Raw genomic sequence first — 144,179 nt, 5'->3', positions numbered from 1 at the left:
CAGCGAGCCGAGGGCCAGGCGGGGCTCGGGGCCGCCGCTGCAGCCGCCGCCGTGACCGGAGCTGCGGCTCCGTCCACGCTGCCCCCGGCCAGGTCAGTGTGCTGGCCAGAGCTGGAGCATCAGGGAGGGACTGTGCGGGTACAGACGGAGAAAGCTCGGGCACTGACAAGGGTCATACACGTTGCCTGAAAACAGGGATCCATAATCACTCCAGCTCTGTCCAGCAATAACTCCCAAAATATGCATTTATTTCCAGAAAAAAGTTCACTGTTGATTCAGAGAAATCGATCCACAGCCGGGCTGTAAGCCAAAGTACTTTTATTAACACCAGTGGGAAGTGGACAGGGTCTGTACCCTTCAAATGCAACTTCACAGAAGTAAAATTTCAGCCAGCTTATATAGTGAATTTCGCTCAGGACACTGTACATTCTGTGGTTAATTGCTACATTTCTTTTGGCTATATACTTTTCTAACTAGACAAATGTTTACTGATTTAAGTCTCTAGGATAGATAGGTATTTTGATTTATTTCTTAAAACTACAGGACTAGTCTTCTCCAAGGTTTTCTTTATCTAAAGCTCTGCATGGTTAAGGAAATTTGTATTTTATGATTTTGTGGGTTTACTGCCATTTGTTCAGAAACTCATCTCCTGCTTGTCTGTGATAGAAGACAGAAAACATTTTTCTTTTCACAGGATTAAGGCCAATTCCTTACAAAAAGTTCCAAATCACTCTAAACAAGTTACAGTATAGTACAATACAATACAATATACTCTGATTCCGTCTTCTAATGGCACAGGGCAAGGTGAGATGCTCTAAGTCAAGAACCTCCCCTCCTCTCTTGGCTATCATTCAGCATCTTGAGCTTGTGAGGGGCAGAACATAAGCCATCTCACCATCAGGCAGAAGGGCTGGAGACCACTCTGGTAGCAACACAGCTGAGCCATCACAGAGCCTTGTGTCTCTCTTTGGAAGGATTTAGTCTCTCAAAGATGAAGTGCTGAGCTGAAAGCAATCTTCCTTGCTCAGCAGAAGTATTTTGTAGCAGGTATCTCATTGCCGTTCTGACCAGTTCCAAATATATATTAAAATAAATCAATCCATAACGGATTTCTGTGGCATCATCCATCTAGGGAAATGGGTTATGGTATCTTAACATAAATGAAAGTGGCCATTTTTGTCTTTTTTAAGTAACGGGCATAGTTCTTAGCATATGCTTTTGCATTATCAGGAAATACAAGTTTAGAGAAGAGACAAACTCCTGAAAATGTTTCCCTTGTCAGCATATGTCTCAGTTTGCCTACACTGCTTTGAGGCAGTTGTCCTAGGAAGGCACAGGAAGGCTGTGATATGCTTTTGATAAGGTTTAGTGGCAAGATATATAATATTTACTGCAGCAGTGCTCATATTTTCACCTAGGTTGCTTCATCAGGTCATTGTATCAATACTTAATACTATGAAAGTGAGGATTCATCCTTGTGAGACTCACAAGACCTACAAAATGAGAACACAGGAGGTTGAAGAACAGTTACGTGTAGCAACCCTTGGAAACAAAGATAGAGGTGAAGAAAAATACAGGCTAATTATAAATATCCATTTCTGATCTATATACAGCCTAGTAACATGTACAGGAAAATTTATTATAGGAAATAATTTATGCTTGCAGAGTGGAAAAATGGTATATATTTAACAGCCTTTGCATCTATTTATCAGGCAAGTTTCTAAACAAAGATCAAACCTCACCAGTTTTTATACTCAAATCTCTCTCTGCTGTGGTTGAACCAAGAAATAAAACAGTACCAGAGAACTCAAGAAAACAGTTTCTTTCTCTCTAGCCCTGTCATTTTAATATCCTACTTGTAAAACTTATATATGCCTTTCTAAAGTATGTATTTGGATAGGTAATTCTAAATATGCTTAATCTGCCTTATTTGGTTAGTTATTATTATATTTGCCATATAATAGGTGTAGTGTTCCTAAGGATTAGTCCTAGACTAAAATAAAAAGCACAGTGCTGGTAAATATTAAATTTCCAAATAGCTTGAAACATAGAGCTTGAATTCACTAAAAATAGCTGCATTATATTGTTTACAAACAATTTGGACCAAACCATAAAGGTACCTCAAAGAAAACTGCTGTTATCATTAATTGAATGGAAATTAGATGACCTTTCTTAAACTATTACATATATGGTATATATAAACTCCTGAGGTCTGTCTGGTCTTCTGAAACTGAGTTTCATTGTGATAGCATCATTCCTCCTGCCCAAGTTGTGTCATCCTGTTTGTAGTATAGCAGAACAACATGCCTTGAGTTAGTTTGGCTTGTACATTGCAATGCTGCAGTATTACTGATGTCACAGCACTCTGATGTCTCACAAACACACAAATTGCATGAGGAACTTCAAATTTATGTGGCATTCTTCCAACAGACTCTCCTCCCTTCCATCAGTCTTATCCAGCTCCAGTCTAAGCACTCATAGTACTTTCAGTTCCACACTTGTTGTCCACATTGCTAATTCAAGCAATGTGTAAGAGCTGCTGTAAAGACTATACAGGTTGCTTTAGCTAAGTAGCTACCACTGCCCTGGTAAAGTATGGGTGTTCAGGATCAGTCAAGATGTAAGAGCATAGTTATTAGACATTTGAAGGGCTCTTACCCAGAGGAAGGGATGAATGATTGAGGTACATCTATCGGAAGTGAGTGAGCAAAGCTGGTAGAGGTTACACCATTTTTTTTGCAGGGCCAATGGACATTTTCTGGATAGGGTTTTTTTCCCTGATCTGAAGGGGAAGAAAAATCCTTGTGCCTGATCTAAAGGAGTGTGTTGGTTCCTCTGTAATGACTTGGATTCCTCTGTTATGTTTATTTTATGTACATAAAATCTTTTTTTTAATTAAAGAAGTTATTGGAGTGTTTTATTGAGGCTGGAGGAAAATCAGGTCATTCTGTATTGGGCATAGACTTAGAATACAGTAACTGAGCCCAGAAGATAATCTGAAAATCCTTATAAAATAGCTGGGAGAGCAGGGTGGAAGTTTACCAACAGCTGTACCAGACCCTGAGGCAATAGCAGTAAATCTCCTTGGCAGAAGAATTATAGAGATCCACTGTGCCAACAATTGAGGCAGTATGATCTGAGACTGTAAACTAAATAGCAACAAGACAGTGGCAATCCTTCTACTTTTTCCAGCTCTTGAGAACCAAAGACTGTAGTAAGGGCAGTTATATGAAGACTTGTGTAATGGTCCACTGAACCTAGGCCTGAAGATGGCCTAAAAATCCTTTCTAAGGAGCCATCACTGGTGTGAGTGGGACCTGCTTTGGCAAGGAAGTCACTTGAATCTTGGCTGTAGTCCAACTCTTGATTTGCTATGGGTATCCATATCTGTTGATGGGAGAATGAATGGAAACCTGCTGAAAGGTACGGCTCTGCACTAATGGGTCCTGTAAGCTTTTTGGCTCTCTATTCCATTAATAAGGATTGGACCAGAGAAAAGAGTCTTTGGGCCCAAATTTGTGCTTTAAAGTCTACAGTGGTCTTTGTAAAATTAAGTTGTAGTACTGAGTTCTACTGCACTGTCGACAGTGGCCAAAAGACTGACTCCTTTGGAGCTGGAACTAAAGAAAGATCAAACTAAATCAAGCTCAGTCTTGATGTCTGAATTTGAATGTCTGAAACTGCAACAAAATTCTCCCTTATATCCTATCTGCACTATCGAGCTCACACAAGCTCCTGTGGCCTCTCTGTCTTATGGGATACAAGAAGAAAGACTCCTTGGGGTACAGCAGGACAGGACAACAGGGTGCAAGCCATCACAATTCAGTGCAGTCTTGAGTGGAAAAATGAGGACTTGTTCATTTTCATTTTTTCAAGGGCCCAAGACTGATGCAATGGAGCTTGTTATTGCTGGGCAATTCTTAAATTCTGGTCTTAATGAGAGAGGCTTGCTGCCACTTTTGATCATGGGAAACAAATTCTCTGCTAGATGAGAGTGGCCATGTATAGTTCTGGAGTTTTGCAGAATTTTGGCATCCTTTCTGAAGAGATAGTGCAAGACTGATGTTAGCTTACTGACACAGAAGGCAAAGCAGGTGTACTGCAGACAGACCACATCATCTCAGCTCTTCTCTGAGGAAAACAGATCTCTTCAGAGAGAACCTGTCCTTTGTGCAGAAGGCAGAAGTTAGATGGCTAGTTCTGATGCATGTCCTTGATCACACTGTGGAGAACCCTCTTTAATGAACATCATACCTACTCATATTTGCTCTGCAGAAATCACTTCTAGAATCCTCTGTTACTAGGGAACACAGGAAAAAGCACAGATTTCCCAGTTAATCTTGTAGCAGATGCTATAGTCCACCTACATTAGTTGCAATCTCTGACCAGGACATACTTTTCTATGCTGATTTCTGGAAGCTAAACACACAATCTTAATGTGATGAATATAGTATATGATATCCAGCTCCTTGTCCTCCTATATTAGGAGTGTGGTAAAAGCCTAGCACATGCTAGTATTTTAGCATGAACATTTGGAATTAGGCTTTCAAGGTATGGTCATCACAATCATCTTAAAAACTGCCTGAGCTCTATCACAATCTTGCATAAGGAGAATTTGCTTGTGTTTTCCATACCTTGTCTTAATTAGTCTTATTAATCTTCTGTTTGAGCCTAAGGGAGTTTTGGCCCATGTTTCAGACTTGCAGATATTGTCTGTATGTTATTATAAGCTTTGACATAAGCTTGCTTCATAAGCTACATATTAGTGTGTAGTAATCATTGAATCTCCTATGATGAAAGTCTCTTCCTGTTAAGCTGGTCAGCTGCTGAATTCCATGAGCGAAGACCATGTTTTAGGGTATACCTTGGAGTCTTGGACAAACAAAATTCTCTCAAGTGAAGAACTTTGAAGGCACCCCTACTCATCCAGTAAACTCATTTGTAAGACTTGCTGGGTAGTTCCAACTATACATATATATGGATTTTCTACTACATTGTTTCTCAGCTAAACATTTTCTGGTAAACACCTCAGGGAATACAGCAGTCAGCTGCCTGCTCAGAGATCAATCTTTGTACAGTTGAGTGCTTCCTGTACTCCAAAGCTGGAATTTCATTATAAAGTTTATTTTTATATGGGTGCTTTTGTGTGGGGTTTCAAGGCAATATTGTTGGAAAACTGCAAATTCATTGCAATGCATCCGAACTGGAATTTTTTGTCTTCATACTAAACAATAGGGTACCAATTTCATCATGAGAATGGCCCATATTTAACTACTTTCCTCTCAAAGCTTCACTTTCAACTGACCATGCATTTGTAAACTATAAGCCACTGATCTCAGACCCAGTTATTCAATTCTAGGTGTTTACAATATATCACGATAGTAATATGTTCTATTTACTAAATATGTGCCTTCCCAGCAGCAAAGCTGTGTCTCCAACCTCACTCACTATTGCTCCTGAGAGCACAAAGAAGCAGTTTGTCTGGTCTGAGAGAACAATGCTGAGACGCTGCAGTTCCCAGCTAATGGACTTAAACTGGGCTCTAGCTGGAGAAATGATGATGGCCTGAGGTGAAAGCGATGGGCTGATGTAACCTGCTTCTAGGGAGAGTCTCTCAGACACTGCATGATAGAAGGAAGTTTTGTATGAAGTTCCTCTGCGCCAGATCAGAGCAGCTACAGAGCCAGCTGTGTTCCTGAGCAGTGACTCCTGGCCAGCTTCCCCACCAACACACATGCTGAGCATGATGCCATATGGTACGGCATCCCTTTGGCCAGTTCATGTCAGCTGTCCCTGCCCACCTTCTTGTGCCCCTACATCCTTCTTACTGGCAGTTCATGAGGAGCAGAAAATTCTTTGACTTAGTATCAACACTACTTAGCAAGAACTGAAAAAATCTGTGTGTTATCAACACTAATCTCATACTAAATCCAAAACACAACACTATACTGGCTACTAGGAAGAAAATTAACTCTTATCCCAGCTGAAACCAGGACAGTATTTAACATTTAAAACTGAGTTTAATATTTAAAACAGCTGGTTTGAGAGTTGTGATGAAAGGCAGATGTGGCAGTTATCTATGCTGGAAGGAAACCCGTTGGTATGAGGTTAGTTTCACTGTGATCAGCAGATGTTCAGTGTTATGCCGCAGTCATTGCATATGCTGATCTGCACCTTTTAATAAAGCAAGGCTATATTTGTATTAAATGTGACATTAAGATCTTAGGCAATGTCAGAATGGTATTGTCACCTTTTAGGGAGATTTATTTATCTTCTCTGAATTCTGGTAATGCCTATGCTGAAAAGTCATTTTTCATAGCAATTAAAGGACCTGTTATGTGCTAGGTCAATATTAATGCCCTATTGTACATCATGGATACTAATATAAAGTAGGGTTTAGTGATGACTAAAGTGCTTGGGTTGAATTTGGTCTGAGTTTGTACAAAGCAGTTGAGAGGAATGCTAACTAACTTAGATGAAATTGGAAGCCATGTTTCTGATCCTTAGCAGATGAGGTACTAGGGATGTGGAATTATTAGACTGAATTACTGAGTTTCTTCTTATTTCATAAATTAGTCCACTTTTGTATTTGGGGGTCTCTTTGACGTACATCTGTCTTAAAGACTCCTTTGATACTGTTTTCTCCTCAAATACTTACTCCAAAGGGTTTGGTCCCTGTCACGGTTCTACTGTTTGCTGTCATAGTGTTATGTTTATCCCAGATATATGAAGATCGTGACTACTGGCACCCTGACAGCAACTGACTCGTGCACAAAAGATATTAGGCACTAAACTGTTGGAATAAGATCTGAGAACTGGAATCCCTGTGCTTAGCTGTCACTAAATTAGAAGTGCCTAAAAATGTTTATGGGCTATGTGAGATGTCCAGCAAGTATTGTAGGTAGCATCAGCCTTCAGGGCAAATCTTTCTATGTATAGACTGCAGAGAGATAAAGTGGTCTTTGATGTACATCCTGTTATCTCTAGTTTTACTGATTAAGAGTATTTTAATGATGATTTTAATGATAACTGCTGAAATGAGATCTTGTGGTAGAGAGTCATGGATGACTGTAATAAATAATAGTGTCGCTGGTCCAATGATTTATCTTAAACTCAATGAAATTGTGGGCTTCCTTTGTCAAATAAACGCCTCTTAAAAGAGGAAACAGAACAAAATGACATTTTTAAAAAGGAACCTGCGAACAAAAGAGTATTTTTAAATCTTTTGTTTCAGGACATCTTTCCTTCAAACGAGGCTGCCGCATAATAGCACTGTGAAAGGGAGATAAGATAATTGCTACTTCAGCAATAGAACAGCAGGAGCGCCTGAAGCTCCTTCCTGTCTGTTATTTAGACAGTAGTTGAAACAGAATAATTCTGTACCTTAATGTTTATTTTGGACTCTGTTTGTCTGACTCCAGTTTTGCCAACCCCCAAAATTAATATTTGGGAGGCTTCCCTCTTTGGGACCTTAAATAAATAATGGTTTTGTCTGGGTTTTTGTGGTTTGTTTTTTGGTTCCTCCCCCTTCTAACATCTTCTGCCCCACTCCTTACTCAGGGACAATGACAGGTGCAGAAGCACCAGGCACTGTAGAACACGGAAGGCCTTCAACCACGGTTGTTAGAGCTTCCTCTCCTCAAAAACCAAAAAGCCAGCTGGATTTTCAGATGGTCATTAGTCAGATGTGTGGGGAGAAGGAAAGATGCCAGCTGCAGTATCAAGTAGGAAAATCGAGATCTTAGCTCAGTAACCAGAAGCAGGCTTCACTAATCCTGCACTGCATCCAGGAGTTCTGCCTGACTTAGGATGAAGACACATTTTGGGCAGGTTCTTTGTGCAGGTTCCTATACCCACACCAATTTTTCTGCTTTGGGAATGGCTGAGGAGTATTGTCCACATAAGCTTTCTTGCACAGGTCATGGGGGTGGGCACCAAGTGTTAGCCCTTTCTGGCTTCTGCCTTTGAGATTAGTGTGGCCAAGTTTTTGCTGATAATATAGAGGGATGTTAAGATTCTTTCCCCTTTGGAGCCTGGGCAGCTATATCATAAAACACAAACTCTTATCCAATTATCTAAATGAGAAAAACAATAGTAGCAGAATCAAGCCATGGCTTGCCTTGCTGCTAGTAGGTAGGCTTCAGACACGCAGTAGCTTGAGGAAATGACCCCCATGCTGAGGTGCTGAGATAAAGCGGATGGAATTTTTTGTTTCTATCAAGTAAGAAAACAGGCTGCTATTTGCAGCAGTGCTAAAAGCAATGAGAACGCTTGCTGATCTGAACTGTGAAAGGAATGTGTTACAGTTAGGCTCTGAGATTCAATACTGAGCTCTTCTCAGTGTCTAAGATTGGGCAAGCAGATCTACTAACAGCAGCATGTTGAGAAGAAATTGGCACCCCTAAATGCCACCTGAGCATCTGCACCATGAACCTTCTTTTCCACTGGTTCACTGTTTAGCCATCTTTTTCCATGCACAGAGGATTGCAAGGAGTACTACACAGGTTTTTGAGTATACAGTGATTATTCACTGGTGAAAGAAGATAGCTAGATCTAGCCCATGGGGATAAATAGGTCTAACATCCCTGGCATGGAAACCTCAGCATCCCAGGGCAACATGTTCTTCTTGGCCACACAATTCTAAATCATGTGGGAAAGAATCAGTTTTTGTTGCTCCTTGGAACCGGATAATCCTCTGTCTTGCTGAATTGCTGTCTTCTACATGCTTTTCTGAGTTTTTTCCTCAGTTTTCTAACTTTCACATCACCACTTTTCTCTTGAGGTCTTGAGTTAATGATAAATATGAGTCAACACTTTCAGTTTTCTTTTCCTGTTTTTGTTTTGTTTTATGTGTTCATTTCTTATCTTGCCTGGCTCTCTCACTGCCTGACAACAATTTTCTTCAGTAAAGCCACACATCTTAATTAATTAATTGGTTGCTGGGCTATGGAGTACTGTTTACAATCTTTGGAGAGGACATGGCATTTTAGCACAGCTATTGTCAAACTGATAATGGTTGTTCCATTAGGGATCTGGGGAATACATCTCCTCGCAAGGGAAGGTGTCCTGTCCCTAGGGAGTTGCTGAGAGATGAACAGGGGAGGGAAGAAAGCAAGAAAATGGCCTGGGAGCAGAGTGCTTAAAAGATTCCCTCTGTGTGAGGAGACAGGCAGCACTGAAAAAAGCGTAGCTGAGGCAATCTGTGGATTTTAAAAGCTGTAGGGGAAAACCTGCTTCTTCTATTGTCTCTGGTCCTGGTGTCCCTGCTCAGGGATCCTGGTTTGTTCTGTGGCTTGCAGCAGTTACAGCCTTCTCCAGAGTTCTTTCTCAGCTTGGCTGTCAGGAGCTCCTTTGTTCCCTTACCCCTTTGCCCTCTGCTTGCCATCGCTGCTGCTACACTCCAGCCAGCACTCACCCTGAACCCGTCCAAACCAAAACCAACTCTTATGTGGGAAGAGCACCCAAAATCCCAAACATACTTATGGTGAGGGGGTTGTAGAAAAGTAATCTGAGGACTGTTGGCTCAAAGCATCTTCTCCCACACTGCTGAGGAAGAAGTGACACTTCTCTGTGTTCCAAAATAGCATGACAACATTTGAACGCCCAAATGTCACTGTGCACATATATGACAGGGGTTTTTGCTTTGTCACAGGAAATATCTCTGTAGGGGCCGAGTCATGCTAGTATCTGTCTGGCTCTGAGGGAAAAAGCTTGGGAACCTGTGGGAACAGATGTTCACTCTGAAGAAATCACAGGTATCATCCACCCACCCTCTCTGTATCTTCTAGGAGGTTGTCCAGCCTGTCAGACTTGCCTAGCAGTGGCTTAGGTGTAAATATTGCAGTGCACTGCTATTGATAAGCTCCCCATGTCCTTTGGTGTGGTGCTCAGAGCTGCTCCCGCCATCAGGGGGAGCCTTAGGTCTATCTCCTGTTATCACATGACAAGGACTACAGTCTGCTTCATTCATACAAAACCTAACGGCTGAGAAAACTGACATTTTGGCTGCTGCACTTTGCTTGTTATTCAAGTGTTAACAGAGCCCCTCTCCCTTTCCAAAGCTCGCTCTCTGCTGTTTTTTAATGGATTTTTGCCCTTGGACTTTTTTTTTTCAAACTTCAAACTCTTCTTGTGTTCTCTTCTAAGTATTTTCTGGTTGCTTACCTGTGTTCCAATGACTAACATTTTTGAAGGAGTGAAATTTTCTGCTTTCTGTTTCCTTTTAGACACTTAAATATTATTGCGATAGGTCTCCTACATTGAAAATGTAGGAAAAATGGGAGATCAAGATAGTTTATTGAAGTTTTATTTAGCAGCAATCGCTATCTTTGACCTCCTGCATATATGCTAGAATTAAATGAACAAAGTTCTTGCTGTGAAACTATTTTTCTTCATTATGAGAAATACTTGCAAACTGAATCAGCAGCGTAACTGTAACGTGTATTTTTAGTTTGGCAGTTTGTTTGGCAGCATGGACAGTTCAGATGGCCCATGTAGGTTAAACATTATGTTTAAAATGGTGGTTCAGACAAGAAATGCCCAAATTCAGCCTTCCCACGCAATTTTAGTATGGCCTTCTAGTGAAAGTATATGCTGATAGAGGAATATGGTATCATAAAGCTATGAATCACTGAACCTGAATAAGAAGGGTAGGAGTCAGGAAGGAGACTAAGAGGCAGAGGTCCCTCTGCTTCTTGGAGAAGCTGAAAGATGTCAGATGACTTAGGGGTCCAGATGGGTGGGACTGTCATTTTCTTCAACAACAGAATATGGTGTGGCATGACTGGACTGTATTGCTGTCAGAGCCGTGAGGGCCCCTGTAGGTATGATTTGCCCTGACTGCCCTCCACGCTCTCCGGCCATTGATATGGGAGACCCCCTACAGCTCAGGCCTGGGTATAAGGTATGCCACAGCAGTGTGTGCTCCCAGACAGCTTCCTGACAAGTCTGAACTGTTGTTTGTATCTCGTAGACTCAACTCAGACCCGACTTGCCACCTTGCCTTTTCTTGTCACCACCCTGCCCTGTTTACCCAGCTCAGGGACTGTGCTGTGTTGGTGAAGGCACTGCCTGCACCGTGGTCACCCTCAGCTCCTGGCTCGCCTTCCCTTATGGAGTAGCTGTTGCTTCCTGGAAGTTAGCGCAGGTCTTCCAGAGCCTGGAGCTGAGTACCTGGAGTCTGCTCCCCAGGCTCTCTGTCTCCAACAGCTTTCCCACTGGCTCCCTGGCTGCACACAGGGGTTTCCCTCTGCTGCTCCTGGCTGACTGGTGAAGCCTGCAGGAAGCTGTGCTCAGCATGCAAAGGCAGATACCAGTAGCCTGACAGGTTTCCTTCTCCTTCACATTCCCTACACCCAGAGCCACCTTTGTCCCCCAGCTGCTTCGACCCTTCAGTTGGAGCTGGCCAAGGTATATTGGTACAGACCATTGTACAGCAAGGAGTTAGTGATCCATGTAATGTGAACTTGAACCAGGACCAGGTCTGTGCTTTGCTGCATGTACAGGTTGGCCTTCAGGTTTGTGCTATCTGGCACATGCCCTTTGGTTGCTGGAGAACTTCAAGCAACAGCTCCCACTCCATATTGGTGATTACACCACCTGTTTGTCCTTGTCCTTATCTAGCAGTGCAGCAAGTTCTCATGTGACCATCCTTTCTGTTTGACAGTAGAAATAATGAAAAGAGTTATTTTCATGTAAGAAAATCCCATAATAGCTTGAATGATCAAAAAGGTGTAACCTTTTCCATGGTCAGGGGCTGCACAGTGTGCTTCTCATCTCAGTGACAGGATGCAGATAGAAAGAAGGAGTGAGAAAGGCCACCATGTTAGTAGAAACTTTACCACTCTATTGCTCAGGGTGGGAAGGATAGGGTCTTCATCCCTGTGTAGGTCGCTGCTAGTCTATAGTGCTGGGCTAAATTGAATAGCTGGAAAAGTCAACTGATTTGGGGATAGTTTTAAAGATCTCATCCTTCAGGAGTTTTGGGAGAAAGCATAATATTATATTGAATTTCTGATTTAAGCAGTCTAAGAAGCAAACCTTCCTAGTACAAACATTTTCCTGTAGTCAAAGCTTCATCTTATTTGTAAGATGCTGCCTCAGTATCTGTTTTTCATCATGGTATGAAGGGACAAGGAGATGGGCCCAAGCTGCAGTGTCAGAGTGAAAAAAGATTGTCACTTGCTGAATTTCAGTTGAGAATAAACATGGGATACTAAAGGGTAGTGAAAAAGATGATGGCTGGCTTGTCAAAGGCAAAAGAAGGGAAATCTTTTGAGCAGGAAAAAGATGATTAGATTGGCAACTGCAAAAAAGCAAGACTCAAAATGACAAAGTGCAGGTCAGCAGGGTGATTCTGACATTAAAAATTGTGTACTATCCCCAGGTGGCAGAATTTGGCCTCAAGAGGAAAAAAAATGTTACAGGGAATAGGCTGTTCACTGTGACTAACAGGGTGGAAGATTTTAGTTTTTTTAATTAAAGTTCTTGCCCGGTACAAAATGGGCATAACAAAATGTCACCCAACTATGGCACATAAACAAAATTTTATGGTACCGAGCAACTTCATTTTTAAAGGTCATGGCATTGTGATTCTCATAGTCTGCATTTTAAGTAACTAATAGACAGTTCCTCCTTTATTACCTTTAAAAAAATAACAGAGGTAAGCATGCAGTTTAGATTTTAAAGTTTAAAATGGATTGAGAAAATAAACAGGTATGAAATGACAGCATAGAATATTCTAGGACATGTGCTTTCTAAGTAAATCATTGGTTCAGCAAGATGAAAACATTTACTAGCTTCAAATTTAGTTGTCTCTGGATGCTACTCTATGTCTTTCATTCCAAGACCTCTAAATGTACCATCAGCTTAGCTGGGTATGTATTTAAATAGCTGGTTGAACTGAGATGACTCTCCCCATTTCTCTGCTGCATTTAGCATGCTTGGGAAGACTATGGTAAAGCAATATTGTTGTCATAAGTCTATCCCCTTTGAAAAAAAAGAGAGTTAAGAGTTTCTGTCTGACAATCCTACCATGAAAAACTGATTAGTGAAACAACAGAGTAAATTTTGTGTAATGCTTTCTCTTTCCAGCATCCTTTATGTTTATTGCTCCCTCTGCAAATTCCTCCCACAATGTGGAGCTCTCTCACAAGGGAAATGGGATGATGGTTTGGTAAATCCTAGACTTCCACTGAAGAGCAGCACTATGCTAAATTCTTGGGTGGTAGGCCATCGTTTTGGAGGGAAAGATAGTTATTAAAGAAGAGAGCGTCAGTGCTATATTTAACACCTTGTTCTAATGTCTTAATTATTTTCTATACAGTTAGTGAAGGAAATGTATTGTTTAAGATAAGTGATCTGTTGCAAATTGTCAGTTGAATACTTCCAGCTCTCAGGGTTCCAGCCCTTGGTTCCCAGGGCTCCTTTCTTGCCTAGGAACAATCTGAACTTTCATAAATTATGGCTCACTCAAGGAGCCATATTGGAAAGCTCAAATACACAGACAGCTCTTGTGAAGTATGCAAAAAATAGGTTCTTGAATGCATATCTCAAAGGAACACCTCATATTCCTTTCAGAGAGATAACTCACTTAAAACTCCTTCAAAGGCAAGAGTTAACCCCAAACCCTGACAAACCGAATTTAAAGCCATTTCAGAATAGCTTCCTTAGGCCAGCAGCTGTCTCTGTACTACATGGTTTACTGTAACTGTATAGACTGATTGCACCAGTATGTAGGTTTCTTCCCCTCTTTTGTGGTGAAGGAGGGGAAAGGGATCTGAAAGATTTTTTATCGTTTTACAAATCTTGATATATTTTAACTTTGTGCTATGTGACTATGAAAATGGAAAACACCACTGTAAGTATGAAGTAGTATCCCCCTGACAGATTTATTTTTAACTTGCCTATGCTTCAACGTGGGAATATTTCATGTTATGTATCTATGAGAAAGTCATGTTGGTGAGCAGCAGGGAGAAAAGCTGCCTGTTTACATCCTCCCCAGCTGCTGAGTTTTGGTCATGCTTGTCCTTGTGGCAGGGAGGCAGAGGGGACCTTGCCTCCTATGGAAGGACCAGCAGAACAAACTCATGGGCAAAATGGGGAGAAAGGGAGTCAGCAAGAGAGGAGGAAGTACAGAAAATGGTGAGAAACTCTGGTCAAAACAGGGAGCCTGTCTCCACTAAAGGTAGTCCCACAACCATGACTGAGAGGAATGGAAAAGTGAGTTCCCATATACTCTTCTCTGGGTCCCCTACACTTGGTTAGAGAAAAACTTGACTGTGAGGTGCTTTTAGATTTCATAGACATAGAGGTGATCCCACACTTCAAACAACACATTTTCAAGTCTTTTTAATGTAGTTCACCTGGCAGATCTGAGTCTGGGTGATCACACAAGATTCCCGCAGGAGCCGTTTGGCATGTTTACTCCAAGATTGCTCCACTGGAAGTTGTAATAGGTGAAATTATACTATTGCAAACATTGTTGGAGTTCAGGTGGGATAAACCCTTAGATATATCTGTGAGAAGAAAAAGATATGGAGGAGAACAAAGGACTTACTTGTTCCTCTACTGAAAGAGCTTCAGGGCTTTACAGTGCCTGCTGCTTCTGGGGCTTTTACTCTGTTTCAAGGAGAGGCTGAGTAGGCTGTCGCTCTTAACTGGTACTTTTTGGTACTGTGTGTAAGTGCTCACTAATGTGCAAGATGTTTTGGTTTAGTCTGTGCTAGAAAAAACAATCAGCTATTCAGTCATTCATACAGTTGTTTTCTCTTTCTTGTAACTTTGAGTGATGTCTCAACCCAAGGGAGACTGAGTTAAAGTTAGAGGGGCTTATTTTTTTAATATAGATTCTTGTACTGAGAATTTAACTGTATGCAATGTTCATGTTATGCCATTTCTGCCTTAAAGGAAACTTTACAGAAGACTTGTTTGGTTACAGAGCTAAGCCTTAAAAAAAGTAATGCATCAAACACTGACACACAATCAAATATATATGATTCCTTATAGTATTAACCTATGTGCCTAAGGGGAAAAGGTTTAAGGAAAAGAAGTGTCAAATGGGAATTTCCATTTGTTCAGGTTCCCTTCAGGCCCTTCCCTGAAGTCCAAAGCACAGGCAGCAGGAAGGAGACTGGAGGCTTAAGGCATGCAGGGTGCAATGGCACATCATCATCCCCTTGCTGCTCAAGGACTCTTTGCTGTCTGTAGATGTTGAAGTTGAATTTTCTTCTGGAGCACTTGCTCACCTATTGAGGACCAGGATTTGCAAAAAGTTTACTTTAAGTAAACGAGTGAATGCTGCTGGGGAGAACAGTTGTGCCTTTGAGTAGCTAGTCCTATTTATAGCAAAAGCTAAAAAACATCACAGGCAGTTGAGTCCCTGCAGCACAACATGGGAGAACAATGATGTTGAGAAGAGCACTCAGTCATGACATTTGCAGCTTTTACTGGTAGGTGGAGTTAGTACATGTCTCTAATAGCCTATTCCTCCCTTGGAAAAAGAAAGCTTGAGGATAGATACCATTAGCACAGGCAAAAGTCCTTTCCCTATACCTCATAAATAGTCTTTCCACCCCAAAATCCAGTTCCTGTGAAACTTTTGTATGAGCAGGTGACATGGAAATGAGACCTTGTTGGCTCTGAGACATTAGGTAAAAAGGGAGAAATGCTTTTTCCATTTGTATAATTCCGTTTTTCCCCCTCAGATTTCAAGTACAAACAGAAGTTGATTTTTTTTTCCAACTAGAATAATTATCTCCTTTCTTTTGTACTAGAAAAGGAGCTGGTTATCTCTGAGAGGATGCAGGTACAAAATGAACTCACCCAACAATTTTAGTTAGACTAGTGCTGACAGAGACACTGAATCATTTGTCTTCCTGCTCGTAGTGGTATCCTACATATAAATCAATAATTACAGTTCTTGGCTCAATCTTTACTGTGATGAAGCAGGAGTAATATCTGATTTTGCTGAAAATGCACTGCAGAACGGCAACAACTATCGAGTGAAGGAGCATGAACTGTGCAGGAGAGGTGTCCAGAGCAGTGCCTGGGCAGGCCATGTGTTGTTGCTCTCTGCTTGGTCCCTTCATGAAAGGTGAGGATAAAACACAGTGGCTTCCTTGAGTCAGAGAATTAGGTACCTTCCCTCTCTGAGGCTCCTTCTGGAACAAAAGTTGGCCAATCAGCCCCAGAGGGGTTTTGGAGCAGATGTTTTCCACTATTAGACTCATCTTAACAGCCAAGCAACCAGAGCAACAGCAGGCAAGATATTGAGGTTTTTTGCCTTTCATGTCAAAAGTGGATTCAATCCCTGTTCAGGGACTCAAGGTAATTTTGACAGTAATTAAGTATACTTCAACCGCATAAAACATGATTTTAGGCTGAGGCTAACAAACATTAGGATAATGTTCATTGTGAATTTTGCAATTATAAATGGCTGTTCTTTTTTTATTAACTCTTAAAGGCTGTTGCAGAAACAGCTGCAGTTATGAGATCAGGGAAAGAAGAATAACAGCTAGATTTAAATTCAGAGAGCACTGAACTCCCAAAACAGTCACAAACAAATATATATTTCTCAAAAGCATGATAGAGAAATAAATGCAGGAAGACAAGATGTGATATGACTTAAAATTCATTTCCTTAGAGAGACAGTTAGTACTGGCATTGATCCAGAAATGTAACTTAGAGGCTGAAAGAACTATTAAGAAATAGTCTGAAGTGTAAATGTGTGGGTGTTTTGATAAAGTGAAAGGGATTCTGGAAAGATGATGGGCGGAGGAAATAGGCTGAGCTTCAGATATTATGAAGAAAAATTTAAACATGTTTTTCGTTATGATTGAGACTGAAAATCTAAGTCCTGTTGAGCAACAGATGTGGATAACTCTGTTAGCCCTCCAGTAGGTAAGGTACTTTCCTGCTATGCCATGAATGAGAAGCCAGTGCAGCAGCACCATTTCCACCTTCTCTGGCACAAAGAAGAAGAAACTCTTAAGAGCTACCCCAAGATCTCTTTACCATACTACACAAGCCATTTATCCTTGTATAATAAGTTCATATGTATGCAGGCAAGGAAGCACATTCTTTGGCAGCCTCCTGCCTATAGCTCTTGAAGGCTTTGTGCCCAAGCCCTGTTGTATCAGCCTGTTAGTGGTGCAGACAGAGGTGCTTAACAATTATCTGAAGTAATTGTCTTACAGGCTTCATAAGGTCAGCACTCTGGGGCTGAAAACTTATATTTCAGGCTGTCAGCTATGTAGAGCCTATGTGAGCAGTTGCATCCGACAGCAGTGTGTGTCCCCTTGTGCTGGTTGCCCTCACTAGTGCTCCTCTGACCTCATGGTATCATTAAAATCTGTGTTCTTTTCTTTCAGGAACCAAAGGATGTGGAATCAGGCTGTCTTGACCATCAACTTTGCATGGACACATTGTAATCAGCAGGTCTATGCAACTTCTCACAGAGTTATTCGAGATGATCCCTGCACTGGTTGTACAAATATGCCTGGGAATATTTTGGAAAGTAAAGAAAGATGGGGTGTTAATGTTGGTCTGGCCTTAGGGCATCTCATCTACCCTTTCTGGATAACTGGGTTTGTTGGATTGACATTGGTCCTAGGCAAAGTAATAGGGGAAAAACTGGTATAACGTTACACTGCAAAAGAGTTAGAAGAGATTGATGTGAGGAGATTTGGAAGGCTTCCTTATTAAGCAGAATTGGTTCTTCATCTTTGCTGAGATGACAAATTTAATAAAAGTAATTGTATATATTTAACAGACATAATTTTCTTAAGACACCGGACTGTTTTGACCACAAATTAGTTTTGTACAGCATTAGACAAGTACATATCAGATGAAATAGTTGGGTGTAACAGTAATAGAACTGTCACTGTGTAATCATGGAATAGTATGATCCAGTGGGGCTCTGTGCTATTCCCAATGCATAGATAATGAACCTGGTAAATGACAGTGCATTGTGTTAAGGGTATGGGAATTTACCAGAATTCAAATCCCCTTGCATGATCTGACCCTCAGAGATCAGAGGCGCTGGGTAAGCCTGGGTTTAATTTGTGATGATAATTAATTTAGCATTATAAGTCTGGTTGAGTTCAAAAGGAGAAATTGCACAAGGACAGATGCACAATTAGTGCAGGTTACCAATGCAGTACTGTAGCTCTGATCATATTCAATAAGGACTTGACATCTTCCAGATTCATAAGTAATGTGGTTTATTGAAGCATCAGAAAAGCAGGTTTAGGATTACTGGTGATAAATGCACTAACTACAGAGGCCTAATATGTGTTGCAATAGGAAGATTAGTAAGAGAGATCTAATAGTGCTATATATGTATAAATGAATATTCCCAGGTGTGCTCCAGTGCAGCTGGAGATGCAAAGCTCACATAAAGGCTTCCTTTCAGGAGAAAAGGAGATGCAGTCTGTCAGCTGACCCTGACCCTCACTGTCTTAAGGCAACACTGCTATTCTGACCATTTACCACACACAGGGACAAGAGAAGTGCCCTGCTCTCATCATGCAGAGAAACCTACACTATCACACAATCTGGGTTTTGTCAAATTTGCTGTAAGAACAAAAAAGGCAAATTTACCACTTGCAGAAAGGGAATGGGAGATGAGAAAGAAGAGCAAGAGGAAGTGTATTGTCAGAAGCACTTTGCTGCGAGTAAGATTGGGCACCTTAGTGGAAAAGCAACTGAATGTGCAATCTTGGTAGGGCAGAGCAAAGAGGTCTTATGGAAATAGGCAATGTGTCACAGAGCAGGATCTCTGTATGATGTACTCTACATAGCATACTGAAATAGGATGTGCAGCTCTGCTCATAATGTTTTAAAAGCATGTTAAAAAGCTAGTGATGTGGAAAAGAGCTTGTAAATTATTTGAGAGATAAAAGAATATGTCTGAGAGGTGAACAACTTCAAGATCTTGCTTTACATCTCAACAGGCAATCAAAGGATGATTTGATCGAAACATCTAATCCCTTCCTCATGGCAAGGGGGCATTGATGTTCTTCAGTTCAATGGAAAAAATCAGCAATAACAAGTAGTTACTAGTTAGAAAGGGATGTATTTCTTTGGTTTTATTTAGCAGTGGTGGTGACCTACTGGAGCATGCTCCCAAGAGAAGTAATCAAAGATCTGGTCCAACCATGATCCGTCAGCAAAGGGAAAGAGTTGTGACAGCAAGACAGATAGGGGCAGTGACCTCACTGACAAAGAGTGCAGTAGGGTGAGTGCAACCAGGTTAATTCAACGGTCCAGATTATGGGACAAGTCTGAAATGCTGAATCAGGTCTGAGGTCAAACCTGGAAGTCCAGACAGCAAGCCAAAGTCTGGATCACTGGTATGTGCCAGGCATGGTGAATCTGCCATGTAGCTGAGGCAGAGGCTGAGGGCAAGACTCTAATCTTAAAAGCATCTCTAGAAAGAAGAGTGGTCCTATCAACCAGTTCTGATTCAAGGCTGGGCCGCTGCACCACAGATCAGCCTGGGTGGAGCCCAACCAGTCAAAGCACTTGGCAAAGTGGGATGGTACTTGGTCCCTGATAGACCTTCACCTCTTGATGGCTTCACATCTAGGCTGGGTACATATTTAATGCCATCCATGTTTGATCACCAAAGCCTAAATTTTTACAGCTTATGCTATTCTGAAAAAATGTACTGGATGGTGTAATAATTCTGAAATTAAGATCTAAGGTTCACAGTTGTATGCATGATCAAGTCGTAGAAGTTAGATTTGTTTAAGATGTGGAAGGTAATAATGTAGCACTCTGGGAGTGAATAAAAACCATTTAGTGAAGAAGAACCCTTGTATCTGGCCAGCTTTTTCTTGATCACCTAGGCAAGTGGGTAATACAGTGATTACAGCCACAGTTTCCTTTTGGTCCATAATTGCACTAAAGTATTTTATTCCTGTCCTTTTAGAACCAGCAATGTTAGGCATTTCTGCTTAGAACTCTATTGGTTCTAAGGCCTGTAGGTCATTGCTGTTTCTTGGTTTATGTTATTCCTTCCTGCTCCACTGTTTTCAGTAGCTTTGTTCTCATGGACTAGAGCACCTGAGTCACTCTATCCTGACTCCAAGTATTCTGGCCCCTTCATGGCTGCCCTGAAAGGCTGTCAAGTGTCTCCCTTTAGCCTCTACCGAAGACAAGCTCACTGGCCCTCAAGTCTCTCCTGGTGTGTGAATGAACAGTCAGTCTCACAGAGTGTGTGTCTTCCAGGCTGCTCTCAGGTAACATTTACTCAGCCCACTGGCTGTACTCCAGGCCACCAGGTCTTTGCTCTACAGACTCAGGTGCATTACATGATACTGTCTCTGAGCCAGGGCTTGAGCTAGGCCAGCATCCCTTACATTGTGTGAACATGCTTAGGACAGAGGCAAAGGTGGCTGTATTTGAATTCCAGAAAACTTAGACTGTGACCCTTTCTAATAAAAATACACAAGGTGAGCACTTCGGCTGCGCTTTTTGCATGGAGAGACAGAAGAGTGCTTGTACAAAAAAGATATTTAATTAACCACTTAAATGGAATTCTAGTCACCATACCTCTTACCTTCTTGAAGATAGGGAATGTCTTGGTAATTATAGAGGAAATATCCTGGTTTTAGCATGATGAGACATCTTTAAGTATCCTAGAAATTAACAGGTCTTTTGCAATGTATATTTATTTTGTGCATTTAAAAACCCCTCAAACTGATGCAGTATATTTTCACCTCTAAATATAAGGGTAGAGTACTAGCAGTAAAAATCTGATAATCTGTAAGGCGCACAGCCAGTGCTGCAGCTCCTAAAATCTTTCTGTTCAATAATGGGTGAATAAAAATCACCCTCTCCTGTCCTTGATCTCCACAATGTCATCATTGTAAAGTGGATGAGTTCCAAAATATGCAAAACTGTTAAACCCTAATTGTTGTACAGTTTCAAATGCAATGGTTGCATAAATCTCTGGCTTTTTTCCCAGGCATTGTTCCTGTACTCCAATAAACTCTTCTAGAACTGTAGAGGGGATTTTCAAGTTCATTGAGATAATATGAGATTTTTCTTGTAATATTTTCACACACTGAGGTTACAGCGTTTGCTAAAACCTTTTGGCAATCCAGAAGTGGTCTCAGCATCAGCCATTTGGTTGCTGTGACTCAGAATTTTTTAACTGTTTTTTGCAAAGCACTCTGGAGGTCATTGATCTGCTTATGCAGCGTACTGTAAATCCAGCTGAATATTTTTAGCAAAGCAAGTAATTTATGACAGGTTCTAAGCAAAAGATTTAAGAAATACAATTTTTTCCAGGCTTATCCATGACACAGCAGTACAGTAGGACAGAAAATGTTTGCAGAGTTTGAATGATGTGACTTGTGAAGGCAGACTCTATAATATTTCATCTAAGTACTTTCTCTTCTGTACAATCTCTTCTGTACTCTACTTAGCTTTGTTGGTGCTTTCTGTTAATATATTGGCTTTTGAATCTATTTCAAAATAGATGTTTACATTGATGTCCATAACAAATTGGAGAAGTCTGGGAATATTAGTTCAGAATTGTACCAAATAAAAAAATCAAACAAAAATTAGTTGATATATTATTATTGAAGTCCATAACAAATTACTAGACCTTAGTGTAATGAAAATAATAGAACTTGTGTGGTCTGCATAGCTTTCTAATAGTCTTGAGGAAAGTCAGGACTCAAGAGTTCTAATCTTTAACTTAGACAATGAATTCTGTTAAATTAAAGATGGTTGTTAAAACTAAAGATGGCTCTGTAGGATACTTTCATTACAAAAGGCACTGATCAGTGAAAAAAGGGATTGTTTGTTACTTTATTTACCAGTTGGGTTGTTCAGGGAGGCTAACTGTGTACCATTTGTCATTTCTTCTCATGTCCATGGTAGGTGTGTCAAGGAAATACATGGAATGCTGCTTAGAGCTAAATGTTAATGTCATATTTGCATAAAAGGCAAAAATGTCTTACAGTGCAAAGTCATATTAACTCTATCACCAGCACAGTTCTGAAACAAAATTCTGAAAAGCTAAACAGCAAAGCAGAATTAACACATGCAAAGTAACTTTCATTGTCAGTTACTCGTTTTGTACTTTGCCCACTATTATAATTCTTTACTTTGTTGTAGTAATATTTCAGACATACTAGAATTAGTGACATGTTAATTTTTATTGTCTATTTTGATGGACATTAATGCTTTAAGGTTAAAACTCTAACTTAATTTAGTCCAGGAGCAGCCCTTTCCAGCTAAACTAATCTAACAAGAGTGCCACATAGATTTAATAGCAGGCACTATATGCCAGTGAAGTAAGGCGAAGCATCATTCACAGTCTATCCAAATTGTCTGTTTATGTGTTCACGGTAATCTAAAACACATCCAATTTACCAAGCAGCTGTTAAAGAATTGGGAGTAAAATGATTTACCTTTTAAATTAGATAGTGAAATATTAAAGCTATATTGATGCCCTTGTTGCTACTGAAATGCCACTTGACCAGAGTCAGCAGTAAGCAAACTTTTGTTACGTGCAAAGCAATTAGTGCTGTGTCAGCTACTGAAATGATAGCTGTTTGTATAAATACAAAACTTCTGTCCATAAGTAGTTTTGACCACTCAAAGTATCATACATGAAGCCACTTATGGCAGTTATGTAAAGTAGTTGGAGATCTGTTTGCTGCTCACCTTATAAAGAGCTAAGATATTGGCTCATTTTTCCTCCCTTGGCCTCTGTCAGGGAAGCCAACTTGCAGCTAAGACTGTGCAACTCTTCCACAGAACAGCAAAAGATCCTAAAATCAGCTGTAATGTATGTTTATGCAAAATCTGTAGAAAATTAAAACTTACACTAACTTCTGAGTATGTGAAAAGTCTTCCAGAATACATACAACCATGTACATGCAGCAGGTCCTACCCCACTATACTTACAGGCAGGAGATTGACACAGTGGTGAGGATGTTACCTCAGCATTGTCTCCAATACTCTGGACAACTGGTAAAAAGTGAAAAATTTGGGCACGAGTTGCTTGATATGCAGTAACATTTGCATGGGCAAGCCCTCTCAGTCCCTCCCTTTTGTTTCCAATTCAGTTTGCCTTCACGATATGATAGTAAGATTTTTCTCATCAGTGTACTCTATTAGGTGTTTCTTCTTGTGACATCACTGCATTAAACGGTGGATGAACTCCCTGAACTTTTTTAGACTGTGGTCTGAATAACTCCCCTATGTGGTACTCAAAAGGAAAGACAAGAGCAAATTACTATTAATTAACCAGATAATGAATAATGAAAGCAGACAATACGGCCTCCTTTGTATTCAAAGACTGAATGAAGTTAGAAAGTAGGAAGACTTCAGAGAACAACCTGCCCTAATGCCTCCATCCAGCATGGTTTCATGCCAGGGTTAAAGGTCAGAATGTTCTAAAGTAATTTGTAAAACAGAGTGCTTTGGAGTTTCTCCTCAGGGCTGCAGCATTAAGAGAAAAATCCCACTGTAGAATAGTCTTCAGTAAAAGGTATCTCCTAGTGAAACTCATATTGGCTTGAAGGTCAGAAAAGAGATGATGGGGAGGCAGCAGAGGGGCAGGTGATGATCTCTCTTGGGTGACCACTGACAGCACAGAAGGAAATGGAATGAAGCACTGCCAGGGGAAGTTTAGATTAGACATTAGGAAAATGTTTTTCACAGAGAGGTTTACAAAAGAGAGGCTGGTAGTCTACTGGAACTCCTGGCTCCCAAGGGAAGTGCTTATGGCACCAAGCCTGTTGGAGTTCAAGAAGTGTCTGGACAATGCTCTTAGTGGTATGGCTTAGTTTTAGGTAGTCCTGTGAGAAGGGAGTTGGAATTGATTATGGGTCCCTTCCAATTTAAGAATAAGAGAATATCTTGATATTCTATGGCTCTATAGGCTTAAAGGATGTGCTTTGGCCCTAGCAGGGTCCCAAGTGAATTCAGTAACTGTTTTGTTAAATATATTGTCATCTTATATTTTGGAATTAAACTCTTTTTTTTTATGTACATGTGAAATACATTATCCTAGCTTTTTATTTTACTATTAAACAGTGAGAAGTTACTATGACAAGAAGTATTGCATATGTAGCAATATTTTTGCTGAGGTGATAAGGTTAATAAATTTGGTTTAAACTTGGGCAGCATAATTCTCTGCTGCAAAAGTATTCTAATACTTCAGGGAAACTGTAGTGACAATTTTGAACTAGCATTTTCTGCACAAAGGATTTTACTGTCAAGACATAAATTGCTAACCAAATCTAGTTTGTAATTTCCTGGGAGTAAGCCAGCACTAATGTAATATAACAGGGCTAACATAACTGGAGTGACTGTAGTTAACTTATTATCAGAATTGAATTTAGAAATCAGATGGGAGTCCTGTGACCTTCCTTCTTATTAAACAAAAAAAAGTATTGCATATTTTTTTAAAGATCATTGAAGGAGCCAAGACAAGATTTTACTCTCAGCACCATCTGTATATGTCCATTTTTACAGCCTTATTATCTTGCTTTAGAATTCACTATCTTTCTTTTTTTGTGTAGTGAGTAGAGAGGTCCATGTACTTTTGAGTGCAATTCCTCCATCCTGCTTTGGGGTAGAATGAGATGCATTTGTGGTGTCTATCCCTTGTCACTGATACTAGAAGTAGTCAAAAAAACTAACTTAGAGTGCATAATACTAGCCAAAATCAATTCTACCCATATTTTACAACAGTGTATGTGGGAAGAGAATTGAGGATCACTGATTATAATAAAAATAGTATGTTTCTAGAGGATTATATCAGATTAATCCTGGTGACACACCTCCAATTACATCTAGTTTATACCACTGTAAATCAGTTATATCTGGTTTACGCTACATCAAACTTTGTGTCTGCAGTTGTATTTCTCAGACAAGAAATAAATACAGCTGCAGATTTCAAATGGGATTTCACCTGTTTGTCCTCAAAACAGGAAGGAAACTGTTTACGATTTGAGTAACTTGTAAAAGTAAAGGGATCTTTTCACCTATGAAATACTGTTCATTAATAACATATTAATAAACAACATCATTACTGTCAGACTCAGAGCTATTTGATTATAAATGTGACAGGCTGTAAAACTGGATTAACCTTTTAGCTCTGCTTTCAAATGTGGTATATTACTTTCAAAGTCAGTTTCGATTTTCTCAGGTTCTCTTGAGACTGTTTTAATAAATAATAGTATCAAAGAGAAAAGAGAAAAAACCAAGCAACTGAAAAGAACTTCAAATGCCATCCATAACTGAGAGGGTTGATGATATGAGTGACAAAGACTAACAACTAAAAATTGTCTCAAATGTATTATGTTGAAAGTTAGAGTCCACCTGAAACAGAAGCAGGAGCAGGAATCATTCTCCAGGTGGTGGAAGGAAGATGTGTATTTGGTGCTTTGAAATGCATGTATATACAGAGCTAGAAGTGTATACAGCTACTAGGGGTTTCATCAATGTTTTTTAAAATCGTCTGCACTGTCTGCAAATAGAGTAGAGAGAATTCGTAGCAGCAATCTCCCAGGCTCTCATTTTCTTCAAAGGATTACGAATAAGGTGGAAAAGCTATTGAAGGTCTGATTTTTCAAAAATGACGACAACTGGCATGTTGAAATGATGTTGATAGAGACATCTGTGGTCTGGTTGGGAGTTAACACAAAACTATGGCTCTGAAGAAAGCATTAGAAGATGACTCCAAGTCCTCTGCAGTGTGCAGTGGGGTTAATCCTCTTGTACTGAAAGCAGAAAAGACAACAGGTGCAAATGCTGTTGGTTGCAACATTTATTGTACTTGCAGCCAACATAACACAAAGTCAACAGAATACCTGGTGCCAGAACAAGCCAAAGCACATGTTGTCCCAGTAGATTGTTTTCCTTCCTGTTTGAACTCATTAATTTTAGATTGCTAACAGTGTTGGTATCCCCTCCCCAAACTTTAATGGCACAATACACATTATCCTGTCTGAAATACCACGTGATTCTGCCTTGAAGATAAAACAGTTCTTCAAATTGTAGTAAACAGGGTGAGAGTTGGCAAAACAAAAGAGCTGCAAAAAAAATTGCTTTATAAAAATGGGTGTGGGTGAGAAACCCAGCAGGGATTCTGCACAACAGTTTTTGCACATCTGTTTTTGCATTTCCTCCCTTTCCCTGGTGTTAGGAGGAAGGCTTTTCTCTCTGTGCTTGGGAGGGTTGGCAGTTGCTTATCTCAAACCAAGACAGTGGAAAGGGAGCTGTGGACAGTTTACTGCTTCATTTAGACAAGTAGCCTGATGATATTTAGGGCTGGCATTCATTTAAAATATTAAAGGACAAACCTAACAATTTGTCCTGATTCCCTTTCCTCCTCCCCCCACCCTGGCCTTTATCCCTGGGCTCGTGTTTTGACCAACCTGCCCTTGAACTTTCTATTCCGCTGCTAATGCCCCTCCCAACACTCTGCAGCCAGGACAAACCATAGCAATAAGCTCAACTTGTTCTACCTTTTTTTAGTTTTAAAGTAAGTTTGTTTTTTTCCCCATGAAGCATTTTTGTATGAAAGGATACCATATGGTGCTAAGTTAACAAATCCTTCATAGAAATACTGCTTCCTTTCCTGCTTAAATGAATAAAAGTTCCTACCAACATTCAAAAAGGATTTACCTATATATTAAGCAATGTATAAAAAGCCAAAGTGGTTTTGGCCACATTTCAAGCTTTAGGAGAAACTGAATACTTGGTAGTTTTTAAATGGAAAAAATTAAAATTAGCATAATACTTCCTTTTTATATATTAGGAGATTTTTCTTATGCTCTGATTCTTGGCTAAAGGATACTGTTCTCATCTCTATCTAGTAAAGTTTCCTCCTACTGCATCCACCTACCCTAACTAAAGGGCATGAGGCTTTTTTATTTTTGAGATTTAATGAATGTAATGCTTTTCCTCCTTTCAGTGAATCACTTCCATTTTCTAAGTCTTCTGCAATAACCTATGCTTTGCATAATAACTTAGCAAAAAATGTAACATTCTTGTTTATATGCTTAAACTCAAAATTTGAAATGTTCTTGCTGCTGAAAGTTCCTGCTGAACACCCCTCCCTCATTTTAAGTGATTGTGAAGGAAGTTGCATTGTTCATTGAAGGGTTAATTTGTAAATTTGAATACTGCTATTCAAACACTGATAATCTATTTGCATGGTAATAGGATAATAGAGAATCATTCTGTCCTCAATATATAGGTTAGTGTAACAGTGATGGTATATTTCAGTTTCCAGTGTAATACTGGGTCAATTTTTACCACCCTTAGTATTGCCTTGATGTTTAGGTGGATTTTTAAATTAGATCTTGAAAATCTAATATTTGTAGGTGAACAGTTTTCTGAATATAGCTTAGTACTATAATATATCTTTAGATGGTATTGTTGGCTAATCTTATACAGAATATTCCTGTAATTGAAAAGGCCTTTTAAATGCAAGCATTTTCTGCTTGGCTTTAAGTTAAGAATTGTCTTCAATTTGAAAATGATAGAGAGCCTATGGAAGTTGCTGTTTTCTACTACATGGAGGTTGCTATTTTTTAGTATATGGAATATACATATATTTTCCATCTGAACTGCTGACATATCCATTACTGTATGCCAAATGCTTTTAATTTCAAAGGGTCTGTAATGGATATCTGAAAATCTCTGTACTGTTTACTTACAAAGTCTCATGAAGATCTATCTACTGGGCATATTCAAGCTGGAATTTCCAAAGCTACTTTGCAAGACAGACAACAACATGCATCTCGAATATTTTATGAAGTGATTATTTTGAATTGATAATTTAAAGAAATAACAGGAACAACCACAGAGAATTCATTATTGCTGCTGCATTTAGAGACGTAAGATGAAATCAGATCAGACTGGTTTGGGCTGTACAGCAAGAGACTCACCGAATAGAAACACTGGGACTGGCCAGGGGGAAGTAAAACAACCTTTATTCTCTGTAATGGAAGACATAACCTAGAAAGCAAGTTTCTGGGCCATTTTTTTTGAGAAAGACTAAAAAACAGCGTGGTTGGCACTGGGTGAGTAAAATAAAGCATTTATGAGGCTGAATTTCTGAACTTAATGAAATTGATGAAAACATTACTGCTTGAACAAGGACAGGATTCATTCTAATTTTAAAAATAACTAACTATGCAGACTGTAATTAACAATGAATTCTAATTAGCTACCTGTGGAAATTGTGGCTTCTTTATTGTGATGGGTTTTTCTCTTTCTTCACTCCTCTGTACTTTGAATTGCTTTTCCAACACCACCTCTGCAACTGAGCTGTGTCAGCTGTGCAATATACTATGATTCACACAAGACTATTTTTGCTAAGAAGGATTGTCACAGGAGAAGAACTTGTTGAAATTTTGGGTGTAAGCAGTATTCATAATTTAAAATCATAGTAAAAATAGGTGGGGAGGGCTTCCCCTAATTCTGGTTAATGGAGGAACAATACAGTTTCCACACTAGAACTTGCATCACTGCCCAGTAAAGAGAGGAGTGAAATCACCTTGGAAGTGTGGATGAATGTAAAGGATATAGGTTGGAAGGAGGCTCTATCAGAGAAATAGATGAGAAGTAGCAGGGCTGTTACCACTGAAAATGAGAAAGGAGCAGAAAGCCATGCACAGAGATGGAAGATCTTGTTTCATTGTCCTGAGGAGCTGTGAGGAAAGACAGTTAAGATACTGATTGCAAGAGGCTTGGGTTTCTGAACATGGAAACTGCTTCCTTTGTTTCATTATTCTTCTTACATAAATAATATTTATTCAGTAATGAAAATGGCTGGTAGAAAGTACTATTTTGACTATTTAGAAATACTAGTGTACATGGGAAAGGAGGAGAATCCTCTTATGTCCTTACTGTCCTGTTTTCCCCCTGCAGAAAGCACTGGTGTGGCATAATAATACATATTGACCAATTTGAACTGATGACATTCTTTGCAAATAATACAATAAAGAAATAATGGGCCTTATCACAGGCTTTTAATTGTATAAAACTGAAATTTTGGCAAACAATTCAGAGAGTATTAAAATAATAAAGGCTAATTGTGGAAATGTGTTGCTTTAATTGGGAAACCCTCCATCCCTCAGAATTAAGCCAGGAAATTCTTTGAGACTTGTTTTAAGCCCAGAGTGGACTGGATTTTGCATTTTGTGGATGATAATACACAAAGGCTTCCAAACTCATTGGGACAGCTCAATAGAAATGGCTCTTGGAAAAAAAAATTACAAACAAAACAGGCATTGTCTTGCAGTGAACAGCTACACACTGCTCTTACAGAGATGGTTTTGTGTCCCATTTGCATGTATAACAATTATTGATATTCACTCATGAGATAAAAAAATGCCCCACATTCCCTAGAGCTCATGCATTAAAATAATTATTATTTAGTAAAGATTTCATGCTGACACTGAGAAGACCTGCAGGTAGGGCTAAACACTATTTCTATGTAAACATATACTTATTTTTGGCCCTTTTTGATGAATTAGAAAAAAAAAGTTGTTCTCATCATTTGTTCATTGTCTCTTAAGATTTTGTATTTAGTTACTTGAGAATGCAATTGCCTCAATTTTTTGAGACTGATCCTATCAATGATCTTATCTTATGAACCCATTGTCACAACTGAAATAAAAAAAAATACATGGTGCTGCCCAGAGTGTCCAAAGATACTTCTCTTCCTTCAGCCTGTTCTGCTTTAGATTGCTGTGATGCATTTACTTTATTCAATAAGTGTCAGTCCTTCCCCATCTCCTTAGGCCTGCCTGACAGTGCTACAATTTGGCACTGCATGTTGGTGAGGGTCCCATTCGTGCTACCAACCCTACATTCTTCAGGTTTCCATGGCTTACACAGTTCCCATGTGCACCACCATCCTTCTTTTCCTCTACATCCCTCACCTCTACAGTGCCTCACCTCTTGTAGAAGCCACCGTGGCTCCTCTGCCACATCTACAACAAAAGAGAGGTCTCCTGCCCAGAGACAGACATATTTTTAAAGTACTCTTTATTGTTTGAAGGTCTTCTAAGAGGTGGAGCAGAAAATATGACCCCTTGGTTTTAGTGTACCCTTAATTCTGATGTATTTACTTTTTGCTTTAATCTATCAAAAGAGTGAATTGACCTAGAATAGGCCTAGAACTGTATACAAGTAAATGAGTGACTGTGTCTGACCATGGAAACTATATTTTCCATGCCCAACCATTTCTCTTGAAAAAGTAAGAAAGAGGCACACAGATTTTGGCAGACTTGCAATGAAAGCAGAGAGCTGAAGTTCCTTCCATGTCAGTAGTGGTCTGCCCTGCAGCCCCTGAAGATGTTGATATCTTGAAGACACAGTCATCATAGAATCATAGAATGATTTGGGTTGGAAGGGACCTTAAAGATCATCTTGTTCCAAGCCCCCTGCCATGTGCAGGGACACCTTTTACCAGATCATGCTTCTCCAAGCCCTGTCCAATCTTGCCTTGAACACTTCCAGAGGTGAGGCAGCCACAGCTGCTCTGGGCAACCTGTTCCAGTGCTTCACTACCATCACAGGGAAGAATTTTTTCTTGATATCTAATTGGGGTGTGCATTTGAAAATCCATCAGATCCAGTTAATGATTATCTTGGGTGTAACATCAGTTAATTAAGCAAGCTGGGGCACAAAAGGTGAAGGCTGGAGAACTGATCCACAGGATCATGTAAACCTGCTTTAAGATGGAAATATGCATCAGAACAGTGGACTACAAGACTTGGAGTGTGAACACTTCAACTGTTTGGCTTGAATTTGCCTTTTGAAGTCTTTCAGATCTGTATATCACCTTCATTACCTTGGTCAGTCTGAAGTGACAGCCATTATTATTAAAATAACATCAGAATAACAACTATTGGTGGATTTCATGCTGTGTATAAAGACAAACTTCAGATTCCTGAGTCTTCAAATTTCTGATTATTTGTAAAAATTAATGTTATCAAAGTACTTATTCATGTTGTTGTACCAGAGATACTTTCTCTCTGGAAAATGTGCCGGGTACATATTTTTATAACTGAAAATGCCATTTGAGATTGCACTATGCTATTACAGTGCATTTCAAATGGAAAAAATATTCATCAGAAGTGAAATCTAAATCTGGAAACACAAAATAATCCATAAATTCTTCACAAGTATCTCCAACTTTGAATTTCCATGGTTACTGCACCCAAATATAATTTTTGTTGAAGTGAGTGTGTACCTGATAATTGGACCAGTGATTCAAGTATAACAAATTAGGTAGGTAGGTACTTTTCGAATTATTCACATCAAGAGTGCCAGCAAAGGCTATTGCCATATGCTATTTAATAAAAGTAAAAAAACTTCTGGACATAAATTTAGACTATCTAAAGATGATCTTAAGATCCAAACCAAAAATGGTGATGAATGTTGCACATACAAAGTATCTCATCTAGATATGACTTGCAAATCATTTAAGTAAGCAGTAGGCATGACCAGTGGGCACTGTGGTTTCAACCAAGTTTTCACAATTCCTTCTGGTTTGGGTTCCATACATAGAATACAGAATCATAAAATATCCCAAGTTGAAAGGGACCCACATGCATCATCGAGTCCAATACCTGGACCTGCACAGGACAGCCTAAGAATCACACCATGTGCCTGAGAGTGTTGCTCAAATGCTTCTTGAACTCTATCAGGTTTGGTGTCCAATCATCCTTTGGGTAAAGAATCTTTATCTAGCATAACCCCTGTCCCAACACAGCTTTATGCCATTTCCCTGGGCCCTGTCACTGGTCACCAGATAGAAGAGATAAGTGCTTGCCCCTCTGTTTCCCCTCACGAGGAATCTGTAACCATGATGAGGTCTCCCCTCAGTCTCGTCTTCTCCAGGCTGAACACATCAAGTAACCTCAGCCACTCCTTCTGGCTTCCCCTCAAGGCCCTTCACCATCTGCATTCCCCTCCTTTGGACACGCTTGATGTCTTTCTTATATTGTGGTGCCCCAAACGGTACACAATATTCAAGGTGAGGCTTCCCAAGTGCAGAGCAGAGCAGGACAATCCCCTCCCTCGACCAGCTGGTGATGCTTTGCCTGATGCCCCCCAGGACACGGTTGGCCCTCCTGGCTGCCAGGGCACTGCTGACTCATATTCAACTTGCCATCCATCCACCAGGATCCCTGGCTCCTTCCATGGTGCTGCTGTCCAGTGTCTCATTCCACAGTTTCTATTGTACACCAAGGGTTGTTCCATCCCAGGTGCAGAATCCAGCACTTTCCTTTCTTAAACTTCATATGATTGCCCAGCCCTCTGATTTATGTAGGTCTCTCTGCAAGACTTTTCTGCCTTTGGAGGAGTCAACAGCTCCCATATACTATAACCCTTTGTGCGTGACCTGTGAGCCAGTTCCTCACCCTTGGCATGTGTATATCCAGCTGAATGCTGCGCAGGCACAGCAGTGAGATTGACAGGCTTGTACTTACCAGCAACATCCCTCTTGCCTTTCCTGAAAATTGGGGCAACACTGATGGACTCCAGCACCTTCAAAAGCATTTTCCCTGGTGACATTGCTAACTAGTTCCCTGAGAGAGCCTGAAGTCTGCTCCCTTTATGTCCAGAGTTGAAGTTTTTCTGGCACTTTGCCACCTGTTGACAGAGATTTTAAACTCCATTGTTTTGAGGTTGCTGTGGCCAAGATGGCCACCATTCACCACTTTACTCAAGGGACCCTCTCAGTTAACAAGCAAAAAAAATTGAGGAGGGCACCTTTCTTAGTTGGCTCTCTCAGTACATGTAACAAGAAGTTATTGTCCAGGTGCTTTAGGAATCTTCTGGACTTCTTTGTATTAGCTGTGTGGTATTACCAGTTAACATCTGGCAAGCTGAAGTCCCCTCTAAGTACAAGGGTGGTGTATTTAGAGGTGTCCTTTTGTTCCTTAAAGAACAATTCATCAGTGTAGTCATCCTGGCTGGGTGGCCTATAGTAGACTCCCTTGACAATATCCACTTTATTTGTTTGTCCCTTTATACTTATATTTCAAAGCAGTCTTTATCTCTATTTGGAATATGTCAGTATGACTACTTTCTTATATTTTGAGACTGCTAAGTAAGAAAAGACTAAAATATTTCCCATCCTGCTGTGGTAGCTCTTGCTCAGCCACGCACTAGTCAAAATAGACACAACAGGATATGCATGACAATACTTACAGTCCCCTCAGCTTAAAGCTTTTAACAAGTAGGCATTTGGGAAGATTTTTCAAAGGAAACTACTTTTGGTTTTGAAGGTTTGTATTCTAAATTTTTTAGGAGTAACTTGAGGAAATTGGGTATTTCTATATTTTTATATAAATTTTCAGGCACTTCAGAAATTTTGTACAGTATTTTATTTCAAGTGCCTACTAAATCTTGATTCAAGAGAGGCCTGTGATAAGTGACAGACTAACCTGTTTGGTCAAGATTGCATTTGTTACTTTGAAAATGAATGCTGGAGAATCAAATTAACTGTTTTATTACAATGCTTACATAATAGCAACCAAATGTTGTGTACCTTTGCCTAAATGCCAGCAAATGGTCTCAGTTCTGTTAGCATTTCATTGACATTCAGTCTGTGGCTTCACAATGGCCAAAGCCAATAACAGTCCCATCTGCCAAGTCTTTCTCCTACATTCCTAATTTCTTAGCTGCCAGGGAACAGGAGTCTAAGTATTGTGAGAAACTTGACTTTTGGTTAATTTGAATTTGAAGCCATTGATATTTATCCCCAACAAACTTATGTTGAAGGATGATTATTTTCCTCATAGAAGTTTTTCCTTTGTCAGCCAGCATTTGCCTCCAGACTCCTGTCACTGCCTGCTATTAGCAAGCTCCTGCTTTATTCCCCAGCATCCTTCTTCCTTTATGTGTGGGGACATCACTTTACTATCCTGGTAACAGAGGATGCAGGGAAGGCATAGTTACTGAATGCCTTCTTTGCATTGGTCTTCACTGACAAGATCAACCCTCAGGAATCTATGGCCCAGGAGATCAGGAATGTTGGAAGGATAAATGACCAGGGCAAAGGAATTTTGAAAGGAAGATTTACCCTTGCTCAAGGAGGGCTGAGTTAGAGAACAGATAGGCAATCTTGACATCCACAAGTGTTGAGAGAGCTGACACATCAGCTCACAATCATCTTTGAAAGGTTGTGACAATCAGGAGAAGTACCTAAAGACTGGAAGAAAGCAATGTCACATTGGCCTTCAAAACGGACAAGAAGGAGGACCCATGGAACTACTGGCCAGTCAACCTCATCTCAATCTCTGTAAAGGTGATGGAACACCTCATTCTGGAGGCCATCTCCATCCACATGAATCATAAGAAGGTGATCAGGAGTAGTCAGCAAGGATTCACTAAAGGCAAATCATGCTTGACCAACCTGATAGTCTTCTGTGATGAAACAATAACCAGGATGGATGAAGGAAGAGCAGTGGATATTTTCTACCCCAACTTCGCCAAGGCTTTCAACCCTGTCTCTTGCAACATCTTCACAGACAAACTAAGGAATTTTGTCCTGTGTCCAGTGAGGTTGATTGAGAACTGGCTGAATGGCAGATCCCAGAGAGTCATAATCAGTGGCATAAATTCTAGTTGGAGGCTTGTCAGTAGTGGTGTTTCCCAAGATTCAATATTGGGCCCAATATTGTTTAACTTATTAATCAATTACTTGGATGAAGGGGCAGATGCCTCCTCCGCAAGTTCACTGACAACACAAAGCTGGGAGGAGTGGTCAATACCCCAGAGGGGTGTGCAGCCCTTCAGAAGGACCTTGACAGGTTGGAGAAAGGGGTAGAGAACTCTCTGAAATTCAAAAAAGGCAAGTGCAGGGTCCTGAACATGGGGAAGAATAACCTCAGGCACCAGTACAGGCTTGGGGCTCACCTGCTGGAAAGCAGCTCTGTGGAGAAGGACCTGGGGATACTGATGGATAACAAGCTGTCCCTGAGTCAGCAGTGTGTCCTGGGAGCAAAGGCCAGTGGTATCCTCAGTGCATCAGGAAGAGCATTGCCAGCAGATCACATGAAGTGATCCTGCACCTCTACTCAGCCCTAGTGAGGCCATATGTGGAGTGCTGTGTCCAGGCCTGGGCTCCTCAGTACAAGAGAGACATGAAGCTACTGGGGCATGTCTAACAGAGGGCAACAAAGGTGATTAAAGGACTGCAGCATCTCCTATGAGGGGTTTGAAGAAGAGAAAACTGAGAGGGCACATCAGTACCTGAAGGGAGGATATGAAGAGGATGAAGCCAGGCTCTTTTCAGTGATGCCAAGCAACAGGCCAAGAGGCAATGGGCAGAAACTGTATTGTATAGTATGGCCAGACTTCGCGAACGAAGATTTGGGAAGGGCTCTCTCCACGTGGGTGTGCCATTCCAGCCTGCACAGTGGATTTTTTAGGTGAGGCACAGCGTGCACAGAACTGGCCCCACCCTTTAAGTCCTGAGGTCCACCTACCATGGCCAAGAGAGCTTGGACAGTGACAGTGAAGTCCTCGGGACTGTCACAGCACCCGGTACTAACCGGGGCTGACCCTGCTGAGCATCCGAGATCTGATGGGATGGGATGGCAGGGAGGCATTGAACTGCCAGGGGACGGTCCCCACTGAGACTGGAACTCAGGTCCTTGGGATTCAGAGTCCGGAGTGCTCTCCTTTACACCATGGGACTGCCTGGGCAGAAACTCATACACAGAAGTTCCACCTACATTTGAGGAAGAATTTCTTTACTGTGTTGGTGGTTGAGCATCCAGAAAGGCTGTGGAGTCTCCCTCACTGGAGATATTCCAGAAACATCTGGACACAGAATCAGAGAATCACCGAATAATTAGGTTTGGAAAAGATCTCTGGTGATCATTTAGTCCAACCCCCCTGACAAGGGAGGGTCACCTAGAGCAGGTGACACAGGAATGTATCAAGGTGGATTTTTTGAATATCTCGAGAGAGAGACAGAATCCTGTGCAGTATGCTCTAGGATGACCCTGCTTGAGCAGGGAGGTTGGAACCAGATAGAATCACAGAATCGATTGGGTTGGAAGGACCTCCAAGATCATCAAGTCCAACCCTTGGTCCAACCTCAGTCTGTTTACTGTATCACGACACTCAGTGCCACGTCTAATCTGTTTAAAAACCTCTAGGGATGGTGAATCCACCACCTCCCTGGGCAGGCCATTTCAATGCCTGATTACTCTCTTTGGAAAAAATTTTTTCCTGATATCCAACTTAAATTTCCCCTGGCAGAGCTTGAGCCCGTGCCCCATTGTCCTCTTGCTGAGTGCCTGGGAGAAGAGACCAACTCCCACCTGGCTAGAACTTCCCTTCAGATAGTTCTAGACAGTGATGAGGTCACCTCTGAGCCTCCTCTTCTCCAGACTAAACAACCCCAGCTCCCTCAGCCTCTCCCCATAGGACTTGTGCTCCAGTCCCTTCACCAGCCTTGTTGCTCTTCTCTGGACTCGCTCCAGCACCTCAATATCTTTCCTGAACTGAGGGGCCCAGAACTGAACACAGTACACAAGGTGTGGCCTCACCAATGCAGAGTACAGGGGAAGGATCACTTCCCTGGTCCTGCTGGCCACGCTATTTTTGATCCAGGCCAGGATCCCATTGGCCTTCTTGGCCACCTGGGCACACTGTTGGCTCATGTTGAGCTTCCTGTCAATTAGTACCCCCAGGTCCCTTTCTGCCTGGCTGTTCTCCAGCCACTCTGTGCCCAGCCTGTAGCACTGCAGGGGGTTGTTGTGGCCAAAGTGCAGGACCCGGCACTTGGCCTTATTGAACTTCATCCCATTGGAATCAGCCCATCTCTCAAGCCTATCCAGGTCCCTCTGCAGAGCCCTCCTGCCTTCCAGCAGGTCGACACTCCCTCCCAGCTTGGTGTCATCAGCAAATTTGCTGATGATGGACTCAATCCCCTCATCTAACTCATCAATAAAGATGTTAAAACAGGACTGGACGCAACACTGACCCTTGGGGAACACCACTAGTGACTGACCGAAACTCCACTGTGATGCCCTGCAACCTTTCCCATTCTCAGCAGCACAGTTTGCAGATGGCCCCTCAATTACTTAAGCAACCCAAACCCTCTTCTCTTTTTCCTTGTTTATTTTTCAGTTTAATCTCTACATCCCAGCCATAAGGAGGCTTTTCTCTCCGTTATCACCGGCGCGGCCCCGCCCTGCCCTCCCCGGTGCTGCGGGACAGGACAGGATGTCCCGCCTCCCGCCGCCGTCCCGATTGGCAGAGCGCTCCGCGGGGGCCGAGTCACTCCGGCTCCAGTAGCGGAGGAGAGAGGGAGGGACCGGCGAGCGGCTCCCCGGCGGAGGGTGGGGGGCGGGCGGGCGAGGGAAGGAGGGGCGAGGATTACCCGGGGCCGAGCGGGCGGCGGAGGAGCGGGACGAGGGGACGCCGCCGCCGTGGCCGCAGCCGCCGCCGCCCGGTGAGTGTGAGCGCTGCGGCGGCTCCGCGGGGCTCGGCGGGGAGGCAGCGGCGGGGGCGTCCCCGCCCCGCACAGCGCTGGTGGGCGGGCAGGCGGCGCGGGGAGAGCGGCCTCCGCTCCGCATCCCGGGAGCGCCGCGGGAAGGGAGGGAAGGGGAGGAGCAGCCCCCGCGCCGTGAGCGGCGACGCCGGTCCGTGCGGGGCATCCCCGCACCCTCCCGGGCGAGGTGCCCGGGGGGCCGCGGGGCAGGGCCGTGGGGCAGAGCGGCGGCGCAGGACCGAGGGGCAGAGCCGAGGGGCAGGACCTTGGGGCAGAGCCGCCGCGACGCTGAGAGGGGCGGAGGAGCGGGACGTGAGCGCGGGGTGGGATGCCCCCGGGAGAGGGGCAACCCCCGGCCCTGGGCTGCCCGCGGCGAGGAGGGGGCGCGGGTGACCCTGATAATCGCTTTATGTTGGCCTGCGGCTTGCGTAATCTGCGATCAATTATTTATTTCATGCACCACTTACGGGGCTGAGGGGCAGCGTTAAGGCCTCTGGTGTGGCTCAGTGCAGCAGAAGGGAGGCTTCCTTCCCACGGGTGTGATGGGGAAGGGATGTTGGGGGCTTTTTTTCTGGGCTCAGATAGTGTTCTTGATGCGTGTTCTTCTCCCCGTGCAAATTCCGGGGATGTGAACGAGGGAGGTCCTTCTTCGTGATACCTTTTTAAAGATCAAGTGGAAGCCATCGTAGTCTGAACAAAAATAACCTTGTGTGATTTACTTCATGTGCTAGATTGGGTTTTTTTCCCCCCTCTTTCTGTGACAGGTTGGGCTGCTCAGCCAGCCTGGAGAGAAGGCTGAAGAAGGAAACATGTCTTCTGATTCTTTTTGTCTGTCTGCTCAAGCAAGGTTTGACTCCAAATGGTTGAAGACAGACTTGCAGGTAAGGAATTTGATGGTCATATTGCCTTGTGACCTTTCAGGTGCAGATCAAGGAAGCTTTTAGTGTTAAAAGCTGATGAGTAGAAGACTGCAGCATTGCTCTTGAGATAGTGTATAGGTTTTTCTGATTATGCTGATTTAAAACTGGTATTGAAGAAACATTTATTTCGAGCTGCAATTAGATCTACATTGTCAGTCCAGTCCCTTCTGCTTTGAAACAAGCTGGGCTATGTATATATCTTTGCAGAGCGTCCAAGCCCCTAGTTGAGCATGTGGCATTTCTGTTAAAGCTATAAATTCATTGAGGCTGTTGCTAAATGTCTTGCCTGCATATGAGCTAGCAGCTTTAATATACAGGAGAACTGAAGCGAAAGGTGATGGAGATCTAATTTGTTTTGAAGAATTCAAATTAGCTTTTACTGTAGTGGTTTGTATAATGGGTAGAGGCATTCTTTTAAATTTGCTCCTTTTTGAAGTGAGTTAATTTTTTGTCAAAGATATGTGGTTGAAATGGAAGTGGTCTTTGTTGAAATGTGCCTGTGTTTGGTGAAAGTTTTGTTTAGTCTTAGAAAATGATTTGTTCCTTGTATCATGCAGCTTGCAGAAGGGAGGAAGATTCTATCATGTTTTCCCAATTCTAGTTTGACAATTAAGTGGAAAATACAGAGAAATAGAGTGGTTTGGGTCAGTTATGTTTGTTTTAGATGAAATGTGTGACTAGATTAAGTCTTTGTCTTCTTATCTTCCTTTCCCCAGATGTTGCATATAGATCCCTTACCTTGAATAACTGTGCGAGTTCTTACTCAAAACTCTGAAACTCTTGTTGGGATGGGCCAGCCAATGTTACTCCTTTGTTACAGTTATTAAAAAAATCTGGTTTTGTGACTTGATTCCAGAATACATGCTGATAGTATGAATGGTTGAGTTCAGCTGTTCATGTTGTTAGACAAGGATTTTTCCCCATGCAGTTGTGATTTGAAAGCAGCCTTTCTCCAGTATTTTTCATCAAACAAGCTAAATTCGAATCAGAAGTGATGGATATGGCCTAAGAGGTTACATTATTTAGTAGGTCTTGTATGTAAATGCCATAAAATGATAGGGTTGGCTCTTGATTTGGCTGGACTAGTTCTATTTTCATCTTCTAGTCTTACTAAAGTTAAAGTTCTGATCTAAAGTCAGATATTTAGTCTCATCTGGTAAATACAGTAAAAAACATTTTGGAGATAAGCTTATTCAGAAATATGGAAATACTTTTTTTGTTTCCAAGAAAGTGGCTTCTGGATTGCAAATATGTTGCTTCAATCATTGTTGAATACAGGAAAATTTTAGCTGAAAAAGTGACACCCTTTGTTTGTGACAGCTGCTGACAATGCATTGCCTGTTTTTCTTCTGTATTTTATGGAGTGAAAAATGTGACTGTTCATGTGATTTGTCAGATTTTTCCTCTTATTCATAATGCCTTTTTTCTCCATACTTTTTTCTGTTTATGTAAATTTTGACAGGAAGGCTTCCATTGTCATTCGAACTTTTAAGGGTTATTTTCAGTTTAGTGTATACATGCAATGAAACATTTGTCTTTTATGAGACTAGTTAATGTGTTGTAATAATTCCTTGTAATAACAAAAATCCTAATTTGTACCATGTTTCTATGAATAAATGCTCTGAGTTATAATAGTTCTTTATGAGTAATAATGAGTTAGACTCTAATTGTCAGGGTACTCCCTTTGTTTTCTTCCAATCAAGCTGTAATCAAAATAATGAGATTAATGATATAAGAGAACAGTGATTGTTTGTCATCTTCTGGACACAAACATCACTTCTCTGGAATCTGAAAGCTAGCCAGACTGCCTGGGTATAGTATAATTTTCTTCCTAGTTAACTGTTTTTTGGTATTACACAAGTCCTCATCACAGAACTCTTTATTTGGATGTATATATTCGGTATTTTGAAAAATATGCATGTGAGTCTTGAATTGTATCTTTTTAATATATTAAATGGCAGATGTCTTCTGTCAAGTAAAGGGGTTTTGGGCACTGGGGGCTTTTTCTTTTACATGATCGACTATTTTAGCAACTGGTTGACTAGCATGACCTGGCTGCATGTGAAATTTTTTTTATAGGTGTAAATTCTGTCTCTTAATCCTTTAAGCTCTGTGTGTACTGAATATGCAGATTTCCTACCGTGCATGTGTTTACTGTCTCAGCTGTAAGAACGACCTTACTGGTGTTCAAGAGACTGTCAGCAAGAATTAAAAAGATGAACACAGTACTAGGAGAGGTTTGAAGAAGACACACTAAGTTTGCGAATTGATTAAGATGACTACAAATTATTGTTTGGAATTGGACCCTGAGACTGTTCACTTTGCAGCTACATTTTTAACTTTTCACTGTACATATGTCCAGGAATGAGTAGGTGAAAGTCCTTGAAGAAACTGGGGAATTCTTACCTTAGGAGACATGCAAAGATTGATTAGTCTTTAACACTCATCTTTGCTGCTGCAAAAGTTGGGGTGTATAGCTGGAATTGGAGCTAAAATGTTTCATTGAGTGGCCTGGTAGTTTCCAAAGTCTGACTTACCTTTTTTCTCTATCACTGTTGCTGGAGAGTGCTTTGTAGGCTTGACTGGCACTTACTGTGGATTAAGCCAGTGAAATGTCTCTGAAAATCATTGTGTTCTTTTTTTGTCTTTAGTTCAAGATGATGTTGCGTTAATGATGTAATACACTATATTTAGTACTATGTACATTAATAAGTCTATAATATAGTGGTATTAATATAATAAGAATGACATGTGGATTGTAGCATGGATTGTGTTTAATCACCTGTGTGCGTCACTGTCGCAGCTGGTGTCCAGGGCAAATTTAAGTGTTCTTAGTTTTGGAATGCTACTGCTAACAGACAAAGGCAGTGTGATGTAGAAAGTTACTACTGTTCTTAAGAGAATATCAAAGGTGCAAGCCCTTTTGTAGTAGCAGTAGCCTCAGGATTAACTGAAGTGGTGCAAAATGTTAATAAAGTGTATCTTGACAATATGCTTTTTGTTTATGTTGTTTATCTGAAACAATACTAATAGAGGAAGCCAAAATGCTCTACAAAACCCAAGTGCATCCTGTAACTATGCTGTGGGTTTTTTTACTAACTTTTTGATTTTTGACCTGTGATTGTAAGATTTACAGCTACTAGTATAATTTTGAAGTGCTTAGAAACAATTGTTTTACTAGAAATTCCAAATTTCCTGTTAGAGCAAAGTAAGAGAGATAGTCTTGGTTATTTGAAAAAACACAAACTCTTACAGCAGCTGAAAAATTAGGATGGTTCAGCTGAATATAAGAGAACATCAATAGTACAATATGCAATATGGCCTATGATGTGTATTGATATGTATGTATATAATAACTATCAATAAAATAATCCTATGAAGTTGTAAAACGGGGGGATTTTACTACAGGCCACTTTTTCGTGTGTTGCATTCAACATAGGCACTAGAAAAGCTAGCATATCATTTCAATTTCCAATTTATTTGTTTAGATTTGAATTAATACATTTAAAAACACCTACGTAGTTATGACCATTTCTAGTAGAAAGCATCACATTTATAGCAAAATCATTCTGTAATGGGAGATTGTATTTTAATGGTGCTTCTAAGGAAGACATCCTCTTATTTTAAAGAGAGAAGATCAAAATTGTTTATTTAAACCTAGATATCCGGTTTGTAGATGCATAACTGAAAACTAGAATTGCTGTAAGCTAAGGGGATGCATGTGTGTGTTCAAATGGTGGTTAATTAGGCTGCTTATTCTGGATCCTGTGGAGAACTATTGTGCATAATAGCAGGAGTTAGAGTGGAAAACTTTCATTTTTCTGTAGTGTGGAGAAAAACTTTAGGCAGCAGTCAAGGTACAAGAGTTGTTTACAAGTGGAATATGATGCATTTTCATCAGTTTGCATTGAGTTGATGGTTGGCAGACTATTTCTATCATCATCTCTTGCCTTATAGAGGAAAGTGAACTTCTTAAGATGAAAAATCCACCTTTAAGAGTTGCATTGATTTGAAATCTTTTTGCTCTCCCTTCAAAATTGCATTCAGCATTTTGGTTTTCAAGAAAACCCTACTCTTCAACATTTAAATTAGTGTCTTGGCTTGTGAGAAGATAATGTAAGTAAATATCTTGACTATTAAAAGCAAGAAGTTAGTGAAAGTTGCTTTCTCTGTTTTGTTGCTTTCTTGTTTATTTTCCTCTTTGTTTTGGTTTTCTGAAAAAAAAATGAAGAGCTTACTTGGAAGTTCTTACAGCAAACTGCAAATCAGAACTCCTGTGTTTGCAGAGGAAGTGAAGGTTACAGTAAAGCTTTCATTAATTATTTAAAAAATGAAGTAATGCTGTCTCTCCAACAAGTGATTTCCAGGGGCAGGGATGAACACTGTATGTGGAGTGATAGGTTAGAGAAATTAAATTTAATGTTTGTGCAAGTATTTGGGCTCAGACAGAACTATTCTTCAGATGGAGAAAGATAATTTCTAGGTTTGAAGGAATTGCATAGGTTTTTTTTATGTATATTAAATGTTAATAAACTTTTCCAACAAATGGAAGACCAGCACAATGTTATTATGGGGGCATTCCTCGTTGAACCCCGAATCCATTGAAGTAATGTGGGGCTGCTGAACTTTTCTGTCTTTCCTATCAGAGCTTTTGGGCAATATGTTTAGATCTAATGATGTTTTCACTGTGCTTTGCATAGGTATGATAAGCAGCTGTGGTTTCAGAACATGCTTCGTTGAGCAGGAAAGGAAGGAAGCTAGGACATAATACTGACAAAGACAACAATGAAAAAGGAAACACAAATTGAATGGATTCAAAAGAAACAAAAACAGAGGAGAGACTTGGGAAGGGACTTACTGTTCTGTGATTTTCTTCTCTATTACTGGGCTGAAAATTTTTTTTCTTTTAATATGTTTCTAAAGAGAAATGTTTTTAATGTAGTCTTTAAAATACAGCCAATAGCTAATCTAGAAGTAACTGAACAGATTCTTCCCCATCCATGCTGGCAATTCTGAGGTGAAGATTATTTAAGTAGCTTATATTTTATGTTTGATGATTATGAAGTCACTTTCTTAAATTTCCAGTGCAATTATATAATCAAGAATCCTACCTGAAGCAATCTTCATCCTTTCATGTAATTTTTCTTTTCCTGTCTGCGTTTTTCTTGAGTTCAAGTTAACTTTCATGCAGGTTTCTATGCTTCTGCAGGGAAGTTTATGAACCCACATCAGGAACATGATCTGCTGTACCACATGGAGTAAGCTTTGTCAGGCCTGAACAGTAGACATTAGAACTGCTGATTATTCCTAAAATAATTACTAAAGGCAAAACTTGCTCTAAGATAGTCATAAAATACCGTAGAAAGAAAGAAAAGTGGGGTTGTGTAGTCAAAGCTGGCATTTGAATGTTGTGCCATACAGTTGATTTACTGTTATCTTCAGCTGCTAGTTTCCCAGAATCACAAATGGTTGAGGTTGGAAGGGGCTTCAGGAAGTCAACTGGTCTAACTCCCCTGCTCAAGCAAGGTCACTTAGAGCCTATTGCCCAGGACCATGTCCTAATGTCTTCTGAATATCTCCAAGATATTACAGTGACCTCCCAGGGCACTGTGTGCTGGTACTTGGTTACCCTCACAATGTAAATTTGTTTCCTGGTGGTCAGAGGGAACCTCCTGTATTTTGCTTTGTGCTCACTCTGGTCCTGTTACTGGGTGCCACTGAGCAAAGCCTGGATCTCTCTTCTTTAGACCTTCCCTTCAGATATTTGTATATATTCAAGAGTTTTTCACCTTAAGACTTCTCCAGGATCAACAGTCTCAACTGTCTCTACCTTTTCTCATAAGAAGGAAGTTCCAGTCCCTTAATCATCTTTGTGGCCTTTTGATGGGCTTTCTTCCTGTATGTCCATGTTTTCCACACTGAGGAGCCCAGCACAGGACCCAGCACTCCAGATGTGGCCTCGCCAGTGCTGAGTAGAGGGAAAGGATCACATCCCCAGATCTGCTGGTAGCCCTTTTCCTAATGCAGTCCAAGACACGCATTAACTTTCTTCATGGTAAGGGCTCATTGGTGGCTCATGTTCAGGTTGGTGCCCACCAGGACTCTCAGGGACTCTCTGTTCTGCAAAGCTGTTTTCCTCCTGGGTTACATCCAGCCTCTAGGGCGGTCCTGTGGTGTAATGGAGAGCACTCTGGACTCTGAATCCCAAGGACCTGAGTTCCAGTCTCAGTGGGGACTGTCCCTTGGCAGTTCAATGCCTCCCTGCCATCCCATCCTGTCAGATCTCGGATGCTCAGCAGGGTCAGCCCTGGTTAGTACCGGGTGCTGTGACAGTCCCGAGGACTTCACTGTCACTGTCCAAGCTCTCTTGGCTATGGTAGATGAACCTTAGACCTTAAACAGTGGGGCCAGTTCTGTGCACGCTGTGCCTCACCTAAAAAATCCACTGTGCAGGCTGGAATGGCACACCCACGTGGGGAGAGCCCTTCCCAAATCTTGGTTCTTAAAGTTTTGCCATGCATACATACATGCAGCCTCTACTGGTGCCTGGGGCTGTTCCTTCCCAGGTGCAGGACTTCACACTTGTTTAGCTTCATGAGGTTCTTCTCAGCCCATTTCCCCAGCTCTCCCTCTGGATGCCAGCATGAGCCTCTGGTCTATCAGCCATTCTTCCCATCTCTGTTGGTTAAGTCATATATTTCTCTCAGGAGAGTTGTAAATCTATTGTGAGTCTATAATTTTGAGATAATGAAAGTGAAATTGCTTCAACAATTTATCAGTTAAAAATTCAAACATTTTTCCCACTTTCGGCTATCATAGATAGCATGTAGCATCTATTTGCTGAATGTTGAGTAGATTAATAGTGAGCTTGTTACGATTGAAATTAAGTTGCTCTCAGTTATGACAAATGAATTGATTGTAAATAGTTCCTTAGTTATCCTTTCAGTTGGTTCCTTTGGTTATTGAAGCAAAATAAGTCCAGTGTTCTTTATGTTCAACCATGTCTCCTTTTCCCCTTCCCCCAACACCCATGCTGCTGACAAAATGTTAGCTACAACCTGAGTAAAGGCAAAATTGCTTATCTGAAGGCTGCTTATGGTGTAAGCTTCCACATGAGGTATTTGGAGAAGGAGGTGGAACTCTGTGACCTGTAATCTTGGTGGATTCTCTATCTTTATGCAACATACCAAGAAAATTACTTTGATAAGAATTTGAATACCAAGCTCAAGGCAAAAGAAATTTTGTTTACTCTCCCAGTTTTTAGTTGTGTAAAAGATTTGAGTGAACTTTGTGCCATGTAAAAGGATTAGAGGTTAAAGTGGAGAAAACAGTTCTTGATTCTACTTTGCAGGAATGCTTTCAAAAGTAGTAAGTTTTCTGAAATGAAACAGTGCTGCATTGTGAAGAACCTTGAATTCAAAGCCTGTAGGCCATTAAATTATAAACTATGAGAATCATTTTCCATACCGTGGTGATATGAGAATGTAAAATAAAATGTGTGAAAAGACAATTTATTAGAGAAAGATCTCTAGTTTTTGAGAACTATAACTTATTATGCAACCTGTCTGGAGGGTTGCCTCACTTGCTCTTTTTCAGGCTTGTGTTAGCATAGGTTAGCATTTAACAGGCAAAAGTTTTTTAAAACAAGTCTATCACATATGAGCCAAAATGAGTGAAACAGTTGTGTTTTGCTATTTTCACAAGAAAAAAGTTATGATAAATTAATTGTTAAAGGTGCCTCGCTGAAGTATATAACCACATCTGAAGATGAAAAAAGTGAACATCATTTATTGTTCAAATATTTATAGACTGAGAACGATACAAGAAAATCAGTTAATGGTGAATGACTTTTTTCATTGTTGAACTTTAAGATTATTTCAATTTTTTAAAAAATTAGGCCAAATGTCGAGCTTTTAGCAAAAGACAAATCTTTGCAAAAGCTCTTTGTGCTGTCAAGAACAGGGACTTTACTTTTCAGTAAAGCATCGTCACAGTGTAGTTCTGGTGCTTCACCACTGATAAATCACACATTAGTTGAATAATGTCTGTCTCACACTGCATGATTCTTTTCCCTCTTACATCTCTGACATCAGGACATAGTGAGAGATATATACAGTGTGTCAGCTCACATTTTATCATAGAATCGACTGGGTTGGAAAAGACCTCCGAGATCATCAAGTCGAACCCTTGGTCCAACTCCAGTCCCTTTACCAGATCATGGCACTCAGTGCCACGTCCAGTCTCATTTTAAAAACCTCCAGGGATGGGGAATCCACCACCTCTCTGGGCAGGCCAGTCCAATGCCTGATTACTCTCTCTGAAAAAAATATTTTTCTGATATTCGACTTAAATTTCCCCTGGCAGAGCTTGAGCCCGTGCCCCCTTGTCCTATTGCTGGGGAGAAGAGACCAACCCCCACCTGGCTAGAACTTCCCTGCAGGTAGTTCTAGACAGTGATGAGGTCACCTCTGAGCCTCCTCTTCTCCAGGCTAAACACTCCCAGCTCCCTCAACCTCTCCCCACAGGACTTGTGCTCCAGTCCCTTGACCAGCCTTGTTGCTCTTCTCTGAAAAAGAAAAACTATTGAAATTGTTAATATGTGTTTGAGTGACTTTCTAAAGTATGCAATGTGAAGTCAAGAAACTAATGTGGTCATTTTAATGTGTTACAGTGGTGTGAAAGCATGCAACCTGTCTTTAATTCTTCATGTTAACTGAGATAAGCTGGATCAGCAGGTGTCTTCCCTGCTGGTGGTACTGTCTCTTAAAACCTGTACTGTTTATAAAATATATTTTATTTTGAGCTATCTCCTAAAGATAAGTGTAGTTCTGTGTATAACAGTAAATATTTTATGGCACTTGTGTAAGCAACATCTTTGTGTTACTTCTCAGCCAGAATGCTTTGGATTTGAATAGTAGTTACATAACACAAAGATGCTTCTAAATAAGCCTTCAGCAGGGTGTTTTTTCTTTCTGTTTTTTTTTTTTTTAATGTATTCACTCACCACTTTGGTATGCAACAAGTATTCTGTTTTTAGATTTCATGAATTGCTCTCCTCCCTTATGCTATAGGGTTGCAAATTGTAGCCTGGGATTCACTTGGAATATTGATAGCTGTTTTACAGCGTTTTATAAAGCAGAGAACACCATCCATAGAAGAGGAGTTATCCTGGTCATTAGGATTCTCCAAGGGAGATCCAAATTCCTAAATCATTAGGAGACTTGTGTTACAGCCAGAGCTTTTGTGAGTGGTTCCAGCTACTGCAGTCCTGCGTCTATTCTATTGCGAGTATTTGTTCTGTTGAACACAAAGTGCATTGGGAACTGAGCTGGGCTGAGACAGCGCTTTGCTCCTTCCCCATTTGCAGCTGGTTCTATCTCAATCAGTTCCATAATCTGGTTTGGCATCTGAGAGGAGGTGGTGTAGCCGTTGGAGGAAAAAGGGAGGACTGGGAGAGATGCCTTACACAGCAGGACCAGTTTGAACTGGTTAAATTCTGAATCTGTGCCTTGATGTCATCATATATTCTGGTTAAGATGCCTAGCTCCTTGGTTTCTAGTTTGGGGAGGGACTCTTGACTTTATACTTCTCTGTTTTAGGACTTTATGCAGCTTGAGTTCATTTGAATAACTTTTCCTGAAGGGAAGTTCTAGCCAGGTGGGGATTGGTCTCTTCTCCCAGGCACTCAGCAATAGGACAAGGGGGCACAGGCTCAAGCTCTGCCAGGGGAAATTTAAGTTGGATATCAGAAAAAAATTCTTTCCAGAGAGAGTAATCAGGCATTGGACTGGCCTGCCCAGAGAGGTGGTGGATTCCCCATCCCTGGAGGTTTTTAAACTATGATTGCACGTGGCACTGAGTGCCATGATCTGGTAAAGGGACTGGAGTTGAACCAAGGGTTGGACTTGATGATCTCAGAGGTCTTTTCCAACCCAATCCATTCTATGATTCTATGAAAAATGAGGCCCCCTGCCTTCTCCCCCACTGTTGCGTGATGTCATCTTGAACGTGTGGATAGTTCTGAGGTGACCAAATCCATGCTTTTGCTGAGAACTTGTCACCAAAAGAAAGTTATTTTGCTGTATTTAAGCCTATCTATATGATACTGTTTCCCTCTTTTAATCTGAAAGTAGCATATCTAGAGAATCAGAGTTCTAGAAGTCATTTAAATCCCTGTCATACACTACACAATAAATATTCCAGTGATACATGTTTTCTTTCTTTTGGGACAAAATATCAAATCAGATGGGTTTTAAACCTTATCATGAGTTGCCTGACGAGAAAATTGTTGTGTGTAACTATAAATGTATTATTTTTAACAGCTTGCTTTTACACGAGATGGACTATGTGGCTTATGGAATGAAATGGTAAAAGATGGGGAGATTGTATATCCTGGAACAGAACTAATACAAAGTGGTGAACTACCTCCAAGAAAAGGTATGCATTTTGATTGTTTTTTTAATTTGTTCATTTTGTCTTTCATTGTGATGATGAAATTGGACTTCAAGTTCCATACTGTCACAAACTTTGGTTTATCATCACCTGCCTGTATGATTTGCAGGTGTTCATCTTTTGAATTAAAGACAATTGAAAGTGATTTCTAAAAAGTGCTCAGAAAGGTAATGACTAAGCCCTCAAATGAGAACTTAAATCTATTCCAACCTTGTGAAATTTAACTTCGTAACTAGGCATGTTATTATGAGAGGCTTGGCAGTGTCTTTTTGTTTGGTATGCTTGGTGTGTACAGCTGAAGCCTTTGTTTAAAGGAAGTGGACTGGGGAATGGGATAAAGCCAATACTGCTATTTCTAATTTTGTTTACAATCTTCATAAAGTAACTGAAAGGTCATTTGAAAAACTGTCCACAATCTGGCTGAGAATGTAGTGGGGTTTTTTGTGTGTGTGTCTTCCAGTGTGCTTGAGAGCAGCTCAAACACTGCAAATCCTGCAAATGGCAGAGTAATATATTGATTTAGAAAGATTACTTTGGTGGATGTGGATTTTGTTGTGTGATGGGCTATGCCAGAATGGAGTGGTTCTGCTCTTACCTTTTTTCCATCTTCTTATTGTGGTGCTCTTTTGACTCCTTATTGAGCAGAAAATTAAACTGGTCAAAAAAGAGAAAAGCTAAGTTTCCTAGTCTGGCTGAAATGAACTCACCAAATGGTCAGAGGAGTTTTGTGGGTGATTTATAAGACCCTCAAATAAAAGAGAAGGGTAGAAATACTACCTTTGGTGTCAGGGAACTATTATTTCAGCCATCTGTTGCTTCCTGAAATGTACTGCTGGGCAGAGATGGTATTTCAGACCATTACGCTCAATTCCTTATGGAGGCAATTTTTTTGGTACCTATAGTGTGCCTTCTTTAAAAATAGGAGAAAAGAGGATGTATTTTTGACTAGAGGAAGTTATTTCTACTGGAAAGAAGCTATAATTTATGAGAGGAGAGTAAATACTGTGTTATTTTTATCAAGAGAATAAGCTTTGTAGGTTATGAGTGGCTTTGTGCTAAGGACTAGAGTTATGCTCCTAACTAGAGTTGGAAATCTTTTGTCTTCCTTCTGCTGCTGGCCTGTTTGAATGTTATTTCTGACACTGGACAAAAATACAGCTAATCTTATCACAAAGACTGCTACAATAGCTTCCCATGAAATGAGTGGAGGTAGTGTAACATTTTTTTCTTTGGATTGGCTAGTTCCATGTCTGTTACTAAAAGACATTGTAAATTTGATGCAGTGTAGAGAAGAATTGCCCCCTAAATGAACTGTGGAAAATGCTTTCCCATTCAATGACAGCTCATGATACAGGTGTTGTGATGGTTGTGGTCTAACAATTCCACACACTTTGCTGTAGCAGAAAGGTAACATCTATAACAAAGAAAACTGCAATAAAGTGAATACCTGCTGTACAATTGAAATTGATGACTTGATTTTTTTGTGTCAGATACTTACACCTTGTTTTTAGAGTTGTACCTGTACTGGTCTTTGAGAGAAAACTATTCTTCCAATATCTTTATAGCTAAGTAGCTGCAGCAAATTGATATTTTTGTTAGTTATGGTGCTGTAGTGCTTTCAATACTTCTCAGTAATTCTGAGAAAGCTTATAGAAAGATGTACATAGTATGATTGTTTTTAGATGAATCACTGAAATACCAAGTAGGAAGTTGCAATCTGTCACTTCTGATGCAAAATCTAGAGAGCAGTATACAGTAAAGAACCAGAAGTGCTAAGTCAGTCAGTCTTCTGTGACTTCACATGTTCATCCACACTTGGGACACTTGTTCTGAATAATGATGTGAACTTTTTTGTTTTGATACTGGATAAATGTATGTACATGTGACTTCAAAGGATCAAAAAATTATAAGATGTTTAAGGCTGTAGGATACTGTTACTTAAAAGTATAGAATTTCTGACAGTTTATTTTGTATAGTAGAGGCTTTTATGTTACCTTAAGGCATCCAAGCACCACTGAGGGTTTTGAAAGCTGTCTTAAATCCAGAGTGATTGTGGTGATGATGTTGGTTAAAGGCAGACTGCTGGTGCTTCTTTCCAGTACTGTATTGTGATGAGTTGACCTTAGCCAGCTGCTCACTGTTCCAGCTCCTCATTTGCTGCCCCTTCTCAATAAGACTTAAGCAAAAGCTTGAGGATTGAGTTAAAGCCAAGGAGATCACTTGCCAGCTACTGTTATGCACAAAATATCTGAAGGAAAATTAATTTAGTTTTAGTGCCAGTTAAGATAGGTAGAATTGGATGTGAGTAACAAAGATAAATACTAACACACCACCTTGTCCTTGCTTATAGAGGAGTTAAGTGTAGGTACTACATAGCACAGATCATACCTGCTCCTTTCCACAACTAGAGGGTGTATGTTCTTCTGTGTAGGTACTTCTAAAACATCAGTTACTTGAAGTGTTGCAGTAGTTTAGAACTTCAAATAACAGCTTTTTCAGGCTCTTAACGTGTAGCATCAGTGTGTGAATTCTGTTTCAGTGAAATTAGCCTTCATAAATGCCATTGTGCTGACCCTTCAGGATTGTAAAATACAGCTGTCATGCTTACTAGACTTGAGCTTTGAGAAGAACAAGCTAATCAAGGCTAGTTTTGGTCAGAGTCAATCAGACTGTATATTTGTCAGTAGCAAATCATAGAACCAGAAAAATTGGTGGTTGGTTGCATCTCTGAACTTGCAGCTCAAATTGAGTTTCGTGAAATTAAAATCTAAAGTATTTGTCTGTTTCGTTTGTATTTTATTTTTTGCATAAATGTTTGCAAATGTAATTCAAGAGGAGAGGGAAAAGTACATAAAGGTAATGAGATTTATATAAAACCCAGTAGTTTTATATGAAAAGCAATATATACTTAACTCCATTGTAGCTCTTTCTTCACTAGTGCTGTAGCTCTCTGTTGATGTTAACTGGATTGCTCAGAAGAGACATTTCATTCTGTCAGTGGATATTAGCAGTGTCAATAGACTGGAAGAACATGCTATGGATAGCAGGAAACATTCCTTTTCTCACTAGGAAGAATATGCAAGTAGTGCATTTTTTTCTCTCCCATGAGCAAGAACATTTGGTTAGGAATAACCTCCGTTTTTTTTCTTTATGGCACTTTCAGAAAAACACGTTTGATAAATGTGTTCAACAGAATGTGTTTGCATATTTCCAAGTATCATTTGAGGACACAGCTGTGACAGTAGTGATGTCCAAATACAGGTGCACTTGCAGCATGTCATGTACTTAAAAGATAATCAGGCTGCCCTTGTGAAATTGGGATTAGCTTAGTATTTTGTGTACTGGAAGCTATGTGCTGAAAATAATAAAAAGTGTTAAATAATATTAATCTTACTAAATTTTGAAGTTAGAGAATCAGTACTGTAAGTTTTTAAGACATACCAGTCAACTACACAGATCTCTTTCATGGGTTGCTATTTTTTATTTATTTTTGATTCCCCAAACTTCTTAGGTGGGAACTTCTGTTTTAATTAGCTGTTTTCAGTCCCAGGGCAAACCCATGAAATTGTCAGCTTCATACCTCTATCCTGTCTTTGGTAAACACTGTGGGCTTCCTCTACTGTCCTCCTTTGCTGAAAGTTGGACCTCTGACAGTCTGGTGCCATTGGATCCTCAAACCTCATTCAGTGTTGCACCTGCAAGCGGATTAAATAAAGTCCAAGTGCCACAAGCAATTCCAGAGAGGCTGGCAGAAATGAAAATTTTATGGTTAGGAAAAAAACCCCACCAGGATGTGGAAATTGATGCTGGTGGCCACTGTTCAGACCAGCTATGTATCAAAACATGTAGTAATATGGAGGCATGTAGGCTCGCTCCTCCCTTGAGCCTGCTTTTTTCTGTAAGAAGGAACTTGTTAAAAGTGAGAGAAGTTCTGCTTTTCTATGCCTCTTCTACTTCCCCTGACCCAGCTCTGGGTTGCACCCAGTGGCTCAGGAATGTGGTGCTCAGCTGTGGATTATCATACTCTCTCTGGTGGACAGAGGGAAGTCTGTAGTTACTCTGTTGGACAGTTTGACTTCATAAGTGTAAAATGCTCTATTGCAAATTCAAGAGATAATTTAAAGAATGCATTTAAATAATAGTATAATAGAGAAGAAAAGAAACTTTATATCTGATTAGGGTTAGGAGATCAGAATCTTGTCAGCTTGGCTTCTCTATCTAGAAGGCTGTGTAAACATGGCTTGCAAATGGTTAGGCATGCATTCTTTCCTCAGAAATAACTATCAGTTGAAGTTTTTATCTGTCTGTCTGTCTGTCTGTCTATCCAGACATACACACACACATATATATACACATGTATATATGTGTATATATATGTGTTTATATATATACAGACGTATGCACACACACACATATACATACATATAAAAAAACCTTTTGACAGAAAATACATTACTATTTTTTATTGCTGCTGAAATACTTCCTGGATTTGGGACTACCAAATACTGGTTTAGAGTAGCTGTAAAATACAGCCCTTGCCTAAAGCACACTCTGACTTTTTGCCTTGTGAATGGCAACATCCGTGGGGAAAAAAATATTGCAGGCTTTCTGCTGAGAGATTCCTAACAATACCAGTTCACTGGTGTTTCAGAGCATCACAAGACCGTACTGCAACAGGTGATGGGAGCACCTGTGCAGTGTTGGCTTTTCTACATTGATTATAAAATGTAAATTCCACTTGTAGTGCTTTCTTTTTATCCTCCAGTTATAATGGTTAAGCTGTGACTATGCAAGATAGTGCACTCATGTTAAGCTACTGTGCTGTGATTTGGGAGCTGATTTCTGGTTGAGGATGGTTGCTTTAGTTGCTCTGTTTTGACTGTCTATGCCTACCTGCCTCAGCATAAACCAAAACACAGTTAAGAGAAAGTTCTTTCAGAGAAATGTTTCATAGTTGTTTTCCCCCACCACAGTATTCACACTTCAGTCTGAGAAAAATGAAGTTAGGTCATGTCATGCTGCACCATATTTTTGCAAGCATTGTTTTGAAAACTGTCTTGCTGTTTGTTACTTTGGCTTGTTCTGGCTTTGCTCAAGATTTCGTCTTCCCTCCTCTTCTTTCTGAAAACTTTTGGGTCTCCCTGTGTAAAAATCTCTTTTATTAAACATAACTGAGCTTCCATAAGTGTAACATCTGTGTTGCTGCTTTTGATTTAGACTCATACCAGCTTTGTGCCTCAGGGGCAAGTGTTTATTTGGAAATATAGTGAACCATCTTTTAATGTGATTTTTACCTCCTCTCCTTCTCACTTTTTCTCTTATTGCTCCCCTTTTCTGTTCATACAGACAATTGAAAAAAAAAGTCCTCCTGTGAGTTTGCATGTCAAGGTCATTTTCATACAGTACAAAGCTTGAGTTCTCACCTGGACTGGAATCTTCTCTATTTGCAGTGAGGAGTTGGACAAAATGTTTAAGATTGTAACCCTTGGTTGTCATCCTTTGCCAAGGATCTGTTAAAAAGCGTAACAAGTTCTCCTACAGCTGTCTGTGAAAGTGTCTTGGCACAGCACTCTTCTACCCACTAACTAAAATCCCAGACCTTGTGAAGTGTATCTCTAGATGTGTGGGTGAGTGGAGAAACAGTGAGATTATGGTGTTACTGTGGAAATATTCTGAAGCACTGCAGCTGAACAGTGTCCTTAGTCTATAATGGACTCTGTACCTTTAGTATTATTTGCTTGTGCCTTTGAATAGAAACAGCTGGATTGGATCACAATTTGGACGTTGTTATCATGCTGATGACTCATAGGCTGTTCCTCAGGGTTTGAGGGAGATGGTTGTACTCTCTGTTGTTGCCACTTACAAGAAGGATATCCAAGCTGCATTTTCTTGGTCTCAAGTGACTTTGCTATCTCTTTAACCCACAATCTCAGCTCTAGCATGGATTCTGCAGTTATGTCTCCTCTTCCTTTTCTCCTGCTCTTCAGTCTTCATCTTCCATCTCCTGAGTACTGGTGTCTGTTACAGGTTAGGATACAGTGTCTTTAATTTAAAACTTGTGTAATTAAGGCACCCTAAAAAGATTTATTTGGAGATGCTGCTGTCTACAGTTCAACAAATTTTTTTTTACAAAGAGGCAATCACAGATTCAGCCACAATCAGAATAAGCATTAATTTTCTGTCAGGCCTGATGGAAAGAGCACTTGAATGTTTTTGTACATTGTGATAGATGTATTTTATACATTCTGAGCCTTTGATCTCAGGCTGTGGTCAGAGGTTCTGTGTCTGGCTACAGCTGTAAACCTCTTACTTATTATTATCTTCAGAAATAATGCTAGTACAAATGCATTTTTTCTGGAGTGTATGGGGTGAGATAGGAAAAAAGACAAAATACTAGTGTTTATCTGACAAGTTGTGGCTGGGACATTTAGGGAGGGAGTCTCTGCACTAGACTGGCATGTTGGAATAGAGGACTGGTCCGTTTTAAGAGCCAGGTGAAAGTGGTTGGAACTAAACTCTTCAGAGGAAGGTTTCAAATGCTGGACTGGAGTAATTTTTGATGGTATTGTTTGAAAAGAAGGTCAGGATGAGGAAAGCAGTTGCTAATGCATCCCTTAAATTGCAAGGCAATCTTAAACATTGAACTGACTGGAGTGTGGATATGGAAATCCATATGCCCAGTATGAATAAGGAGAAATGTCCAGCTGTCAATTTTCTACTGTGTTTAGAAAATTGGTACTTTCATGGAGCCTTTGATTACACAGATAAGTGACTAATGTCTGTGTTCTGCCTTTATGAAAGTAGTCTCAGCAGGATTGCAAATACTGGTTTATTGCTTGGGCAGAAATGGTGATATTATTTCAGGACTTGCTAGTAATTGCTAAGATGTTAGATACATTACAGATATTGAATTACTACTGCATAAAATCATTGTATATGCCAATATGTAGCTCTCTGTGATTTTGAAATTAAGACAATTGCTATCTTTTTTTCCTGTATTGGAGGTGGAATATAATAACAAGTAAATGCTACAGAAATGAGGATCACTGGCAGTAAAATCTGACTTAAAGTGCATCCTTTGCAGTACTGTGTTGCAAATCCTGTGCAAGTCTTACATGATGATACTAATATTAAATGTTCATCCCTCTGAGGATGTTACAGTGGGGGTTTCTGGATTTTAAGGTCACTGTGTTACAAAATGTAAGATGAGACCCAGCACCTGTGACAGTTAATGTGGTAAAATACAACTTCTCCCCACCCTATACTGTTAATGGTAGGCATTATTTCTCTGAGCTTGTGTGCTGGGGTTTTCACCTCTATATCTAATCTAGACCTGAATTCAAAGGAGAAGTAGCTTAACTGGTCTTTTTTCTTTTCCTCCCTTTTGTTTCCTTTAGATGATAGCACTGAATGCCAAACTACATCAAAGAAAGAAGAGCAAAACGACAAAGAAAAGAAAGATGAAGAAGAGACTCCACTGCCCACTTACAGGGCCAAATCGATTGTTGAGAGTTGGGTGTGGGGTAAACAACCAGGTATTACAGCTGTTCTGGTCATTGTCACTGAAACACTACGTATTCTATATTGATCACTACTTTTGTAGCATCAGGAAGTAATTGGATCAAATGTACTTGCTGACAGATGCATCTGTTAGGTCAGTAAAATAAGTCATTGAAGTGGTTAACTGTGATTTCAATTAAACATTTGCTATAATTAATTTTGAATCTAATTAGACTCATGACTTGAAGAGTCAATTTGCACCTTTCAGGCTGTTGAAGGAGTGATAAACTGACTTGAACCAAATGAAGTTATACAGTGAAATGTTCTGGTATCTTCAGAATATTTCTTTTCAGTTGAAGACATAAAAAAGAAATGGCTTATTTTGTGAAGCCTGAATTTTCCGTAGGCAATAAAGGTTTAATAGGTGATTTTTGGCTTTGATTTCATGGTTTGGTAGATTGAATGAATCATGAGAGGAAGGTTGAAATGGTTATTTCAATTAACTTTGTCCTGACCTTTGCTGACAGTAATCTTACCTGTGGTGGCAGTGGAAAAGTGGTTGTGTGTTCACATTTTCCTGTGAGGGTCTACAAAATACTGATCCTGATATTGAAGTTCATGGCTGTTTGTTACTGTAGAGCAGCAGTTCATTGTCTAAAATAGTCCATGTTTAAAAATAGCAGATCAGAAGAAGCTTCACTTCAATGGTTTGTTTTACAGTTCTGGTGCATGATGTTGCCTGATTCAGATGTTGGCATGTACAAACTTCAGAGACATCTGTTGTGCCACTTGTCCTTTCCCCTCACCCAGAAGCACTTAAAGGTCCTGGGGAAAAGTGTTATCTCTTCAGTGCCAGAATCTGCACCTGTGTGGCTCTTTTTGCTAGGGAAGCTATTTCTTTCTGTTGAGCCACAGGTCAGCTGCCAATCTGCTGTCCCCTGCTCTGTGCCAGCTCGCTTGCTCCCTTTTCTTAAGGACAGGAGGACAGATGGACTTGCTGTCACTGTGCTACTGGGATAGAATTTTGTGGTATAGGAGGAATGAAAAGAATTGCCAAATTGCTGCTACAGTGGAAGTGGAGTGAGAATTGAACGTGTTGTAGAGATATAAGCTGAAGGTCACATAATTTATGTTTTGTATTCTTATTTTGTAGCTGAAAAATAAAATAAAATGGGAATCTAAATATTAAATATCTTACCAAGTATCCCTCAGCTGACCAAGGTATTTGGGACAAGATTTGGCCTTTAAACTCACCCTCCAACTATTTCTTAAAAGACTGAAAGAAAAATTCAGAAAAAAATGGATGGATGTGTGTTTGGAGTTTTCAGAAGGAAGTAACTTGCTGTTTGGTAGTTACTTCTAGTGCTTATATACAGTATGGTTTATCGGCTCATATGTGGATTATTATTCTAGAAATAACTTGCAGAACTTTATAATTTGTCAGAAATAAATTTAGATTCCCTAATCTCTCTTACCATTTCTGTCTGAAGTTTGTATCATCTAGCTGTGACATAAAAATCCTTAAACAGTTTGTCAGAAATATAGCTAACAGTTGCCTTTTGAGCCATCCTAGGTTCTTTTTGGCTTGGTAATTAATTTTGAAAAAAATGACAGAAAATCAGTTCATTTTCGATACTTTTGTAAATGTTTTGTAAAATGAGAAAAACTGTTTCAAGCATTTCTTCTGTCTTCCTTCAAAAAAAGAAGCTTTTGCCTGTCAAAACTATGAAGGAACTTTTGAAAAGGAGAGTTGTGTCTTAAATATATCGTTGCTGATCAAATAAGAATTAAAGACTTACTATGTTTTCATTTGTTTTATATACCTTTACAAATGAGGTGTAATTTGGAGATGTGAGATTTGGAGTTACATTACAAAAAGAATTGAAGAGGCATTTAAAGCCTGTGTTTCAGGTCAATACACTGGAATATTTCTACTGAGTTTAGTGATTTATAGTCTTACATTATGAAGATAGATGTACAGTCTCTAATACCTAGTTGCTATGTTTTAGACGTGCTGTCATAAAATCTTACTTGCCAAATGTGGAGGATTGTACTGTTGAACTTCAACAGTCTAATCTAGGTCAGTGGGCCTTGTGACACCCCTTCCCCAGGGTTTAAGGATTCCCAGTACTGTAAAAATGTGTAAGGTAGTAATAAACACATGGGTGTCATTATTTGACTTTAAGATGCTTTTCCTTCTCTTTTGCATCTTACTGTTCTTCCATTTCATATTTGGCTCTTTTCTGATAAGTGTTGAACTATTCAAGCCTCATTTTTGACATGAACATCGTCTCCCTGTCATATTCATACCAGGTTGAGTATGTACATAAAGCAGTTCTGACACTTCTAAAAAATGTCAGTTTACTACTTGCATCAGTTTTCTTTTCTGGAGATACTTGGTTTTTAGCATGTTACATGGTCCAGAGAGAAGTCAGGTGTTCAGCTCTAGGTAGGGGAGAAAAAGAGGAAACCCTTTGAAGTGGTTATTCAAACCCTACAGAAAATAGAGTGGTATTTAATTTTCTTGGCTTTCATTTCCTTAATCATAATATGTATGAGGTTGGCTGTATTGAGCCAAACCCAAGGACAGTCTAATACAATTTCCTGACAACAAAAGGTGTTAAGTAGCAGTAGCCAGGTGAATAATGAGGTTCCATGTTTATGATACATTTGCAGCCCATGGTCCTTGAGACAGAGGTGGTGCTATAGGGCAATAAAAATGTTTGTTTGAATTCCAGCCACCCCCCCTTTTATTTTCCTGGAACATACGTGTGCATGGCATAACTTAGTATTTTTAATATATCTACATTTAATATTTTTGCTGCAGATTTTTTCCATTAATTTGTCTTTTGAACATTCTGAACTTTTAGCATCCACAGCTATATGTGGCATGGAGCTTTGTAATTCATCAGTTTATTGCATGAACATTCCTCTTCTAGTGCTTGACTTGATTTTGGCATTTGTTGGTTTTGCCTGATGCCCTGTTGTTCTTGCAGTGGAAGAGACAGAGAGTGGTTGTTCCTTACTTGTCTTCTCCAACACTGGTGGGGTGGGTTCTTTGTGTTTTAAGAAATGTCATAATCACCCCCTAAGCTGTATCTTTCCCTCACAAAAGATCTTATTTCATACAAGTTCTTTGTGTACAGAGGCTGTTCTAAACTCTTATTTCTTCTCTCTCATTTTTTTCCTCTGTTTTTTTCCCGCTTCTGTATTTTTCTGCCAGGGAAGGCAGATTAGGAACTGTATATACAACTTCAGCTGTGGGCACCTCATGGGTTTCATAAAGTCGTATAATGATCTCTCGTTTTCATTCTCTCTGTCTTGATACCCTGTTTTTCCAGCTGCTGTAGTACAGCAAACCAGTTTCTTCTTGGATTTACCCTGCTATAGAGCCAAGATTTTATTCCTAAGTGGAAGGTTGTTTGGAGCCCTTTTAGTGGGGAAAACTGGGATTTCTGTCTCCCTCGCTCACCAGTGTACATCTAACGTTCAGTAGATGACTAATTTTAGTGCCTGCATATTTTTGCAGTTGGCTGTCATCTTTACTGGTGTAGTACCAACAGACTTCATGACCTAAATATTTGTCTTCATTTTCACCCAATTTTACACGTGTCTGTGGGACTGGCTGTTGTTGTCACTTGTAGTGCATACCAGCCATTTATGCATTATTCCTTGATGCATTCCATATGTATCTCCATCTCTATCAGTGTTGAGGGTTAGAACCGTTAACATTTAATGTATATCACTGATAGATGTTTAGAAATTTTTTCAGTGCACACCATGCTTTTGTAGATATAAAATCTGAGAGATGTGAGTATTTTTGACTTCCATCCAAAAGTGCAGTTTTCCGTTTTAGATGAATCCTGGTTTTTGTTTTTGTTGTTGTTTTTGGTTTGGTTTGGTTTGGTTTTTTATCTTCAAAGAAGGGCTACCTAAATCTTTCTCAAAGCTTAAAATTGTAAAGCCAGGTTACTTTGTGTATATAGTTGATTATTTAATACCACTTGACATCTGGTATTTTTTTGAAAAAAATTAGTTGTTGCCCCAGTGGAACTGTTTCTGTGTAAAAACTGAGCTTTAAAAAACAAATAAATTGTGATTCAAATTCACTGTAATATGATCAGATTTTTCTTATGTTTAAGGTGCTAAATATTGCATACTTACAGACCAAGTTAGTTTAAAGTCACCTTAATTGCTGTCTGACTAGAAAATACTACTTTCTACTTGAAAGTTTCAGTAGGGGTGCTACTGTTCCGTTTCCTCTCAGGACAAGAAAGTAAGGGAGGAAAGCATCTTAATGCAAACATCCTTAAATGAATAAGCAATATATAGTTGAAGTGAGGATCTGGTTCTCTTGTGTAGTTAGATCTGGTTTATATTAACTGTGCATTAATCTATTACGCTGGTAAATCAGTGTCATGATGTTGCACTTTTGGGGTTTCCTCATGTGTGAGTGAGGGCTTGTTTACAGACGGTGCTGCATCTTGTTTTTCCCATATTGTACAGCTGATTGCACCAAGAAGTGCTTTAGAGACAGTACCAAAGAGGGAAGGTTAAAATTAACCATGTGACTTCAGTGAGCTGTTGTTGAGTTACCTGTCATTACCAACTGCAGCTGAATCTTCCTGTGTTTGCTTTGTGACAGAATAGCATGTAGGCAGAACTTCCATCCTGTGAGGAGCTTTAGTTGCATAATTAAATCTCAACTTATACTGTGTACAAAATCAATTAAAAAGTAGTCATGGCATTGGAAAAAACCCCTGCTTTTAACTTTATTGTGGTATTTTCTGCATTTATCAAATGCCTTGATCAATACTTCTAAATTTAGATTTCCAAATGCTGAGTCAAGGGATGAATCCCTATTTTTTTTTCCCTTTGACTGTCTTACCTCTAGAAGCAGATTTTTAACCTGCCTTCAGATCATCATCCCGTCCTGTTCCCTCTGCCCCAGCTTAAAACCACTTGTCGAGCTCTAAGTAACTGTTTGGTTGCTTCTTATGCCCCTAATTGATGTGTGTATTTTTACACATACACGGCAGTTCTTGCTGTTTTGTTCTGTGCATCATCAGTATTTGAACATCAATTTAAACAAGTTTTGCTGATGATTTAAAACTTGGAAAATTACAGAATCATAGAATATGCTGAATTGGAAGGGACCCATCAGGATCGAGTCCAACTCCTGGCCCCTGCGCAGGATGCCCCAAGAATTGCACCTTGTGTCTGAGAGTGCTGTCCAAACTCTCCTTAAACTCAGATAGGCTTAGTGCTGTGACCACTTCCCTGGGAAGCCTGTTCAGTGCCCAACCGCCCTCTGAGTGAAAAACTTTTTCCTGATGTCCAACCTCAACCTCCCCTGACTCTGTTTCTTGCTGTTTCCTCGAGTCCTGTTGCTGATCATGAGAGTGAAGAGATGGGTGCTGACTCAACCACTTGCCCTCACCAGGAAGTTGCAGACTGCAGTGAGGTTTCCCCTCAATCTCCAAACAAAGTGACCTCAGCTGCTCCTCCTAAGTCTTCTCTTCCAGAGCTTTCAGCATCTTGTGCATTCAGACACACAATGAGATGCATTCTGAATGCACATGCAACTAATCTCATCCTGAATGCTGATCAAGTGAAGTCTGATGTTGGTCATCTTTTGAGTAGGGGACCAGAGAATGGAAAGCTAAAAGCTGAGTGCCCTTTAGGCATTATATTCTTTGTTGGTATAAAATAACTGGCAGCATATTTAGGTTCGTTTCTGAAGGAAATTATGTGTGTATGATTGCATTTTTGTCCTTCCCTCTAGCTCTTGAATGAACTCATTCTAGAGGCTTAAAGGATCATTAGAAGCCTATTAGGCCAAGGCAACTGCATCCCTTGTCTCCTCTTTGTCCAGTGGAAATAGCATGTAGTGGAAGGGGAAGAGGAGACAAAGTATAAAATTCGCTAGGAAATTAGAGCACATTAGTTCTGCTGGTGACAGGAATGTGTGCTCATTATAACAGTAGATTCCTGCCAAATTCTGTTTGAAATATATTTTCAGGTCTGAAATCTCTCCACAGTATAACATCTATATTTGCTGTTACTAAAGCTTGTGACTCACCCCAAGTCCATGAAACCTTTCAGTCTGATATTGACAATTTTGAGGTGCTTAACTTTAGCAGTCAGAAGCCTGTGGTGTTCCCTATAAGAGCCAACAAAATGAGTGTTAAAGTACAAAGCATGTTAACATGTTTCCTTGAGCTGCTAAAGCAGGAGCAAACGTGCCTTAGGACAGGCAACCTACCTTAGGTTCATGTCAGGTTAGTGTTCTTGCTTTGGCTGAGATGGTTTAAGACACCACAGCCTCCACTGCTTGTTTTTCCCTCTGTTTTGCTCAAATATCTAAATAATGTGCCACTTCTTAGCACTGTTCTACCAAATAGTCAGGGTTAAACTATTCCACTGTGTGTCCTTCTAATGCAGAGAACTTTGGGCAGGAAAAATTAAGAAGTGCAGATACATGGTTATGTTAATTGTTAAAGGGAGACAGAGATGTGGTAAGTTTTAACAGAAGATGGTAAAGACTTTGCATGTCTCCACTGCAGCCAGCAACACATCTAATTGGAGTTGTCAGTTAACAAGTATTCTGCTAATGGTGGTTTGAGAATTTAAACTGGTATGATATGACTTCACCTCCTGCAGTGTATAGGTAAATAATGTGTCTCCACCCTTCACAGAATAACTGGCAAAGCAGAGTTTTGCAAGGGATGATTAACATCAAGGGCTGCTGTAGTGACATGTGAACAGTTTTGTTTAAAGAGTTGCCTGTAACCTTCTCAGATGAAATTTGAATCGTTACTATTAATAAGCTATTCTCTCATTAGACTGTTTAGTTCATTGGTAATAAGTGTAGCTCAGACTTGAAGGTTTATTGAAATAAGTTTCACTGTGTTGATTCACAGATATAATTTAATTTTTCTAAGGATGAGCTGAATTTTTTGTAAATATAAATTGACATATGGAATAAGAGAAAATTCAAAGTGAGGAAGTAAATAGATATATCTCACTTTAAAATAGTGATACTTTTAATAAAACAAGACAGTCCTCTGTTCAATTTTTAGCTGTCTCAGTTAAAGGACTACTATGACCTGTTCCAACCTTGACTAAGCTTTGCATATGAACTTTGTTTTACTGTTTTGAAATACTAAAGAAGTTTGTACAAAATATTTAAGGGTAGAATTACTCACTTTTATTAGAAAGCCTTCCTAAAATTGTAGCCATTTGAGATTGTGAAGGTAAGGCAAGAAGGGAGAAAGAAAATAATTTAATTACAACTAAATTCAGTAAACTTAAGTTTATTCGTTGTGCAGGTTATTTTTAAATAGCTTGAGTCTTAGTGAGGCTGAATCATGTTTTGCATTAAAAGAATTTCTATGCAATGTTTAAGTATTTGAGAATAGTATATTGTAACTGAACAGTTTGTCATATTATTAGTTTCTTAATTTAGAAAGACTTGGTGAGTTTTAGGGCTAACCCATTGAAAACTGATTTTTTTTTCAGCCCTTTTTCTTCATAAAAAGTCAAGACAGCATTTTAATTGATTCCTTTTCTAGCTTTTGTATTATCTTAATTTGACCTTATTTGTTGATGTTAACTTCATTGACAAGAAAGCAAAATACCTTGCTTTTAGATTCTCTTCAATTTAGAAAGTGCTATTGTGAGGTGTTATTCTTTGAAACGTTGCATAATCTGTGGAACCGTGGACTGCTTTTGTATTAAAACAGAATTGAACCTTTAAGGTATTAAAAACTTACAATAATGTTACTTTTTTGTTAAATGAACCAGTTGTCCTGTCAGATCACTGAATAGGATGTTGAGCATCTTATAGGTTACCTTTAGTATGTATTGCTGAACCATTAGGAATTAATTTGGCAGTTGCTGCCATGAAACTTTTTCTGCAGACGCACAGCTTTGAAAGTGGTACAGCTTGATGTGCATACATCGTATGTGCTTCTGTAGGATTCTGTTTCTGCTCGTTCAGGGTTTGTACAGTAGACTGTGCCACCTCCTTCACTGGAATGGCTGAGATGCTGATAATGGCAGGGCTGTTGCCCCAAATGTGGGCTCGCTGCCCAATGCACAGAGCCAGTTTACACACCAAGGCAAGGTATTCCTATTCTTTTTTCCAGTTTGCACAAGGGAGGGAGCTGGGTAGTAACCCACAAAAGGCTGACTCCCCAGTCATCAAAACCTTACACCAACTATAGTTTTGGCAAACAGCAATCACACCTTGTTGGCTACAAGTTATATATTTCTCGTACTAATTAGTGTTCTACCTTCTCTTTGTTGAGTGTCTCGCTTCTCATACTAGTTAGTCTTCATGCTCAGTCTTTCTCTTCTTCTGAGTCAGTGGGTTTCTTGAATTGGTGGTCATAATCTCCACCTGCCAGAATTATCTAGTTGGAGCTGATTTCAGCACAGTTGCTGAGTTAACTTTTTAGTTTCTTCCTTCTCTTGGGAGTTCTGCCCAGTGTCCCTGCGGCCTGTAAATTGTTCATTCTTTGTGTCCACTCTGTGACACATCCTTCTCCCCAAGCTTTGTTCACCTCCCCCTAGGTCTGAGATCACTGAATCATGCCAAGCCTAACAAGGCAATTCTAACAATAAGTGGTTTATCTTTCTAACACCCGGACATCACTGTGACTGGAGGAAACTACTTTGAAAGGTGTGCAGTTGTAGACTTTTAGGGAAAATTCCTCATAAAATAATTACTGGAGGATTGTAGGTGATCTCTGCCTGTCCCAAGTGTTTCTCTTCAGTGATCCCCATGACATATTTTTAATAAGCATGTTATTTTGAAATAAAGGCCTTTTGCATATAAGTCTTCAACTCTTAGAAACAAGAGGGTGTCCAGTGAGGATGAAAGGATGAATTTTGTATCTCTTATTACTTGACAGACTGATGAGTCTAGCACCTAGTGCCTGTTTTCTGTAGCACTATACGTAGACTCTCTTTCCCAAACATAAATGTTTAAGTGCGTTGTTTTTTTTCTTCATTGGCTATTTCTTTACTTTTCCCATAGATACAGTAGACTATAATATGGGGAATGAATCTGCAGGATAAAATTATTTGTCAAAACCAACACTCACTTGGTTAGAGCCTGGTGCTAATAGTGCCAAGGTTGTGGATTTGACCCCTGTATGAGCCATTCACTTAAGAGTTGGACTCGATGATCCTTGTGGGTCCCTTCCAACTCAGAATATTCTGTGATGTTAAGCAAAGTCTCTTTGTGAAGCAGAGAGCTTGGTCATTTTGTACTGTGTTCTTGTAGCCTGGTGGTATTTAGAATTATTTAGAGGCCTTCGGTGTTCAGGAGGAGAAGGAAAAAATCCTGATTTTTGTCTTCCGATGGTTTACTTACCAGTATTGACCATGCTGTGTTGTGATACCCTGAAGTATGTACTGCAAGATGGATTTTTTTGTATTTCTGCTTACAAAATAAAAGTTAAGGCACACCTAAGGTAACACCAGCAGCCTGAGAACATGTAAAATATTCCACAAAATATAAACTACTTTGGTCTTCTAAGTAATGCTAACACTGAGATTTTTTTTTCCCCTCAAAATTGTATTAAATGAAACAAAATTTCATTTGGATCAGCCTGGAGGTCTACAGAAGCTTCAGACTGGGTCCTGATAGTCATCCATTAAAACTTTCGAGTAAACTTCTCTGTGGCCGTAATGTTAAGGGACAGTATAAAAGCCAAACCAAAGAAATCAAACATGCTTTCATCTAAGATGTCTAGAGTGCAAGGAACACATTTAAATCTTCTTACTCCATGAAAAAATAAGTTTTTCCTCATAGTCAGGTGGAAGGATGTGAATTGCCTCAGGAAAAGGAATCTAGCACATTATGAAATGGTGAAATGTGAGTAGCAATGTTGAAAACAGGCTGACAGCAAACCATAAGTCACTGTGCAATGCGATCCCATGGCAGAGAGGGCTGCCTAAATTCTCTGCTGGGTACAAAAAGATGTGTTGCAGACTGGGGGCAAAACATTGAAATACTTCATGCAGTTACAGCTGCAAAAAAAATTAGGCCATGTTAGATAAAATTTCCATTGGTTTTGTATGGTTTTGCAGTTGTTTTCTTGGGTTTTTTTGTTTTTTTCCAAGTGTCTCCATCTTCTCACAAGCCCTGTTACATATATGCAGACATATGTTTTTTTCTTTTCATACCCCTTCTTCAGGTGTCAGTAAAACAAAGGTACTTCTGTGTAGCAGCCAGGCAGCAAATGTGATTGGCTTAGGGACAAATGCAAAGCAGAGTGGGGTGACCCAGTTATCAGACTATTATTGACAGGATAGAAAAGAACCTCTCTAAGAATGCACTTGGTTGATAATTGTCCTGGCAATGAAAGCTACAGAGAATATAAAAATAAAATTTCCACATTTTTATTCTAAAGTATTTTTGTTGAGACTGTCCTTGCTACCATCTGTTATTATATTACTAGGACTTTGGGCTGTTGAATACTTTCTCTGATTAGTGAAGAAATAATTCTCTAGCATTGGTACATAAGTCAGATCTTTTATTTGCTACTAGTACTTGCAAGCATCTTAATTTTCTGACATTATTTGTTTCAGAAGCTTAGCAGCTCTTGGCAGTGATCCTAGAGCTTCTGAGTAGTTTTATAACTTCTGAGAAACTTAAGATAATGAGTATAGCTGCAAAATGAAAGTGTATCCTTGTGGGGACTTGCAAGGGACTTGCCTGCCCTAAAGAGAAGTCTGACTCTGGTTGAATGATGATAATAATTTGCTGTCTAACTTGTTTTTTTTGTTAAATGCATAAATATTTCCTGTGACGTTCTAATTTCAGACATGAAGGTTTAGATATCTTTATACAAAACCAGTTTTTATGATAACCTTTATCTAAATACCTGTTTAAGTATGATTGTGGTTATGTCATCTGTGGATTAGAAATGTGCATGTTATATATAGAAACAGAAAGTTATGCTACTTTCTTGATACTGTATATAGCAAGCATGAACACTCATAAAATCATATCTTTCTCTGTTTCTCAGACGTGAATGAATTGAAGGAGTGCCTTCAGGTACTAGTGAAGGAGCAGCAAACCCTGGCCACACAAACTGCTGCAACAGCTCTTTCAGCTATGAGGCTAAAGCAGAGGCTGGTTATCCTGGAGCGATATTTCATTGCTTTGAACAGAGCAGTTCTTCAGGAGAATGTCAAAGTAAAGTGGAAAAGCAGTAGTGTTCCTCTGCCTGCTGTTGATAAGAAAAGGTAACGACACATGCTCAAACAAGTTACTATATTAGAATACCCATAGAAAGGTTATCAGCTTGTGTGTAAGAGCTTAGTGTGATGTACTCCTCCTTGTGAGACATTAGTGCTAGAGAAACTTCTTATTTCTTGAGGTGGTTTTACCGTATTAAGTAAAAAATGTTGTTGTTTGCCATGGAGTTTTTCTTCTTGCCTGGTACTTTCTTACAGTGTCTCTGTTTGTATTGGTAGATTTTTATTGTAATACATTGCTGTAGATACTATTCTTTGAGCTGTAAGTATGCTTTTATCAAAATTCTACTTGGCTAGGAAGTGTGGACTAGCCTATTTCGGAAGTGGCCCTGGTAGAAGTTACATAGTTTGAATAATGGTAGTATATTTTTGTCAATGTTTGCTCAGTTAAGGCATGTAAATTAAAAAATGCAAACACGCAGAAGCTGAGCGTAGTTTTCCATAGCTTGGTGGAGAAATTATGTAATTGTACATTTCATATGCAACTATTTCAAGAGAAGTAACTGAATAAGAAGAAAGAAGAATAATAAGAATGAAGTAACTGAATAAGAAATTCTCTGGTTACTTTCCATGACTAGATAGCTATCTAGATCTAAAAAATGCCTTATCTCTCAAATAAGGAATTAAAGAAACTGTTCAGTAGCTGAACAAAGTTACCACCTGACAGAACAAGCAATTCATCTAGGGAAGTTTTTGTTATATCGTCCCTGGCTTCAGATATGAAAGGCGAGTGTAAGTGGATATCACGACTAGTTTTTATGGAATTGGAGTTCTGACAGTGATATCTTTCTCTGAATATACAGTTGTCTAATTTTTTTTCACTTCTGTTTAAAAAGAACACTGATATGTTTAAGTTATTGGATTGCTAAAAATGAGAGTATAATTTTTTTCTCTCCTGAAAAAGTCCCAAACAGTTCACTTTCTTTGTAATCTCACATCAAAAGAAAGTAGAATTGTTGGTTCAGTGGTTGAATCCATAGGTAATCTCCTGTTGTCAAGTACAAAGGGGAGCTTACTTAAATTAATGTGATTGTTTGCATGAGAAGAGAAGTTCACAGAAATGTGTGTGAGTCCAGTGGATATTAACAGAAGTTGAAGCTGTCTCTCTTCTATACACACACCAATACAGAAACTCCCAAGAGAGATTTGTAGCATTGACATTTGAATGGAAAGAAAAGAAATGACAAAATGGGTGGAAATAATTATCAATAATTAAAGTTTTATTGAAAACACAGTCTATAAGCATAGTTTATGCCATCCAAATTAACTAAAAATATAAGCTTCCTGAGTAAATAATGAGCACATGAAGTATTTTACCTCTTCATATTTTGAATTCAGCATCATAATTTCACTCTGAGTAAATATGGGCATTTTGCTGATGGCAGTCAATTATGCCAAGTCTGATTTATTTTTTTTCTCTGTGAAGCTTTTTGATGTTAGGCGTTGAATTGGTGCTTTGAAGCAGCTGAAGTTGAACGTTCGTTGCTGATATTTTGATGTTACTCCCCCTCATTCCCAAGAGACAATTACAATTCTTTATAAACAAAAATCGTGTATTACATATGCATGCATATAACTAGATTATAAAATTGTTGAGTGTAAATTCTACAAAATTGTACTAACACAAATATTATTATAATATAAATTGTATTGAAACAATGCATATATCATTTTACTTAGCCCAAGACCTGTAGGTAAAGGCGTGGAAGGACTTGCACGAGTTGGATCCCGGGCAGCACTTTCATTTGCGTTTGCTTTCCTTCGTAGAGCCTGGAGGTCAGGTATGTCTACTCTTGAGCATGTTACATATTTCTCATTAGAAGTCACATGACTCATTGAAGCATTTGTGTGTGTTAGGTATTTGCATAGAACTATACATTTATAAATTACAGATTTGCATAATTGTATTTGCGTTCATGGTACTGTGCCCAACAATGCTGTTGCTGATTGAAGCCATCCAAGCCCGTACCACTGCTGTGTTGTGTGGGGATTTCAGAAGAGTTAGATTTTTCAGGCACGGTCAATCCACTGTATTACTGCATGATAGTAGCAGCTTAGAAGGGGTTTGGAGTGTGAAACTTGTGTTTAGTTTGTGTGCTTGTCAGCAATTGTCAAATTACAGAGGTGGGCAGAATTGTCACCTGTGCCACTTGAACCTGCCTGTTTGTCTCAGTGTGCTCTGTTCGTTCAGATGGCAGGTAGGTGGCTTACTCTTTGTCCAGCCAGCTCTAGTTCTTCTGATTTCCTCAGTGGATACATAGTGGGACGAGCTGGTTTAAGAGTTATCTTACTGATTTTTTTTTTTGGTAGAAACTTCTTCAGATTCTTTTCATTAAAATGTTCATGTTAAAATTGAGAACTTTGTTATATTAACTAACTTGTAATCTTGTGTTGAAAAATAATGTCCAAAATATTGTGTACAATAATTTGTATAGCTTCTGTAAAGATGGGAATGTAACTGCTGTTGCTGTGTTCCTTAGGTGAAGATGCAGACTTGTGCAGTGAATTGTTACAGGAATCACTTGATGCACTGCGAGCTCTACCAGAGGCGTCTCTTTTTGATGAAGGGACTGTATCTTCTGTATGGCTGGAAGTGGTAGAAAGAGCTACTAAATTCCTAAGGTCTGTTGTGACTGGGTAAGTTTCTTCTCTTGAGCCTTACTGAAGTAGCTGTTAAATGGCTAACTTGCATCTCTTAGTAGCTGGTGGTATAAACATAGTGGTTTAGGGAAAATTGAAAAGATTTCTTTCCTTTTCTAATGTTATCATACAAGCAAGCAAAAATTAATAAACTGTTGAAATGATGCTCTTTAAATATGATTTAATTATTATAGCTGTTTAAGAAAAACCTGAATTTGAGTATTCTGAATCAGTGCATGTAGACTTACCCAAAGAATACTGTTTCACTAATGTAAACATGTCCACATGGGGTCCTTTGGGAACAATATGTATGTGCACACTTAATTGTGCCTTTCTAATATAGTAAAATAACACAGACTTGTGTGCATGAGGGAAAATACACTCATATTGCACTTGGAGCACTCCCCTACTTTCCCCTTTTATTTAAGTAGTCTTAGACTTAGCGTTCAACAATAATTACTGGAAATTAATTGTCTTTTGAATACCGGAACTACATCCTTACTATGCATATCATGAAACATAACTTGAATTTCACTTGTGAAAAATGTTTTTCTTGTTCGTGGCATGTTTCATAGAGCTATAGATACTGAAGCTTGGGGCAATTTTAAAGCCTAATTGTCACTCTAAAACTTGTTCTTTGGAATGTCTGGGCTTTTCTTCTCAGCTTATTTTGTCACCAGTTTTATAGTTTTCTGCAAGTTTTGTGGTTCTTGAAGTGATGTAGATGCTTTCGGTAAGCATTTATGTATTATTTTCTATAAGTTAATGAATACTGTTTGACTTTTAAATAGAGATGTGCATGGAGCTCCCAGTACCAAAGGGCCAGGAAACATTCCTTTACAAGACCAGCACTTGGCACTTGCCATACTGCTTGAACTGGCAGTTCAGAGGGGTACACTAAGGTGAGAAGCAGGAGCATTCTTGTTTTAAACCATCACTGTGTTGGACTTGCCTGAGCAGTGCCTGTCTTCAGCTTCAAAGGTTTGGGTTTAACGTAATAATTGTGGTTCAAAGCGTGTGAACCTTTTCGCTAATGCAGTGGTGATTAAGATCTAATATTATCTAGATTGCAAAATCCATTTTTTGTGTTTTGATAATCTGTTTAAAATGGAAAGCCCTGGCATCTGATATTGCTAAACATGAAATTATGGAAAGTAAATTGTATGGATAACCTAAACCAATGTTTTTAGGAATGGTTATTAATAGAAGATGTTAACTCTTTCGTTCAGCCAAATGTTGTCTGCAGTTATGTTGTTGCTTCAACTTTGGGATAATGGAACGAGGGAGACGGATAACGAGCGATCTGCACAGGGAACAAGTGCACCCCTTCTACCTTTGCTACAAAGGTTTCAGAGTATAATATGCAATAAAGACGTGCCCAATACGGAGGAGGAGATTCAGGTACTTATCCTTGGATTATTTGAAGAGAGCATTATGTTGGAATCACATCATTTGCCCGGATAATAAAAAGTTATAAAATTATCCAAACAAAACTGGTAGTGGTGTTTTTTGTGTAAGATGTGTATACACCACTATTATTATTTGGTTTTCAAGGTACATTTGAGTTTCTTGAGGTAGGAAGAAGAGCATCACATTATGGTTAGAGGTAAGCATTGTGTTTCGTAGTTATGTTGTTGTAATAATGAACTTAGATATGGCCAGGTAACTTTTCTGTCTATTTTGATTGTTTTTATTTAGTTGTATTTGAAGTTAATTGAACTACGACTCTCAGTGCAAATTACTGATCTTGATAAAATATAATAAATCAGTTTTATTATGCTTGTAACTTTCTATTTTCTGACTATTTTCTGAGCAAACATGTTTCAAATTTTTCTGTACTGTAAAAAACAAAAAAAGCATGTGCAGGGTTAGTTTGTTTTCCCTTAAACTTGTGAAGATACTCATGTCTAAAATATATTGTATGTCTGTATGTGTAGTGTCATAGATATACCCTGAATGTTCTCATGACTGCCCTGTTTTCTTTTCTAGCTCCTGACTTACCCTCTAAGTCCAAATGAAAGTTTTCTGAGATATCTGACTTTGCCACAGGACAACGAGCTGGCAATTGATCTGAGGCAAACAGCTGTGGTCATCATGGCCCATTTAGATCGTCTGGCTACCCCGTGTATGCCTCCACAGTGCAGCTCTCCTACATCTCATAAGGTAACTGTTGGCAGTGTCAGATTTAATGAGATCTGTTCCCTGAAAGCATAACTGATTTTCAGAATGGAAGGAAAATGATTCCTAAGATTCTTCACATTTCTTTTTGATTTTCACAAAGTAAATTAAGAGTTGCTGAAATTTGTCTTGCTTGGATATCTCTTATTGCATTAGCCCTTTTTCAGTCAGCCTTGGAGAACAAATTTTATGGTTTGTGAACCATTCTTACATATCACACTGTGGTTAATTCTGCCGTATTTTGAGTTGTTCCCTGCATTTATCAGAGTAGATTGTCGAGACCAGACTTTATGAATGTTGAGAGTCTGACATATTAAAAAAATAAAAGAATGAAAAAAGTAAATGCTAAACTTGCCAACTTGAATAGTCTCTGAACAGTTTCTGTAGAGATTTGTAGCTCATTCCAGACTGAAATGAATATGAAGCTTGCAAGTCTTTCTTTTTGATACCATCTAATTAGGTAGGTTTTACTGACTACTGGCAGGAATGACTGTCTCAGATTTGAGTATATTTGCCATATAAAGGTTTAAAAAATAATGTGCTCTATGCATTTTATTAAGTTGTGCATTTAAAAATTAGTACTTATAGAATTTCTTATTTTCTAGGGATCACTGCAAGAGGTCATTGCTTGGGGATTAATAGGTTGGAAATACTATGCTAATGTGAGTGGTCCAATTCAGTGTGAAGGACTGGCCAACCTTGGTGTTGTACAGGTTGCCTGTGCTGAGAAACGTTTTCTGATATTATCTAGAAATGGAAGAGTTTATACACAAGCATACAACAGCGATACTCTGGTGAGAGTTTTTTACATGGTTTTAAAAATTTATTCTCTTCTATATTACATCATAGCATAATGCTCCTTTAAGTATTTTCAGTTTCTTGGAAGACTAGATGGAGACATGTTGAGTTTTGTGAGCTTTTTGAACTTTCAGAAATTCTGTGTTTTGTCTCTTCTATTGATTTGATGAAATGCGAATGGTTTCTGTAATTTCTGTCAGGCTAGAGGTTATGGATGCAATGTAATTATTGGCATGCTGGACTTGGTAACAACTTCAGAAACTGGCAGATATGAAATGGATTTACTTTGGTGATGTAATTGTACCCAAGTTGAGTAGTTTCTCAAACAAAAATATACTGTAACAGAAGCATGTGTCACTGAGATAGCCTGTAACATTAAGATAAACACCATTTTCATATATACTGAAGACCTTATAAAAATAGGAACAAAATAACTTCAAAGCATTGCTTTTGTCAAATTTGACCTCTATTTTCTTTATACCTTTACCTTATTACTTTGAGTGCACACTTTTGATAAAGCTGTAGGAAAACTGTACCTGATTATTCTGTATATAGGCAAGTGACGGTAAATGTCAGCAGTTTTTGTAAGCATTTTGCTTCTACCTGGTTGACAGGGACCACAGCTGGTGCAGAGTCTGGCTTCCAGGAATATTGTGAAGATAGCAGCACATTCAGATGGGCATCACTACCTGGCTCTGTCAGCAAATGGTGAAGTTTTCTCTTGGGGTTGTGGAGATGGTGGAAGACTAGGTCATGGGGATACAGTGTATGTATTAAAAGTAATAATAACATCCTTTTGCCAGTGTTTTGAATTCATAGTAGAAATTATTTGGTTGTGTATATAAACATGCTCAGCATTGGACATTTGTTTCTGTTACTGGACAGAAGTTGTATTCTCCCTGCATATTTTTTCTGTATGTAATATTCCCAGTTCTGTATTAATGCTACTTTCTGAGATACTTGTACACAGGGGGTGTCTTAGTGGTTGTACTGTTACTAGGCCTTTTATTAATGGTTTTATAAATCCACAGCAGGTGTTTCTTGGAAACATTGACTTACATGTTGGAATGGGGTTGTAATTTTCTATGCATTCAGGTTATATATCATTCCATTTGTCTCATGTGTCAGCGAATGACATCAGTGTCCCACCCTTGTGTAGAAGCAGTCTTCAACAACAGCATTATGTGGGGGGTGTGCATCAATACACCTTAGAGATTTTAAGTGTCTTCCCCCAGTGCTGAAATCCCTATAAAGCAAGGGAGATAATATACAAGGGTTATCAGGTATAGTAATTAAAGATAATTTTTTAACAGTAAAATATTTTTAAAAAACATTGCATTAGTTCAGTTGGAAACAGAAGTCACAGTTGTTAGACATCCCTTTAGTTAGTGGTTTGTATGTTATTGAAGAATCTGAACTTCGTTTTGGCTTGTGGCTCTGTTTATGTCTCGATACTTCAGACTAGTATTAAGACTTGCAGTTAAAATTGCAGCAATTGTTTCTAACAAGTATGCCATACTATTTATTAATTGTTCAGCAGATCACCTGTTGTGACATATGCCATCTTCTCTTTAAATAGCCCTCTGGAGGAACCTAAGATGATATCTGCTTTGTCTGGAAAGCAAGCTGGGAAACACGTTGTTCATATTGCATGTGGAAGCACCTACAGTGCAGCCATTACTGCTGAAGGAGAACTGTATACATGGGGACGAGGAAACTATGGCAGGCTTGGTCATGGTAAGTTAGTTGCTATCTATGAATAAGTTGTTAAAGAATTGTTTAGTGCCTGTCTCAAATGATGTGTCATTCCGTTTACGTAAAGCTCATCTGAAAACGTTACATGGCTTTACATGGATTGAAACGCACTGAATTTCTGTGAGTTACCTGAAAATAAGCAACTGGATGGAAAAGAAAAATCTAGTGTCCTCTTTTCCTTTCCTCATGAAACTAAGACTATTTCATGAGTTAAACTCATATTAGATACTTAAGAAACCATACAGGAACTTAGTCATGATGCTCAAATCTGGACACAAAACCATTCCAACACCCCCCCAAACCCACATAACAACACATCCAAAAGCAAACAACAAAAACCCCAAACAGGAGAACATACTACTAGGCCTTCTCGATTTTGCTTCTCATGGAACTACTTTGTTTTGAAGGTTCCAGTGAAGATCAGACCATCCCAATGCTGGTCACGGGGCTAAAAGGACTCAAAGTTATTGATGTGTCCTGTGGGAGTGGAGATGCTCAGACCCTTGCAGTTACTGAAAATGGTAAGTAGCAAAACTAAAGTTAAAATTTGAGGTAAGCTTCCCTGTTCTTTCTTTTCTTCTGAAGATATTTATAGTGCAGATATGCTTATTTCTAGTGGCTTGAATTCTGTAAGAATTTAAAGCTGAAATGGTTTTTGCAGAAATATGTATGTAACATTTATGTGGTTTGCATATATTTCCATGCATAGATATGCAATATGTTCATTATGAATATGCAAATATATCCTTTTATAGTATATTTAAAATATCCATTTATATATATAATAGACACATAAATATTACATCTATGTACATTGCATCTAAATTTTCTTTATTACTGTATAAGTGCAAGTAACTCATGTTGTCACAACAACCAGAATTCTTAGTAGGAGAGCTATCTGTGTTAATCCATGCAAAGTGCCAAGGAAAGGCTGTATTGAAATTTTCTTCCCAACACCCCTGAGCAAACTGCCTAGGGTGGGACAGATTCAAGGCCCAAATGTCATTGTGTGAGGTTATGCCCAAAGCAATCCCCTACCAAGCAGATAGTTCTTGGAAGCTAGTTGTTCTTTTAAAATACAGGTGGTTAATATGATGTCCAGTGTTTAGAAATTGAAACATCTGCTCATACAAGAAATGGAAACAGATTTTACTCATTTTTTTTCACTCTTGGTCTCTGCCTTACATGCTTCTGTTGCTTATCGGAATACATTAGGGACTAGCTTGTGCAAGTAGGGAACACAAGTGCATCAGAACATAAAACAAGACACTTTCCTTTTGCACATGTATGGATTTGCCATTTTTGGACCATACTTTTATGTAATGTAGATACAGAATGCCTTGACTATTTCTAAGTTCTTACATCAGGACTTAGATATAGTCATGTATTTCAAAAGAACGTGATAGACAATGGCACTCAATTTAATTTTGAGAAATGCTTGAATGATAGAAATTGAAAATTGAAACAGGTTTTTCAGATAATTTGGCTATCTAATGTAGAAAATATTTTGCAAGTCCATATAAATAATAAAAGAAAGTAGCATTAACTTGCTTGATTTGCAGTAAATCCTGTGCTTCATATGTTTTTAAGGACTTTCCATACACTGATGAATTTTCAGTGGATGTTATACGTTACAGTTTTTATGTTCAGTTGTATCAGCATGAAAACTTTTAAAATCTTACTCTTCCTTCTGATTTTCAAAAATAACTAGTAACTACTATTCTTAAAAAGCAATTTAAAACCTGTGCTTATTACAGAATCTCAGATTTGTAAGAACTTGTCAAAACAGAAAACTGCATTATATGAAGAAACATTGCAATATTTTTTTCTTTCTCTTGATTTAAAGGCCAAGTGTGGTCTTGGGGTGATGGAGATTATGGAAAACTGGGAAGAGGAGGCAGTGATGGTTGCAAGACTCCCAAGTTGATAGAAAAACTCCAGGATCTGGACATTGTGAAAGTTCGCTGTGGTAGCCAGTTTTCTATTGCTTTAACCAAAGATGGCCAGGTCTACACATGGGGAAAAGGTGACAATCAGAGACTTGGGCATGGAACAGAAGAGCATGTTCGATATCCCAAACTGCTGGAAGGCTTGAAAGGTAATTAGCAAAGCTGGAAATACTCCAAAATTATTTTTTCTCTTGATGGAGTTTTTTACAAATGAACTCAACTTTAAGAATGATGGGACCATGTACCCGGTCATATTTTATCCTGGTTGCATTGGAAAAGTGCACATTTCCCATTGCTTCTGCATTTACACCTTTAAGATTTGAGCAGACTCAGAGACACTGTGTTATGACTACTTTAAATGTTACTTGTCTTGTGTTCTCTTTATTCCTATTTATTTTCTATTATTAGGTTCACAGAAATGCTTATTTAAAACATGTATTTTTGCATTGTCATGCTATTAAACATATATAATATCCTTCAATTCAGTCTTGTGAATGGAATAAATGAAAATCACAGGCAGTAAGTTGTGTTCATGTCAGTACTTTTGGCTTGTTTCTAGCAGAGTGAACTTTTTTTTTCATTTGTAAGAAACTTGAGAGTCTATCAGGGAGGATGAGGAAGAAACCTTTTCTATTTCTCTTTCCTGAAATTGTTACTCGTATGTGTTGAATGATCTAACTGAAAATAGCTTCTGAGCTATTGACTACAAACAACTTTGCAGTCTCTCCTGGTAGATGGGGAGATCTTTTAAAAAATGTTTCCTGAAAAGGTTTCTAAGTAGAAGGGATACAAAGTAGAAGATTTTTTAAAAATCTTGTTTTGTGCATAAGCTCTCTCTTACGAATCTTTAAATATTTCCATTGTTTATCCTTTGCTGTATTCTTCCAATCCACTACTAGAGGAAAGGTGAGGCTCTTGACATCCACAATATGTTGGGTATGGTTGTAATTAGCACAGTTTTCCTTGTCTCTGATATTTTTCTGTCAATGATTGCAATGTTTAAGTTATATTTTCAATGTTTGACTGTCCTCTCAGGAAAAAAAGTGATAGATGTGGCAGCTGGATCTACGCATTGTTTAGCACTGACTGAAGATAGTGAAGTGCATAGCTGGGGAAGCAATGATCAGTGCCAACATTTCGACACTTTGCGAATCACCAAGCCAGAGCCCACAGCTCTCCCAGGATTAGACACAAAGCATATAGTTGGAATTGCTTGTGGGCCTGCTCAGGTAAGTTTTGTTTTTGAATGATTTGATTTTGTCTCCCATTAAGATTAGTTCTGTACTCTAATCTCAGTCCCTCTTTCTGTGCTTGCACGACCTTTCTTATTTTTACTCTTACTCTGAATAAATGAAGGCTTGGAAAAAGACAAATCATGTGCAGTTGGGCCAAAAAAGAGCTTTCCCTCTGTTGGTTTCTTAGAAGCAGCTATTTACCTGGGATTTTTTGTCTGGTACAGCAATTAAGGAGTTGTCAGGCAGAATGTTTTCCTGCAGCAAAGAGAGTGAGTTATCTGGACTGGCATGATAGACAGCACTTCAGAAAATATGATAAGAGAGGTCTGGTTGGTAGGGTTTTATATATGTTTCCAAGGATGCAAGTAGAGGGTTGTCTCCTACAGATGCACAGGTATTATTTCGTCATCTTCTGTTGCTGTCTGAAGGCAGATAGTAGCTTTATAGTTCTATTTCTAATCAGTGCCTTCTTGTATTTAGGAAATAACCAACTGTGGAACTCTCTATATTGTTGCAATTTTATAGAGTTTTGCATGGTCATCCTGTTCAGAATGGTCAATAGGCTTGCGTGTGCCTTTTGTGGTCGATGTTTGCCCCATGACATTTGAGCAACTAGATCTGCTACTAAGACAAGTGACAGAGGGAATGGATGGATCCTCTGACTGGCCCCCTCCTCAGGAAAAGGAGTGTATGGCTGTGGCAACATTAAACCTTCTGAGGCTTCAGGTACCTTCAATTTCTTACACATTGAGCAGTCATTGAGCTGAAGTTTTTCAGTAAATTGCTTGGATGAAAATAGTACATTTAATGTGCTTTAAAATACTTCTATTGATTTTAAAAAGTATTTACAGTATCACTTTTACTCTTTGAAATTTGGCAGCTGGGGGTTGTGGTTTTTTCTTCTTGACAGCTTTTGGGTTTCATAAAAAATGAACTATAAAAGCCATGTCTAAATGGAGAGATTTGGAGTATTTCTATGACTTTTAAATAGTGTTTTTAAGAGGGAGTGTCCTCTTCAATCTGTGTCTGACAGTCATTGAAAGTGTGCTGGTTTTTCTAGCATAATGTAGTGAGGTAGAAACCATGTAGGTTGTTCTTTAGGTTCTGTTCAGAACTTCAGTGTTCATAGCTACCATTCATAATTTAAGAATATTGGTTTAAATTCAATATGTGGTTGGGCAAGCAGATGAAAATTTGTACCTTGGTCAGTGAGCTTACTCAGTTCCTCCAGGATTGACTTTTCCCCTATCTCTGCCAAGTTCATATCTCTTCTTAATTAAAATATGCCTTTTTTTTTCCCACCCTCTTTTTTTTTAGCTTCATGCTGCTATTAGTCATCAGATGGATCCAGAATGCCTTGGCTTAGGTTTGGGCAGTATCCTGCTCAATAGCTTGAAGCAGACAGTGGTAACATTGGCAAGCAACGCTGGGGTTCTTAATACTGTGCAGTCGGCTGCTCAAGCAGTGCTGCAGAGTGGATGGTCTGTGTTACTGCCGACAGCAGAGGAGCGAGCTAGGGCGCTCTCAGCACTCCTACCCAGTGCAGGTTGGTCCCAAGATTTAAACCTGTTCGTTTGGTGCTTGCATTTTGAGTTCATTAATAACTTCTTCCCTTCTTAGTTTCAGGAAATGAAATGAACGTAAGCCCAGGACGTAGATTTATGATTGACCTTTTGGTGGGCAGCTTGATGGCTGATGGAGGCTTAGAGTCTGCACTAAATGCTGCGATTACTGCAGAAATTCAGGTATGCGTCAGCAGCTTTGCAGTTCAGGTTCTTCTGCAGTGGACTGGATTTGTTACTTTTATAACACAGAGTAAATGTGCCTTCAGTTGGGAGCTGTGCAGCAGCTACTGGCATATTTTCACCATGGTTTTATGGAATTTGTCTACTCTTGTTTGTCTTCACCAACCCCCATTCCCCCCTTCCCCTTTCTATTATAATTGTTTTTAAAAACATGTGCTCACATGGTTGTTACAGAATATACAATACCTGTTTTTTTCATAGGAATTGTTTCATTTCAGGCATAGGTAAAAGTGAGTTCCCATGAATACTTTTTAGGAAAATGTTTAATAGTCACAGTCGAAGTTGGTGTGTTTTCATTAACTTGTTTTAACTTTTTCAGGATATTGAAGCAAAAAAAGAAGCACAGAAGGAAAAAGAAATTGATGAACAAGAAGCAAATGCATCAACGCTTCATAGGAGCAGAACTCCGTTGGACAAAGACCTTATTAATACTGGAATCTACGAATCTGCAGGAAAACAGAGTTTACCATTAGTTCAGTTAATTCAGCAGTTGCTAAGGTAATTGCTTTGAATTTGTCTTTGACTTTTATACAGAAGATGTATTTAGATGTTTTAGGAAGTAGTCAACTAAAGGATGGTTAATCTTGGCTAGCAAATAAATTCTCCTACTAGCATTTTTAGCACCTCAGAATTCAAAATATTGAACATTCTTCTACCTTGTCTGTAGTTCTGCTATTTTGTTTGCTAAGAAGAAATTTTCTATACATAATTACCCAAGTTTAGAAAGACTTACTGCCTTGCTTTAATGTATTTCGATTCTTACTCCTTTACTCTGAAAGTTTTTGTATGAAATACAGGACAAATGTTCAAAAGCCTGCCCTTACAAAGTATGAGAATCACCATGAATTTATTTAGAACTGAATGTTCTGCCCTATTTATTTATAACTGAATATTTTGCTTCAAGGAGACTGTGTCTGGAGGTGTAAGTGGGACGAAACCCGAATTTTAAATTCTTGACACTGAGAAAGAGTTGTGAATGCCTGACCAATAGGGTGCTGAGAACAAAGCTTCATTATGTCAGCTAGGGGAGTAGAGGAGTATTTAACATGTAGCACATATACCAGGAAGTAATTATGAATTTACCAAGACACTTATTGTGCTTTTTCACTTAATTGTGATGGCAACCATGTAATTTCATCAATACTGAGCTAGGTAGTGTCATGACTTTCATTGCAGCTTTTCAGTGAAAATTGTCAGATTGTGTTTTGTAGTGAGTGATGACAAAATACGCAAACTTAAGGTATTTTACAAATCCTGTTAAATGAAATGTATCCAGAAAGCCATTGATTTTTTTGAGTACTATGATGCAAAGAAGTGAACTTTCTATGAAGAAACTTTGCATAGGTTTCTAGTATATTTGTTTGAAATTTTAGCAAAAGCTTAACTCATGTTTCTGTGAACTGTCTTCACTCTGAGCTCTCTTTAAGTACTTTATGATACTTCTATGCCACTTAGGAACATCGCTTCACAGACAATAGCCAAGCTAAAAGATGTTGCTCGTCGCATTTCTTCCTGCATGGACCAAGAACTTTATAGCAAGGAGAGATCTGCTTCCCTGGACCTGTTGCTTCGGTTTCAGCGTCTACTTGTTAGTAAACTTTACCCAGCAGATTGTGTTGGGCAGGTCCCTAATACATACAGTAAGTTACTGTTTTTTTTAAAAACAAAACAACCCCCCTGCAAAAAACACCCTGCCCCCTCCCCAGGCACTTCTGTAATATCTTTTACAGGATAGCAGTTTGTTATTTTAATTTCTCTTCTTGTCTCATGCATCCACCTTCTTACTGGGTCTGTATGAACAGTTCTTAAAAATAGTTTATTGAAATGGTTGGCTGTAAGGGAAATTTTTTCTTTGTGACGTAAAAGGATCTAGATAATTGACTTGTAATACATTTTTAAAAATATGTAGTTTCCTTATTTAGTGCTAATGCTGAGTGACATTATTTCAGAAGAGACTGACAGCTTTTGAAGTCTGCTTTTTAAATATGACTATGTTATGGTTTTCTGTGCCCATCCTCCTTCTTGAATAGGTCCTGACCTCTTAGGTGTTGGTTCGTTACTGAAGAAATACACTGCTCTTTTGTGCACACACATTGGTGATATACTTCCTGTGGCCACCAGCATTGCTTCTGCTAGTCATAGGCATTTTGCAGAAGTATCTCGTGTCGTGGATGGAGATTTAACAGGTAGGTTTTTCCTTGTTGTCCTTCTTTCCTCCCCTCCACAGAATTTTAAAGTTATATTGTAGACATTCTTCAAAGTTCTAAATGACTGAAAAGGAGGCAGTTAAATTTTTTGATTGATTAGTGAGAAGGAAGGCAAGAGCTTTGTACTCAATGGTAGTAGAAGGCAGAATATATTGGTGGTCATTTACTTCTGTGATGCAATAAATGTAAATCTTGAACTAAATGTATCTTGTGTTTGATGTTTTAGGCATTCTTCTTCCAGAATTGGTGGTTTCTATAGTGCTGCTCCTTAGTAAAAATGCTGGATTAATGCAGGAAGCTGGTGCTATCCCTCTGTTGGCTGGCTTGCTAGAACATCTAGACAGATTTAACCATTTAGCCCCTGGAAAGGAAAGGGATGACAATGAGGATTTAGCATGGCCAGGAATAATGGGTATGTAGTTGTAGCATCTGAACTGTTTACTTATATTTTCATAAAGTACCTATGTAAAAATGGTGACTGTTCATGAACTCCTCTGAAGAAGGGAATTCTACTTTACAATTTTTTATTGACCAATTCATACAGTGGTCATATGGCAGTATTTATTTCTGTCAGTACATTCTTAAGGTAGTTATATATAGAGAGGTAGGATTAAACAGTACAGATGTCACTTGCTCAGAAAGTAGTTCACATAATTTTGCATTCTGAGTGGGAAAAGTTACAGTGAAAACTTGAGCAGTACATCTAGACATTTTGTTACTAAATTCTATCTGTAACATAAAGGGTAAGTCATATGAAAGTTTTGAAATAAATTTTTGTTTTCTCAGGACACTTTATAATATGAGCTGTGTCTGTGGTCAAGAGAAGCTTCTTTTACATTAAAAAAATCTACATTTAGACTGAAATTAAGTATGCAGCAAATGCCTTGGAGGCAAGTGAGTAATAAAATTGAAGTAATTTGGAGGAAGAACTGATTAGAGCAGTCATTTGCCAGAACACTGATTGTTCTGCTCCACCTCCACACAAAACAGCCATATAATTGGGCAATGCTAGGTCTTTGACAGTGTGACATTAGGGATTAGTGCATGAAAGAGCACAGTATACAGACAATTTAATTGCATAATATGTAGCCAGGAACATATTAATAACCATTTTGACTTCTGAGCATAGAAAAAAATAATCAGCCTTTGAACAGATGTGAAGATTTTGATTAGGCAGTTATTAAAAGAATGTTCACAAACAAACTTACTTTCTCCTTTTCTGCTGATAAATTCTCTTTTTTCTTTTATACCTATAGGTTCATTTTTCACTGGCCAGAGTTCCAGAAATAATGAAGAGGTGACACTTATACGTAAAGCTGATCTAGAGAACCACAACAAAGATGGAGGATTTTGGACAGTGATTGATGGGAAAGTGTATGATATAAAGGACTTCCAAACCCAGTCTTTAACTGGTAGTAGCATACTTGGTGAGCATTTTCATCTGCCTTGAAGACACAAATTACTTATGGTTCAAAAGTAGGTGGAATGAAGAGATTCTTAGTTATACTGACTGTCTCATTCTTTCATTAGCTCAGTTTGCAGGTGAGGACCCTGTTGTTGCTTTGGAAGCTGCTTTGCAGTTTGAGGACACACGGGATTCAATGCATGCCTTCTGTGTTGGCCAATATATTGAGGTAAAAAATGTTATTGAGAAAATGATTTCTAAAGTAAGGTATTACTTTGCTTTCAGAATTTTTGTTGAAGCTTAGTTCTAGCTTTCAACTCCTCTCTCTTTTACTTAGCCTGACCAGGAAGTGATTACAACACCAGATCTCAGTACTTTGTCATCACCTCTGATAGACACAGAACGAAATTTGAGTCTTCTCCTTGGACTGCATGCTTCCTACCTGGCAATGAGCACACCACTTTCTCCTCTGGAAATTGAATGTGCCAGTAAGCAGAATTTAATTTTCAGCATGGTATTTGGTCAAAGGTTGGACTCCATGATCTCAGAGGTCTTTTTCAACCTAGTTGATTCTATGATAAATACTTGTCAAAGCATACAAGAAAAAGACAAAGGAGAAATAAATTAACTGAAAATATAACGCTTTTTTAGTCTTGATGTCTTCTGCAGAAGTTCCTTATTCTTAACATTAATTACCACACTCACCAAGGTCCAATAATTTGCAAGATTTAAATGGGGATTAGATAATTTCAAACAGGTAAATGTCCAGAATTTCATAACACGCCATGCAGAATATTGGAAGAGAAAGGAGACTTTAGCACAGTTATCTCACTAATTTGTTTCGGCAAATGGAAGAGTAGCTAAACCTTGTCTGAAGCTGTGAATTCTTTCTTTATTTATTAGAGGAAGTTGTTGATAGCTTAGTCTTTAATCAGACTATACTCTTGTGTTTTCTTGATTTTAGAATGGTTGAAGTCATCTATTTTTTCTGGAGGCTTGCAGACTAGTCAGATTCATTACAGTTACAATGAGGAAAAAGATGAAGACCACTGCAGTTCACCTGGTAACACTACCCCAAATAAATCAAAACTATACACACATCGATTAACCTTGAGTGACCATTCCCAACCTTTCCTCCAAGCTATTGCGGATAATAATATTCAGGATCACACTGTGAAGGTAAACCATCAGTAGTTCTGTTTGCAAAATGTGTTGCTGAAGGGTTAAAATGAGGGTGAAAATTCTCCAAAAGTTATAGCAAAACAATTGAAAAAGTTATTTCAGAATTACTTTTTGTGAAAGGAGTGGTTGAGTACTACTGGTGGACAAAATATGTGTATTTCACTTAATAGCATAACAGTTACTTTTTTAATTTAGAATTTTTACATTGGATAACAAAAGAAATTAATGCATTACTTTCCATGTTAAATTTCAGTAGCATTAACAGATCCCACTCATGTCTAGTTGAACTAAGATGGAATTTTCTTTGTCAACATGCAAATATACTTTGTATGTGTCAGGTTCATGTATGCCTTTGTGCCTTGCGTTCAACTTTTGCATTGTTAGAATCATGGATATTATGAAAACCCCTAAGATTTCCATTTATCTCTACCTTCTGTAATACCTTCAGATTTTCTAACCCTTTGAGTTCAGCTCCTTTACAAAAAACCCTGAATAAGTCCTTGGGAGGATAGGAAAACAATCATGATGAATCAGGAGACAATTGAAAATAGTGCTAAGTGATCTGCCTGTCTCACAAAGAGATAAAAGTGGTAGTAACTTTGTTTCTTGAGCCATGTTGCTCTTCATACAGGAAGAAAGAGGGTATTTGTAGTTTTGGATTGTAATTGCTGTATATTAAATAGTGCATACTGCATGTTGTATCTCACAAATGTTAGTTCAGATTGTGGAGATTATTCAGTGTTATTGAAATGCTCTCTGTGGTATTTTTATTCCTTTCATTGTATTTTAAAAATAAAGTTAAGTAAAGGCTGTTGTGTGTTTTTGTAGGACTTCTTGTGTCAAATAGAAAGATACTGTAAACAGTGTCACTTAACAACACCAATCACATTCCCTCCTGAGCATCCTGTGGAAGAAGTAGGACGTCTGTTACTATGTTGTCTCCTCAAGCATGAAGATTTGGGTAGGTAGGCTTGTGGTGTGTCTTTCAGAATCTGTTTAAAATCTGCTGTGGATGATTTTGGAACTGCATATTCAGAGATTGTCTTTTCCCATTAAGGTCATGTAGCACTGTCTCTTGTTCATCCTGGTACCCTTGGAGTTGACCAGGTAAAGCACAAAGCCTTACCAAAATCTGTAGTGGATGTGTGTCGTGTTGTCTACCAAGCAAAATGCTCACTGATTAAGGTAAGCCTCTTAGCTGCAGAAGTGTAGATTAATTTCCATTTGAAATGTTTTATTGTATTGTACTGAACTGTGTATCAGACAGTAACCTAATCTTTCAATGTCTTTTCTAGACCCACCAAGAACAGGGTCGTTCTTACAAGGAAGTTTGTGCTCCTGTCATTGAGCGTTTGAGATTCTTATTCAATGAACTACGTCCTGCAGTTTGCAATGATCTCTCTATAATGTCTAAATTTAAACTTCTTAGTTCCTTGCCCCGATGGCGAAGGGTGGCTCAGAAAATCATTAGAGAAAAAAGGAAAAAAAGAGGTAAGGCAGCATTAATGTTGTATTCTCTTTAAAAAAATGAAAATCAGCCTTATTTCGGGGTTTGAGACTCTTGTTGGTTAAAGCATTGAAGCCTTTTGCTTTCTGCTGTGTTTTCATTAAGTTTTCTAAACCAGTGGTTTCATGCTAGTTCCTACAGCAAGAACTGGCAAACAAGAGTGTAGAGTTTAGTTGAGGCATGTATCTTTGTGTTCCAGTATATTAAAAATGATCCTTCAATATCAGTCCTTCTGAATTTGTTTTTGTAAAGTTTAACTGGAAGTGACATATTTTTAAAATCATGTTTTATTAAAGCAGTGTAGTCAAATAACTGTTTAACTGGAAATAAATTAATGTGGTGAACAGACAGCAAAGTGCTTTTGAAGTTGATCTTTCAAGTTAAAAGCATATTGCAGATAGTACCAGAGCTAATTAGGTAATAGTTGGACACAGCTCACCAAGAGTACATTTCCATTTTATTACAGGCAGATCTTAACCATTCTGTGTGATTAGGTTGTCTTGCAAACCTAAAAATGTGATGCTGTAATATCTTACCAGATTACATGAAAGAATAATACTTTTTTTTTTATAGTGCCAAAAAAATCTGAATCTGCTGATGTAGAAGAATCCAAAATTGGAAATGAAGAAAGTGATTTAGAAGAATCCTGTGTGGTACCTCACAGTCCTGTACCTATAGATAAAAAGCCCATACCAATCAAATCACCCAAAGTAAGATAGTACATTTTGAATCAACCTTGTGAATAAAAGTAACAAGAACTAAAATTATGAGCTAAAGCCTGATTGTTATAACTTGACACTTAACTTTCTAATATGGTGTATGTGATGTATAATTTTGTGGTATGTTGTTTCAGTGAAACTTGGAATAATCCTTAGAAATGAGCTTGTACTGTATTGTTAGCATATGTAAAGATACCGTCTGTAATTTTTAGATCGTTGTTAATCTTAGATAAAGCTTTATTTCAAAATAAAATGTTGTGATAGGTTACTTGCTCTTTTTGTGAATATTAATGTATTTGAAATTCCATGTAGCAATTGTAAACTAGAGAAAGAGTTAGAAACAATACCAAACTCTTTCCTGACTTTGAAAAAGTTTCCTTTTTTTAACTCCCCTCCTAGTATTTTAAATTTGGAAATAACTGATATTTTCAGTAATTAAAACTTTTCAAACAATTTGATTTCAAACATTTTACCTTCCTGTTTTGCAGGATAAGTGGCAGCCACTTCTGAGTACAGTTACAGGTGTCCACAAATACAAATGGCTGAAGCAAAATGTTCAAGGCTTGTATCCACAGTCTGCCCTCCTTAACACCATTGTTGAATTTGCACTTAAAGAAGAGCCTGTGGATGTAGAAAAAATGAGAAAATGTTTATTAAAACAGGTAAACTAGACGAAAGTGGGCTTGCATGTATTAACAGTTTACGTAAGTATGATAATTTATTTTTTCTCTTTCACAGTTGGAAAGAGCAGAAGTTCGTCTGGAGGGAATAGATACTATTCTCAAACTGGCAGCTAAAAATTTTTTGCTCCCTTCTGTGCAGTATGCTATGTTCTGTGGATGGCAGAGGCTTATTCCAGAAGGAGCCAATATAGGGTAAAACTTCTTGTTGCTTTTGGTTTCACAATTCTTCACTAAGGAAAAAATTGTTTATTGTTGTTGTTGTTTTTCTATGAAGGGAACCTCTTACCGACTGCTTGAAGGATGTCGATCTGATCCCACCATTTAACAGAATGCTGCTAGAAGTAACTTTCGGGAAGTTGTATGCATGGGCTATTCAGAATGTCCGGAACATCTTGCTAGATGCTAGTGCAAAATTTAAAGAACTAGGTGAATCTCATTTTGTTACTCTTGTCTGGGAAAAAAACTGTTTTAAATTAATATTGTTGCTTTTTTAAAAAAATGTTCCCAACAATTAGGATGTTAAAATTAGTTCCTGCAGTTTGTTGATGAGAATTACTTTGAATTGGTCTGTCTGTGTGTCATTCCAACATCCCCCTTCCCCTTAACCCCAGGTTAACTCACTTTTCAGTGTTTAAGAGGATGTTGGTGATTTCCTGGCAACAGGTGATTGATTACTCATTAGTAACCTGTTACCATTCAAATATAAATTACAAAATGTTTCTTGAAGCTTCAACTTCTAACTTCTTAAAGGCAGGCAGGGAACAAAAAATGTTTTAAACCATCAGTCAAACGAATCAATGACCTATTGTATTGTAGCTCCCATATATCAGCTGACATTCTTATTTGTATTACTTTTGAATTAGGTCTTCAGCCTGTTCCTCTTCAAACAATTACTAATGAGAATCCAGCAGGACCAAGTCTAGGGACAATTCCACAAGCACGTTTTCTGCTGGTCATGCTCAACATGTTGACGCTCCAGCACGGTGCCAATACCTTGAGCCTCCTCCTTAATTCTGGCATGCTGGCGTTGACACAAACAACTCTGCGGCTGATAGGTACGGGAACTTCTTGTTTATTGCTTGGAAGAAGGCATATGCTTTATAAGTCTCTTGTAATTTTTTACCTTTTGATATGCCCAAATTGCAGAATGGCTTTGCAGTTTAAAGGTAGTCCTTAATGCTATTTACCTTTACCCTTATACAAAACCACAGCTGTAAGTGTGATGGAGAAGGTTAGTTCAACTCTAGCCTTTATTCAGTCACAACTGTTTTTCTATTAAGCCTTTGCTTTGGCCATCCTTAGCTGAAATTTGAGTAACAGAGTAGTTTTGGTGAAAATGTTACAAATAAACTAAAAACAAAAATGAAAACATTAAAAACTACCTACTCGCTACTCACTCTGTTTCAGTTGTTGTACACGTTAAAAAAGGTTCCTAGTCTGTATATTTAAGCTTGAAGCTTTCTTTGTTCTATTGTAGGAGATTCTGTGGGATATTTTGCCATGGCACCTAATGCCATGCTTTTCTCTCTTGGTTTTATTAGATAACAGCAATTATTTGTTCCTGTAACTTGTACTGAACTGGAGTATTCACAGATCTTTTTCAAAAAAATTCTCTTTTTAGAACCATATAGCTGACTGAGTCATCATTATTCATGTCTCTCTTACTTGTCACTTATTTTTTTGTTCAAAATCAAGTATTTAAATTCCTGTGCATGTCCTAGTTTTCTAAAAGGTCATTCGACTTATCACCTGTTCAGTCAGCTTTCCTGTTTTTTACTGCTTTTATATTACAAAGTCTAGGCACCTGAGAATTTATGTGTGACAAAAGTGCATACAAAAACTTGTAGCTGGTTTTAATTTTTTTTCATGTTCGAACTCTTTAGGACCCAGTTCTGACAACATTGAAGAGGATATGATTGCCTCTTCTCATGGGGCTTCTGCCACGGTCTTAGAAGAGTCAAGAAAGGAAACTACACCTGTTCAGCTCCCTGTTTCTGGACCAGAGCTGGCAGCCATGATGAAAATTGGTACCAGAGTGGTGAGAGGTGTAGACTGGAAATGGGGTGATCAGGTACAATTTCTTTCATACTGGTTTGGGTGTGTTGTAATATAAAATCTCTATTCAGTGGACTGTCTGATGTTTCTGGTCATTCAAACTTGAAAATCATTTTACATTTCAAAAATGTTGAATTAAGGGTATGGGAATTTAGCAGAAAATAAACCCCTTATGTTCCAGCTGATCCTCAGAGATCAGAGGGAGTGGGCACACGTGTGGCTTAGCTTCTGATTATAGCCAACTTAGCACTATAAGTCTGTTTGAATTTGAAAGAACTTGCACAAACACAGATACACAAATAGTGCAGTTTACCAAAGCAATACTGTCGGTCTGATTGATATCGTAAGGACTTGCATGATCCACATTCACAAATAGTGTGGTTAATTGGAGCACCAGGAAAGCAGGTTCAGGACTGTTGGTGATAAATGCACTAACCACAGAGTGTTGATATGTGTTGAGGCAGAAAGTATAGTAAGAGAGATCTAAAATATATACATATATGTGTGTACGTGTGTGTGTGTATATATATATATTTTTATATATATATTTATATATATATATGCATAAAAAAGTATGCACAGTTGGAGGCACAAAGCTTGCCTAAAGGCTTCCCTTCAGGAGAAGAGAGACACAGTCTGTCACCAGATCTTCAGGAGGCAGAGTTATTTTCCTCCTTCAGCCCTTTCTGCCCCTGAAGCCCACCTTTTGTACTACAATGGAATGGAACTATTGTGTTAATAGATGGGATTTGGTGACTTTGGTCGTACATGTGTATGTTCTCCATCATGTGCATCCCAAGGGTTGCATGATGTTTTAGTGGTGCATAATGAGGGTCTTGGTTACTTTTGGTCAGAATTTATAGTTGACAAAATAGGAAGAATAAACACTTTGGTCCTCCTCTATCTACTGAGTTCGCAGCAGGGCCTCTCTGACCTTCATCACAGGGACCTTGTGTGCATCCTTATCTCCTTAAAGAACCAGATTTATAACAAGGCTTGTTTTTCACGGGGAAGGCTGTTGGCTGGTACAGAAGTGTGGATGCTCTTCTGTGCCTCACTGTAACAACACTGGGCTATGAAGCCTCTGCATCACTCCAGAAGCATTCATTGGTAGGCCTTTCTTGAGCCAGGTGCAAGATAAACAGGAGGCCCAGCTTATATGTTTCCCAACCAGCCTCATTTTTCACCATCTTAAAGCAACACTGTGCAGTTAGGACCATTTAGCACAAAAGGTGTGGAGAATTAACATAAAATATATTAATTATTTGTTTAGATTCATTTTTGGAGATAAAAATTCTCTTATAGTGAGATTGTTTTGATTAATGGGAAATTGGATCTTTGGTGTACTACAACATTATACATTTCCAACTATGTGGGACATACTACTACTTAGGTAAGACATAGTAAAATAAGTCTAAACGTGCAGTTTACTGGTGTGATTTCTATTCAAGATTGTGAAATGCTTTCCAACTTTATGCAAATGTTGAAACATTATTGCATATTTACTACCTAACCATTATTTTACAAACTTTGGAGATGAATTAGTGTTCTTGACTGTGTAACTTGAGCCTTTCTGTTCTGTCAGGATGGGCCCACACCAGGTTTGGGTCGTGTGATTGGAGAACTGGGAGAAGATGGCTGGATTAGAGTACAGTGGGATACTGGAAGTACAAATTCTTACAGAATGGGGAAGGAGGGAAAATATGATCTCAAACTGGCTGAGCCACCACCTGCAACGCAGCCCACAACAGAGGATTCAGACACTGAGGATGATTCTGGTAAAAAAACCCAAAAGTTGTTTTTTCATAAAAGTGGAGGCACAGTTTTAGTTGAATTTCAAAAGTTCTCACAGGAGCAAGGGCTTTGTGAAAGAAGATGAATGTTATAATAAGTGTACACTTGCGACCAGAATCGTCCTTAATATGACTCCACTGTGAGAAAGGAGGATAAGAAAGGATGATATCAGATTCATTGTATATTTAATAGCCAAAGAGAACAGTATTAATAAATTGAAATAGTTCCTGTTACAGATACCAGGAGGTATACATTTTAATATATATTAATGCCATTCTGAAGTGGCTTTTTATATATACTAATTATGCATCTAGTCACACTGTTTCCCTATTCCTGGCACTGCCTTTGGAATCTTTTTTAAGATGTGTTCTGCTAGAGAATAACTTGAAAATATATGCACAAAATATCTGGTTTATATTTTGCTCTTGCACTTGGAAATAAGGACTCTTCTTTCTGTCAAACCATCTCAGAGAAAGCATTTAGAAAAAATGATTCACATCATGTTTGTTTCAGAACCTTTGTGAAATAACTCAATGTATTCCTTTGCCTTTTGTGTGTCCCTTCAGAAGGAGAACAAGTTGAAAGGAATCTCCACCCTACTTCCATGATGCTGACGAGTACTGTGAACCTGTTGCAGACACTGTGTCTCTCTGCTGGTGTCCATGCTGAAGTCATGCAAAGTGATGCCACCAGGACTTTGTGTGGTCTACTGCGTATGCTTGTGGAGAGTGGAACAATAGATAAATCAGGTATTTTATACAGAAGCAGTCTGATTCAGTGATGTGCTTCTGTTTTCTGCTTTGTTGTTTTGTAAGTTTGTAAATCTTTTCTTACTAGTTTTTAATCCTTTAAGGCCAAAGGCTAGAAAATGCGTTGTCAGAGCTTTAAAAATCTTAATTGTTAAAGGCAATGTAAGTGATCTTAAACATTCTTAAAACATAAACAGTAAACACGGAAAAATTCATGAGATGTGAATGGTTGGCTTAGACAATTAATTCTTAGCATCCTTTTCCTGTTTGTCAACAGTGTGACTGGGTATGTCATATTCCTTTTTATAAGTTCTGTAATTTCAGAAGTAATGCTGTTAACTTGTTTTAAATGAAGAAATAGTATAATGACAATAATTGTTTTAAAGGCATATTTAATAAAATTAATTGTGGGCTCTAAAACTGGAGTTAATAGTTCATGTAGACAGCGAAGTACCTCGTTGTTCTGATTTGTGCAAAATAGCCCCACAGAGTATATAGAGAATTATGTAGCTGATGGAAAAATCAACCGTTACATGTGTATATATTTTTGTTTTTAGCTTCCTTGCCAAATAAACTAGTTTATAAAGAACAACATAGGAGTTGGTGCACGTTGGGATTCATTCGAAGCATAGCACTCATGCCTCAGATGTGCAGCACTCTTAGTACATCTCAGTGGATAACTTTGCTAATGAAAATTGTTGAGGGGCATGAATCTTTCACTGCTGCTTCACTACAGAGACAGGTAATGTATATATTTCCAAATTAATTCAATAGGCAATAAAATTAGTAGATTTTAGTTGTCTTTTAAAAACCCATGGTGAGTTTAAAGAGAAAAAACAGCTGGGAAATGTCCTTAAATCAATTTTTAGTTAGTTGAAAAAAGATCACTTTTTTTTATAGTTAGGATCCACTGTTGTAGTGTAAGTTTTGAGTCTACAGCATACTACAGACTCTGTTGTTCTATTGAAAGCAGGTAAAAGGTCCAAGCAGTGTTTCAAAAATGTGTTCCAGAAACTCCCAGATAACATTTTGTAGAAGGCAAATAAAGAAACTAACAAGAAGATGGTTATGAAAAATGTGCGATTTTATTAAAGGTTTTGCAATTTTGTATTAGCTACTGTCCTTCCTTCCACAGTAAATTCGCAATATTATTTTAATAATAATCCCTCTTAACAAGCTACATATTTTAATTTTTTTGGTATTGTTTCCCTTGTCCTCTTCCCCTTCTTTCTTCTTTTCTGCTTTTTTCCTTTTTATTTTTTCTCCATTCCTTAGCATCTTGTTACTGCCATTTTCATGAGACTGAAAATCAACCTTATTGTGGAATAACTCTGCCAAGTTTCAAGGCTTGAGGATCAAAAGACCCTCTTAATCTTTTCCTTGATAAGGCATCAGCATTTTTTAACTAAAGCCTTGTATCATAAAGGCCTGTTCATTTCTGTGTGATCTTCCAGCAAATTCTTGCCAGTATTTTTAATATGCTGAGACTTCTGTCATCACTCAGGATTTAGTGCAGTAGAGTCATCTGTGCTGTTCAGGGAATACTTGAGAGGACTGACCATTCCTCATGTACCAGCACCTAACTTAATAACAACAAAAAGATGAGACCTTGAAGTTCTAGAAAGACATATTATTGACAGAAATTTACAAGATGAGAGTTCTTTTCACTTTTAGTCACTTGTATTAGTCTTCTGGGTGAAAGATGATGAAGTTCAAAGCCTGAAATACTTCTGTTCAGAATGTGCAACTCCATCTGCAATGTGATACTGCAGTGCTGCACCTTCCCTTGTTCCTCATCAGTCCTGCACTGTGTCTAGGTTTAGAGACATCAGCCTGTTCCTCTGTACTGTGTCAGAGGCTCTGGTTTCACAGGGACTACTTTTGAGTGTCACTGTGGTTGCTTTTTGCCCTCTTCTGTCATTCAGCTTTATATCTCATGAATTTTAACTAGTATACCCTCATTGCAGGACACTTGGAAACTTTCATTCTGTAATACATCTTAGTACTAACTCTGAGTCTAGTATCCAAACAAACCTTCCCATTCGGTATTCCTGGTTTTCCCTATATATTTTAGTCGTTTACATGGTTTTTCAGTGTGTGTTTTTCTCATGTCCTGGGTATTGAAGAGATTGGAGTCACTAATGTAACGTGCCAATAATATTGTTACTGACTCTCAACTGTCTCAACCTCTTTTAAATACCCCTTAGCAAATCAAAGATCAGTAGCTCTGTAACTTCCACAGCTGGAAAGAAATCAGCATTGTAGTAAGAACTACGAAGGAAAGCTAACTTAAAAAATATTGTTCTTCTATACTTAATATGTTTGAAAGTTTCTTAAATATTTGGTGACTTAAAATAGAATAACACTAATTTTGTTCTCTTTTTAGATCCTTGCTGTACATTTATTGAAAGCAGTACTTCCATCCTGGGATAAAAATGAAAGGTCAAGAGACATGAAATTTCTTGTGGAAAAACTGTTTGGATTTTTAGGGAGCCTACTTAGTACTTGTTCTTCAGATATCCCATTACTCAGAGGTAGAGGAATTTTCCCTCAGTGGCTTATTCTTATGTATGGAAAATGTGGGCATTAAACTGATAACTGTTGTGCGATTACTTTGTCTTTCCAGAATCTACTCTGAGAAGGAGAAAGGCCAGGCCCCAAGCATCTCTAACTGCCACTCATAGTAGTACTTTAGCAGAAGAGATAGTGGCACTGCTGAGGACGCTCCATTCGCTCAGCCAGTGGAATGGACTCATAAACAAGTACATCAACTCTCAGCTAACCTCCATCACCCACATCTTTGCAGGAAAACAGTCAGAAGGGGTAGTTTCCACGTTTTAAAATAAGCTCATTTTTATAGCAATATTTATTTTGAAATTGTAAACACTAAATGTTTGTAAACAATATTAAGCTTAATTTTGAAACCATTTTTCTATTTTTATATATTGTGTTGTAATTTTTAAGTTGAAATATGTGTGATTAACTTTGTATTTTAAAGCAGGTAGAAGTGTATGTTTTCTCCCTACAGTTAAATGTTATTGTTCTTTGTTAGGCTGTGTTGGATGACTACTTTCCTGACACTGAGAATCCAGAGGTGGGAGCTCTGATGGCAGTCTTGGCTGTGATTGGTGGCATAGACAGTCGCTTGAGACTGGGTGGACAAGTAGTTCATGATGAATTTGGAGAAGGCACAGTGACACGCATCACCCCAAAAGGGAAAATCACTGTACAGTTCTATGACATGCGGACGTGTAGAGTGTGCCCTCTGAATCAACTGAAACCAGTGAGTTTGTTTTATTAACACTTTAATGCTGGCAAGGGTAAAGTTTAAAACTCTAACATGGTGCAAAAAAATATTTTTTCTTCATTGGATAAATTGACATTCAATACATAAAATGCTCTGAATGCACATCTAAGATGATCGTCTGTAGGACTTTTAAATCCCATCCTCACTTGTTGAGGAGGTGAAAGGAGGAACGATTTAAAATAAAGTGCAAACTTTGATTTGAGGTAAAATCCCAAGTATAGTGATTTATAGCTCTTACATGAGAGGAACTTACTTGCATTTAACTTGCTTTGCTGACTAATGTAGAAACTCTTGGGTTGTTTGCATTTGAATCTTAATTTGATTGATACGGCATTAGTGAAAGCATGGACCAAGCGCCTGATCTGCTTCAGAGACTGCAGTTCTTCCTTGTTCTGACTCTCTTGCTTTTTCACCAAGTAGGCCTGCATTTGTGTGGTACAATACAGGCTTAGAAGCTGTGTAGGGAAAAGAAATCGTCTCTAGTTGTTCTGGTCAAGAGCAGTAAGACAAATGCTACTTTTGGTTAGTCTTTGGTTAATAACCATTGAAACTTTTGAATAATCTTGTACGACTTTAGGGAAATGCTTACCTGTTTTTTTTTTGTTTTGTTTTATCTGGCTTTTCCCTGTTTAGCTTCCAGTTGTGGCTTTTAATGTGAACAACTTGCCTTTCACTGAACCTATGCTATCCATTTGGGCTCAACTAGTAAATCTGGCTGGAAGTAAAATAGAAAAACAAAGAATGAAGTCTCCCAATCAGGGTCTTTCAGGTACAACTGGGGGCTTTTGGGGAGTTATTTTGGTTGGAAGTAGATGGATGTACTCTGGGAAAAATACTGGTAACAGCAAACATACATATGAAAAAGGGTTTCCTGTAACCTTGCATCTTTTCTTAGTCAGCATTGAATAAGATGCACTTAGGATACAAGTTTAGCTAGGAGGTGAATTGCTCTACATTGTCAATGGAGTATCTTTTCTTACTTTGATGAGAAAATGTGAATAAGGCTAGGGCTTGAACTTCTTGTATTGAATTGTTTTAAATATTGGATCCATATAACATCTCAATTTACTGTGCTATATATCAACTATGTGATTGTCCAGGGTGTGAAAAGTAGGAGAGCAGTGTTTTTAATATCGTGGGTCATAGAATATGTGCAGACCTTCAATCCATGTGCTGTTCAAACTGTCTCATATTATTGGTATTTCACAAACTTTCGCACAGTGAGTTAAGATGTAAACTGGTGTTTGGATTGAGGTTGTATGAATGATAACTTTTCTAATCTAATACAAGGGATTCCTGACACTAATGGCTGCTTAACATTTCTGATAGGTCAAGTTGATCTGGATCTACTGCGATGCCAGCAATTAAAGCTGTACATACTGAAAGCAGGACGAGCTCTACTTTCTCACCAGGATACACTAAGGCAGATCTTATCTCAACCAGCTGTTCAGGAGTGTGCATTAAATCCTGCAGGTATTCTGAAATGCAACCTGACTGTGCTGCTGCTTGTTTAGATGGTAGACAGTGTGTGTGACTATAACCCTTGCTAATGGCAGTTGGAGGGTAGAAATTTCAGCTTGCCTTCTAAAGACTAAAAATTAAAAATTATAAGTATTTTAACCTTCTGTGTTAAAAGCATTTTGACTTTTTAACTTAAATTTTTTAGATGAAGTAGTTCAAATGTTTGAAGTTTGAAATACTGGCATTACCTAAATTTGTAGGTCTTCTGTAGTTAGTGAGCTTTCTAAGTAGTTTTAAAATACTTTACAGTTTTTGCAGTGGTTTCTTTTTCTACTTTAAAGCTTAAAATGTGAGTTCTCAATTGGGTATTGCTTTTACATCAAATGTTTTGCAGTTTCCGGTGAAACGAGTACTGGGATACAGAGTATTAAGAATAATCTTAAAAGGACTTTAATCTAGTAATTTGAATTAAGTTCTGCCAGAGATGCATTTTACATATGAGAATGAATGCAATAGCTCTATCAGCTTTCAGGGCAGCTATGTGAGGCCTTTAGAGTTTATGTTAATTCCTTGGGCTTCTGTGAAGCATGTGCTATCTTTAAATGTTATAATATATTTGATACATTCCCATATTTATGCGGGGTTTCGTCAATTGCCAAATTTTAAGTCAACGTAATCATCAAGATTTTTTTAGGAATGGAACATGGTTTTACTTCTACCATCATTTTTTAAGGGAAAAACCCCTAGGACTTCTTTTTAATCAGAAGAACATTACCGCTTGAGGACTATTAACTGTATTATTATTGTTCAAATAAGCCTTTCTTTTGTTGGAGTTAATAAAGAGTGAGAACACTTTCTTGACATAGTCACAGAAAAAATCCAGGAAACACGAATGTTTATGTCAGCAAGAATACAAAATTCAGTAAGAAAGTTGCAGAATCGTGAGCAAATTGATTAAAATAAGTACCCTCTTTTAAAGGGACAATGAGCTCCCATAGGGAGGTCTTCCCAAGAGGTGGATCGTGGGGGAAACAACCCAGTCCAGAAAGTTTGCACCATGGTTTTGGGATCATTAAGACTGTTGGTTTTCTATATTAAGTGCTTAATCCCAAAAGGACAACCTTATTGCAAAAAATGCGGACTCAGAAGGTACTTATGCAAATTCACTGTCCACTGAGTAGTTTCTGCTAGACATATTCTAGGTGTATTTTAGTAAATTTATGGTTTATCTACAGACTTGTTATTTGCTTTCTTTGTATAGAGATTGTGGCACACATAGTTAAACACATGATTCCTATGAAGAAGAAATTTGTGAAAAATAACAATATGCTTATTCAACCAGTAGGCCTCAGAATAAGTCTCTTGGTTGACTGTTGTTACATGGTTTTGGTTAAAATAATGTTTTTGTTTCAAGAGGATGGAGCAGCTGCCTCTCCAGACATAGGAGATATGTCTCCTGAAGGACCTCAGCCTCCCATGATTCTTTTACAGCAACTTTTGTCAGCTGCTACACAACCATCACCTGTGAAAGCAATATTTGACAAACAGGAGCTTGAGGTAGAGTCTGTGTTTTCTTCTAAGTAAGCCAATAAATAACTCTTTATAATTCACATTCCAATTGTAACTTATTAAACTGTAGGTTTAAATTAGTGACACTGAACCCTTTTTGGCAAATTACGTTTAATTTCAGGTGTACGCACAGACACATACTAAATATGCTTGCTTTACTTGCCCCAATTTATTTGTTCTCATTTAGGCTGCTGCTTTGGCAGTATGCCAGTATCTGGCTGTAGAGTCTACACATCCTTCAACTCCACTGTTTGAAGACTGCAGCTCTAGTGAAGCTACAACACCCATCACAGTACAACATATCCGACCCACAAAAGTGAAGAAACGCAAGCAATCTCCAATTCCCCCCCTCCCCATTGTAGTTCAACTTATGGAAATGGGATTTCCTAGGAAAAACATAGAATTTGCACTGAAATCTCTATCGGGAACCTCTGGAAGTGCTTCTGGATTGCCAGGTATTTTATTTAGTTAAACTCATGGTATTAGAAGAGGGGAAGTTGGCAAGGAGATTTAAACAGTACTTAGGAGGTAGCAATTGTTCTTCTGTGAATACTTTCTTAAGAAGCTCAGAGAATCCCCTGGAGACAAACTGAGTTTATTTTGTGTATTAGGAGTGGAAGCCTTAGTTGGCTGGTTGTTGGACCACCCTGATGTTCAAATTACGGATCTCTCTGATGCTGATACTATCTCTGATGAATATTCTGATGAGGAAATAACAGAGGAAGTGGAAGAAGCTGAAGCTGCTTGTCCTGTGGCAAGTATCAACTTATGAAACCTGTTGTGCTAGCTAGCTGCAAATCTGGTAATTCTTTCCTTTTTGTGAAAATGGTGAGAGTAAAAGGACATTCTTCTGTCCTAAGTAACATGGATCATTTTTGCCCTGTGATTACCTTTACAATGCCTTGATAGCTGTAATGTGAATTTATATTATTCTTCTGTTGACTTTCAGGAACTGTTTCAATAAGGATTTTTCAATAAAATACAATGGGTTCCATATTTCTGTTCATTCTTAAAGCCATTATGTTGAGTTTTCTTGCACCTGTAGGATTTTGTAATTGAAAGAAATGCATTATATTTTCAATGAAGTCGACTTGACCTTGACTTCTGATGTCTTCATCAGTGTTGTAGTGAGAAACTGATATATATTGGCTCTAATAAAAAAAAATGCTCCAAACAGACGAAAGTATTTTTGAAAATTCTCCTTACAGCTGGAATGCAGTAGTTATCTTAAGAAAGTTCATCAAATCTTAAAAGGAATAATTTCTAATTACTACAGTCTTATAATTTTTTAGCTTGTTTTTCTAATGGAATACTTTAGATCTCATTGTGTTATATATAAAAAATAGTGTGCTTTTCCCACTGCTTTTTTGGTTTTTTCCCCTCTTCCAACAAGTACCCTAAGAATGTGAATGTATCTGCAAGGCTGAGTAGTGTACTGACCAATCCACTTGGTTCTGGTTTTCCTTGGCAATCATGTTTCATAAAAACAACTTGAAGTTTGTTTCACACATTTTGAAAATTTGTATTTGCATTCCTAGACAAATAATTTTGGAAAGTAAACTTTAATTTAAAGTAAAGTAGATCATAAATGTTACCCCTATATTGAATTGAGCCTGTTGAAGTTTTTTTCCATTTTGGCATGCTACTTAGATATTATATGTGTTTATTTGTGTTGGATTATCTTCAGTCTTTGCTAACAATTTTATTTCTCTGAAATGAAAACAAATTTTGTAATTGTTACATATTTATTTTGGATTTTTTTTAGTCAAGTGGTGCTGTGGTGACAGAGAGCCAAACCTATAAGAAACGAGCTGATTTCTTAAGTAATGATGACTATGCTGTGTATGTGAGGGAGAATATTCAGGTAAATATGATGATCTAAAGCTATATTAAAACTACTTTCCTTTTGATATAAAAGTCTTTGCATGGCTATTACATTCTATTGTCCTTTTTTCTCTAGGTGGGGATGATGGTTAGATGCTGCAGAACTTATGAGGAAGTTTGTGAAGGAGATGTAGGCAAAGTTATTAAACTGGATCGAGATGGATTGCATGACCTGAATGTCCAGTGTGATTGGCAACAGAAGGGTGGTACTTACTGGGTCAGATATATCCATGTTGAGCTATTAGGTAAGTTTACTGCTGACTGCTTTTTGGTTAAAAAAATTAATGATAGACTAAGGAAAATTTATTTGTGGAAAGTGGAAACACACTCACTGTACACTTATTCTCTCATCTGCTAGGATTCCCACCACAGAGTTCTGCCTCTCATATCAAGATAGGTGACAAAGTGCGTGTGAAAAGCACTGTTACCACACCCAAATACAAGTGGGGTTCAGTTACTCACCGAAGTGTGGGAATTGTCAAAGGTAATGTATATTCAAAATGGGATATGGGGAGGTAATAAAACTTGAAATCATGCAGACTTTCTTCAAGACACATATAAAAATCACACTGTTTTGTGCAATATTGCATGATGATAAAGAATACAGAATGCATTTGAAGTATGTCATGAATTTAGGCATGTACTGTGTGGCAGCACGTTAGCATGTTCATCTGCTTTTGAGCCTCTTCACATACAGTAAATGCCTTTAAGCATCTGTGCAGCTTCCTGTTCTCATTTATACTTTGGAAGAATCACAAATGATTTTGCTTTAAGAAATAATTCTAACTTAAAGGCTTCCATAAGGAAGTGAGAAAGTGGATACACTAGTGTCAAGCTCTAAAGGATGTTATTGATGTAATTTTTGGAGCATAGGCTCTTTGAAGAGGTGCAGATTTTGTTCATACCCTATTTGTGCTTAGAAATACACTTTTGCTTGTGAGCTGTTTCTAAGAAAAATAAATGAAAAAAATAGGAGCAGAGGAATTCAAATAAAATATTATTCTAATCAGTTTTGTCTTAATTTTATAGAGATTTGCAATACATTGTATTTTCTCCATGTTTTTGTCTCAGCATTTAGTGCCAATGGAAAAGATGTTATTGTAGACTTTCCTCAACAGTCTCATTGGACTGGCTTGTTGTCAGAAATGGAATTGGTCCCCAGCATTCATCCTGGAGTCACGTAAGTGATGATTTACTTTTTTCTTAATGTATATGGGTTATCCTTTACCTCATTGTCTTGATTCTATTATGTCATGGTACAATTAACCTGTACCATATTGTTTTTCTCTTGTCAAATCAGGTGTGATGGCTGTCAGATGTTTCCTATTAACGGGCCTAGATTCAAATGCAGAAACTGTGATGATTTTGACTTTTGTGAAACCTGTTTTAAAACTAGGAAGCATAACACTCGACATACTTTTGGCAGAATAAATGAACCAGGTAAGTTTCAGAATCTAAGTGTTTCTCAGATTAATTTAAAATGCATTTAAGTTGTTTTTAAAAATACAGTTATGAATTTCAGCTTAGAACATGCATTGTCACGTGTATGATGGCTTGTCTAAAGGACAAGAAAGACATTCTGTTAATTGAGTTGATGCGGTTGTACAGCTAGTATGGTGTGCATCTGTAATCCTTGCCCACTACAGGGTAGCTTTTAGTCAAGCTTTCTAGAAGCTACAAAATCTGTAAAGGGAAATGGAAGCGAATTTTTTTCTGGCAGGAAATTGGCAGCTCACTAAACAACCTTCTGGAACAAGATTTGAATTTTTGAGTGTTCCAACTTAGCTATTTCTGTTCTTCTGTGAGGGATTTTTGTTGAGGTTTGGTTGCATATTTTTATATGTTATATTGGTGTAAAAAATTTATGTGCTGTGGGTCTGTGATTTGAATTATGTATCATAAATTTTGATCTGTGTTTTAAAAGGAAGGACTTTTTTCAAGTAGCTATCTAGTCAAGAACTTCTAAACTTGAAACTCCTTTAAAAAAAGAGCATGCTCTTCAAGCATGAATATTGCGTACTACTATGTAGTATCACCATACCAATGTGATATGCTTCTGTGTTCCAAATTTAGACTACCTACCTGAAATCTTTGATTTGTTTTATTTCCTATCACGTTGCTTATGGGTTTCATAGAAGCCATTTATGTGCTTAATGTTTCACCTAACCATGCAGGTCAGTCTCCTGTATTCTGTGGGCGTTCTGGAAAGCAGCTGAAGAGACGGCACAGTAGCCAGCGAGGAATGTTACTGGATGATTGGTCAAGGATAGTTAAGAATTTGAACGTCTCATCCTCTGTGAATCAAGCTTCACGTCTTATTGATGGTAGTGAGCAGTGCTGGCAGTCTTCTGGTTCACAAGGAAAGGTAACTTTAAGCCCTACCTGGTTTCTTCTGGCATACTTCCTGCTTAAGAGGCAAAGTATTGACCTTAGTGAAATGCATTTGTGTAAGGTAGAAGAGTAGTAAAAACAGGCATATGAAATACCAAACTGTTCCTTCATAACAAGTGTGACTATTTCTTTTAAGCTGTGCTTCATCTTTCTAGTTGTAGAATCATAGAATGGTAGGGTTGGAAGAGACCTTAGAGATTATCTAGTTCTAAGGCCACTGCCATGAGCAAGGATTCCATTTACTTAATCAGGATGCTCAAGGCCCCATCCAAACTTGTCTCCAACTCTTCCAGGGATGTGACATCCACAGTTTCTCTAGGCAACCTCTTCCAGTGCTTCACCGCCCTCGGAGTAGTAACACCCTCTCTTTGTAACATCTAATCTAAACCTGTCTTCTTTCAGTTTAAAACAAATTCACTCTTGTCCTGTCACTGTCTGCCTGTATAAAAAATCCCTCTCCCTCTATTTTATAAGCCCCTGTTAGGTAGTGGAAGACTACAGTGAGATCTCTCTGGAGCCTTCTCTTCTCCAGGCTGAGCAAACACAAGACTCTCAGCCTGTCATTGTAGAAGAGATGCTCCATCCCTCTGATTGCATTTGTGACCTTCCTCTGCACCAACTCTAACAGGTCCATGTCTTTCTTGTGCTGGAGACCCCAGAGCTGGATGCAGTCCCCCAGCTGGGGTCTCATGAGAGCAGAATAGAGGGAGAGGACCACCTCCCTTGACCTTCTGGCCACTCTACTTTTGATGCAGCCCAGCATGAGGTTGGCCTTCTGGACTGTGGGTGCACACTGGTGACTCAGGTCCAGCCATTCATCCACTAGAACCCCCAGCTTCCTTTCTGTGGGGCTGCTCTGCAGCCTCTCATCCCCAAGTTTGTAAGTATAAGCAGGATTACCCCATCCCTGATGGAAAATGCCACTCTTGCCCTCGTTTAATTTCATGCAGTTGGTGATTGCCCAGCTCTCTCGTCTATCCAGGTCGCTCTGTAAGGCCTCTCTGCCTTCGAGGGAGTCAACAGCTTCTCCTACTTTAGTGTCGTTGGCGAAGTTGCTTAATATGCATTTGACTTCTGTGTCTAGATAATTTATTAAAAATGTTGTTCCTTGGTTTATGGCTTACTGGTTTTATTGGCCTGCAACAATGCTTTCTGGCCAGCCTAGGCACAAGGATTTGCAGTTAGGTGTCTGTCCAGTGATGTTTTAATGCTCTGTTAATGTCCATGCTGAGACTATCCCCAAGTACCCTTCCTTCAGGTTTTCTACAGACTGTAACCTAAGATTTATCTCTCATTTCTTGACCTCCAATTGTATTGCTCTTTCTGTCTTCTCAATGGTGTTGGTCTTGGCTGAAATAAATCTTTTGCTGCAACTGTTTCTCTTGTGTTTGGAGGTAGGACAAGCAAGAAGTTCACAAAATCATTTTCCTTTGATCAGTTCCTATATATTGCAGCTGTTGGTACCATTCACAGATGTTTTTCATGCTTTCTTCAAAACATCACACACGTATTCTTGTTAATCACGTGGTGGTCCTAACAATACCATCTAAAAATGACATTCTGTATTTCTTCTAGCACTGGATTCGCTTGGAGATTTTTCCAGATGTTCTTGTTCACAGACTAAAGATGATAGTGGACCCTGCAGACAGCAGCTACATGCCCTCCTTAGTTGTAGTTTCAGGTATGTGTGTGTTCTCTGAAAAGTCCAGAAACTTTTTTTTGCGCTCAGCAGTGGGTATTTACTACGTGCTTTCAGTTCTCATAGTCATCTATTTAACATGCACAGTGCCTCTTTGTTAAACAAACACTCCTAAAATGCTTTTCTTTCCATGTTTTGTTTTCTAGGGGGTAATTCCTTAAATAACCTTATAGAACTAAAGACAATCAATATAAATCCTACAGACACCACAGTGCCTCTACTCAGTGATTGTACTGAAGTAAGTGAAGTTTGTGTGAGAATTTCTCGTGTGCAACAGAAAAATACTGTGCTGCAAGAGATGGAGAAAAGTACTGTTGTGATTATTAAAGCATGGCATTTTATTTTTCCTCTAAATTAGCAGTATTTTTGGCAGTTTATTAAAGTTTATTTTTCTGATAAGTTTTACCATAAAGTGTAACTCTATAGTACTAACAATATTTTAGGATTTTTTTAATGTAAAACAATATATCTATGAACCAAGAAGACATTGAAATAACTTTAAATTTGGGGATAATTTTAGATGGCAGTTCTGATATTTTTGAGTAATATCAAAGTGAAAAGCGTAAGAAACTTTTACAAGATTGGAAGTGAAAAATTCTCAAATGAACAAGTCCATGTGTTTATCATAAAGTGTGAATTTAGAGCTCAAAAGCCAAGTATTTAAACATAGATTCATTTTGTTAAGGTGATGAAGTCAAACAAAAGTTCTGATGTTTTCCTATGTTTTATAAAGTTGTATTGCCATCTTTCAGGTTCTATATAAGTTTTTTTTCTTAGTACCACAGATATATTGAGATTGCAATCAAGCAGTGCAGAAGCTCTGGGATTGATTGTAAAATACATGGCCTCAGCATACTGGGCCGTATACGTGCAGAGGATGAAGATTTGGCTGCAGTCCCTTTCCTTGCTTCTGATAATGAGGAAGAGGATGATGATAAAGCTAACACTGGGAGGTAGGTAACTACAGTGGAAGGGGAAAATGATAATCTTAGTGTCTTTATATTCCTATAATCAGGAGATTATTGTAAGAGCAACTCAATTAGCTCGAATTATATTAAAACAAAATCAGTTTTATTGAAATTGTAAGTAGATTCTTTGTTGATAAATAAGTTCTTCAAGATTATCACACTCCTGAGTTGGTATAATTTTGTACAACTCATAGACTTCTGCAGTATACTTGGAGTAGGAAACTGAGCTTAAAACTTGATGTGCTTGCATTTGACATGTGTGCTCAGCAAAATATTAGTGGTTTTTTAAACTGTAATAGTGTAGTTTGAGTCCTAAAACTGTTCCAAACTGAAAAATCGGGAAATACAGTCAAAATTTGCCTATGCTAAACATGCTGTTTGCTAAACTGAGTTTATTTTCTTTCCTGAATATGTTAAGTCTTGTTAGAAAGAAGGCAGCTGGACTTGAATCAGCAGCTACAATAAGAACCAAAGTTTTTGTTTGGGGACTTAATGACAAAGACCAGTTGGGAGGGCTAAAAGGCTCCAAGGTATGTTTGTTGTTTTCGTACTTCAGTACAAAAGAGAGACAGAGAAAAATAAAATGTACAAGTCTTACACAAGTTATATTTAATCCAAATTTTAAAGTTTATTACCAAAAGCTGTGAGGATTAGGTTTCAGTGGTATTTACTGTTAAGACACGTAGATGTCTGCTTAATGGAAAATTGGAAACTATTTGTGTTTTGGTTGTTACTCTGAAATCTGCCCTGATTTTTAGCAGGCACGCAATCATTTATTTAAGATGATAGTGAACCAGTTTTTCTAAAAATTTGTAACACTCTGTGCATATTCTGTTCCTGTTGAGTTTGCATGCAAAAAATGAAGATATTGATGAACTTTTCTATGTATTAATTGTATGGAGAAATAGTACAGTCATCAAAAAAAAAAGTTGAATTCTGATCTTTTGATTGGTTCAACTTGATTGTTATTCAGTGTAATTCAAGAGGAGTTTCAGACCTGTGTGTAGGCATTTATGCATAATATTTAATATAATGCAAGATGGGAGATCTATGGCAAATGCTTAATCAATTTAAGTATCATTAATCTGAAAATTATGTTGAGAGCATTTCTTCAGTTTGTTGTGAATATATACTCGTGTATCTATAGAATGTCTTTCAAGAAACAAAGCATTAACCTTTCTGTGTTCTTTGGTTTTCTCAAGAAAACTTTACTAAAAGAAAATCCTTGTTTATGTTACATTGCATTTTTTCTCAAGTTTTGTATTTAGCATAGTATTAAATGCTTTTTCTTGTTTTCTGTCTTACCTGATGTATCTTAATGGGTATGTGTAAGGCATCTGAAAGTACCTGTTAGATTAAGTGGTTTATCACGTAAGAGTTCTTCTTAAGTGTAAAACATTAAAGTGTATTGTAATGAATTTTATTTCCTGTCTGCTATAGATAAAGGTTCCTTCCTTTTCTGAAACCTTGTCTGCCTTGAATGTTGTACAAGTAGCTGGAGGATCCAAAAGCCTTTTTGCAGGTAATGGAAGTTTGAAATAATTACAGTTATCTAAGGGCAGAAATACATTTCGAGCTGTGAAATGCTAATGGTGTTTCAAACTTTCTTCTTTATTTTAGTGACTGTAGAAGGTAAAGTATATGCCTGTGGAGAAGCCACAAATGGAAGACTGGGTTTAGGAATATCTAGTGGAACTGTGCCTATTCCCCGTCAAATTACAGCTCTCAGTAACTATGTGGTAAAGAAGGTGGCTGTTCACTCAGGTACTGACTTTTGCTATTTGTATATAGGTGCACATAAAATAATAAACCTGAGAATAGTTGCTTTGCAATTTTCTTGGGTCCTGTGATGCTTGAGCATCATAAATCAGACTTTTTGTTTATTAAATAAATACAGGTTGTTAAATTCTGTCTGTTGCATACAATATCAGATTAAATCTGACGGTTCTGTTACTAAAATCTATGAATTTAGACCATACATGTTTTCTTACCTGCTGGAAGTTAACTTTGGTAATTTTGATTTTTTGCTCTGATTCAAAAAAGTGTTTTCATTTTTTATTATTACTGAATGATGGATTTGGTTTTTCCCTTTATTTCCTTGCTGCACTGAAAATAGAAAACTGATTCCTTTTTTTTTTTTAATGTGCCAGGAAACCTACTGTTACAAGTTATTTTAAATTAAATCACATATAAACTCTGAAGAAAATAAGTGATGTGTATGGGGTTGAAAGGCTCCTACAGTTACATTGTAGAAGTACAGCTGTGTCAAATTTTTGCTAGACCTACTGCCTGCTCAAAAGCTCAAATTTGAATTTTTGTTTACACTTTCAGGTGGCCGACATGCTATGGCATTAACTGTTGATGGAAAGGTATTTTCCTGGGGTGAAGGAGATGATGGAAAACTTGGTCACTTCAGTCGAATGTAAGGATATCAAATTTGTCTATGTTTCATTAAGAGAAGATTTGTGTTTCATGTTATAATACAGCTGACAACCACTATAGTCAATAACAGGAGTTTTAATACAATAGAAATAAAAAAATATCCTGTAAGAAAACTTCCTTTTTTTTTTTTGGCACTGCCAATTGGAATATACCAATTTATGGTGCAGCGTTTGTAGCACTCTTCAGTCATTTAAAAGGGAGGCATTCAAGTAATGTAATATTTGGAAACATACTTAGTGGATGTTACTGATGAAATTACATGCTTTTGGACATAAAATGTTTTGTTATTTTTATAAGGTCAGGTTTTCAGAGGTGCCTTGAGGAGTAAGCCCATAGCAGTTTTACAGTCCTGAGCTGTAACAGTTCATAATATAAGCCTCTCAGAGTGTTTTATCGTCCTTTTCTTTAGTCTTTGTTTCGCAGACTTGTTAGCCAGAAATAAATTTCTTAGACTTTTCAGTAATACAGAGTTTCATCCTCCACAGGACAGTTTTGTGGAAAATCTGATTTTCTCAGGATTTTACTTTGTATGCACCCACAGAACAGTATTTTGCATGAAAAAAAACCTGATAAACAAATCATGTGGGAAGATCTGTCATTCTGATACATTTTGAGGACTGCTCATAATGCATAAAAAGTTGCAGTACCCCAATTAATGATTAATATATTAAAAAAGTGCATATTCATAAGGGTGCGTGTCAGACTAATGAAAAGGGAAGGCCAGATGAGAGCAGTGTTGTTATTTATTGTTCAAATGTCTCATGTGTTCTGTAATTTTATTGAAAGTGAGATTTGGGACTCTCGAGAATTTCATGGGAGCAAATTTTCCAGAGGCTATGCATAATCTAATAGAACCTTAATAGTTATTCTGATACACAGTCAATATTGGAAAATATTGAAAAGTTGAATATTTTGCCTGAATTCAGAGAATATTGTAGATATATGAATAGTAAAATTTTCTAATACTGACATAGAGGCCTAACACTGAAGTCTAGTTCTGATTTCTCTCTTGGAAAGAGCAAAGTTGGCATGGGAGTGTCACCTCTTAGTCTTACTGTCTGTCTGTGTCTACTAACAAATCACTAACTTTGGGCAATAGCAGGGTACTGGTTTGCCTTTGTATTATACACTATTTAGCTGATTCATCACTTTGGTATTTTGACTTTTGCAGTCACCTGAGTTTTGCAGAATGTACATAAAATATTGAAATAAACTTTGAAGTATGTTAAAATAGCATAAACTTTAGATCTTGAGTACATCTTGGAATCATAGTGTTCCATCTTATTTTATCTTGAGATTGCTTCTAGTTATCACGCAAAATTCTTTGGGTTATGAAGGTTGGAGTATGTTGTGCAACTGTTTCATAATTACCACAATGAATCTGTTGTTCATTTTCTCTAGGAACTGTGATAAACCCAGGCTGATAGAAGCACTGAAAACCAAACGCATCCGTGATATTGCCTGTGGCAGTTCCCACAGTGCTGCTATTACCTCTAGTGGTGAACTATATACATGGGGTCTTGGAGAGTATGGGAGACTGGGGCATGGAGATAATACCACACAGCTGAAGCCTAAGATGGTAAAATAAATGTTTCTTGTCTCTGATGAAATGCAAATGTGTTTAATAAATGATAATATAAAGCTAAAAATATTAAAATAGTATGAGGACATTGTTTTGGAGTGATCTAAATTAGATTTTGGTATACCTACCTCTAATAACAGTAAAGCTATTTCAGGAAGGCAAAAGAGATACAGTCTCTTTCTTGGGAAATTATATAAAATTACTAGTGCTGTTTTCAGCACTCATGTCCTGCATCTACCATGACAAGTTGCTGGAACCCACTGTAGCGATTTATTCTGACTGAGCATTGCTTGACGAGTTCTTTGATCAGGTTAGACACAATGAACAAGATTAGTCATAAGACCTTGTAAACATTTGTAAGGTTTTACAAGACAGTTTCTTTGAAACTTCTTTCTTACTCCTGTTTTGTAGGTTAAAGTGCTCCTTGGCCACCGAGTCATTCAGGTTGCTTGTGGAAGTAGAGATGCTCAGACTCTTGCTTTGACAGATGAAGGTAGGAGTATCTTATTCCAAAAGCTTTCTAGCACATAGAAATACTGTGATCATTGTTTGACCTGAAATTTGGTGTTTCTTAGGTTTTGTGTTTTCCTGGGGTGATGGTGATTTTGGAAAACTGGGCCGAGGAGGAAGTGAAGGATGCAACATTCCACAGAACATTGAAAGACTGAATGGCCAAGGCGTTTGTCAGATTGAGTGTGGTGCACAGTTCTCATTGGCACTGACAAAATCAGGAGTGGTATGGACATGGTATGTTGCATTTGCCAGAAAGTACTGACAAAGCAACTGCTAAGTATGAGCTGTATTTGCTACTATTCAAGTATTGTCTTAACTCCATTTGTGCCCTGTGTGCTGTCACTTTTAAATTGGCAGCTCTTCCAGACAAGTTGTATCTGTTTAATTACTCTAACACTGTCTTGTGGTGTGCTTAGTTGTGTGTTGTATTCTCTTAGAATGCCTGGGTCTTAGGAAATTAGTGGAGGAGGGGGAAGACATTCTCTCTCTTGGTCACAATGGAACATGTCAGTTCAAGACTTTGGAGTGGAGTGGGGAAAAAGAGAACCTGAGAACCATAGTGGAGTATGTAGCCTACAGCTACAGCAGAAACTGAGAGTAAGCATTCAGGAGAGTAAGAAAGTAAGTTCAGAGCAGTTGGGAAGAGCTTCCTTGGAAACACAGGGTCTCTGTGGAGCTTGTTGCTGCTCAGAAGGCCACTGAGTTGTCAGTAATCGTGCCTTGAAGCAAGAATTGGTAGGAGATGATCACAAAATTATTCAGACACATTTTCATTTTTCTTCTATTTGCCTGTTTGTTTCTGCTTTGTTTTGGACACAAATCTGGCTTTTTGAAATTTAAGCCCTTCTGTAAAATCGGAGAGCATACTGCATGGGACATCAACTTCAGACCTGTAACCAGATCAAGGTCTTACCCCATCCTTGTGTAATGAGACTGCCCCCTCTGGTGTTTATCAAACCTGAGTAGATTTAAACCAGTCATTTTTGTTTTGTTATTTGCCACCAGTTGCTTAATGATATGAGAAGAAATCTAGACAACTTGTATTTTTCTAAGTTACTACTTTGGTTAAAGGAGAGAAAAGTTTTTAGCAGAGATGTTGTTCCTCAAAGTGGTCATAGGAAACTGTCTTTCTTTCTGGCTCTCCCTCAAGTTTTTTTTTTTTTTTGTTTTGAAGTGACACAGGAAGCAGGAGGAAATTTGGCAGTATTTAAGAAGTCTTTAACTCTTTGCAAAATTCTTTTTCATTCCTTCTTTGTTTCAGTTTGTCTTAACACTTACATCTAGTCAAAACCCTACAAGTGTTTCATGGTGTGGGTCTACAAGGAGATATTTTGGGCTCTGTTTTAGCTGAATGTGTCTTTGCTTTGGAATGGCTGAGTTGCTTCTAAACTATTATTCTTCTTGAATTGGTAATGGTTTGAGGGAAAAAAAATCACAAGTTCTGGGTTATAACTTTAGGCAGATAGCAGTATGCTATATCATGTTTAGCTCCAGAATAACATAACCTTTCTTGAGGAAAATTGGTGTTGCTGGTGATGAGGGACAGAACTGAGTGAATGGTTACTAAAAACACAATGAATGAAATCTCAGGGTTTTTTTTTTTTTTGCTCATTACTGTTAGTATTTACTGCATTGATAAATGACATATCTTCATTTGGGAAGCTGCATTGACAGAGGAATGTCTAAACAGTGTAGTTGTTTCTGAATGTTACATTCACTGTTGCAGGGGTAAGGGCGACTACTTCAGGCTTGGCCATGGCACCGACGTACATGTACGAAAGCCACAGGTTGTGGAAGGACTGAGGGGTAAAAAGATTGTGCATGTGGCTGTAGGTGCACTGCACTGTCTAGCAGTTACTGACACTGGACAGGTATGTTATGTGTCACCCTCCTTTTCCCCCTTTTCTTGATCCAGAAAGGAATAAACTGTTGGTGAAGAAAAGTGTAATGGTGTTGGTGCTGATTAAGTGAAGTAAAAATTTCTAATGGTATTTATTTGCTTTATACAGTCCTGCATAAATATAAACATGATTGTAATTTAAAATATGTTAGCTGTCATGTTAGTATTGGAGTTTAGATATTTTTTTGTCATAGTAGCTGTTGTAATGCTTTCCTCCTATTATCTCATTATCGTTTTCCTCCTTATTGCTCTGGAAATGCAGAAGCAGTCATAATATTCTGGCCAGATGTTTCTGCTGTGATTCAGCATTATCATAGTACTGGTTGGGATTACCAGTGTAATTACTAATCAATTAATTCTTCTAACTTAATGTTCACTGTGAACACTGAATAATTTATGTATCAACCGATCATTTATGAATTGAAAATAATTTATGAATCATATGGTAAAGTGTTGCTTTGGCTTTTTTTCTTTTAATGCATGGTAATGCCAGCATTATTTAACGTCGAGAGGGAGAGTCATGGCAGTAGGTTCTCTACGTGTCCTCGAGTAACAGTACAAATCGCTAACATTCCTTTGTAGGAATTTTTAAGGAAACACTTAAATGAGATAAGCAGTGAAGCTAAGTAATATGTGGCAATGTTTATTGGCAGGTTTACGCTTGGGGTGACAATGACCATGGGCAACAAGGCAATGGAACTACCACAGTCAACAGAAAACCCACTCTTGTCCAGGGCTTGGAAGGCCAGAAAATCACTCGAGTTGCTTGTGGATCTTCCCACAGTGTAGCATGGACAACGGTGGATGTGGCTACACCATCTGTTCATGAACCAGTACTTTTCCAGACAGCGAGGGACCCTTTAGGTGCTTCTTATCTTGGTTGGTATTTTTTGCCTTATGTTGTTTTTTCTTTTAATGCTATTGGAGCGTTTGTTTTTTGCGTGATTAATCGGTGACAGAAGAGTGCAAGAAGAAGATTGTCTTAAAAAAATAAAATCACAAACCAACAAAATACACCTCTAAAAAAACCCAAACAAAACCTCTTCCTGGAAGTGGAACTTGTTAAGAGCTGGCTCAGAAGTCATGTTGGTTTTAACTTTTATTGTTGTTCAGTAAATCAAAATGCAACAGGCTTTCTCAAAGACCCTAGAGACTTTGTCTTTCTGGTAGTAATGATAGATGAATGCTACTGTAATACTCATCTTCTTACATGTTACCTCTCATTTCTATGGTAAGCAACTTAAGAATTAGGGAGTCAAAACAGCAATGTTTTGTGTTGTATATGAAAGCGCCAAACATTTTACTAATTAAGCTTTTTCATGGCCAAGGCAATCTGTACCTAATAAATATTCTTGTTATTTGAGAATGTTTCTGTAAGTAAAAATTGCTTTAGGTGCTGATCACCAAAATATTTCTATGTATATTATGTTAATCTTCTTCATAAGTAACAAAGTCAAATACTGTTTTACACAAGCTCTTGCTGCAAAGCCTCAATATTGATTTTATTATTGTAACTGCAGGCACTGCAGTTTAAGAATCCACTGCAGAGTTAGTCTTACAGTCATCTTTATGATTTAGATAAATCAATTCTATTTATGTATTACACCATTAAAAAATGGTTGCCTTCTCTTCTCCCTACCCTCCAGGTGTTCCTTCAGATGCAGATTCTTCTGCTGCCAGTAACAAAATCAGTGGGGCAAACAGTTCCAAGCCTAATCGCCCTTCCCTTGCTAAGATTCTGCTGTCACTTGATGGGAATGTTGCCAAACAGCAGGCGTTATCTCACATACTGATGGCATTGCAAATCATGTATGCCAGGTAGGCATGGAAACATTCTGGTCTGTTGCAGAGCAAAAGGGGATGGCTTACCATTTATTAGGGTCTCTTGAATCAGGTACAAGTTTGGATTCCTCAGGATGGGCCTAAGCTTCCTTTAAGTTTTTTTTCATGTTGATGTTATCTTTATGCTGTTATGTTTACAAAAGTTTAAATTGTCTGGGGAAAAACCCTGTTTCTTTAAGAACGTTTAAGTAAATAATGTGGCAGCAGTGTAAGCTAATCATGATAGATGATATGGAGGAAGTAGTCAGGGTCAGGGTGGAAAGAACAGTAAAACTTCACGCTGCCCTTGTTAGTACAGAACAGACTATTTGTGTTAAAATTTATGAAGAGAAACTCGGGTTAAAATAGTGGCCTTAAAACACAATATTTAATCATCAGGCCCAAATGAGACTAGCAATAAACTACTCTGTAAGTTCTATAGCTTGGAAACCTTATCTTATTTTATTAAGACAAACTAATGTAATTTTTCAAGTTCAGCAAGGGAGTATAGTAGGGTTTATGTTAATCTGTTCTAAATGATTTCAGGGATGCAGTTGTTGGAGCATTGATGCCTGCAAGTATGATTGCACCAGTAGAATGTCCCTCTTCATCGCCAGCCCCTCCATCAGATGCTACTTCTGCAGGAAGCCCTGCAAATGGAGATGAATGCATGCTTGTAGGAGATATAGAAGAGAGGCTGAGCCCAAACCCATGGCAGGACAGGAGAGGGGAGGTAAAGTGTCAAATTATTTTTCACATCATCTTTTAACTGTAAAGCTGAAAAATATTCTCTCAAATAGTTTGCTAATAGCAGAGAATAAAAAAATCTTTCATGCGTTAATTTCAGGGTTCTCTGTGTGTGTGTGTCAGATTTGGAAAATCCAAGATTTTAGTATGAAACCAGTTTTGAGCTTTCAGAAAGCATTGTGAGTGAAATTGTGATGGTTTGTAGTAATATTTTGGAGATACCGAATGAATTTTACAAAAGTGATATTAAAAAATGTCAAGAATAACAGGATATTTGATCATTATTGAATGAAATGTAATTATAAACTTAGATCAATTAATGTAGACATGAGGCCCTAAATGAACTACTCTGTTGATTTTGAACTGCTAACAGAAACAGAAAAAAAGAAAAAGCTTGCTACTAAAAGAAGAGACCTTTTGCTTTAACAAACTATGAATTTGGACATGTATTGTTAGGGCTCGTCTTGTACTTTGTAGACTTTTATGCAGGCACTGATATTTTATGGTATGTTTTTGTAGCAGCTGGCATTGAGGGGTGTTGGCTGTTTTTGTGTCCTAGGAGGTTAAAATGGAGGCTAAAAATACAGGCAGTGAATCTACTGGTTTTGAACTTATGGCTGTTTTTAGATTGCTGCTGTCTTTGTACACTAGCCCTTCTAATAAATAATCAAACTCTTAAAGGTTTCACAGTGTATTGCTGAAACTTTTATTAGTTATTATTTGTTTTGGCTAGGTTGTTCCTTCGGAAGATGCTGTGACACCGTCTGCTGTAACTCCCTCAGCTGCTGCTGCCTCTTCCCGTCCTTTCATTCCAGTCACAGATGATCCCGGAGCTGCCAGTATCATTGCAGAAACCATGACAAAAACCAAAGAGGTAATGTTGTCAATGCCTTCCTTAAAACTTAAGTCCTTACCTTGCTTTTATCAAGCAGTTATGCTCTAAAAGTTATTCTGTAAATTACTGCATTTTTAAAAATCTATCTGAAGACAGAGAGATGTTTATTCTTTGTTTTGTAGGATGTAGAAAGTCAAAGTAAGGTATCTGGCCCAGAACCGCAGTACTTGGATGAGTTTACGAGTCTTCTGGTACCAGATGACACACGAGTCATGGTTGACCTGTTAAAGCTTGCTGTGTCCAACCGAGCAGGTGAAAAGGGAAGAGATGTTCTTTCAGCTGTGCTGTCTGGCATGGGCACAGCTTACCCACAGGTCAGGCTTTATTTCTGTTGCATTTTAACCATGTCCTTTCTATTAGTAGCTTACTAGAATATTTTCTTTTATCAGAAGTACAGTTCAACACACTGAAAATCTTAAATAAACATGAAAATTTCAGTTGAACTTAAATGCATGTGTGCTTTTATAATTTTAATAGAACTATTACATGAATATATGCACGTGCTACAGATGTCAGTAATAGATTAATTTCTCAATTTGTCATGCTGCAATTAGGTATTAAAATAGAAGCTTAGTTAACATATTTATGTATTGGCTGTGGTTATTGGAATGAAAGTGGATTAACCAAGCCCTGTTTGCTGGATCTGTAGAATGTTTCATTAAAACCTTCCACGGTGGTTTTGTTTTGCATCCGAGTTTATTTCTCAGATTGATACAATCATTACTGCTAGCTAAAAATGCTGTTGATGTATTGTTAACATTAAAATAATTCTTCTTAATTGTTAAGATTTATATTTGACGCGTTGAACTTTGTAGCTATTTACAAAGTGTCCATGGGGGTGTGTGTGTTTTTTGTGCAGCTGACAAATAGAATGTTAAAATCATAAATTATTTACTGAACATCTGTGTACAGTAATGAATGAAAGTTGTTTAATAATTCTTGTAGCTCTACCCTTCAAGTAGTAGTTTTTCCCTAATGAGTAGCAACACATTTCTAAGATTTCTAAAACTGTTAATGTCCATTTCCAATGATTAGCTGTATGTATTTATGTTGGCTTTGAGATGTAGTTTCCCCAGTCCAATTACATACATGCTATATGTACACTTATACATTAGTTATGGGGTTTTTTCCAGCATTAATAGTGAGTAGCTGAACAACTTTGTATTTGCATAGGGGTTTTGTGTTTTGCAGTCAGAATTTTTATTTGAAACTGCTCTTTTAAAATTAGTACTATTGGAATTTTCTCCCTAAACAGAGATTTGCACTGGTTAAATATTTATACCTTTCATTAATGTCTTGGTCTGTGCTTTAGGGCTTAGATTTAATAGCTGGCTTTTTCTGTAAGGATAAACAACTATATGTTGACATTACTGAAAACTGACGTTATCTGGCTTTTAGTTTTAGGAGTTTTTCTAGTTTTAACACTACCAAAAAGAGTATTTTTGAATTAATATGATGGTTTATGAATCAGAATTCAGAAAAAACGTTATTTTTTTTAAGTTTGGGAAGAATGGTAGTTGGCTTAGATTTCTGGGACTAACCAAACATTCTGTTTGAAAAGTGTATATTTTTCTTTTCTTAGGTTGCTGATATGTTGTTGGAGCTTTGTGTTACTGAACTAGAAGATGTAGCGACTGATTCACAAAGTGGCCGCCTCTCTTCACAACCAGTTGTGGTAGAAAGCAGCCATCCATACACTGATGATACCTCTTCTAGTGGCACAGTTAAAATACCAGGTACAGAGTTCTTAGAGTTACGTTGCTAAGATCTGCTTATTTTTAAGCCTGAATTCATGAAATTGTTCCTTAGCTTGCAAAAATATATATCGAACTTCTAACGCCATGTTATGTATCCTGTTGCTATAAAAAAGTGTTTCTTGAAGCACTTGCATACTGCATGGACATCTCTTTCCTATGAAATGTGTGGGTTTGGTTTCACTGGCTGGGATTGCACTTGTGCATCATTGCTGTTTTTTACGCAACAGAGAAAGACTGAATCTTTTTTAGGGTCAGTAATTGAACACGTAATTTCTAGTCTTGTGCATGGGAAATATATTTTTGTATTAACACTGTCTTCTTATTTAATTTTTCCCTCATTCAGTCAGTTTACCTAGTAATTACCAAAAGTTAGAGACAACAGAGAGCTGTTTGTCTTCACTGTAGTCATTTTTTTGTCTTTTGCAACTTCAGTTTTGAGTGTTCGAATATGGTCTTTTGCCTGCTAGCTTCTACTCACATGAACTTGCTGTGATTTAAGCCTTGCAAAGAGAAGAAATCATGTACAAATAATGTCATTAAACCAAAGGAAGTTATTAATGAGCGCTATGGCTTCCAAACAACTGTTTGATTTCATGTGGATTTCTACAACACTGCATCTGTTTGTGGTATTGATTTCTCTGTAGAAATCTGTGAATTCTGTGTTGCTATTCAGGTGCTGAGGGACTGAGGGTAGAATTTGATCGCCAGTGTTCTACAGAGCGGCGCCATGACCCACTCACTATAATGGACGGTGTCAACAGAATTGTTTCCGTCCGATCAGGTTATGAGAACCAGTGCTTTTCAAAAATGTTTTGTGTGGCTTACTGTTGAATTCTGAATGAAATGTACCACTGCATGTGACTGACTTCTTGTGAGGGAGATGCCAGTAAAAAACATGAAAAGCTATGTAAATTGATGTTCTCTTTTAAACTAAAACTTTTGTGTGATCTAAACACAAAGACTGATCTTGCATCTTTGATTATAGAGAATCTCTCAGAAAAGCATGTTATGCTGTCCTGTAAAACACCAGTGTTTAACACCCCTGCCAACATGTGTGAATTTCTGTATAATCAAATTGTATTTTAACAAATTGGAACATATTTGGAAAAGGATTCCTCTTTCACTAGCTTTTTTGTTTTTCAAATAGTACTTTGAGAGAGCTTTTGTACAGTCAATACAAATGCTCTTCTGCTGTCAAAATAATAGCTTGGTGTTCTCCCTTTGTTTTCTACTCTGGCCTTAGGTATGTGACACTACATGAATTCTTCACATCTTAATTCTTATTATGTCAGATTTAATTTTTAAGCACTATTAATTTGTAGTAGATTTTAGAGGAATATTTTTAATCTCATCAAATTTTATGTTAAGCCTACACATACGCTACGTGATGTGCAAGGGTTTCAGTAGTTACTGCCTGTGCATAACATGTGGACAGTCATGATGTGAGCTTTTACTGTTGACCTGTTTTTCCCCAGACTGTTTCAGATGCATGTGTTTCATTATTGAGATATTTCTGATTATCTTTCTGGTTGGAAGCTGTAAAGCTTAATTAAATGTATATGTTATGTATTTTTGTAATATGAAATATAATTAAAAGATGGATTTTGGTAAGCTCTCATAATGCCTCTTGAATGTGGTAATAAAAGTACTGAGGCTATCTTCTAGCAGTGCTAATTGAAATGTTAAAGACTTAAGTTTTGTTCATGTAACATCTTGATAGTTATTTTTATGTGATTTACATATATTTTTAATGCATTTATGTGATGTTTATAATACATAACCACAGAGGGAAATTGCTGTTGATGAATGGCTTGCATATTGGCTCAGACAGTATGGATGAATATGTTCATATTCCTTACTGTAACAGGTCGTGAGTGGTCAGATTGGTCTAGTGAATTGCGAATTCCTGGGGATGAGTTGAAGTGGAAGTTCATCAGTGACGGGTCTGTGAATGGATGGGGATGGCGATTCACTGTTTACCCCATCATGCCAGCTGCAGGTAAGGTGTCACATATGACATTTACAGAAGGGTAAACAAGGAGCTTTTCTGGTCTGTTTTTTACAGTTGCATTTTTTGCATGATATTTACTTGACAAAGTTCAGTAGTTCATTTATCTTTACACTAAGAAAACATTTTCATTCATACTTAAAAAACATTTTCAACTAAGTCCTGAGAAGGTGCACTTGTACATAGGGAAGAGATAAAAAATGTTTTGTAGGTGCACTTGTACATAGGGAAGAGATAAAAAATGTTTTGTAATCACTCTAGTTTGCCTTTTCATCGGTGAAGAGAGGATTTTTTTGGGCATAATTCATCTCAAATGCCTTTATTTTTTTCAGTGCATCTGTTTTGAAATCAGGTGAATTAGGTAATGAAAGTGCATCTTTCTTCCAATCCCTTCAGAGGGAGGTGGAATAGATCAACTCAGGTGCTGTATTTGGTCAGCTAAATCCTGCCTATATTGTCTTCTTATTTAAGTCTGAGGACAAACTTTCCTCACCTTTTTGTTGTTGTTGTTGTCTTTTGTTTCTTGCAGGCCCTAAAGACCTTCTCTCAGATCGATGCATTCTTTCATGTCCCTCAATGGATTTGGTTACATGTTTGTTGGATTTTCGCTTAAATTTTGCTTCCAATAGGAGTATAGTTCCTCGCTTGGCAGCTTCTCTTGCAGCTTGTGCTCAACTGAGTGCCTTAGGTAGGTACAGTCTTAAAATTAAGTCTGTTTGTTTGCAGTTGAGCACATGAAGAATGCAATTACTTAAACAATCATTTTGTTCTTCCCTAGCTGCTGGCCACAGAATGTGGGCCTTGCAGAGACTACGGAAACTGCTCACAACAGAGTTTGGCCAGTCCATTAACATCAACCGGATTTTGGGGGATAACGAGGGAGAAACACGAGCTTTGGTAAGTAGGCAGTGATGCTCAATTTTTCACATTGAGATATATGTACAGCATTAAATGTACAACTTTTTTGCTACTAAAGGCAAAATAGGAAATGGGCAAATAAAGTCTTCTTTCACACGGCTGCAAGTCTGTAAAGGTACTTTATTTTAGAAAAAAACATGGCTAATTCCACTGTATAAATGTGCTTTTGGAATTGCCGAAAGGTGGTAGAAATACGTTTGTGTTAAGAAATGGATGTAAATGATAGTTCACACAGCTACCTGTAATTTAAGAAGTTACTTGTGCTTTGTCACAATCTTTTAAATAATATACTTTCTGTAATGCATACAGTAAGACTGACTCTAGTTCTGTGGTGTCTCTAGAGTTTCACAGGGAGTGCTTTAGCTGCTTTGGTTAAAGGTCTTCCAGAAGCTTTGCAGCGACAGTTTGACTATGAAGACCCCATTGTGAGAGGTGGCAAACAATTGCTTCACAGTCCTTTCTTTAAGGTAATGAAATACAATCGGTAAAGAATTCATTAGAATAATTGTGGGATTTTTTAAAATAAGATGTGGTAAGCTTACCTGGTCCTATATCAAGAATGTTTTCTGACAAAACCAGAATACTACTTCTAAAAGGAGAATCAAATATACAAATAAACCTGGCTAAGCACAGGTCGGTAGGTCAGAAAAACATCTTAGAAGTACAGTAGGCTGCACTTTTCAGTAAGTGATTTCTGAGTTGTCCTAATAGGAATGTTGTATATCTCTGTTTAGGTAGTCAGTTAAATACCTTGAAAGTTTTACTTACATGCAATTGGAACAAATGAGAATGTCTTAAGTGGAAGGCTATTCTCTTTTGCATCCTGTGCTTCAAAGTAAAAATAAACAACTTGAGGAAGTCTAGAGAAGAGCAAGAAGAACGAAAGCTGAAGAAGCCTCCCATGCAGAAACAGTGAAACTAAAGAGGGCTCACCTATTGTAACAAAAAGAAACTCTTGGAAGTTTATACAAGGAAGACTTAATCCATTCATCACAATTTTCATCAGTAACATTGCTTTGAAATTGAATCTAGTTGAAAATCAATTAAATCATCATTTAATTGTAGAAAGGAGACTTTGTTTAGAAGTGGAAGGTGAAAAGTTCAGTACATGGTATTTGATATGGAAAAGTTGATTAATCTAGGAGTGTTTTTCACAGATTATGAAAATTTCTGGGTTGGAAGAGGAAATTAGCTAGCTAACCATATGACGTAGTGTGGGTAACTTGGTGTGGCCCCATCAATGAGGGTAATGAAGATGACCCTTAGTGTTCCTTGTACTTTACATGTCTTTGAGACCATGTTCAGATCCTACTGGTCTATGTGCTATTCAACTATACAAAATGCATATTAATTGTTATTCCGCTTTTTCAATCCATCTCTAAAATGATTTTTGATTGTCTGCAGGTGCTTGTGGCTCTGGCTTGTGATCTGGAGCTGGACACTCTCCCTTGCTGTGCAGAGACGCACAAATGGGCCTGGTTCAGGAGATACTGTATGGCATCCAGGGTTGCTGTGGCTCTTGATAAAAGAACACCATTACCTCGCCTTTTCCTTGATGAGGTACTGCGGGAATACTTTAAATGGTTAATGGAACATAGGAAAGTGTTTCATGTAGTAAGATATACTGAGATTGGAGTATTTTATGCCAACCATGATAGGATTAACTGAGAATTTGAATAATGTTGTTTAATACAAAATACTTAACAGGTGGCGAAGAAAATCCGAGAATTGATGGCAGATAATGAAAATATGGATGTTCTTCATGAGTGCCATGATGTCTTCAAGAGAGAACAGGATGAGCAGCTTGTCCAGTGGATGAACAGGTTATTTCTTTCAACTGTCACTCATTTGGTCTTGAGATACTTTGTTGTCATACAATGATAAACTGCATTTTCTGTGACTTTCCAAAAGCTCTTTTAAGAATTTGTTTGTTCTGCGTTTTCTGCAGGCGTCCTGATGACTGGACACTTTCAGCTGGAGGCAGTGGAACTATTTATGGTTGGGGGCATAATCACAGAGGACAACTTGGTGGAATTGAAGGGGCAAAAGTCAAAGTCCCAACTCCCTGTGAAGCTCTTGCTACCCTCAGACCAGTGCAGTTAATTGGCGGTGAACAGACTCTCTTTGCAGTGACTGCTGATGGGAAAGTAAGGATGCAACAAGCGATTGTTTGACCCCCTTGAAATATTTCATCCTCAGTCACAATGGGTCTGGCTAAATGAAAAATACTGTGCATAGCACAGGTTTATTATTGTTATTGGTAGTAGTGGTTTTGTTTTATTTGACTATTTGAAAGAATCTGAAGTGTACCAGTTCCACCAGTGCATTCTAGGAATGACACATACTTTAGTTCTCGGTTCAAAAATGTGATCAAATTTTGGGAAACAAAGCTGGATACACACAAAGTGCTCAGGGAGTTCCATAAAACAGGACAGACAGTAAAACGTAGTGGTGATTATGTCTCTCTGACAGGGGAGAGGTGTAATCTGAGTTTATTCACAGTTGGCTAAATGTAAGTTAGACATTGCAGGATAACCAATTAGCAGATGCTTAAGTCCTGAGCAAAAAGGAGTCACAGTGCAGAAGTTTAATGTAAGGTATAGGAGAAAAATAAGTTCATGAATTTGAAAAGTTTTTATACAGATAGCTGCTCTCTGTTAAGGATGTGATGGAGAATTTTAGCCAGGGCTTTGTGTAACAGTTATGTTCATCTAGTGAGGTACTGTAATGATTCCTTGGGGTCAGGATCATTGTTGTTAATTATTCACAGAAGGGTAAAGACAGATTAATGACATTTGACATAATTCTGTTGAAAGAAATTATTTTCAGAGAGACCAAAAGAGAGTGAAACACATTACTTAAAATTGTATTTATGGGATAGAAGGGAAAGAAGCAACTGTGTTTAGGTGCAGATATTGTACAGAAGGAAGAACACTAGAGTAATGCTTTTTGAAAGAGAGCTACAGGTGGTAGTGATAGATAATTTTGTAATGTTTCCATGCAAAGGTGTTGTTTCTTGAGAGTTTTACAAAGTAAGCTTTAGTATTTCCAACTAAATCTGCTAAGTCAGTGAAAGTTCTTATTGACTTGAATGTTTTCCCAAAGTTTTTGTGAAATACTTCACAATATTTCTTATTTTCCAAAAGAGAGAAAATAAGAGGCCCATAAGAAACTGTTCTTTTTTTAGACTTCCCTTTAACTGGAATTCTGGCATACATACATTAAGAATTCTTCTCTACACCTCCAGCGAATGTTGTGCATGAGGCAAAGAAAATTAAATTTTATTCTTTACTTTAAAGCTATATGCCACTGGATATGGAGCAGGTGGTAGGCTTGGAATTGGAGGAACAGAGTCAGTTTCTACACCGACTTTACTGGAATCCATTCAACATGTGTTCATAAAGAAAGTTGCAGTGAACTCAGGAGGAAAGCACTGTTTGGCATTGTCTTTTGAGGGAGAAGTTTATTCTTGGGGTGAAGCAGAAGATGGTAAACTTGGTCATGGAAACCGAAGGTAAGTAACACTCTGAAATACTATTTTAAGAAAAACTGATGAATGGATACTTATCACAGTTGTTCTAAATTAAAAGTGCTGTATGAGTACTGCCTACATGCAGAAATCAGTGTTAAGTAGTGATGTGGAAATATATTCTAAAATTGGAGAACTACAAAATGTTTTTCAGATAAGCAGCTACTCCTGATTTCTGTATTTAGATATTGTCTTCTAACATATCTGTGGATGCTAAAGTTCAGTGGCTTTCCTTTGGGATCTGTCTTGGGGATATGTGGAACTTCAGGCACTTTTGAGAGCAAAACTGCCATTGTTCTCCCGGTTTCCACAGGCACTGTTGCCTACATTGAGTGAGAAGTTTTGTTGTGTTAGTGATGAAATGTTCTGATCCAAAAAGTAAAAGTAATGCTGAAGTCCATGGGGGCAACATTATGTTTTATACATATAATACATAGTATAAATATACAGATATACATAGTATAAAACATTATTTTATTCTAGTACAATTATGGTAGTGATTTTGTTAATGTTAAATTGGACTGATTTTCCAAGGTACAGTCTTGGCTTTGGCTAGATTTTAATTGAAGTGGTTTTGTAGTTTCAGTTTACCTATAGTGCTGTAGTATTACAATGGTAAAATACTTCTTGCTTTTTGTAGGCCTCTATAAATATTTCTGAATGACTAATTAAAAAGAAGTCTTTAGGATTTTGACTGGAGTGAAGCAAATACTCAGTGGTTTTTCATGTCCTTAGTCTTATTTTAAGAAGCTGTCTCCATATATTGGTCAATGTGAATGGTCTGTTCCACAAGTTTTCTGCAGACAGATGTTTTCATTTCAGCCCTTGTGATCGTCCTCGAGTAATTGAGTCTCTGAGAGGTATAGAAGTGGTTGACATTGCTGCTGGGGGAGCACACAGTGCTTGTATTACAGCCGCAGGGGACCTTTTTACATGGGGAAAGGGAAGATATGGACGCCTTGGCCATGGAGATAGTGAGGACCAACTAAAACCTAAACTGGTAAGAAATCTTCAGAGTACTACACAGTCCTAGTCCAGTTCATACCTTCTGATTTGTAACTTTTTGCATTTCTGCATATAAAGAATGAAAGAACTAAAAACAGTGGCATGTATTTGTAAGAAATTAACAAGTTGCCACAACTGGAAGGATAAAATGAAAGAGTTGCTTCAAAACTTTGCTAGTGGTCACTAAAAAGCTTACGGGGAATTTGTTTTAGAGATTTAAAGAAAATCCCAAATCAAATACTCCACTCCTGAGTAAGTAAATTTCATCCTTTCCCAGGAGTAGTTTGCACTGAAAGTAACAAGTTCCTTGTCTTTTGTGTCTCCTCATTATTTACTTCCCGGAAAATATAACAGTGTAAAAACAGTGATAGTCACTTGCAAACTGCTTTTTTCTCCTGACAAAATGATACTCTTAATTGTCATGATTGAATACTCAGATGGCACTGAATATATATGAAGTTAGTAAGAATTTAACCAAAGTAATTAGAAAGGATTTAATTGCAATTTGTCAAAGAAAGTTGAGTTAAGTAATTTTTGATGAAGAAGAACTTGGTTGTAATAATGCCAAGGTCATGGCTTCAATCCCCTATGTGGGCCATTGACTTAAGAGTTGGACTCAGTGATCCTTGTGGGTCCCTTCCAACTCAGAATAGTCTGTGATTCTGCGATTATTATTAAGTGGTAAATCTAGAAAACTAGAATCTAAGAGCTTTTAGTCAGAAATAGTGGTATTAGGAAAACTGCCCTGCCTTTGAAATGAGAGTTCATGTTACTACCGGTATTCTCTTGCTGAAAATATGGCAAAGACTAAGGTTGCATTTTTTGAATCAAGTTGAATGTTAGCAATTGAATGTTATTTTTATTCATAGCTCTTTGTATGTATTTCTTTTAATACAAGCATTAACTTTTTCCAGTGTTTTAATTTGTGAGATGAGGTATCATATATTCTTAGTCCTCTTTGGGACTTTATCCCATGCTTTCAAACATTCTTGTTCCCCTGACGCTGAAAAAGCAAGGTCTGCACCACCTTTCCTTTTTCCCCCTTCCATGTTCTTTGTTAGTGTGAAAATAGATGACCTGTAGACGAGTTGAAGTATGTGAAGTTTCATGCCGCTTTGGATGGTGGATTGTGCCACCTATAATATATTTCAAGTAGTTGTGAGGATGGGAAGGATGTGACAGGTATGTGGGTCACTAAGCTTTTTCTTGGTGATTCCAAATCCCATACTTCATCACTAGGTGGCGCACCTTTTTCAAAGAAGTTGATGAAATGCGGATTATGATGCAAGTGCTCAAACATTGTAAACTAGTAAAAGACTTTGAAAATAAAGCTTTTTTTCTTTTTCCTTACTGTATTCAGTACTTGCCCAGAGAGCCTGAAATTATTTTAATAGAATATATTTTTTGATAACATTAAGTATTTCTTATTAATTGTTTTCCCTGACATTTTAGGTCAAAAAAATTAACTAATTCACAAATTAAAATAAATAAATTCTGTATTTAAAATGCATAGTTCGTGTTCATTTTGCTGGTTTGAAAATAGCAGAATGCTTTGAGTTGCCTCTATATGCTTGTGCCTGTGCTATTTCAGACTTGCAGTTCCATTGAAGTACCAAGTTGGATTTGTTATCTTTTCTGAAACTAAATGAGCGAGCTCTTTATTGTGAACAAAACTGGCTGATTTTGTTACAGGTGGAAGCTCTCCAGGGTTACCGTGTGATTGATATAGCCTGTGGCAGCGGAGATGCACAGACATTGTGCCTGACTGATGATGATACAGTCTGGTCTTGGGGCGATGGAGACTATGGAAAACTTGGGAGAGGAGGCAGTGATGGCTGTAAAGTACCAATGAAGGTATTTCAGTGTAATTTTGTTGCTTTAGAAACCATGATGTTGGTTGGTGTAGAACACCGAAGACAGATTTGACACTATGTGCAAACTTTGACCTGTCCGGGGACATCAGGGTTCTTCTGATTGTTGCTAAGAATGAACTTTATAGGCTACAATAACAAGTCTTGATGTTTTATGCTGATTGATGAAGTAGCACTTGGAAGTTTTTTTTGGCGAACATTGCTGATTTGAGCAATATTTCTCATTTTGATTTTGAGTCGGGTCAAAACATTAGATTTTGCCAAGAAATCTTTACGTTGGCTTGTATTAATACATTTCCATAATACTCCTAAAGGCATAAGTTCATTTCAGAAAGGGGTACCAATTCATTGAAAAGTAATCTTATATTAAACTTACATTAAACTTTATATTAAACCCTTCCTGTGAATGCATGGTTGACTTGGAATTTCTTCATGTTCCAAATTAAATCCATGTAGCAATCAAATTTGAATTCCAGCACTTGTTCTGAAGATGAATGTTGCATGTGTTTGAGAAATGTGTGTCACTGTGTATACCCATGCACAGTGAACCTTACATCCTAAATCCACAATCACACTTTATTAGCTGGATATAGGTATCCCCATTCTGTTTTCAAATGTTTCCAATATGATGTAACATAATGAGAAAATAGCTTGTTTATCTTTCATCACTCATCAGTCCCATAAGATTGATGGTAGAGTGGTTTAAGGGCATATACAGAAGAAATAGGAAGACTCTACTCGAGGTATAAATATTTTTATTATGTCAGCAGAATCACATCCAGCTAGGGATGATTAATGTTGAGTGTTTGTAGACAAAGCCTTATCATTTCTACTTGGGCAATTGCCAAGTAACTTGGCAAAACATACTAGAGATGATCTTCAACAGTTTGTGAAATTTGAGCTTCTTTTTAGTGTTTAAGTAGTAAGTGATAGAAAAATGAAAGGAGTGGAATTCTTCTTATCTATGTAAACCTTTTAATTTGTACATATGCATATAGACATACAGTTGCACATTATACTTCACTTAAGACTGTGCAGTCTATGAAACTATAGCCTCCTTAATTAAGTCTGATTTAATTTGATATTATTTTTCTAGATTGATTCTCTCACAGGCCTTGGAGTGGTTAAAGTAGAATGTGGATCACAATTTTCTGTGGCCCTTACCAAATCTGGAGCAGTATATACATGGTAAGTATTCTGTATTAGTTATTGTGACAGTATTAGATATAACCTTGTCTGTAACAGATATTAGTAATACACTGCCATCACTGTTTTGATCTATCCCATCAAAAGCTTTTGAGCTCCTCTGTCATGATTACTAATAAAATCTGTCAGTTTAGGGAACATTCTATAGTGCTATGAATGAAAATTCCAAGTGTTTGTCTTGGAGACAGAAGAATTATAAGCATGAACCGTTATGCAAGGTGGAAGATAGTAGTGTAAAAAACATTCTCAAAGGGCGGTTCCGTGGTGTAAAGAAGAGCACTCTGGACTCTGAATCCCAAGGACCTGAGTTCGAGTCTCAGTGGGGACCGTCCCCTGGCAGTTCAATGCCTCCCTGCCATCCCGTCCCGTCACATCTCGGATGCTCAGCAGGGTCAGCCCTGGTTAGTACCGAGTGCTGTGACAGTCCCGAGAACTTCCCTGTCACTGTCCAAGCTCGCTCGGCCATGGCAAATAGACCTTAGGACTTAAAGGGTGGGGCCAGTTCTGTGCACGCTGTGCTTCACCTAAAACGTCCACTGTGCAGGCTGGAAGGGCACACCCACGTGGGGAGAGCCCTGCCCAAATCTTCATTCGCGAAGTCTGGCCATACAAATAACATTCTCATGTATTATCAAAATCATGTCTAGCTTTTTGTGGCTGTAGTGTGAGATTTTGATTTTAGTATTCATGGTTTTAATCTTCCTACAGCATTCCGAATTTTCTCAATTAAACTAGACTTAAATGTGTAAAAAGACTAGCAAAATACCTTCACAGCTACTCTCTGCTGCCTTGTTTGCATGACATCCTTAAACTGTACGAAGAATGTGATCAGTATGAGATCAGTAAACATACTGTTTTTGCAGATAAATGCTTCGAATACTTGACCCTTTTAAGAAGAAAGAAAGAAATCACTCCCTGCAAAAGTGGTAATAGGACCCTACACAGAATAAGTAGGAACAGCCTATTGCAGATTTAAGAATTTGTATGTGTCCGCAGAATCTCATCCATATGAAATAGGGCTGATTGATGTTGAATATGTGGAGAATATTTTGGTATTGGACTTTATATCTCCAGATCAAGTATCAGCCATTATCTGTCATTACATTTTTTCGACGATTAAAACACAATTTTGAAATGTTTTACTCTTTTTTGTGCAGGGGCAAAGGAGATTATCATCGGTTAGGCCATGGATCTGACGACCATGTTAGAAGACCACGACAAGTGCAGGGATTGCAAGGAAAGAAAGTCATTGCAATTGCCACAGGGTCTTTGCACTGTGTTTGCTGCACTGAAGATGGTATAATAATCAAATAGTTTACTTAGTTCTTCTCTCTGAATTTGAAGAAAGTGAAACTTTATCATTTAGTCCGATGTTGGTAGCTGGTCCTTGTTAAAAATGCTGGTTCTCTGTGTGCATTGATGTATTTTGTGTTTGCAGATGTTGCATATTTCTTGAGCAGCAAGCATGATGTTGATTTAAAGTGATCACATAAAACTAAATTGATGAAAATTAAAGAATTCAAGTTGCAGGAACACTGGTGGTCAATGAAAAATACAGAGCTCTAAAAGTAATTGCAGAATGGTCAAACAGTAGCACTGAATGGATTTGGCTTTATTTTTGCAGGATCTTGTGAGTCTGCTGAAGTGTTTAACTTGCTAAATGAGGCACTGCACAAACAATATTGCTTCTTACAGAGTGGGCTGACATACTGAATATTCTTTGTAGCAGACTTGCTCCCACATTTAATTATCAAATCTGCACAATAACTGAGTGTTTTATGGGTGTTAGTGAAATATAGCTGCAGAAAATGAATGTGAATAGTGAATATAGCTATGGAAAATGAATGCTCAGGAACAACGTTGTTACTTCAAAAGTATTTTCCAATTATCTTGCAACAGTAAGGACCTATTTTAATGTCCTTTCTAATAATGCAACTTAACACAGGATCTTTTATGTCATATAAAATATTAAGGGGTTTTAATTTTTTTTAAATACTGGCTTTGGGGTTTTTTCTATAAACTATAAAATATAGGCTGTCTCTGGAATTCTGTTCTTCTGCTCCACCATTTTCTCCTATTCTGGAACAACTTTTTAGTTATACAAACTACTAGGAAAGAAATGCATCTTATGCTAGCTGCTCTGCAAAGACTGTGGACTTATCTGTGTCATTCAAGATATATCTGCACTAGATAGTGGATTTCAGGATGGCCATCAGTCCTTGAAATCTTGGTTACAGCTCAAGGCCTCAATTGGTTACGTTTTATAAATGTTAATAAAAAAAAGGCAAAAAGCTTGTATGTTAGGTTCATAATAATCAATTATTGTTATTGATTTAGGAGAAGTGTATACATGGGGAGATAATGATGAAGGCCAGCTTGGAGATGGAACAACTAATGCCATCCAAAGACCCCGCTTGGTTGCAGCGCTTCAGGGTAAAAAGATCAACAGAGTAGCCTGTGGCTCAGCACATACTTTAGCTTGGTCAACTAGTAAACCTGCTAATGCTGGCAAGCTCCCTACACAGGTAATATTTTTGGCTTATTGAATTCAGATTTAAACGTACTTAGTATGCTTATGTGCTCTTTCAGTTGATGTAGTTCCTTTTGATTCCCTGCATAAGCTCAGTGTGCTTTGTTTTGGCTTCAAGTTTGAGCCAGTTTCTTTGTTTTATTTCCATATTTTCAAAGGATTCTGCTTTTCTGAGCTGATAAACCTCTTCATTCAGTTTTTAATCCAAATGCAGAACAGTAACTGAGTGTGAAAATTGGCAGGAATTTAATTCTGTACTGCAGTTATGAAAATGTTGTAACTTTCAAGGGTGCTCTTCATTGCTTTACTTTGAGAGATTGTTTTTTCAATATTCTGTATTTCAGCTATAAGGCCTGGGTGTAGTGATGATGGGATGTAACGTGTCTGTTCATGGATAAATTTTAAAATACAGAATAGAACTTACATTCCAGCTGTCATATTTCTAAATCTTGTTTCAGTTTAGAAAGGATGCTATTAGTATCTTTTATAAACAACTGAACTCCATGTGTTAAATTTTGACAGTGTGAATAAACAAATATCTGAATTTCTATTACAAATTTATTTACAAATCTAAAGATTGTTGTTCTAGTTAATAAAATAAATTATATAATAATTCTAAATTACATTTGGATGTCAATTCCTTATTGTAGGTTCCTATGGAGTACAATCATCTGCAGGAAATTCCCATCATTTCATTAAGAAACAGGCTTCTGCTCCTGCATCACATTTCAGAACTCTTCTGTCCTTGCATTCCAATGTTTGATCTTGAAGGAAGACTTGATGAAACTGGCCAAGGACCCTCAGTTGGGTTTGACACATTACGAGGAATACTGATATCACAAGGAAAGGTATTTTATCACGATGTTTTTAAGGGAGAGATTTGTAACTCTAAATGTAATGTACTGTTTAAATTCTTTGTGAAGAATGAAGATATATGTCAATTTGTTCTGTAAGTTGTATATCAAATATTTGCATTCTGATGATGCAAATTGCTTTCTTTGTGAATGTGTTCGTTCTCTTGTGTTTTCCTCAGTTCTTCATCTTAGTGCTTTTGTATGTTGATCTTGAAAATAACTTCACACTGTAAATCTTTAGTGTGTAGTATTGCTGAATTCTTCTAGAGTATTCAGTAGATGGTTTCCTGGAAAAAAAATATAAAATAGCAGACAATAACCAGTGCATATCTGTTTGTATTTCATTTATCAAGGTCAGGTAATAAACTGGCTGATCCAAAGCTCTGTGCAGATACAAACTTGTTTTAGACTAAGCCAGAAGTGAAAATAGAATACCCAGGAGTTCAATCTCAAATTGATAAAGAAAGTGGATTTTTATAGTTGTAAGTGAAGTCAGTCATGAGAGAATGTGGATAATTGCAATGCCTCAAAGCTGCAAGACCTCTTCAAAATTTCAGATATGGTAAACCTGTAAAAACACGATTTGCCCTCAGTATAATTGTCAGTTTTGGATCTGAGTTTTCTCACTGTCATAGTAATTTGTCTAACTGAAAAAAACCACATTATATAAACGGACAAATCTGCTGGGAGATATCTTTGAAAAGAGAAACAGTTAAGTTTGCCCCTGCAGTGCTGTTCTATGTCCTTAAATAAGACACATGGCCTGTAACTAGACTCCTTAGCATGTGTTGTCTCAAGTTTGCTTTCCCTAGGCTCCAGTGAAATTGTGTAGCAGAACAATCAAGCTGTATACATACTTCACAGACCAAGGGAAGGCAACACATTTTTCATCAAAACCTAAATTGGAAAAAAAAGGAAGCAGAAATCCTAGCTGTTCTGTTTGTGACACTTTCATATGTTAGTGCTATTAATGGGGAGTCCTTACATATATGATGTTACATAGAAGAATGGGTGTGCAGGAGTCACATTTACACTCTTCTGCTTTCAGTCTGCAGAATAGCTACTGAAAGGTTTCACATATAAGATAAAATGTGGTATTCGGTGTATTTTATGTCAGAAGCATTCAACAGAGACAGCAGAAGTTGCAATGCTGTATTCATATCTAGGCATTTGTCAGGTTTACCTTCAGAGATTCTGAAGACTTAAAAATCTTCTTAATCTTGCTTGAAACTGGCTGTAGATCTAAATATTTAGTGAGAGAATGTAAGATACTTGAATTTGCATGAAAACCTTTCTTTAAATTATATTTGTTATTTATTGTCTTCCATAGCAAGATGATCTCATCTTTCATTCAGTGACATTAATTACTCTCTATATACTTACATAATTCTGTTGTGAACTAATTTATGCCTGTACTCAGTAGTATGCTGGTTGCTTAATAGTAAGTAAATCTTGGTGCAATGCAACCATTCAAGCCATGGTTTTGAGTGATACAGGAGGGATTTTCTTCTTTGCTTTTTTAGTATCCCCACTGTTTCAGACGTGAATCTTATTAGTACAGATAACATGATCCTTCACAACATCTCACAGCTTTATCTTCTGTTGCATTGCTTTTGTTAATTTTTAAGATTTCAAAAGCATTTGATGCTTGTTCCATTTCTTCTAAAAAAGATGTGTTATGCCTTTTCTAGTGTTTTGTTGGGTACTCAGAAATTGCTGAAAGATATTATTTCAGCATCGGTTTCTCTATTCTGTTGTTTTTTTATTTTCCTGAGTTGAACTAAGTATGTGTTTATCTGTGAAATGTGTTCAGCATTCTTATTTGATTGCAGTTTTGCCACTATCTTAACTTTTTGTATTTTCCTTTTGTTAAGGAAGCAGCTTTCAGAAAAGTTGTGCAAGCAACCATGGTGAGAGATCGTCAGCACGGTCCAGTTGTAGAGCTCAACAGGATACAGGTATATTAAGCTGAAGTTCAGATGTACTGTCTGTGTGTTTAGCCCACAGTGCAATCAATGTTGGTCAAACCCCTTTGTTTCACCTGTTTGGTATCTGAGTACTGAAGAGTAGAATTTTTTTTGAATCAAACAATAAATAAGTGAATGCAGTAAGGGCTACTTATTTTCAATATGTTTTCATCCACACTGTAGTTGTTTGGAGAGAGGGAGGCACTTGGTGAAATGTTAAGTGAATGATTGAGACTCTAATGAGCAAAGTATGTCCTGCTTGACAAAGGACTGCTTTCTGAAAATTCCTACACTAGATAATGTAAGAGATAATTTAAGAAAGTAGTGATTCTGATGCTTTTCTTACCTTTCTGAATGATCAGCTGAATTATTCAGCTGTTGCTTTCATAACACAACAGGAAGGGCAAGAAAAAGGCAAGGAGAAAAGCTCCTTTGAATATAACTAAATATCAGACTGATAAATTCTTGTCCTTTGCTGTTCATCACATGTGGTCATATTGATTGCAGAACTCCTTAATACAAAAGGTCTTTTTTCCTTATCATTGACGTTAGAAAATGTAATGCTGTGCCTTAGGCCAGTTATGTCTTTTTTCCATAGATATTTCTGTAACATAGTATAGTAAAAACATTGTTTTCATTTAAATGGACTGAAGTCTGGTCTTACATAGTCCTCATGCATTTCTTTCCTTTAGTGCTGGTTTCCTGTTTAGTTTTTTTTTTATATATATATTGAAGAAAGTAAGAACATCTATTCTTTGTAAGGGTCGGGTGGAAAAATTTTGAAAATTTTGAAACTAATGAGTAGGTTTGGGGCCGTTTCCAAGTGTCCTCCTTAATGAACCGTTGAGTTCATCAATTGAGGTAAACTTTTCATGAATATTTGAATGTTTGCTACTTAAATCTGTCTTGAACTCTAGAAATGCATTGGTAGCTTTCCTTCTTCATAACTTCTGTGGGAAATGAAATATTGCTTCAACACAAGTCTGCCTTAGATTTAGCCAAGAGAAAGCTAAAAAGCCGTGTTTGTAATCTGGCTTGATTACACAGGATGGCTCACAATTTCTTGAGTTAGGTTTTGCTGATAATGAAAATAAGGATTCTTAAGCTGATCATTTATAATACTTGATTGAAGATTCAAAGCTGTTTTACACAGTCTCAAAAAACCTAATTATCAATGTTAAGAATTGCCATCCTATTTGCAGTTGTAAGATAAAATGCAGCTTGACTTGGCTTTTAGAAGACTATTCTTGCAGTTCATAGATCATATGGTGCAGTCAATTCACTTCATCTTCAATTGCATATAATAAACAGATGAGTTTTTAATTGAAAGATGTTTTCCAGATATTTACTTGTTTTTTTAAAATACTTACTTAGTGTCCCTTGCTGTTCAGTGGTTTCTTTGGAAGTACCAGAACTGGACATAACAGCTGTCTAACTTGTAGTGTAAAAGCAAGCAAAACACCACTCCCTCATCCTGAGATCCAGTGTTACATGGACCAGATTCCTTTAGAGTATATCATATTCAACTTCCATAGTACTTGGCCCTGGTTTGTGTTTTTTTTTTGCCTTGTAATGGTGGGACATGGTAGTTTTATGTAGTTTTCCTTCTCTGGATATGTGGAATACAATGAAATGGCTGTACTGTAACTTAGTACTGGTATTTCTGTAGCATAAAATTGAGTGTAGATATTTTATGCTTTGAGGTGTAGAAGAAAAGAGTGTAACTTAAATGCACAGAGGAATTCGTCTTTTGGAGGAATGCACAGGACAGAAGAAATTTGATGCAGTTTTATCCATATTACTTTTGGGGAATGGTCATTAAGTGAAATGTTCCAAAGCAGCACCTGGGTCTTGTTATGGAAAGGTGTAATAGAAGTAGTTGAAGACTAAGCCAGAAAGTGAACTAAGAGTTATATGCCTAGACAGGGTTCCAGTTCCAGTACTCAGGTTTACTTACTGACCCTCTTGGTAGCAGATCAGATTTACCCAGTGTTTGAGTAGTGGTGTAGATCATGTGATGTCAAATGGACAGTGTGTTATGACCTATCATAATGCTGTTAAAACATATCTTTGCACAGCAGTTGAAAGGAATTTCCTCCTTTTCAAAGGGAAACAAATTTCAGTTATTAAGGAGAATGTATTCTTTCATGAATTTAGTACTGCAAAGAGTTTCCTGGTTTAATGTTCTCTACTGTCAAGGGAGGAATGTGGCACGTATGGATATATGAAATCCCACTTTGACTAGTTTCTTCCTCCTCACAAGGACTCCTTATTAAATGTGGGTTATAAAAATCTCAAGAACATGATGAGTAAAAATGATCTGATCTTAAAGCAGACATAGCATATGAATGAATGTTTTGTTCCTTTTTGAGGGTTGTATTTCAGTTTAAATAACATTCCTCCCTCCTGGTTGTTGTCTTCTCCGTTATCAAATGTACTTCCGAAGAACACTCATTTCATGACAGCCTTCATTTTTCTACACTGATGAGGCGAAGGTTTTTTGTCTGCATGTGTAGAATAGTCTTTTCTTTGCTCTTTGCCTTTTTATATTCTTTTATTTGTAGCATTTCAGTTTGAGCATAGGTGACTGAAACTCAAGGTACAGGTGAGACTGTGTCTGTGCTCTTATAGTTACTGAACTGATACTTCTCTGCCTCTTCTGGAGGTTGATTTCATGACATATCCTTGAATTGTGTTTGTTTTCTTTCTGGGTCAGTCTTGTGTGTGAACTGTATTTCCCTTTCTTGGCTGATTCCTACTAAGGAGCTGTCATCTTTTTGCAAACTTTTTTTATTAGTGTCCAAGTGCATGGCTTTATGTTCTACCTGTCTGCCAAGTTCTGTGGGTTGAAGAGTGTCACATAAAATGGCCATGGTATTTTAGTAGGTAAACTTAAACTGCTTTAGACAAATACAAAGCTTTGTGATTCAGAGAAAGAACTTAAATTTTGGTCTTCATTACTTGAAAATGCTTTAACCAGCTTACAGATTGACTTCAGTGGCTCTTGCTCTTTGTTTCAGTGTTGCTAGGAAAGAAATACTAAATGAAATGTGTAAAACGTGTATTCCGTTCTATTCAATTCAGTCAGGATTTCTTCTGTTTTTATTGTAACTTGATTAGTTTGTATTTTAAGTGTAAGGTTTGAAAAAAAACAGTGAATTAACTACTGCTTTCATAGACCTTCTATTCATACTTTCTTCTTCTTAAGAGAAGATTCAGTGACTCAGTTCTCAACTTAAAACTTCTTGGACATACAGATTTCTCAGAAATCTGCTGAATTAAAACCAGCTTGTGTTGACACAGAGTATCTTATATATGAGGAGGATTTGAGTGTGTCAGCCTTTCAGTAAAACCTGAAAAAAATGCGGGGGTTGATTTATCCAAAGCCATCAGAAATATGCAGCATCAGAACAACTGAATGTTGAGATGCATTACAGCTTGTAGTGGAACTAAATACATTTTAGTAGAATGAGTCAGGGTTATTTCCGAGTGAACAGTCTCACAGATATTGGGCCATCACCTGCACTGTAGTCCTTTGCAGTCAGAACAGATTAGGAATATAAAGTGCAGAACAGCAAGGGGGAAAAAAAAAAGTTTTGTGTTTCTCCAGCCCTCTGTTTACTTTCCAGTTCTTTCCTCTCTATACTGGTGAAATCCTTTCTATATTCTTATCCTTGTTGTGTGCATCTCTTGCAGCAAAATCCATGGGATTTTCCTTGCATTCCAATTATTATGGATCTTCAAATAAACTCTTAAAGTACACATTTTCTGTAGGTGCCTAAGAACTTGTGTGTCTACATAGATATGTATTTTGATAGCACTCGTTTTTAGAGGCTTGTCGTAAGTATCATAGATGCATACTTAGTCATTATCATTAATGAATATAAGAATAGCCTGTATTCAGTACTGGCCAACAACACAGCCTCTGATCTGTCTCATGTGAAAAACTTACATTCATCAATTGAATGTATGAGTAGAGACAGGATGAAATAACTAAATGGATTGCAGTCAAAAAACCTGAATTTGCCAAGGCATTGGCTGCTTCTTTAGAAATAGGAGAAGAGGTCTTTGTCATCAGACTTTATCATTGATATCCTCTGTCTTTTCATTTTCCTTTAAAGATAAACAGATATAGTGCTGAGTAGTGACAGATGAACAAAGCGCTGTTTGAAATGAAAAGTAAGCTGTTGGTGGTTGGGGGAACTGAAAACCCCTTATCTATCTGCACAGAAATGCCAGCTGAAATATGTTCTTACAGTGACTTTTATAATGTGCCTTACTCCATAGGTAAAACGTTCTAGAAGTAAAGGAGGACTGGCTGGACCTGATGGTACAAAGTCAGTGTTTGGACAGATGTGTGCTAAAATGAGTTCCTTTAGCCCTGATAGCCTTCTGCTTCCTCATCGTGTTTGGAAAGTAAAGTTTGTTGGTAAGAGAATTCTCCACGCCTCACCCCCCTATACTTTGCACTTAACTTTACAGTTTTCTTGAGGTTTACTTTGTTGGACAATCTGAAGGAAGGAAGCAAGGTACAGCTAATGTATGTGTGTAGGCAGAGGAAGGTGTTTAAAATGTTAGGAAGTAAAAAACCTTTTTAAATGACTCTATAAAAGTCCTCAAGATTAATGGAAATGTGTAATTCTCCTCAAATTCCAGGGGCAGCTATTCTGCTTGCTACAGACATTTCACAAAACCTAAACCTGTTTTTCAGCTGTCTGAATTGGTAAATAATCCTAACTAGGTTGTTTTTACAAATCACCATATCACTTTGAGCTTCTTAATGAAAAATATTTAGATTGAAGAGCTATTCAATCTACTGAATATGAGCTAAATAAAGTACGTCTTCCTTAAAATGCCAATTAATGAAAGACAAAGCAAGACTTTCTTTTCTAACTCTGTTTTATTTTGATTATAGTATAACACAAAATATTAGTTATACTCTGTCAAAGTAATAGTTTTGTCACTGTGATATGTCACATAATCTTCTACGTAATTGCATTTTACAATGAACTGGAAACATCCAAATGTAGAGGAAAACTTCAAGGGTTTTCATATGAACACATAACACAGTGCAGCTTTTTGTAAACTTTTGTTTAATCAGTTATGCCCATGGAAGGAAATAATTCAGTTATTTTTGAAAGAACATCTAATTCTGAACCTTTTTTCTTCAAGGTGAATCTGTGGATGACTGTGGTGGAGGTTATAGTGAATCCATAGCAGAAATGTGTGAAGAGCTTCAGAATGGGCTGACTCCTCTGTTAATTGTGACACCCAATGGAAGAGATGAATCTGGGGCAAACAGAGATTGTTTCCTATTAAATCCTGCTTCCAAGTCACTCCTGCATATGAACATGTTTCGTTTTCTTGGTAATTTATTAGCAACTTTGTGGTACTCTATTTGCATTACATTATCAGAATATTGAGAATCTAAAAAAACCTCCAACTTTAAACTTACAGGTGTACTTTTGGGCATTGCTATCCGGACTGGCAGCCCTCTGAGCCTCAACTTGGCTGAACCAGTGTGGAAACAGCTTGCAGGAATGAACCTAACAATTGCTGATCTCAGTGAGGTTAGTATGATGAAATTCCTGAGGAGGATATTGCTTACAGAAGACAAGCATACTCTAGCATAAACTTTTCTCAAGTGACTGGTTTCCCTGGTTTTCTATATGCCTGTATCTTGATTGGCCTTTTACATTTTGAGCCAGCATGTGAGGATGATTTGTACGGACAAAACTGCAAATGTGAGTGTTTCAAAAGTAGTTAAAAAATCTTGTTTGAATTCTAGAGCATTCTCAGATCTTCTTGTGGATTTGACTAGACAGATCTTTATGGTTGAATTCCTACTTCCCAGCAGACCTTTCTGTAGCTGTTACTGTCTGTTTTGCCAAGATGTGATAACTGATTTGAGTGCACATGCCTGTACTCTTTTGAAGTAACAAAAAATGAGTTCAAACTACTACTAGTTTATGCTCACATACTGACTAACACAAGCTTTTAGTTTTTGTTTACTGAGCTCAGTAAATGTGGAGTAAGACTTGTGTCTTCATTACAGAGAAGGGCTCCTTCTCAAATATTGTCATGTAGAAATGTACTTAGTGTAAGAGCATTGAGTCACTTGTCAATAAAGGAATTCCTTTTTTACCAAACCCAGCATTGGTAGAGGTGATTAATTTTTTAAGCTTTAAATCCATTTTCTCATGTAATACAGTTCTTGGCGAATACTCTCCAAAATAATTGAAATCTAGAACACATGCACTTTCCAACATCCAACATAATGAAATTTTATGTAAAATACTAAGCCATTCTATGGCTTTGAGATTAAGTTAGGTGGGTTGTGGTCAGACAGTTGTCAAAGTTTTTGGTAGATGACACTGCTTTTGGTGTGTAAGAGGCACTTTTGTATACTGCTAATAAACTGACCTTAACATGGATTTGTTACTTTCAAAAGGTTGATAAGGATTTTATTCCTGGGCTTATGTACATTCGAGACAATGAAGCTACTTCAGAAGAATTTGAAGCTATGAGCCTCCCATTCACTGTGCCTAATGCAAGTGGACAAGATATTCAATTGAGTTCCAAGTACACCCATATTACACTGGATAACAGAGCAGAATACGTGAGGCTGGCAATAAACTACAGGTTTGTTAAATAAATCATAAAATTATTGACATGAATAAGCATTTTCGTTTAAAAAGTATTGAACAGCTTTTAAGCAATATACTGCTTAAACCTCTTATATACAAATATTTTCATGTGATTACAGTGTTGATTTTCTGATTTCACTTGATCTGTCCAAGGAGAAAAATATTAAACTTAGTTTTTAAGAAACAAAATAAACAAGGAGGTATGGCTCTGCATTTGTCCTGACAGCAGTTTTGGCAGCCAGTTTTACAGGTGGAGAACTGTCCCATGCATTTAGTTCTTCCTGTGTACTAAAGTAATAGGCTCAATCTTGTGAAGAGAGCTTAGATTTATTGCTGCTGCTCATAGTTTTTCCTATCATCAGTTGCAGTCAAGGGCAGTATCAGCTGAATTCTTACTCTATTATCTAAATTGGAATACAGAAAACCAAAATGTTCATTCCACAGATATGACACCTATGCACACCCACCAAAAAACCAAAAGCTGAAAAGTGCCAAAAGCCAAACATTGTACTGAAATCAGTGGGAAATAATTCTTCAGTATTTCAGAAGACAGGCCTTTGGCTGCTTGTGTACCCAGGTGGCTAATCTAGATGACTGCATCTGATGAGTAACCATAGGCATCTTGTATGTGAAGTAGTAAGTCTAGAGCCTACAAATATGTAAATTTAGATAATTTGGATGAGAAACTGATTCATGGCTGTTTTATTGAATCCACCATAGTCATCTGCTTTAGAGAATGCTTGAGCAAGACTGTATCATCACTAAATACTTGCTTATTATTTTGTAGTTAGTGTCTGCCAACAACTATTGAATTAGTCTTTTTTTTCCCCCTCTCTAAATGGTTATGAACCAATATTTAAACCTGTTTTTGTAAGTAGAGAGAGGGATTTCATTTGGAATGGATATTCCTTTGAAGAAGTGGCTTTGCTTTATTGCCAATTCTGACTGTCCTCAAAGGACACAAGCAATTCTAAAGCATTTTACAGTCGAAAGGTCTTTGGGGGAAACATTGAAAGGTTTATAAGCATCTAGTTCCTTAACTACATGACAGCCTTGTGAGGGAAAACTAGCACCTGAACAGAATTCACATGGAAAAGTGGATGCAAAAGACCGAACTTGCCCTGACATCTTTGTTTATTTTGGTGATGACTACTCTGAAGACAGGACTTCTGAAAGATGTGAATCTCTGCTCTGGAGGGCTCTGTAAAAAATCTCAGAAATTATTTGACAGGAAAAAAAAAAAACGCAAAACACAAATTCTGTGTGGCATCAGAAACAGCAGAAAAATGTTCTTAATCTGTGTCTGCCTTGAAATAAAAAAAATCTCCTGTCCCCACAGACATCATGTTCAGACCCATTTTTCTTTCACCAGAATGTCTGTCTAGTGCTGAGAATATATGAGGCTATGGTTTCAAGACACAACTGCTCTTTTCCCAAGAGCATATTGTTTTCAAGTTGGGTATTGGTTTGTTTTTGCCAGGCATAGCACATGAATAATACTGGAAATAAAATATCCTAAACTGGGAGATACCTCTCCATATTGAGCTTGCTGTGCAATATGAATTGGTGTAGAAAGTCAAGTATCTTGTGATAAATGTTTGTTAATGTTCCTTGCCATATAGCTGGAGACTTGAGGAGAATTATTAAAGTTGCCTTGATACCACAGTAATTGTTACAAATGACATTCACAGAAATTCTGAACCTGTGTCTTTGCAGGCTTCATGAATTTGATGAACAGGTTGCAGCAGTTCGTGAGGGGATGGCCCGTGTTGTTCCAGTTCCTCTACTTTCACTCTTTACAGGATACGAACTGGAAACTATGGTATCAATTTCTGCTTTGTTACTTCTGTCAAACTAACTTGGAGTGAGACTATTCACTCATTTAAATTTTTACTAATCCAAACCCCACATTAAATGCTGTTTTTAATGATTGCTCTGTGGTTGCAAACATTCAGTTCAAGAAAAGAGTAGAAAATGTTTAATTAACCTACTGGTGTTAGTAAGGTTATTTCTATATAGCTGAGCAGTGATGTAATGAATTATTTCAGGAAGAAACAAGCAAAACCAAAAAAACCCCACATGACAGGGATATAGGAGGTGAACTGGAGATATTTCTCCAAGTAAAATGTTTAATTCTTTATGTGATTCAGGAATATGAAAGAAGGTTCATTATTGTCCCCTGATGGGAAGATGTATATTTAGTACTATTGTAATAGGAGGCTATGCATGACACTTCAAATATTTGAATGTTCAGTTGTCAGGGTAAAAGATGATTAAATATTTTAAAGGAATGAAAAGAACAAATCACGTGTAATTGTTTTGATCAGACTTGTGTAGCCTATCACTGTATCTTATTTTTCAGGTATGTGGAAGCCCAGATATTCCACTTCATCTCCTGAAATCTGTAGCAACTTATAAAGGCATTGAACCAACTGCTTCCTTGATACAGTGGTTCTGGGAAGTGATGGAGTCCTTCTCCAATACAGAGCGATCTCTCTTCCTGCGTTTTGTGTGGGGCAGAACAAGGTTGCCCAGGACTATTGCAGACTTTAGGGGGAGAGACTTTGTTATTCAGGTAAGGGGTATGGGATGGGGGTGTTTAAAAAAACTGGTTGTGGAGAAGTAGCATGATATAACAAGAGAACAGGCTGATTTCATTAGCTGTTTTGCAACATTGCATTGTAGATTTGACAGTGCAACAGAGACCATTAATGTATACAAATATTCTTCTCTCTTGAGTTGGACAAGTGGTTCTTCCTTTAATTTCCCAACCACTTATTCCTCTGGATTTTGATAGTTTTCCACTGTCATTCAGCTGTTTTTGCTGGCATGCATTTAGCACTTCATTCAGCTTAGTTAATAATTTCAGCTAAATTAAAACTGCCAATCTTCAAATGATGTTTTGATTCTTTCTGAAGTAATACACCACATATTCATAATCAAAGCAACTCATACATGTCTGTTTTTATTTATTTACTTAGTGTAGGGAAAACTTATTTCATCTTTTCTTTTACGAAACTTCATCAGAATCAAAAATAAAATATGCTGTTGAAAAAAATCCCTATTATTATATTGATATTTATTTGTGGTTTGGACAGTGAATGAAAATATTATGTTTTTTGTTTATTCAACAGGTATTGGATAAATATAATCCTCCAGATCACTTCCTTCCTGAGTCATACACTTGCTTCTTTCTCCTGAAGCTGCCCAGATATTCCTGTAAGCAAGTACTAGAGGAAAAACTAAAGTATGCCATTCACTTCTGCAAGTCTATAGACACTGATGATTATGCCCGGATAGCACTGACAGGAGAGCCTGCGGCTGATGACAGTAGTGATGATTCTGATAATGAAGATGCAGATTCTTTTGCTTCAGATTCTACACAGGACTACTTAACAGGACATTGAAAAGTAATAAAAGGAATAGTTGTCACAAGCACTGAGGCAAAATGCCGAAATGAAAATGAAGCCAAGGTCAGTGTAGGTTTCAGAATATGGCCTATATAGTCAGAGGGATGGTAATCTTCTGAACATGGGGAAAGTGTGTTTGCTACAGTAGGAGTTAAGGGTTACAGCTTAAACCATCAGCTTAAAATAAATGGCACAGTATATGGGCATTTAACATTTATTTTAAGAGCTGAAAGTGGCCCCCCATTATGCTGCACTACATTTAGAACCTTTGTGTTTACTGAAGTGTTGTAAATGTTTATATAAATATGGTAGTGCAGCATCCAGATGGCAGTGAAACCTTTAAATTGTGGGTGCAATAGGGTTTTTTTCATATTAAGTGTTGTGTTCTGTGCATCTCCTTGATTGTATATTGGAAATACTGTGCAACATCTGAATAGTATTATAAATATTTCAATTAACTTTACTAGAAGTTTGTTAAAAGTTTTTGAACATTGAATAAACATTATTCCTTGAAATTCTTCTATAGATAATTAAAAATGGCCAATAGTTTCACCTCCACCCCTGGTTTGTATATTTTAGCTTATGCGTTATTTATCTCGAATTTGATACCTTTCTGTGAACAGCATCATAATTCTTATCATGGAAAGTGTACTGTATATAATTGGTGCCATGTAAATGCAAAAGTTATAATTTCCTTCCAAATAAAAGTTCTGCCACATTGAAAACCAGTATGTGTTTTTTCATGATAATGCAGCTGCTGCATGGGATGAACATTAAAGCAGCTGTACTAAGACATGTTTCTGTAATTTACAGCTGTTGACCAAATGTTGTTGGTGCTGCTCCACCAATAGTGGGGGCATTGCCAGAGACAGAAGGTGAGCTACAGCAAACTCAAGCAAGTCTATATGACATGTTAATGGTAGCAATTAGGTACAGTTTGTTAATGCAGTTGTTCTTAAGGCTGCCGTTGTCAGTAATGGT

At 38.0% G+C, this 144,179-nt stretch overlaps 1 protein-coding gene across 5 annotated transcripts; it reads left to right on the top strand.

The window, feature by feature from the left end:
• Positions 1-28,044: 28,044 nt before the first annotated feature.
• Positions 28,045-143,923, top strand: HERC2 (HECT and RLD domain containing E3 ubiquitin protein ligase 2). Of its 5 annotated transcripts, none has more exons than XM_071547878.1 (93): positions 28,045-28,061; positions 38,275-38,391; positions 48,753-48,867; positions 56,280-56,417; positions 67,425-67,644; positions 69,337-69,437; positions 70,137-70,293; positions 71,088-71,198; positions 71,526-71,697; positions 72,286-72,459; positions 73,080-73,268; positions 73,887-74,038; positions 74,852-75,009; positions 75,435-75,548; positions 76,874-77,125; positions 78,012-78,205; positions 78,737-78,937; positions 79,529-79,757; positions 79,832-79,956; positions 80,336-80,514; positions 81,472-81,656; positions 82,047-82,202; positions 82,450-82,635; positions 83,480-83,650; positions 83,754-83,857; positions 83,966-84,116; positions 84,593-84,807; positions 85,639-85,771; positions 85,868-85,995; positions 86,106-86,301; positions 86,891-87,027; positions 87,525-87,698; positions 87,775-87,911; positions 87,994-88,145; positions 88,583-88,774; positions 89,603-89,790; positions 91,360-91,552; positions 92,135-92,317; positions 92,875-93,059; positions 94,704-94,851; positions 94,944-95,140; positions 95,370-95,600; positions 96,258-96,393; positions 96,954-97,097; positions 98,500-98,642; positions 98,842-99,109; positions 99,266-99,408; positions 100,420-100,518; positions 100,615-100,783; positions 100,897-101,022; positions 101,610-101,718; positions 101,839-101,978; positions 102,713-102,903; positions 104,505-104,610; positions 104,775-104,866; positions 105,406-105,581; positions 106,015-106,126; positions 107,037-107,118; positions 107,217-107,360; positions 107,928-108,018; positions 109,440-109,617; positions 110,032-110,113; positions 110,196-110,367; positions 111,860-112,004; positions 112,687-112,912; positions 113,680-113,851; positions 114,401-114,587; positions 115,335-115,475; positions 115,619-115,810; positions 117,079-117,232; positions 117,927-118,034; positions 119,121-119,252; positions 119,791-119,949; positions 120,040-120,158; positions 120,521-120,646; positions 121,584-121,739; positions 121,887-122,002; positions 122,128-122,326; positions 123,479-123,693; positions 124,531-124,708; positions 126,406-126,567; positions 127,681-127,772; positions 128,948-129,087; positions 130,128-130,315; positions 130,971-131,168; positions 133,049-133,132; positions 137,429-137,570; positions 138,314-138,508; positions 138,599-138,711; positions 139,593-139,783; positions 141,505-141,610; positions 142,151-142,363; positions 142,923-143,923. In XM_071547878.1, the coding sequence occupies exons 2-93, from the start codon at positions 38,320-38,322 to the stop codon at positions 143,193-143,195; spliced, it is 14,520 nt and encodes a 4,839-aa protein (XP_071403979.1). In that variant the 5' UTR covers positions 28,045-28,061; positions 38,275-38,319; the 3' UTR covers positions 143,196-143,923. The 5 variants fall into 5 exon arrangements, with proteins under 5 accessions (XP_071403979.1, XP_071403966.1, XP_071403957.1 ...); XM_071547865.1 differs by lacking the exon at positions 28,045-28,061 and adding an exon at positions 37,389-37,471 and having other exon boundaries at positions 70,137-70,278; XM_071547856.1 differs by lacking the exon at positions 28,045-28,061 and adding an exon at positions 37,389-37,471 and having other exon boundaries at positions 92,138-92,317.
• Positions 143,924-144,179: the final 256 nt, after the last annotated feature.

This window comes from Pithys albifrons, chromosome 1 (genome assembly GCF_047495875.1).
Source record: "Pithys albifrons albifrons isolate INPA30051 chromosome 1, PitAlb_v1, whole genome shotgun sequence".
Lineage (NCBI taxonomy): Eukaryota > Metazoa > Chordata > Aves > Passeriformes > Thamnophilidae > Pithys > Pithys albifrons.
This window is presented reverse-complemented; position numbering and strand designations above follow the sequence as displayed.

What these genes read in the sequence shown, in the direction of transcription:
- HERC2 (XM_071547878.1), top strand. Translation starts at nt 38,320, where the DNA reads ATGTCTTCTGATTCTTTTTGTCTGTCTGCTCAAGCAAGGTTTGACTCC. An exon ending in CCAGAAGGAGCCAATATAGG is followed by an intron (nt 87,912 to 87,993) that starts GTAAAACTTCTT and finishes TTTTCTATGAAG; the next exon opens with GGAACCTCTTACCGACTGCT. An exon ending in CTCCTTAGTTGTAGTTTCAG is followed by an intron (nt 104,611 to 104,774) that starts GTATGTGTGTGT and finishes TTTGTTTTCTAG; the next exon opens with GGGGTAATTCCTTAAATAAC.